General features: G+C 34.1%; 1 non-coding gene and 2 pseudogenes across 1 annotated transcript; all 3 read left to right on the forward strand.

The window, feature by feature from the left end:
* Positions 1 to 5,580: 5,580 nt before the first annotated feature.
* Positions 5,581 to 60,465, forward strand: LOC143388422 (zinc finger protein 280D-like; annotated as a pseudogene).
* Positions 60,466 to 60,853: 388 nt separating this feature from the next.
* LOC143388427 (axin interactor, dorsalization-associated protein-like) lies at positions 60,854 to 97,599 on the forward strand (annotated as a pseudogene).
* An 18,847-nt stretch (positions 97,600 to 116,446) lies between these two features.
* On the forward strand, positions 116,447 to 116,553 carry LOC143388439 (U6 spliceosomal RNA). Its single transcript, XR_013090004.1, has one exon. It is a non-coding gene; the product is annotated as a U6 spliceosomal RNA (small nuclear RNA).
* The last annotated feature ends 27,626 nt before the right edge of the window (positions 116,554 to 144,179 follow it).

The following is a 144,179-nucleotide window of genomic DNA, read 5'->3' on the forward strand; positions in this document are numbered from 1 at the left end:
TGATTGTGTCCATCTTCCCTGTATTGAGAAGAAAGAGGCTGATTCAGCCTCATCCCTTCATCCTGACTGGGTTGTTGACCATGGAAGATGACTTTAGACCTCACAGGTTCTACCTAGCTGCCTACATTTGCTCCAGGGATCATTTCTGCATCTACCTTTGAGCTTCTCAGCAGCTGGAGGATTCCCTACATACCTGCATGCCAAGATCAACTCAGGACCTGCTGTTATGTGAAAATAGATTGAGGGAACAGAGTATGGTTAAGGGTCATATCATGTTCAATTTGGGTTAAAAGTCATCCTGCTGGATGAATACGGGTATTGGGCAACTGGGATATTTATAGGAATGTAAGGGGAAATGAATTTCTATAAAATTTATGTTGTTCTGTATACATAACAATACAGATAACAAATTCTTTTTTGTGTGTGTTAGGATATTTAACCCAGAACATTGTACTTGTTTGGCAAACACTGCCACTGAACTCTATCTTCAGCCCCCCACAGATAATAAATTCTTGGTTCAAATAAAGCAGTTTAATTGTGATTTTTATGATAATGATTTTTTTTTGTAACAGAATTTTTTAAGTCCAATGAATGACAGACATTCAGTCATAAATTTCTGAAGACTGTGGCTGAGACTTATTCATGTATTTCCCTTTAGAATTTAGCATAACACCTTGTTTACAGAAGACCATGAGTGTGTGTGTGTGTGTGTGTGTGTGTGCATGCGTGTGTGTGTGTGTGTTTAATTTATATATGACAGCAGAATGCATTACAATTCTTATTACATATATAGAACACAATTTTTCCTATCTCTGGTTGTATATATAGTAATTCACACCAATTCGTGTCTTTATACCTGTACTTTGGATAATAATGTTCATCACATTCAACCATAGTTAATTGCCCCATGCCCCCTCCCTTCCCCTCCAACCCTTCTGCCCTATCTAGAGTTCATCTATTCCTCCCATACTCCCTCTCCCTATCCCACTATGAATCAGCCTCCTTATATCAAAGAAAATATTAGGCATTTGGCTTTTTGGGATTGGCTAACTTCACTTATCATTGTCTTCTCTAACTTCATGCATTTACCTACAAATGCTATGATTTTATTCTCTTTTATTGCTGAGTAATATTCCTTTGTGTATATGTGCCACATTTTTTTAATTCATTCATCTATTGAAGGGCATCTAGGTTGGTTCCACAGTTCAGCTATTGTGAATAAACATTGATGTGGCTGTGTCCCTGTAGTATGCTATTTTTAAGTTGTTTGGATATAGACCAAGGAGAGGGATAGCTGGGTCAAATTGTGGTTCCATTCCCAATTTTCCAAGAAATCTCCATACTGCTTTCCATATTGGCTACACCAATTTGCAGTCCCACCAGCAATGTATGAGTGTACCTTTTCCCCCTGCATCCTTGCCAACACTTATTGTTGTTTTTATGCGTAATAAGTGCCATTCTGACTGGAGTGAGATGAAATCTTAGAGTGGTTTTGATTTGCATTTCTCTAATTGCTAGTGATGATGAACATTTTTTCATGTATTTGTTGATTGATCGTACATCATCTTCTGAGAAGTGTCCCTTCAGGACCTTGGCCCATTTATAGATTGGTTTATTTGTATTTTTGGTGTTTAGTTTTTTGAGTTCTTTATATAACAGAGATTAGTGCTCTATCTTATGTGTAAAGGTTAAAGATTTGCTTCTAAGATGTAGGCTCTCCATTCACCTCACAGATTGTTTCTTTTGCTGAGAAGAAACTTTTTAGTTTGATTCCATCCCATTTATTGATTCTTGATTTTAATTCTTATGTCATAGGAGACTTATTAAGGAAGTTGAGGCCTAATCCCACATGATGGAGATTAGAGTCTACTTTTTCTTCTGTTAGATATAGGGTCTCTGGTTGTATTCCTAAATCCTTGATCGATTTTGAGTTGAGTTTTGTGCATGGTGAGAGATAGGGGTTTAATTTCATTTTGTTGCATATGGATTTCCAGTTTTCCCAGCACCATTTGTTGAAAAGACTATCTTTTCTCCAATGATGTTCTTGGCACCTTTGTCTAATATAAGGTAATTGTAGTTTTGGAGGTTAGTCTTTGTGTCTTCTATTCTGTACCATTGTAATACCAGTCTGTTTTGTTGGCAATACTATGCTGTTTTTGTTACTATTACTCTGTAGTATAATTTAAGGTCTGGTACAGTGGTGCCACCTGCTTCTCTCTTCCTGCTAAGGATTGCTTTAGCTATTCTGGGTCTCTTATTTTTCCAGATGAATTTCATGATTGCTTTTTCTATTTCTATGAGGAATGCCATTGAGATTTTGATCAGAATCGCATTAAATCTGTTTAGTGCTTTTGGAAGTATGGTCATTTTGATAATATTAATTCTGCCTATCCAAGAGCAAGGTAGATCTTTCCATCTTCTAAGATCTTCTTTGAATTCTTTCTTTAGAGTTCTGTAATTTTCATTATATAGTTCTTTCATCATTTTCATTAAGTTGATTCCCAAGTATTTTATTTATGTATTTATTCATTTAGTTTTGAGGCTATCGAGAAGGGGGTAGTTGTCCTCATTTCCCTTTCTGAGGATTTCTCACTGATATACAGAAATGCCTTTGATTTATGGGTGTTGATTTTATACCTTTCTATTTTGCTGAATTCATTTACTAGTTCTAGGAGTTTTCTGGTGGAAAACTAGAAAACTAGTTAGAGTGTTCCAGGTATAGAATCATATCATCAGCAATTTCTATTTCCTGAAATAAATTGGAGACTATTGGTATTAGTTCTTCTTTAAAGGTCTTGTAGAACTCGGCTGTGAATCCATCCAGTCCTGGGCTTTTCTTGGTTGGTAGATTTTGATGGTGTCTGCTATTTTGTCACTTGAAATTGATCTGTTTAAATTGTGTATATCATCCTACTTAAATTTGGGCAAATTATATGACTCTAGAAATTTGTCGATGCCTTCAATATTTTCTATTTTATTGGAGTATACGTTTTCAAAATAATTTCTAATTATCTTCTGTATTTCCGTAGTGTCTATTGTGATATTTCCTTTTTCATCATGTATGTTAGTGATTTGAGTTTTCTCTCTCCTTCTCTTTATTAGCATGGCTAAGGGTCTGTCAATTTTATTTATTTTTTCAAAGAACAACCTTTTTGTTCTGTCAGTTTTTTCAATTGTTTCTTTTGTTTCAATGTCATTGATTTCAGCTCTGATTCTAATTATTTCCTGTTGTCTGCTGCTTTTGGTGTTGATTTTTTGTTCTTTTTCTAGGGTTTTGATATGTAGTGGTAAGTAATTTATCTGTTGACTTTTTCTTCTTTTAAGGAATGAACTCCATGAAGTGAACTTTCCTCTTAGAACTGCTTTCATAGTGTCCCAGAAATTTTGATATATTCTATCTGGGTACCACTAAAAACTTTTTAACCTCTTCCTTGATGTTCTGTAACCCATTGATCATTCAGTAGCATATTATTCAGTCTCCAGGTGTTAGAGTGTATTTTATTTCTTATTTTATCATTGATTTCTAATTTTATTCCATTATGATCTGATAGAATGCAGGGTAGTATCTCTACTTTTTTATATTTGATAAGAGTTGCTTTGTGGCATAGTGTATGATCTATTTTAGAGAAGAATCCATGTGCTGCTGAGAAGGAATTATATTCTCTCATTGAAGGTTGGAATATTCTTAACTCAGTTAAGTCTAAGTTTTTGATTATATTATTGAGTTCTATAGTTTCTTTGTTCGGCTTTTGTTTGAAGATCTATCTAGTGATTAAAGAGGTGTGTTAAGGTCACCCAAAATTATTGTGTTGTGGTCTATTTGACTCTTGAACTTGAGAAAAGTTTGTTTGATGAACATAGCCGCTCCATTGTTCGGGGCATATATATTTATAATTGTTAAGTCTTGTTGGTGTATGGTTCCCTTGAGCAGAATGTAGTGTCCTTCTTTATCCTTTTTGATTGACTTTAGTTTGAAGTCTACTTTATTTGAAATGATGATAGAAACCCCTGCTTGCTCCTGCAGTCCATGTGAGTGGTATGCTTTTTCCTAACCCATAACCTCAGTCTGTGAATGTCTTTTTCTATGAGTCTCTTGGAGGCAGCATATTGTTGGGTCTTTTTTTTTTTTTTTTTTTTGGTCCAATCTGCTAGTCTATTTCTTTTGATTGGTGAGTTTAGGCCATTAACATTGTTATTGAGACCTGATTTGTATTCCCAGCCATTTTTGTTTATTTCTGATATTTAACATGACTTGGTTTCTCTTTGATGAGATTTTCCAATAGTGTAATCCCTCCCTCTGCTGATTTTCATCATTATTTTTCATTTCCCCTTCTTTGACTATTTTGCTGAAGATGCTCTGTAGTGTAGGCTTTCTAGTTGTAAATTCTTTTAACGTTTTTTTTTTATCATGGAAGGTTTTTATTTCATCATTAAATCTAAAGCTTAGTTTTGCTGATATAAGATTCTTGGTTGGCATCCATTTTCTTTCAGAGCTTGGTATTTGTTGTTCCACAATCTCCTGGCTTGGAAGGTCTGGGTTGAAAAATCTGCTGAGATAATGAATTGGTATCTCCCTATATGTGATCTGATTCCTCTCTCTTGTGGCTTTTAAGATTCTATCCTTATTCTTTTTGTATGTTAGGCATTTTCACTATAATGTGCCTTGGTGTACATCTGTTGTAATTTTGTACATTTGGTGTCCTGTAAGCCTCTTGTATTTGGTTTTCCAATTTGTTCTTTATGCTTGGGAAATTTTCTCATATTATCTCATTCAAGAGATTGTGCATTCCTTTCACTTGAAACTCTATGCCTTTCTCTATCTCAATAACTCTTAGATTTGTTCTTTTGATGCTGTCCCATAATTCTTGGATGTTCTGTTCATGGTTTCTAACTTTCTTCACTGTGTGGTCAACTTTATTTTCCAGATTGTATACTTTGTCTTCATTATCTGACATTCTTTCTTCCAAGTGATCTAGTCTGTTGGTTTTGCTTTCTATTGAGTTTTTTATTTGATTTAAGCTATCCTTCATTTAAAGGATTTCTGACTGTTTTTTTTTCAGAGTCTCTATCTCTATTTTGAAGTAATCTTTTGCTACCTGTATTTGCTCTCCTATTTCTTTGTTGGAGTGATCAATTTGTGCTTGTATTTGCTCATTTAGGTCATTCTTTAATTCACAAATCATTTTGATTATGAACCTTCTGAACTCCTTCTCTGACATTTCATCAACTTCGGTGTTCATACGTTCTGTTATTATAGTGTCCTGTCTTGTTTGGGGCACTTTCCTCTCTTGTTTTTTCATGTTGTCTATGTGTCTTCCTTTCTTGCAGTGTGGATCTGAGACATTACAGTTTCTTCCCTATATTCTTGTGGTATCTGTGCAGATTGTCTATACCTCACCTTGATGTTGGGCTTTCAGACCCTCAATGGATGCTACTGCATTCTGGATCTGGGCCCTGCAGAAGCTGGTGTGGGTGGATCTGGGCCACTGGGCTTGACCTCCTGTGGTAGTCTGCTGGTAGGAAGAGGTGGTCTTGTGCCAAAGGCTAGGCTCTGGAGGTGTCTGCCCCACTGGGGGAGGGATGAACCCGACCTACTCAGAGCATAAACCCAGGGTGCTGGAGTGGCAGTCTGGGCTGGATCTGGGCTCCTCAGTAGTCGAATGGTCAGACGGGGTGGTCCTGCACCAGAGGCTAGGCTATGGCGAGTGTCTGCCCCGCTGGGAAAGGGCTGTGCACCTGGGCCCTGCGCGCCTGGGCCCTGTGCGGCAGAGGCCAGTCTGGGTGGATCTCAGTAGTTATATTTTGAATGTATCAGTCTATGATGAAATGTATCCAACCAAGTTTTTGTTCCTTTTCAGTTGCTAAAAAAATAGAATAATAAACTAGAATTTATTTTAACTTTTGTTTTCTTACAGAAATTATTACATTTCTGAAACGTGAAAAGTAGGTAATAAAGATGAATGCCAATTGGCATTTGAAAAGTCAGATTTACTAAAACAGTACATCATGAGGTGATTGATTACTAGTTTTTATGAAAGAATATTGTTTAAAAATTGTTTTTATTTAGTAATTCATTGTATTTATTCAATTATTAAGTGCTTACTTCAACCACCATTTTATTTATTTAATTGGGTTTATTTAGGGATGAATCAGTTATATGAGTTATGTATATATCAAACATATCCAACTTAAAAATTGAGCTTTTTATAGGAAAAAAGAGTTTATTGCAGTTTAATTACCCCATCCTAATGATAATATATCTTTATTTTACAGGAGGGAAAACAGATATAATTTGCTGTCTTGTTTGGAGGCACATGGTGAGTTTTAAGATCAAAATTCTCCCCAATAATTTCTTAATTCCAAGTCCCATGTTTTAATATTTAGTCTTCCTTAAAGTGATTCATAAAATTGACTGATCTCATGTATCAGTACTTAGGTGACAATTTACAGAAAATTAGCTCTGCAACTTGATGGGCGAAAAACCTTTTCAACCAAAAGGTAAGTGTTGTGGCCACAACAGATGACAGTGTGTATGGTTTTTGTTTAACTGCTTCAAGAGAAGGTGGAGGACTTTTTCTTAAAAACTTAAAATTGTTGGAGTAGCAAATGTTCATATAAAAAAGTAAAGTAGAAGTGAACTTTATTCTTTTTGTTAAAAGAGATAAATATCAATTTAGTATATTCATGTGTTTCTTCTATGCATAGACAAAAAATATTTCTAGAAAACATTTAAAAAGTGCTATGTGACCTTAACGTTTCTCTCTGCAGTGTATTCTGGATATTTTAACAATGGCAGAGTCCTGTGAGAAAGAACAAGAAAGATCTTTGCATACTCTTATCAGTTCTCTAGGGCTGCCACAACAAAGTACCACAGACTAGGTGGTTTATAGGATGAAAGTTTGTTTTCTCATAATTTTTGAGGCTAAAAAGCCAAGATTAACTTGTTGGTAGGGTTGGTTTCTTCAGAGGGCCACAAGGGGAGAGCCTGGCTTCTCTCTTGGGCTTGTAGATAGCCATGTTCTCTTTAGGTTTTCACATGGTCCTCTCTGTGTGCATATGCCTGCATCCCAATTTTCACTTCTGTTAAAAGACAACAGTTATATGGATTTTATTGCCACCCATGTGACCTTTTTAAAAAATATTATTTATTCATTTATTTATTTACTTATTTATATGTGGTGCTCAGGCTCAAACCTAGTGCCTCATGCATGCAAGGCATGTGCTCTACCACTGAGCTATCACCCAGCCCCTAGTGACCTTATTTCTAAAGGTCTATCTATAAATATAGCCAAAGTCTGAGGTAGTGAGGGTTAGGAATTTAGCATATGGCTTTTGAGATAACACAATTTAACTCATTACATATATCAGCTGGAAATAAATAGTACTTTTATTATCAGTTCACAGTGGATCTTTCCTAATTTTTCAAAATTAGGTACTATCTTACTTCACTTTATCTATATGTTACCTCATGCTGTGGGTATGTTGATTATCTAATGTTCTGGGGGAAATGTATTCTCAGTGAATTAAATTTGACTGTGGCTATGTAAAATTAAGACATGAAGAAAGAGAGTAGTTTGAGATCATGTGTTTTAACATTTGAATTGAATGATATTGACTGTCAATGTAGTTCAAAATTCAAAGGAAAATAAAAATGTAATGGTTTATTGAGGAATTTATAATTGAACCAAGGATTAGTGCAAGCAGGCAATTAATTGTTTGAGTTTCTAGTTGAAAATGGATGTTTTACATGGTGTTTTCCATTTTCTTGAATGTATATAAAACTTAGGTAGATATCATAAATAGCTTCAAGTAATTTCTTCAGTCATACAATTACAAGGCAGTGAAGATTTAAACCATTCAATTTGATTTCAAGTCCATGTCCTTTTTATGTTGTAGACTGGAATGATATAGACTATTAAGGTAAGGTACTCTGTGCAGAAGTGATATAGATTTTAGTATTTTTAATGATCTGAGTTGAAAAACTTAAAGAACTCTTATCTAACTATTAAAATAGTACAATTATAAAAGAAAGGGGTCAGTTTGTGATGTCGATGACATTTGAAAAAATAGGAAGGCCTTTGATAGGTAGATTACTAAACATTTAAATATTAGACTAGGGAATGGTTTGTGACATACTTTTCTATATATTTATAAAAAAATGGCATCTAATTTTTTAAAATATTTGCTTTGCATGCCGTCTCCAGAGCATAATTTCAGTTGGTATCTTTCAGTTTTATGGTAGAATATTGCTTGAATTTTGAGTTAAAAGTAGAAATGATATTATTTTAGTATAATAAAAAATTACCTTTTAAAAATGATGTATGAAAGATAATGCCAGAACCCTGGAAATTTTTATTTCTTTTGTGGATAGGAGGTTTTCCTAAAATCCTGATGCTACTGGTGTTCTACCTATATCTATGTGCTTCTTAGGAGCTCAGTATACTTGGTCATAATTTCTGAGAAGTAGTATTTACTGTATGTATTGTTTTGATCGGTTTCTTCAGGTGAGAAAATGTAATATAACCTGGCTGGTATAAGCCTCCCTCATTTCCTGTATTTTAATTTAGCACCTATCTCTTCTTTGCTCTGTGCCTAATGTTCCTGAATTTGGTAGTAATTCTAGTTTGTTTCCTACCTGTTATTTCTTAGTCTTAGTCTACCTGTGGTTAATATCTCTTTAGAAAGATAATGATTAGATAGAATATGTTTATCTAGGTGTACTACTGCAGCTCACTTTGGATTTTATTATCTCTAAGTTTTCTATCTATGGTAAATAACTAATATCTTTCATTTTCTGTCTTCCTATCTACCTTTTAATCTATCTTAATTATACTAGTTTTTATCCTAGTGAGATCTGAATTTCTTACTGTTATTACAGGGTACTGACTACGAATATCAATTCAGAAATTGCTATTAGAATTTTTAAAGTAGATCTTCAATATCAGGTATTACAAAAATGTTTTTACTGCCAGGCATGGTGGTGCAAGCCTGTAATCCCAGCAATCTCAGCAGCTTGGGAGGCCGAGACAGGAGGATCACAAGTTTAAAGCCAATCTCAGCAAAATCGAGGTGTTAAGCAACTCAGTGAGACCCTGTCTCTAAATAAAATATAAAATAGGGTTGGGATATGGCTCAGTGGTCTAGTGTCCACTAGTTCAATCCCTGGTACTCACCCTGCAAAATGTTTTTACTTTTCTTTTTGAAAATAAGGTTACTTCTCTCCTTTTGAAAATTAGATAATTTAAAAATGGCAGAACTCTTTATGGAATGTGAAGAAGAACTGGAACCATGGCAGAAGAAAGTAAAAGAAGTTGAGGATGATGATGATGATGAGCCCATCTTTGTTGGAGAGATATCGAGTTCAAAACCAGCAATTTCCAGTAAGCATTTACTTTTACTAAAGCCAAATTTTATAAGATATTATTTTTAAAGAAAAACTTGTGAATGTCTTATGGGACTCAGTTTAATTATTCTACTGTAAGGAGTTAGGGATGAGAGATGAGGGGGAGGCCAGTAAGAACTTGAGAATCAAAATGGGGATGTGATTGGAGACTAGAAGGAAGCCAAAGGTTAAATATCAGATGTGTGAGAAAGAAGTAGGCTTAGATTGGCTTGTTGCATTGGAGGTCTTCTGAGATTGGAAAAATTTTCTAGTGAAACTGTTTATCCGAGTGAACTGTTTATCTGTTTATTTCTGTCTTTTCTCATTTAGCAGTTACATAAGGAAAGATTTGGAATGCTTAGATTAAAATTTTGGAATATACTAAGTGTATATTAGTATCAGATGGAAGTTCTCACATCTAGGCCTCATTGCATTGTCATTCATACATGGCTAAAACTGTATGTAGGCAGTGAATGATTCAGAGTCTCTGGCTTAAGTCCTAGATGGGTTGTAGATTCTAGTTATATTCATTTCCTTGATGAAACTACTAAGATCTATTAACACCAGTTTAAGTATAAAACATTAATGTCATTAATTTTTAAACTCTACCCATTAATATTTGTCTTTTAAAATATTTTGCATGATGAAATAGTATACATAAAGTACTTCTGTGTCTGAAGTTTGGTGCTTGTGTGATTGAATTATGAGCTACACTGTTTTTTAAAAATAGAACATTTTATCTAAATAGACATTTCCCAAATTTATTCTTGAACTAAATATTTAATTATAGCTTTATAATGTAAGTGATCCCTATGTAGGGCATATAGGTTTTTTTTCTCGTCTCATTAAACCTGAAAAAGGTGACCATTATGAGCCTCCCCTGTTTTCTCCCATAAGGCGGAGACTATGTGTAAGACATCTGTTTAATCCATCATACTGGAATGTTTTTTCCCTAGATATTACTAATCCCAAATTATATATAATCGTTTTGTTAAAAGACTGTAGATTCTTACAGAAGAATTAGCTCTTTTCTAAGCCTAAAAGTTCAAGCAGTGTGCCAAGTCCTTTTCAGAGCCCTTCATTGAAAGTTTCATGAAATCGGTAGATGGCACCAGATGGTCTAAGGGGTAGGGATCCAGGTGAGTTTCCAGGTCATGACCTTTTGGATTTTGAAACCAACAGTTATTTTTCTGCTTCATTTTAATTACCTTGCAATATTGGTCATGCCTTACCTAAACTATAAATGGAATTGGAGTATGGAAATTTGAAAGTTTGAGTTTGTTTTACTTATATCTTAGGAAATTCTCATTCCTTAAGCCCAGAATCAAAAGAGTTATCTTTTTCTTATTGTCTTATATTCTTTTTAGTCTAAATTTTCTTTCCTTATTTATGGAATGGTATATGAAACCCTTACCTGGTAATTTAATGGCTACAGGCATAGAGTTTTACTGGATAACACATGGATAGAAGAAGGCTGTTTTTTTGGTTTTTGGTTGTCTTCCCTGTGTACCAGGAAATTTTTTTGACATTTCACTCTATTCCCTGGGTATCCAGTTTTACACATAATAGATGGTATTGTGCTCCTACGTTTCTGTTGTTCTTGCTGGTCCCTTACAATATCTTTACACAAGTTCTCCATTTCAAGTGATTTGGAGATAGACCATCCTATACTTAGGAATAGTATTCCAAAAATGCAGAAAGGGAATCATTACACCAAACATAGATAATCAGACCCATTCTGTGTATAGATATACAAACCTGGGCTCAAATTTTTCCTACAATGTGCCTAATCAAGTTTGAGTGGATTCTACCCTATCCTCAAGCAGCTGTTGATGGTTTTACTGGTAAAGAATAACTTTTGGTAGAGGAAACTATAGGTCCTTTGCACGAGATTGCAGTCCTTTGTTCAGGGACTGTAATCTTGTACTTATACAACTAAGTATATTGTATCTTTCACACTTCAGAAATTCTCCGCATCTGATCTTTTCTTTCCTTTTGACCAGGACTACATTTTTCAGGTAATCCCTAAGAACTAATAAATAATTCTTTATAAGAAATATAGTAATGGATTTAATTTGAAAAATATATGCCCATTTGTGTACATTGGATGACTCGAGACTTCCTCATTGTGCTGTTTTTATTGTTTATCTTTATTTTTTTGGCAATTGTAAAGGAATAAAATTCCAAGATTAATTACAACAAAAATTAGAACACCATTTTTACTTGAAACAATGACTGACAAACCATGGTGTATTATTTATTTGTTTTTTTGTATCAACATTATCACACATGTATGTATTTAAAACAACACATGCATTATCTCACAGTCTTATGTAATATTACTGTGGGTCGGATGATGGTTTAGCTGGCTCCTCTGCTTTAGGGTCTCACAAGGCCACTTTCAGTATGTGGTTCCTGAAGTTGCAGTCTTATCTGAAGCTTTGTGGGGGAAGTATCTGCTTCCAGTTCACATGGTTGTTTGTAGCATTCATTTCCTTACAGGTTGTCAAACTGAGTCTCAGTATCTGACTGTTTTTTGGTTCATTCTTTGTCAGATGGGTCTTCCCAGGTTGGCTACTTGCTTTCTCAAAGGTATTAAGGGAGAATCCTTAGCAAAATGTCATTAGAGTCTGAATTAATGTAATTACTAAAAGAAAATCATGTTTATCCTATTACTTTTGCTGTATTCTACTGGTTCGAATCAAGTCAGAGGTCCAATGCAAAGGGAGGGAATCACACAGGATATGATTAACAGGAGGTGGGATGTGGTGGCCACTTTAGTATATATCTGCCAGGCATGGTTCTTTTATTTTGGGTAGTTGGCAATCACTTCCTCAAAATTGAACACAGTGTACCTGCCATCTCAAGGAAAATGACTCAATTGGAGATAAAATAATTCTCAATTGGAGAATTATTTTAATTAGTTATTGTTGATTAGTGGATTGCCTGCTCTCTGAAATTGTGATAATTAACCAGAGTTTTCTTCTAGAAAAGTGTTTAACAGCATTAACTTTATTATACTTATGTTAAAAGAACTATTTTAGAAAATGAAATTTTCAATTCTTAAAGTGCATATATTTAGAAAAAATATTTAAATTGAAGTAAAATTTTGCTTAGTTATAGTTCAGTATGGCATTATTGATTTTTTTAAACTACATTTTAAGGCTCAAATATCCATATCTCTCTTTTTGGTACTAAATTCTAGATGTTATTTGTGTTACAGTAATAACTTATTTCAATAACTTCTTAACAGTCCTGTGTCAATTGGAAAGTTAGTAACAAAGCAAAATTCTTAAACTTGATCAGTCCTCAATTTATAAACAAAATACTTCAAATTTTGTTATAAAATAATATGTATTTTGTGAGGAAAGTTTAGAAAAGAGAGAAGAATATATCCGGATCATGTTGTATATGTCAATATGTATTTCACTTCTTACTAAACATTCTACTTGGATCATATCATTGATTATTTCTCAAAATCTTGATGTTAATGACTGCATGATTATCCATCAATTTATTTTACCACTCCTCTATTATTAGATATATAGGTTTTAATGTTTCTGCTATTATAAATAATTTTCCATTACACTTTCATTTCCTTATCATGATGAATCCTTGAATGTAGAATAATTTAATCATGTGAACCTTATTTTAAAGGCTTTGGTAACTACTGCTAACATTTTTATGCAGATAATACCAAAATATAATCTCTACTTTGCCAGTAGTGAATGTTTCATCATTTTTTTAAAAATTTATTTATTTTTTTAGTTTTTAGGTGGATATAATATTTTTATTTTTTATTTTTATGTGGTGTTGGGGATGGAACCTAGCGCCCCATGCATGCCAGGCGAGCACGCTACTGCTTGAGCCACATCCCCAGTCATCATTTTCAAACTTTAACTTAATTCAAACTATCATTAGTCTTTTTAATTAAATTATTTATTTATTCTAATTAGTTATACACAATGGCAGAATGCAGTTGATTTCATATTACACATATAGAGCACAATTTTTCAAGTCACTGATTGTGCACAAAGTATTTTCACACCATTCATGTCTTCATACATATACTTAGGGTAATGATGTCTAACTCATTCCACATCATTCCTACGCCCTTGCTCCCTTTCTTCCCCTCCCTCCCACTGCTTAAGAAAACCATATATCAATAAGACATAACAGTTCTATCATTAGTCTTACAAGAAAAAAATAATTCAAACAGTTCCTATATTTCTCTTACCCATTTTCCCCCAATGTTAACTTTTTATCACAGGCAATTAATATGAACTAAACCTCAGAACTTATTAGAATTTCACCAGTTTTTTCATTAATGTTTCTTTTCTTTCCAGGATCCTATTCATGATCTCACCTTGTAGTTTATTCTTAGTCTTATGTTTTCTGCAGTTATTAATTCTTTTTTTGATCTTGATACTCTTAAGCGTAGCTGCTAATTATATATTTTGCAGTGTTGAAGAATGCCAATACAGTAAACACTATTATTTGCATTTCTTTGACTAGTATGTTGGAAAAAAAAGGTATTTTGAATATATTGGCCATTGCATTTTAGTTTGAATTATCTCAGTTTATGTCCTTTGCCCATTTTTTTTCCTAAAAGTAGCTGTCTTTTTTTCCAGTTTGATTTTTAAGCATTGTTAATCTTAAAACTTGCTTGCTATATATTACAACATGTAGAGTGGTCTGGCTTACTCTCAACAATGATTGTCTTTTATGAAAATGGCATTGGAGCATAATATTGTGGTGTGTGTTTTGTGTATGTGTCAGTATTTTTAATATACAATGCTATTTGAATATTCCTAAATTTATTGACCACAATTCTCATAATTATTTATAATAAATATATGTGTATATTTTCACATAAATGTATTTATTACTGTATATTTGACCACAGCATAGTTCATCTCATACTTTTTACTTCTCTTTTCTTGAGATCTTCCTGCTAGTTTGAACCACCCTTTCTCCTCATGGAAGGGCTGAAATTTCCTTTGAGGCTCTGGTCTCTAGGAGCAGGGCTGCTGACCCAGATCACTTCTGTAAATAACTTCTATTCTGTTCCCTGTCTGCTTGGCATTCTTACTTATTCAGCCTACTGGCCAGGTTGCTTTTATATTTGCCTTATTAAAGGAGAGGTTGGCCTACCACAGCTTTCTGTGGGATGATAGGAAGAGTGAGGGGACCAGTCTTTTCTGATTTATAACATTCTCCAAGAAACATGGTTCCAAAATTCATATTGTCTGATATATTCATCCTTAATGTTTCTGTTTGTTTGTATTGATATTTTGAAAGCAGGATTTAAAAAATATATATTTTTTAGTTGTACATGGATGCAGTATCTTTATTTTGTTTATTTACTTTTATGTGGTGCTGAGGCTCAAACCCAGTGCCTCACATGTGGGAGGCAAGTGCTTTACCACTGAGCCACACCCCAGACACCAGGATGCAGAATTTTTTAGAGGCACAAGAACTTTTAACTTTTATAACCATGTTAATATTTTTTATACTTGTCTCCTTGTTTAGCCCAAGATTTTGCCCAGTTCTATTATTTGCTTTTTGATGGTGATACAGCATTTTTAGAATCCCTCTCAGAGTGTATCACTGTTATTAATGTAAAATGGATTTACTTTTCTTTTATCTTGAAAATGTTGGACTATAATTTTTCCTTCAAATTAATTGGCTAGTCAGGAATAAACCAGCTCTCTTAGCTTGCTTTCAAAGTTTTAGTAAATTATAATTTTGGCAAATTAGAAATCATCTTTGTGTTTTTAAGCTTATTAATAATTGAGGCATCAAAGGTTATTCTTATAATATTGGCATATAATTAATTTGCATTTATAAATTTTATGAAAAATAATTATAACTATAATAAATAAATGTAATATTCTTTCTCTGAAATATTTTAACAGGATTACATAATGAGCTCATCACAAGTTGTATCTAATAATTCTTCAGAATTACTATTTGACTTGACCCAGGAGACAGGATTATCACATTACCAAGGGGGACCAACACTTTCTATAGCAGGTTGGTATTAGTACTTTTTCCAAAAAGTTATAAAAGAAAAACTTGATGAATTTGCTTATGGAATTAACTTTCTATTTTGAAGCTCAAATCCTCTTGTGAAGTCTTTCATATATTGTAACATGGAGTTGTGCTAATAGTTTTTGAATGCCTTTTTGGGTAACTTTATATAAAATCTTGGCTAAACTTCTTTGAACTCATTCTCACTTGGAGCCAAACTTAACACCTTAAAGTAATTTATATGAATTATAGAGGTCCTCATATGCCCTAAATATTCTATTTTAAAAATTAGTTTCTATGACCAGTTAGGGGAAAAAGTGTTTGTTATTATTGATTTCTTCATTAGGTTAGTGTCACTCTAGTCCAATAAATGGTCTCAATATGATAGTAAAACATGATTTTAAAGTGTTAGTGTGAAGTAACCACATTAAAGAAATGATTTGTACATAGTAAGTACTCAATAAATGCTATTTGAAAAAGTAATGAAATTTACCTATTGAAGAAGATTTTAAGTTCATTGAGGGTATAACAAAATTCTTCATTAATCAAAATACATTTGTATAGTATAAATTTTGTCTTATTGAAAATTTTCTGTAATCAAAGTACTTAATCTTTATGTACTGGCAATTTATATGTGTTTCAAATATTTGATGAAGTAGAGATGTATATGATTTTTTTTGGAGTTTTTAGGTTGTTTACTAAACAGATCAGTGTGAAGAATCTACCAAACTCAACTTCTGTCCATTCTTTTTCCATAGTAATAATGCTTAATGTTTTTTTCTTTTTTGTGTGTGTGGTATAGAGGATTTGAATCTAGGGCATTACATGTGCTAAGCAAGCATTCTACCACTGATCTAGAACTTTATTAAAAATATTTTTACTTGAGACTAGCTGTTGTTGAGTTGCCCTCAAACTTTCAATCTTCTTACCTCAGCCTCATGAGTCATTGTGATTTTAGATGTACACCACTGTTTTTCTTTTCCACAATATTTGATACTCACTTCTCTTGGTGTCACTACATACCTAGTAAACTTCTAGTTAATAAAGTAGGTAAGACCCAAAGAGAAATGGGGATGTATTTGTGCTAAATCTGGTTTTACAAATGCATGGACTTTTATTCATAGAAGATATGAATTCTTGAAACTTCTTAAAAGTAAGGATTATGACACCTATTCTCTAGTCAGGTTTTCTGATATAAAGAATGAAACTTTAGTCTGAGCAGTAAATAAGGTAATTTGAAAGAAGTAAGTTTGAACCTCTAATCTGGAGAATGTTTAGTCAGTTTACCTCTTTCCACTTTTGTTTTCTGATATTATTCAAAGTAGAGGTACTTATTTTTCTTATATTATGCATTCATTCACCATACCTGAATCAGCCATTTGGAGATTTACTTAAATTCTTTTTTAAAAAATATTTTTTTAGTTGTAGGTGGACACACAGTATCTATTTCATTTTTATGTAGTGCTGAGGATTGAACCCAATGCCTCACGCATGCTAGGTGAGCAGTCTACCACTGAGCCACAACCTCAGCCCTTTATTTTAATTTTTAATATAGTTTATTCCAGGCTTTTTTTAATTTTAAAATTTGTTTTAATTAGCTATACATGACAGAAGAATGCATTTATGCACTTTGATATACATAGTGGGATATAATTTCTCATTTTTCTTAGTGTACATATTGTAGAAACATATATCTCATGCAATCACATATACATAAAGTAATAATGTCTGTTTCATTCTATGATTCTTCCTATCCCCACATCACCTTCCCTCCTCTCCCCTCCCTTCACTTCCCTCTACCTAATTTAAGGTAATGCTATTCTTCTCTAGTGCCTCCCATCTTATTGTGAATTAGCATCCAGGTATTGGAGAAAGCATTTGGCCTTTGATTTTTCGGGGTTGGCTTATTTCTCTTAGCATGATATTCTCCAACTCCATCCATTTACTGGCAAATGCCATAATTTCATTCTTCTTTAAAGCTGAGTAATAATCCATTATATATATATATATATATATATATATATATATATATATATATATATATATATATATCACATTTTCTTTACCCATTCATCTATTGAAGAACACCTAGATTAGTTACATACTTTAGCTATTGTGAATTGAGCTTCTATAAACATTGAATGGCTGCATTACTCCAATATGCAGATTTTAAGTCCTTTGGGTATAAACTGAGGAGTGGGATAACTGGGTCAAATGGTGGTTCCCTTCCAAGTTTTCTGAAGAATCTCCATACTGCTTTCCATCGTGGTTGTACCAATTTTCAGTCCCACCAACAATATTTGTGTATACCTTTTTCCCCACATCCTCGTCAACATTTATTGTTGCCATATTCTTGATGATTGCCATTCTATTCAGGGCTTTTCTGATGGCCAAATAAGATAAGTAAATTTAAAAATGCATTTATAACGTTTAAATGACATGACAGCAGTTATGTATGATAAATATTAATAATTATATGTACTATGATGTTCAGTAACACACGGTAGAAATTATGAGGGTTCAGAGAAGACTGAATTTGAGTTTGATCTTGAGTGAGTATAGGATTTATACTGGCAGAGATAGAATTTCTTAAAAGTAGGGAATAGCACAGTCTAATAGAACGGAGATAAGTTAAAGAATCAGAAGTTCAATCAAATGCAAGTGACTTTTTTTAACATTGAGATTTCTTCTGTTAAATTCCTCCATTAAAGCAATCTATTTCTACTATTTAACCTGTTGTAAAATCAACTGATTCATTTGAAATGCTAGCACTTAGTGGTTTTTCAGGTAACCTAAACCTCTCACAAGAATGCTAAAGGGATCTCATGGAATCTGTCTTATGGACCTGCAGTTTGTAATAGAGTGCTTCATTAGTGGGAGATCATTTTTATGTTATCTCAAAGGATGTAAGAAAGAAGCTAACTACTATAATACTTTTTTTATGGCATATTTGCTCTTACTATTATATCTGTTGGAATAATTTTTCCCCCTAAAATAAAGATGGGAAATATTTAGTTAGTAATGATAGTAGCTTTCACTTTCTACTGAGTGTTTTTATGTACCAAATATTTTCTTGGGATATTTTAAGTATATTATCTTTTTCTTAAATAGCTCTATAAAATAAGGCATTATAACTTATTTTACAAAAAAGGAAGCTTAAACTCAGAAAAATTAATTAAATAAGCTTAAGAGTGCATAACTAGAGACTGACGTCATAGTCTGGATTTGAACTTATCTTGTCTGACTTAAAAGCCAAGAATATTTGTAGTTTATTCACTGCTTCTACTTTTAGTGTATAGTTGGCATTATTAAAATATGATGTACAGTTTTAGAATTCATTTTTACAAAGCCCATTGTGTATTATTTTCTAAAAGGACTTTGCTTGGCTTGGTTATAGTCTAAATATCCCCATTTTTCTTAGTAATGCTCTAAATAGGTCTAAATTCTTTATCCTTAAGGCAATGGTTTCTAAATGGAAGAGGTTTTTTTTAATGAAATCCCTGTACAAACAAAATTTTATGTGAATATCAAATAAATAAAATGGAAAAGTGTTTTTTTTGTCAGACATGCCCAATATATTCCCTAAAATGACCCCATTAAATTCTGGGGAACATAGTATGAAAATCCTTATACTAACTGCCTGCATTATGTGCCCTTTCATATGAATGAGTAAAATATTATTCAAACTTAGTTGTTTCCACTTTGTACATGGCAATAAGTGGTTAAAATCACCTAAAGCTGTCAGTAGACCTCTCTTCAGTTTGTTAGGTGAGAAAAGAGCTAACATTGCAGTAGACATTTTAAGTTGCAAAATAAAAAGGCATATGAGGGTATCAATTTTTGGAACAAAAAAAAGTTATTGTCAGATTTTCTTTCTTTTTTTTTAACAAATTCTAACACATTTAAGTATCCAAAAGTAATTTACTTCTGGGAACTTGGTTCAGTGTTTTCTGCTTTAAAATTTTTGGTCTGGCTTCTTTTATAATAGCAGTTTATGTATTTCTGTTTGAAGCCACATTTAGAATTTCTTGCATAGAAAGGTTATTTTACAAATTATCTTAATTCTTGGAGTTTATAATAAATGTTTATACTATTTCTGTATATGCCCTGAGTTTGGATCACTTAATTTTTGTTGTTATTTGTGTGATATGGTAATTAATTATATTATCTGTAAATTAACTCCAAAGTATTTGTACTTAGTTATGAGTAGTATTCTAGGTGTTCTAAAATATTTTTTCCACTGTTTAAATCATTATAGGTGTGAATGAAAGTTCATTTTTATCAAAACATCCTTCTGCTTCTGAAGTAAACAGTGCTAATCCAAAAAAGCCTAAGCCCTGTGAGGTTGTTTCTGGAACAAATTCTCCAGCTGAATTCCCTTCAGTTAAACCTCCTTCACTGACATCTTCCCAGGCTATGCCATCAAAAGGTAAATATGAAATCTGACATTCTATACTATAAAAATTACTATAGTATTTATACATAAATTTTAGAAATAATTATAAATTTTGAAACTATTAGTGATTATTTAATGTTCAAAAGTGATGAGTTTTGAATCATAAATGTTCTGAATTTATTTTAGGTGCAAACACCTCATCAAATCAATCTAAAAATGGAACACCTTTTCCAAGAGCTTGTCCAAAGTGCAATATTCATTTCAATCTTTTGGATCCTTTGAAAAATCACATGAAGGTAAAACTTTCAGAATTTAATTTTTATAAAGGTTGAAGCCAGGCATGGTGGCACATGATTATATTTGCAACTACTTGGGAAGATGAGGATAGAGGATTACAAGTTCAAGGCCAGTCGGGCAACATAGTGAGACTCCCCCTCTCAAAAAGGAATTTTTTGAGATTTACAGTCACTATGGTCTATCTCAATATTTAGATAAGAAATCTTCTCATAATGGAATTTCTATTTAGCTTAGATAAAAATCTGCTTTCATAGTAATTATGTAAGACTGGCATTCCTTAATCATCAGATTTAAGAAATTAAGTTCATATATTTATAATGGATGCTTATTCTTATTTTATTTTAAAAAATCAATATTTTATTGGTCACATTGTTTTTCAAATTTAGAAAACATTTGTTTAATTTTTTAATAACTTATAAATTTTGTTACCTTATTTTCATAATCGCCAACATGTACATGTCACATTACATATGAAAATCTGAGTTTTTACATTTTAATTTTTAAATGTCAGACATAAACTTCAAATGGTGAAGTGTTTCATATGAAATAATTGTTTTAACACACAGTTCAGAGCATAGTTTATATAATTCTCTTAAACTAGTTTGAGCATTTTATTATTTTAGGAGGCTCTGAAATTCAGATTTTAAGGAATTTTTTAGATTATATAAGAAAAAGAAGGGTTCTGTGGCAAAGAAGTAAGGAAAAGTTCTTGCTCACTATTTCAACGGTACAGATTTGTGGCTTTATTCTTGTTTTTCTATTCTATTCATAGCCTTCATGTCTGTTTTTACGTCAGTACATATCTTTGTTACTATAGCTGTGTAGTGTATTTTTAAGTCAGGTATTGTGATGGCTCCTACATTGTGCATTCTGCTGAGGATTGCTTTGACTATTCTAGGTCTTTTATGATTCCATACAAATTTTAGAATTTTTTTCAAGTTCTATGAATAATGTCATTGATATTTTCATAAGGATTGCATGGTACATGTAGATCACTTTTGGTGTTATAGCCATTTAAATTATATTCTCCTAATATGAACATGAGAAGCCTTCCCATGTTCCATTAGTTTTTTCTTTTTTTCCTCAAGTTCTTTATGTTTATACCTCTTTGGGGTCATTTTTATTATAGAAGTCTTTCACAGTTCTGGTTTTATTTATTCCTAGGTATTTTAGTTTTTGTTTTCTGAGACTACTGTGAATAGGATTGCTTTTTGATTTCTTTCTCAGTGAGTTTGATATTGGTGTCTAGAAAAGCTACTGATTTTTGTGTGTGCATTTTGTAAAATCTTACAAATCTGCTGAATTTGTCAGTTCTAAGAGTATTTTGGTGGAGTCTAGGATTTTCTGAATATAGAATTGTGTCTGTAATCAAGGGATACATTAACTTCCTCCTATCCTATCTTTATCCCTTTTATTTCTTTCTGTTGCCTGATTGGCCTGGCTAAGGTTTTAAGTACTACTATATTGAATAAGAGTGGTGGAACATGTATGAAGGCACGAATTGGTGTCAATACACTTTATATATAACCAGAGGTATGAAAAAGTGTACTCTATATGTGTAATATGAATTGTAAGGCATTCCACTGTCATTTATAAAAAAAAATTGTAATGCATTTCACTGTTGTATTTATAAAAAATTATAATTGTATTGCATTCCACTGTCATATTCAATTAAAAAAAAAGATTGGTGAGAATAGGTATGCTTGTCTTATTGCTGAGTTTATTTATTTATTTATTTTACTGTTTATTTTTTAGTTGTAGCTGAACACAATACCTCTATTTTATTTATTCATTTTTACGTGGTGCTGAGGATCAAACCCAGTGCCCCGCATGCACTACGCGAGCGTTCTACTGCTGAGCCACAACTCCAGGTCCTTGTTGCTGAGTTTAGAAGGGACACTTTCAATTTTTCTGTATTCAGTATGATGTTGGCTATGATATATATCCTTTATTATGTTAAAGTATGATTGTGTTATATATAGTTTATTCAGAGCATTTTATCATGAAGCTTTACTGAATTTTATCAAAGGTTTTTTTCTCTTATCAATGAGATCAAGTTTTTTTATCCTCTATTAATTTTTGTATTAATGTGCTATATTACATTTATTGAATTGTGTGTGTTAAACCATCCTTGCATCCCTTTCATGAAGCCAACTTGTGGACAAGCTTTTTAATGTGCCATTGAATTTGATTTGTATTTTATTGAGGATTTTGCATTTATTTGCATTTATGTTTATCAAGGATATTAGTATATAGTTTTCTCCTTTTTGTTGTGTCATTATCAGGTCTTGGTTGCAGGGTAATTCTAGCTTGGTAAGCTGAGTTTGGAAACATTTTCTTCCTTTTTTTTCTAAATAGCTTAAGAAGCATTGCTGTTCTTTAAAAGTCTGCTAAATTTCAGCATTGAATCTGTCTAGGCGTGGGCTTTTCCTTGTTTGGAGACTTTTCTCCTGCTTCAGTCACATTGCTCATTACTGATCTAATTGGATTTTTAAAATATGTGTTCAGAATCTCCTCCATTTCTTCTAGATATTCCATTTTTTTGGGGGTATGTAGTTTTCCCAGATTTTCCCGAAGGATCTTATGATTGTTGTCTTTTGTAGTATACCTTTTTCATCTCTATTTTTGTTAATTTGGGTCTTCTCTTTCTTTTGGTTAAATTTGGTAAAAGTTTTTCAATTTTATTTTTCTTTTCAAAGAAACAGCTCTTTGTTTCATTTATTTTTTCTTTTCTTTTTTTGGTACCAGGGATTGAACTCATGGGCACTCAATCACTGAGCCGCATCCCTAGCCCTGTTTTGTATTTTCTTTAGAGACAGGGTCTCACTGTTGCTGAGGCTGGCTTTGAACTTGTGATGCTCCTGCCTCAGCCTCCCACGCCACTGGGGTTATAGGTGTGAGCCACTGCACCTGGCCCCTTAGATTATTCTTGTTTTTCAAAGACCTTGAGATTTATCTTAGGTTATTATTTGGGATCTCCTCCCCCTACCTCCCTCAATATAGCCATTCATATCTATAAACTTCCCCCAAAGTACTGTTTTCACTGTATCCCACAGGTTCTACTATATTATGTTTTCATTTTTATTTGATTCTTGGAATTTTTAAATTTCCTTCCTGATTTTTTCCATAACCTACTGTTTGTTCACCAGTGTATTTTTAGTCTCAATGTTTTGATATAATTACTGCAGTTTTTCTTGTTACAAATTTCTGGTTTCATTCCATCATGATACAATATGATACAAGTAATCATTTCAGTTTTTCTGAATTAGTTAACTCTTGCTTTATGGTCAGAAATATGATCTATTGTGTAAAAAGTTTCATGCACTGATGAAAAGAATACACGTTTTGCAGCCCTTAGATGTATATGTCTGTTAAGTTATTTGAACTATGGTATAATTCACCCCTGATGATTTTTTGGTTGATTTTATTTGGTCTGTAGGGTGAAAGTGGGAACTGCGGTTACTCATTATTAGGGCCATCTCTCCCTTTGTGTCCTGTGGTGTTTTATAAAATTGGTGCTCTTATGTTTGGTGCATATGTTTGTAATTGTTAATGTGTCTTGATGAATAATTTCCTTTATCAATATGTAATAACCTCCTTTGTTTTTTTTCTGTTTTGTCATCTATGAGTATAGCTATTGCTGCTTGCTTTTGGATTTGGTTTGCTTACAGTATCATTTTCCATCCTTTCACTTTCAGTTTGTGTATGTTGTTGCCAGTGAGTTTTTTAGAATGTATATTATTTGGTCTTCTTTTTTAATCTAATGAGCTAATCTGCACCTTTTAATTGAAGAATTAAGACCATTTATGTTGAGAATTCTTATTAAAAGGTGCGTGTGCACTTTTTTCTTGTTATTCTGTAATTTTTAAAATTATTTTATTTGTGCCAAAGATTGAACTCAAAGGCATTCAACCACTGAGTCATATCCCAAGCCCTGTTTGTATTTTATTAGAGACAGAGTCTCACTGATTTGCTTAGGGTCTTGGTAAGTTGCTAAACCTGACTTTGAACACACAACCCTCCTGCCTCAGGCTGCCCAGGTGCTGGGATTACAGGCATGTGCCACCATACATGGCTAAAGTTTTTTTTTTTCTTTTTTTTTAGAGAGAGATAGAGAGAGAGAGAGAGAGAGAGAGAGAGAGAGAGAGAGAGAATTTTTTTATATTTATTTTTTAGTTTTTGGAGGACACACCATCTTTGTATGTGGTGCTTTGGATGGAACCCGGGGCGAACGCATTCTAGGCGAGCGTGCTACTGCTTGAGCCACATCCCCAGCCGAGGCTGAAGTTTTTTCCTAGTTGTTTTGAATGTTCTATGTTGTGTCTTGCTCTTTTATTGATCTTAGAAATTTGATGATTTTATTAATACTGTTTGGTTCTCTCCTTTTTTTTTCTTATTAGCTGTTCTAATCTCGTCTACTGAAATTTATTTTTTCCTGTGTCATTATTTTTGTGTTAGTCTTTCTTCCTCACTTCTGTGTAGAATTCCCTTATGTATATTCTATAATGCTGATTTAGTGGTCAGGAATTCCTTTAATGTATGCTTATCATGAAAGTTCTTTATTTTTCCTTTGATTTGGGAAACTTTGCTGGGTATGGTAATTGAGTTTGACATTTATTTTTTTTTAGGCCTTGAAATACATCATTCCTTGCCCTTCTGGCCTTTTTGAGTTTCTTCTGAGAAATCCACTGTTACTCTAATGTCTTTGTCTTAAAATATGACTTGACCCTTCTATTTTGCAGCTTTATAAATATTTTTTGTTAGGTACTTTTGGGAGTTTAAATATAATATGTTGTGGGTAAGCTTTTTTTTCTTTTCTTTTTTCTTTTTGTTATGTCTACTTGGGTTTTTTTTGTTTTATTTTGTTTTGTTTTGATACGGGGGATTGAACTCAGAGTCACTCAACCACTGAGCCACACCCCCAGCCCAATTTTGTATTTTATTAGAGATAGGGTCTCACTGAGTTGCTTAGTGCCTTGGCAGTTGCTGATTCTGGCTTTGAACTCATGATCCTCCTATCTCAGCCTCCCAAGTTGCTGGGATTACAGGCAAGCACCATGGCGCTTGGCTAGTTGGGACTCTTTATGTCTCTTTGACCTGGATATCCATGTCTTTTCCAGGATTTGGGAAGCTATCTTCTGACATTTCGCTGAATAGACTTTCTATGCCTTCAATCTGTAGCTCTTCTCCCTCATCCTTTCTGATCATACCTGTGTTTGGTTCTTTAATGGTATCCTAGAGATCTTGTATATTATGTTCATTTTTACTGATTTTTTAAAATTAGTTTCTGAATCTGATAACTCCTCAACTTTTTCTTTAAGTCTTGTTATTCTTTCTTTTGGTCTATCTAATGTTTTGGTGGGGCTTTCAAGTGAGTTTTTAAAAATCTGACTTATTGAGCTTTTCATTTCCAAGAATTCTGGTTGGTTCTGTTTCAAAATCCCTGTCTATCAAATTTCTCATTCATATCCTGCATTGGTTTCCTTAATTCATTCAGCTCTTATATCCTCTTGGAATTCATTGAACTGTTTTTAAAAAAATTATTCTTTTAATTTCTCTGTCAAGTAGTTCATCTACTTTTATATCTTTGGATTACAGATTTATTAGAGATTTATAAACCTCAGGAGCTATTCTACTGCCTTGTGCTTTCATATTTCTTGTGTTTGTATGTTGAGATTTGCTCATCCACTGGGATGAATATCTTTCACTCTTTTCCACTATTTCTTGGTGAGCCCTGGGTTACTGGGTTTCTATTTAGTATTGAATTTAATTCAATTTGTACTTTCTTGTGTACTTTCCTGTGGATTCTTTGGCTGTGGTTAGATTTTTACACAATATATAATATGTCAGAGCCTAAGTGATTTATTTTCTTTATAGGACTTGCAAGAGGGTAGTCTGTCTGGTATTTCAGGCAATTTTGCTATAGACAGCAATAGATATAGAGTGTACCCTCTGTGATTACTCCTATAGTGGGAATCGAAGCCCCTATCAGGTATGTGTTGGGGGTTTCCCCTGGGCTTTGTTGATCTTGGTTGTTAACTTGGAAGCAGTTCTGCTACTGGCTGTTCCAATTGTGGTGATGTCCTGGAGCCTTTATCTTTTGTTTAGACATTCAGGGCATCTCTAGTTGTTTCATGGGGAGAAACAATGGCCAGTTACAGCTCCCTCCACTGTCACACTCACCTCCAACCCTATCAGCAATATGCTGTCTGATAGGGTATGGGAATGACAGATATTGATGCACCATATACCATACTTATGGTGCCTATAACAGTTATGTTATTTCTTCTGTTCTTGTTATAATAGTGAGGGTTCCCAAGAGGGACTTCAGATTCACCCACCTTGCCATGCTTGCTTGGGGACAGGTTATAGTCTGTGGGCTTTTATTCCTCCTATTCCCTAAGTTGAAGTATCTGCCAAGGTTTAAGTGTGGCCCAAGCAAGGCATAATTCCCCTCAGCTGGGTTGGGAGTGTAGCTCAGTGGCAGAGCACCCAGCTGATGTGTTCAACACAATCAGACTCAATCTCAATCACTGAAAAAAAAGAAGAGGAACAAAGAAGAAATAAAAAATGAGATAGATAAATAAAGTAAAATCCAAAAACTAAAAACAGTAATACCACAACAAATGAAAAGAAAGAAGAAAAATAATATTAAAAAGCAAACAGTTAAATAATAAAAATAGAATTAATCAAAGGGATAAAATATAGTTGGAGAAAAGTAAAATAGAAAAGGGAGAAAGGAAGAGAAGAAAAATATTTCATATTAAAAAGAGGAGAAAAATACAGGCATGGTGGCACATGCCTGTAATACCAGTGACTTGGGAGGCAGAGGTAGGAGGACCAAGAGTTCAAAGCCAGCTTCAGCAATTTAGCAAGGCGCTAAGTAACTCAGTAAGACCTTGTCTCTAAATAAAACACAAACAAGGGCTGGGAATGTGGCCAAGGGGTCGAGTGTCCCCGAGTTCAGTCCCCAATATCAAAAAATAAGAGGAAAAAAGGGAAATAAGCACAAAACAGCACATAAAAATAAGAACAACAACAAAAACTTAAGCCAGGTGTGGTGGTATATGCCTGTAATCCCAGTTATTCAGGAAGTTGAGGCAGGAGGATCACAGGTTCAAAGCCAGTATTGAAGAGAACCTGTCTGAAAAAATGAAAAGGGCTGGGGATGTAGTGCAGTTTTGAAAGTACCCCTGAGTTAAAAAAAAAAAAAGTAAAACTATGAATAAAAAAAATGAAAATTTTCTTTTCCCTCGAGTGCCCAAGTGAGCAGGAAGGATAGAAACTCTTTGACTGTGCTGATCAGAGAATTTCTTTGTCTTTAGTCTGTGTGCTGCTTGGACAGAGAGAAGACTGGGGCTTACTCCTTTCTTTTGTGGTAGTAGTCAGTTGACTGATGGTAGCAATTTGTGGCTTGATTCAGTTGGAATACCTCTCAGCTGCTTTGTACACCAGAATGAGCTAGTGTGGAATGCAGAGTTTCCTAGAAACAAATTCTCTCTGGAGCTATTTGTGTTATGCACTTCTAGAGCAGAGCTGATGCTGACATCATGACATGTCAGAATGTGGAACTCCCCAAATCTTCTCTTCAGAGCTTAGTACTTGGAGGGTAGAGCTAATACTAGCTCTGTGGAGTGTCTCTGTATGCCTCCCCCAAGGATGGAGAGAGGATATAGAGTCTCAAAGATCTGTGGTGGAAGGGATGGTGGTGAGTTCTGCATAATCCACAGTCCATTTTTCTGGTGTTTCCAGTCCTGGCTACATGTGACTGCTCATTCCCCAGACTCTGAGAGCTGCGTCTGGCAAACTGCCAGGTTTAATGAGAAGCACCATCTGTTACTACATATGCTGATTGCTGAAGCAGTAAGTAACCTCAGACAATAGGACCTTTTCTAAGATGGCTCCAAATTATAAAACTGAGAATATGCAAAGAAGTACAGGTGTCTTCTACAGAGCCAATTTAACATGCAAACTGTACTGTTGTTTGCTTAGCCTATATTTCTGCAGGAGTCTGGATCCTGTGCCAGTCATGTTTGTTGGGACTCTGTTTCTTCTCTACCTCTGGGGCATACTTCCCTGGGATTGGCACTGGTGCATTTTGTTTCATTCTGTCTTCCACAGTCGATTTTATTTGGGCTTCTCCAAGTCTCTATCCACAGTTGAAACCTGGTATTTTCTCATAGTCATTCATCTCAGTGAGCAACTATGTTACAGTTATTTTAATTTGGTTTCAAGGAGATGCAGGCAAGTGTATAATGCCTCTAATCTACCAATTTTGGAAGATCTCTTGCTACTATGTTCTCTTAGTCATATTTATTTATTTATTTATTCATTCATTCATTCATTTATTTATTAATTTATTTATTTATTTTTACTAGGTAGCAAAGTCACATTATTAAAAATTAAAAATAGGAAGGTGTGTATGGGAAGAATCTTTACCTCAGACTCTTATGACCTGGTTGCCAGTTTTATATCCTTCCTGATTTTCTTTCCACATATAGAAGTAGGCATGAATGTTCTTATTTCCCCTCTATTTTGCATACAGTCTGTATACAAAATAGAATCAGTTAAACATGCAAAACGTACACATTTCTGAGCCTGGAGAGAATGGCAACCTTATTCCATGTGTGACTTTTACATGTTATAGCATTATTTGTGATTACTTGTACTGGAAATAACCAAAATATTAAAAGATTTATGTAATGGAACACTGTAACATTTTATGAAAGGAGGGTATCTCTATGATAGATAAAATGGGACAATGTGTAAGAAATACTATTTAACTAAATTGAATGCAATTGAATAATGTATGTGTTTATAATAATGAAGTCTCAAAGCATAGTCACAAATCTAGGAAGGAAATGTTTAAAACTGGAGAGTTTCAGGCACAGAAAGACAAATACTACATGATCTCAGGCAGTGGGCAGTTTTAAAAAGTTGATCTCATAGAAATCAAATAGACTAGAGGTCATCAGAGATGGGGACAAGTAGAGGGGGAATGGAATAGAAATTGGTTGGTCACCAGGTACAGTGTTATAGTTTGATAGGCACAGCAAATTCTTGTGTTCTATGCCATAATAGGGTGAGTATAATTAACAGTAATGCATTCTATATCTCATATTAGAAGAGGATTTTGATTGTGTTCACACAATTGCATCATAAAAATGTAAAAATCACATTGTTTCAAAAATGTATAAATATAATGTGTTGATCATAAAAATTAAAAAATAGTAAACTGGGGACTTTTTTTTACTTTTTAGCTTTTATATTTTTATATTTTAGTTAAAATTTAATATAATTTCCATAAAATAATGTAATTTTTAGATCAATAATTTAAAAAAAACTTAAATAGAAGTTTTTAATAAATCAAAGTTCATTATATCACAGTTAATGATTTTTTCCAATGGAAAAATATTAAAATATCCTATAATAATTTATTTGATTCCATGTGTCAAACATAAAACTAAGCTTTGAATAAATACATTATTTCATTTATTCTTTAGGAATTTCTTAAAGTTAGACATTTTTCTCATTGTATTATTAGTTAATTGGTATTCTAACCATACCTCTTATAGTAAAGCCCAAGTGCTGATGAATACTTTTTTTTCTTTAGCAAAAATGTCTGTAGGTTGTTTTCTTTACTATTAGGTAGAAATTTGAAAATATGTGTATGATATAGTAAGATATACTATAGATAGTGAGGTACACTAAAAATAATAAGTAAATTATTTGCTTGTCATATAAACTTTTCCAGAGTATTCATTATAATTTTAGTCTTTATTTACATTAATTTTGACTGGTACATAAAGCATAAAATTTTTCGTATTAATGGGGTACGATGCTTTGATATGTGTCCATTGTTTAATGTTTTACTTTGCAAACACTTATCAATTCTTTATGGTGAAAACTTTAAATTTTCTGGCTTTTTTTTTAAATTTTAGCTGTAGGTGGACACAATGTCTTTATTTTTATTTATTTATTTTTATGTGGTGCTGAGGATTGAACCCAGTGCCTCACCCGCACCAGGTGAGCAGTCTACCACTGATCCATAATCCCCACTCCCTTTTTCTGGCTTTTTAAAGTGTACAGTGCATTATTGTTATCTATAGACACCCTACTATGTAATAATAGCATACCAGAACATGTATTCCTATCTAACTGTAGTTTAGTATCCACTGATAAAACTTTTTACATATCCTTATCTTCACTTATTCTGTCCTAGATATATAATCACATCTCAATCCATATCTTTCATTACTTAGCTGATATTTGTGATACAGAAGAATCTAGCTTTCATAACTGTATCATGAATGTATCCTTAACATTTTAAAATGTTCAAAAGGTGTTTTGTTTTTGATTCTAGTGTTCAGTGTTTGTTGTTGTTTGTTTTTTGTTACTTTGTGTTTTGGTACTGGGAATTGATCTCAGGGGCTCTTTACCACTGAACTACATTCCAGTTCTTTTTTTTTTTTTTTTTTTTTTTTTTTTGCAACAAGGTCTCACTAAATTGCAGAGGGTCTCATCTAGAAAGTAATAAGTTTCTTTTTCTTTTTCTTTTTTTTTTTGATACTGGGGATTTAGGGGCACTTTACCTCTGAGCTACATCCCAGTCTATCTATCTATCTATCTATCTATCTATCTATCTATCTATCTATATTAGACTAATATTTTTAACATTAATAATTTTATAGTGACATAACTTACTATAGAAAGTTTGAGTCAGTCTTCTCTAGTGTACAGTGTATTCTTTTGCCTTTATATTTGTGTCTTCCTTTGTTTTAGCACAGTTTGCCTGAATTATATTTTAAAATATTTATTCCATACAGTTGTATGTCCAAAATGAATTTTCCTTTGCATGCTATATCTGTCATTTTCTCTCTAATCCTAATCTCTCTTTTTTTAAACCTTGCTATTCTCATTACTGGCCTCTCTTTCCCTTCTTTTATTTTGCAGTATCTGTTTACTACTATCCTTGTCTCTAATTTATCTTACCTCTCTGTTATTCATTTTTCCCTCTCCTTTTCCCTTCTCCTTTTCCCTTGATGTCCTACTTCTTAATCTCTCTCTGGGATAAGGTGGGATTCTAAAGCAATTTTATTTCTGTAGAAAGGGCATGTTTTGTGTTTGTGCACAGGGAAGAGGAAGAGGAAAACTAGGTATTCAGCCTCTTTTTTTCCCCTTCTCAGAACCCAGTCTCTAAGTTTTCAGCAACATCATGCAGTGCTTTAGCATTCTTACTGGGACCAGAGATGTTAGGATCATGAAGTGTCAGACTGGTCAACAATTGTTTAAAGTCATCCAGGCTTCATGGTAGAGATGACAGATTTCCAGGTCTAAGAGATGACCTGTTGTTGGTGAGGGGTTACTGTGAGGGCTGGGGTTGTGGCTCACTGTAGAGCACTCATATATCACGTATGAAGCACTGGGTTCGATCCTCACTGGGTTCGATTCACATAAAAATAAATTTTAAAAAAGGTATAGTTTCCAACTACAATTTAAAAACAAATTTTTAAAGTTGCTGTGAACAAGATTTGTATGTTAATTTTTAAAAATCTGATCCTGTCTTTTGTGTAAAAGAAAAAAAAAGAACAGCAAGTAATTGATTATATGAGATATATATATATATAGTAATTTATTACTCTAGGTCAACTTTAATTTCAAATTAGACATTTCTGGAGAATATAAACCTTGCAACATACTCTCTCATAAACTATTTTGTAGATTTCAGAAAATAATCAGGTGCTAAATATGACTCAGAATAACATCTACTAAATGCCAGATTTTGTGTTTGGGACACAAAATAATCTGCATTTCTTATTAGGAAGACTTTTCTCTTTTATTTATTTTTGTGCATTATAACTTCTCATTGTTTGAGATCTTTCTCCAAGGAATCCTTCAAATAAGTGAAGAGTTTTGTTTGTCAAAATGGTGCCAGTGATACATATTAGTAGTAGTAAGAAGATACACATTTTGAGTAATTTTTCTAATAATGCTAGTTGTTTTATTCCCTACCATGTTTTTCTTCATTTATCCTTAAAGTAGAAAGTAGCATTTTTTTAAAAGAAGGAACTTAGTCTTGTAAAACTCCTTAGAAATAGTCTGAATTTCCTAAGTTTGAGCTCTGAGATATTATGTAATATTGCAAGAAGAATATAGGAACATAAATAGCAAAACCTTTCTTACCTCCCTTTTTATGTTGTATTTCTATTTCAATTATAATTTATTCTGAATGGAAGACTACAGAGATTCATGTTGTATTAGAGAACTAATCTATTTGTCCTAATTTTGCATGTGGGTGAAACCTCAACTCCTTAACATAGGTTAGTTATACCACTTATTTGTGGCCCATTTTACTTAGTATTTTTTTTCTTTGTATCTATTTTAGATTGTGTGTGTGTGTGTGTGTGTGTGTGTTTTCTTTTCAGATTTATAAATTGATAAGTAAAACAAAATAAGTAAAATGCAACCTTGAAAGAAATGTTATAAGTCTGTCTTGGACCAGAAAGGCCCACTGTCCCTTGTAATACAGAGTGTTCCACCAGTTGTCTAACATTTCACATGCGGTAGAAGTGGATGTTGTTATCTTAGAAATGAAATAGGTGTATTAAGAGTTTAAAATTTTCTTATGTTGATGCCAGTTTAACACATAACACATATAGAAAACACTTAAGTTGTAAAAGAATTACCGCTTGTTAAAAAATATAACTTCTAGGTCTGGGGCTCTAACTCAGTGGCAGATCTCTTGCGTAGCATGTATGAGGCACTTGGTTCGATCCTTAGCACCACGTAAAAATAAACATAAAATAAAGGCATGCTGTCCATCTACAACTATCAAAAAAATAGATAATATATTAACTTCTAGGCCCTATCTCTGGACATTGTAGCTTAGTTGTTCTGAAGTGAGGCCCAGGAATTAGCATTTTAACAAATATTATAATGCACATCTTCCTGAGCTTGCCCTTTAAGTAAAAACTATACAACTGAATGTTATGTGCAATAAATAAATAAAAGATAGAATTAGTTCTATCTTGTTGAAAAAGAAAAGGAAAAGCTCACATATGAACAGATTCCATATTAAAATCATTTTATGTGACATTGTGATTTTACTCCCGAAGAGGTAAGTTTCCTCTTCAGATATTTAGCATTCTAGGTTTTAAGATGTAAAAACACTTTTCTTTTATACCTAATGTAAAAAAGTGGATTTTTTTCTTTTCTTTCTTTCTTTCTTTTTTTTTTTTAAGAAGGAAGATTAGTCTTATATATCTTTGTGTTCAATACCTTTTCTAGTACCTTGAGTCTAAGAAATAGCAGGTTAGTAGGGTCAAAGTCTAGTTCCATTAAGGTCTTACAAAATTTTTTTGTGTTACTTGATAATTAAAAATATACATCAAGCAAATGAAATATTTCTTTATGTACTCTCGAAATAGGTGTGAAATGAATAATTTTGGACCAAGCAACAAATTATTATTAAATAGTTACACCTGAATAGATAAATTGCAAAGGAATGGTTATCACATCTATAGCCGAGTCCTGTTTAAGGGTTTTCATTTCTTTTTGAAAAAAATTTTTTTTGTTTATTAAGACAATAAGTGTTTGTCATTTGAGATTTTTAGAATATGTATATGCACCACAAATTTTTGGTGACTATTTTTCCAGATGTATTACCAAGCAGAGTTTTACATAGCCTGACCTTACTTGTAACCACAGAATAATTTTTGCTTTTTTTTTTTAAACAAGGCTTCTAATTTTTTTCTTTCTCAGTATTGTTGTCCAGAAATGATAAATAACTTTTTGGGACTGGCTAAAACAGAATTTTCAAATACAGCAAATACAACTAAGACTATTGATTCAGAGAAAGGAAAATTGATCATGTTAGTTAATGACTTTTATTATGGAAAACATGAAGAAGATGCCCAGGAAGAACAGAAGACTCACACAACCTTTAAACGCTTCAGTTGCTTGAAAATTCTAAAAAATAATATTAGGTATGTAAATATTTATTTTTATTTCTATTTGAAAATTGAAATGCTACAAATATAAATGTTTTATCTTTAGGTTACATTTTCCTATGCTATTCTAGATAAACAATTCTAATACTTTCTACTATAGACAAAGGCAGACTTTTTGTTTGTTGGTTCGTTGTTGAAAAGCTTTTGTCATTTCTTGTATTTTAGAATTTGACACCAGGATCTACTTATTTGTATTTCTTTCACATTTCTTAAGATGTACAAAGTTTATTTTAACTTAAAAGAAAAAAATAAGTTCATTTTGTTTTAGCAGTGAATCTTTTAGGTAGTTTACATTTTATTTTTCTTCAGTTATAGGAGAAAGCACTTCAAAAGTGTCCAGTTTTGAACTTCTTTATGCTAATCTTAATGCTCAAAGCTTTCAATTCATATTAAGAACATTTACCTAGTGGGAAAAGTGATCTATTTTGGGGGATGGGGTTACTAGGGATTCAATTCAGGGACACTCAACCACTGAGCCACATCCCCAGCCCTATTTTGTATTTTATTTAGAGATAGTGTCTCACTGAGTTGCTTAACACCTCGCTTTTGCTGAGCCTGGCTCTGAACTCGAGATCCTCCTGCTTCAGCCTCCCAAGCCTCTGGGATGATAGGCATGTGCCACCAAGCCCAGCCAAAAGCAATGTGTTTTAAAGATATACCATTTCTAGGAGATGTGTCTGCTTTGATTTTATAATTTGACACCTTTAACAATTAGAGATTTCATTCACAATGAAATTTTGAAGAGGTGTACACAAATGTTTTAAATTTTAGAAACTTACTTTGGAATTTTTGCATTACATGATATACTATAAAGATATCTTATGTAAGTGAGTAACAAGAATAAAATAACAAGATATATTGAATGGTATTTTTCATTGATTATATGGCATGACATTTATAGTATATAAGGTTACTTTCTACAATTTCATTATAAAAATTTTCAAATACTTATCAAAAATTTAAGTCTTATTGGACACTTCTACACTTACAACTTTTATTTTATTCTTAATATTTTACTGTACTTGCTTTATCATATTTTTCTTCCTTTGGACTCTCTGACTTTTAAATTAATTTCAAAGTAAGTTGCAGATATCAGTGTACTTAGACAAGATATGTGTGTGTTTGTGTATACAAACATACATATATATGTGTATATTCCATTTACTCTTTATAACTATCACCTGTAGCATTTTTAAACATGTACTTACACGTCTGGGCCCAGCATTTATTTGTTTTCTTGTCTTCTATGATATGCTCCTATAATAATCATTAATGGTTGCTTTATGGTAGAACTTTTTCCAAGTTCTTTCCCATATCTTATATCATATGAATTTTCTCATTGTTTTACCTCCTTTGTGACACTGTTAACTGCCATCAAGAACTAGTGGTCCCCATTCTTTAACAAAGGGAAGTTGTGCTTTGACATATAACACTGAAACAGTACTATAATAGAACTCTACCACCTATTTACATATTTTTACCATTTTAATAGTAAAATATGTCAGAAATCATGTTAATAGATGCAATGAGGGCTGGGGTTGTGGCTCAGTGGTAGAGCGCTTGCCTAGCACCTGTGAGGCCCTGGGTTCTGTCCTCAGCACCACATAAAAATAAATAAATAAATAAAAAGTATTGTGTCCAACTACAACTAAAAATATATATATTTAAAAAATAGATGCAATGATAAGCATGGAAGTGTGATTAACTGATTTAAGCTCCTTGTTCAAATTAAATATGACACATATCATATTACAAATTATGTGAGCAACAAGTTTTTTTTTTTGCTTTTAAGATTAGCCATTTCCATTTCATATCAAACATGAAAATGGGAAATTCCTTTTTTCAGGAATTATTTCAGGAGACATAGGTCTATGTTATCAGAATATTTAGAAATTTTCAGCATGCTCCATTTGATAACATCCAGTGATTAAGCATTTAAAATATATTGGTTATCTGATAAATGTAACCTTAAAGTAAAGTACCTCATAACCAAAATTATGTGTATTATATAACATTGCTTTTAATTTTTCCAGTAAAGCTGGGAAGGCAAATTATTTCTCAAGGATGGTAAGAAACAAACAGCTCAAGATTTCTACTCTGTTCTGTTATTATCATACTGTGATATTAGTATTTTACGCCTTACTTATCAATGAAAATAGGTATATTTCATTCTGTGAACATGATTCCAAAAAATTTGCCCTTTTAGTTTCTCCCATTTCCATCTGTTCATTTGAAAAATATGAACTCCAGATTGGGCTTATTTAATAATTGAGAAAAATAACTAGCTGATTAAAGGATCCTTTATATAAATATACTTAAGTGCTTATGATTTTGAGCTAAAAGATATTGGCTTTGCATATGTAAATACTTAACCAAGACTAGGATTTTTCTGGTAGGTGTTGTAGAGCTTGTGTTAAAGCCAAAGAAGAAAGATATTTTAAGGTGTATCATAACTTGCTGTAAAGAGTAGTGTGGTAGAGGTGTAAAAAAAGAGATATATGTTATTAACCTTCTTGATGATAGTTATCCAGATTGATGACATTATCATCAATGTTAATAGTTGCAAGATTATTTCTTATAGGGCTTCAAAATGAGTAATTGTAAATAGCTGACCAGTCCAAAAATTGTTGTTTTGATTGAATAACTTTTATTTTCAAATTCAGCAAAAAGCTTCAGTAAGCTCTTCTAAATAAGTATTCTCATTTATACTACACTCTGTGCTGTTGAAGGTCATAGTTTCTTTTCATAAGGAGCCTTTTAGGGAAGCTGAAATAGCAGAATGTAAAACTGAAAAATGGACCTTTTTTATAAAGGGCACAGTCTGCAAGTTAAAATAAACAGTATGTGCTAACAGTAAGCCAGTATCATTAAAAAAAAAGTTCTTGTAATTTTAAGCATTAAAATTGCTATTACATGCATTTAGAAACCAAGACACAAGTAAAAATACCAGTAATTTGTCTTTTAAGCAGCTGGAATCTATTATATGTCTTCACAGTCTTAAAAGATTTCTCTCATGACTCTAGCTGCTTTTGGTGCTAGGGTTTCCTTTCTTTCAGTGTTTTATTTTAAACTAAAAATAGTATTTAAGGTATAAAAAACAAGCCTGCTCTTTTACCTTAAATTTTTAAAAATAATCTGAAGTAATGATTGAGTTAGAAAATGAGTGATATTTTGATTATTTTGAAATAAATTCGAAAAAATTCACTGAAAAGGCAATATTTAAAATATACTCTTTTCTAGAGGACTTTTAAGACATTTTGGATTTTGAGTAATACTTGGTATTTTTGAGATTAAGAGTCAGAGATTGGTGAGATTTTGTTTTTAAATCTGAATTTTTGCACCTGTTGACAATCATTTATAGGTTTATGAACCACATGAAACATCATTTGGAACTTGAGAAGCAGAGCAGTGAAAGCTGGGAAAACCACACCACCTGCCAGCACTGCTACCGTCAGTTTCCCACACCATTTCAGCTGCAGTGTCACATTGAAAGTACACATACGCCCCATGAATTTTCTAGTAAGTTGCAGTTTCATTTAAATGTTGAATATTATTGAATTTGAAGATAGAAACTCTGAGAAAACCTGAGTAACTCTGTAAGAAAAATAAGAAATAGACTCTGGAATTTGGGGGCAAAATGGAAAAATTAAGTTTTAACTTTTAGAAATTTTGAAATAAAATTCGTTACTAAAATTAAAGTCCCTCTGGCAAGTAATTCATTATAGTAATTGCCTTGGCATAATCTGGGCATTACATATTGGGGATTCAGAAGCCTCAAATCATATATATCAAATGCAAAATCAGTGTTCTTCATTTAAACTTTAAGTAACTACGGTTGTAGTTAAAATCAGATTTTGAAGCTAAGTAGCTTGAGTTTAAATACCAAATTCTCCTTTTGTTATAGCTATAAGAATTGAGACATGAACTCTTGAAAAATGAGGATAATAGAAATGCCTTCCTCATATGCTGTTATAGGAATCAAGTGAGTTAATTTAGGTGAAGTGTTTAGGAATGTGCTTGGCAACCAGTTAACAAACTATATGATTGATCACTTCTGCTGCTGCTGCTGTTACTACCACTATTTATATAAATTTGTAAAATAATTTTTTATATCTTAAAATGTAATACCGTTTCCCCCCTCTCACTTTTAGCCATTTGTAAAATCTGTGAATTATCATTTGAAACAGAACATCTTCTTTTACAACATATGAAGGATAATCATAAACCCGGTGAAATGCCATATATCTGCCAGGTACATACACATTTTTATTGTGTTCTTTTAAGTGGTGTGTTTGTGTTTTAACTACAAGATTTAAGCCCATTAACCCAGAGGTCAATACATTTTTTTCAGGAAATATTTCAGGTTTTGATGGTTTACTGTCATTGTTGGAAATAAGCAACTCTGCCATAGTAGTACAAGGACATGTTCCAGTAAAATTTTATATATAGACATTGAAATTTGATTCCATAGAACTTTCATGTGTCATAAAATATATCAGTGTTTTATTCTTTAATCATTTAGGTAAATTGGTTACCAAAATTAAAGTCCCTCTTATAAATAATTTATTAGTGGAAGCCATAACTCATTCATTATATGAGGGGTAGGCAGTGAGCTGCATTTGGCCCACAGACTGTTGCTTGCTTACATCTGTGGTAGTCAAAGAAGAGCCCAGCTAGACATACAGATGGACATGTCTTACCATATAGGGAAGAATGTAGGTGTATACAAGGAGAATTTGAAATGCTGTTAGTTATAAAGAAGCCTAGCTAATGTTTTGTGACCAGTATTTTTCCAGAATTTGAAGGAATAGGAAGACAAAAAAATAAAAGATTCATTGCCACCACCATAGTGTGGGGTCCATTTACAATCTAAAGAAGAGTGCTGTTTTTGTAGCAGAAAAAGCACTTTATAGGACAGGAGGTGCCAAAATTTGAAAATTTCAGTCAAGGCAGTGATAGATGAACGATCTGCTAAAAAGCACACAACCTAGTTATGTTTTGAGAAGAATTCTTTAATTTTGAAAGATAATTTCTGGGTTGTTTTTTTTTTTTTGGTGCTTCTGTTAGTGGAATTTTTGGGTGTATAGGCATCAGCAAGAGTAGTAGTACACAGTGTTCTTCTAAACAAATGATCCATAATTTGCTTTGTAATTGCACATCAGTTATAAATTTTTGAATCAAACAAAACCTTCTTTCTATTTCTAGGTTTGCAATTATAGATCATCATCATTTTCTGATGTGGAAACTCACTTTAGAACATCCCATGAAAACACTAAGAACTTGCTGTGTCCTTTCTGCCTCAAAATTATTAAAATCGCAACACCCTATATGCATCATTATATGAAACATCAGGTGAGATTTTCTAATTCCTGTTTGTTCATATTATCTTAGTGAAAAAACAGGTTAAGTCTTGAAACACTGATTAGTTTTATTCTGCAAATGAAGCAGAGTTGTTCCAAATAACCCAATTAAATTTATAATTTATGTTGAATTATTTGTGAAACTTCCAGTTCTTTCCTTACCTCCTTTCCAGTGATGGTGTAGACCATAAATAAAGACCATAAATAAAATTGTGAAAAATGATTAGAAATAGGCAACCAAGGATTGAGGGGGAAAAAAAAAAACAAGAGAGAAGGTGAGTGAAATAAGCAAGTGGCAGATAGTAAGGTCCTAAGAGTAGATCTGGGAATGATTTTGAAGGAGTTTTCAAGAAGCAGGATGGGGGGAATATTACTTTGAACTGAGGAAAAAAAAGATTGTGGATACATACCTTGTTTTCCTATTCCTTTTCAAACTTTATTTCCACTTTCTAAAGCTCTGTTATTATGAGAAAATGTGTTTTCATTGACCTAGATTCATCCTTCACAGCTACAAGGCAAAGGAAGCTGTTGATGGATTGATGTATGAATTCTGCCAGAGAACTGTGTTTAGATCCTAGCTTCTTTCCTGGATTACTTCTGCCAGTTCTGCTGTGTAATTTTTGGAACTCAGCATTAGTGCTTGGAATTCTGATGTTATGCTTATTGTGTTTTTTTTTTCCTGAAGCACTTAAATTATCCCTGTTTATGCTAAAAATGTTGATACACCAGTGTTTTTGTCAAAATCAGAACCTAATGGATTTATTGCACCTGATCATATAATCAGGTTTTTCCAACTCATTAAGCATTTCCGTATTATGAATTAAACTGGCAAACCAATTTATTCACCATTGGTACTCACCTTGCTATGAGATGCAGTTGTTAGATAATCATGAAATCAGGTAGTAATTTTTAATTGGGAAAGATGATAAAAGTAGCATTTCCAAATGAATTTGGGATAGCTGGTGTTGTGACTGGGATACCACTCATCCTTGAGACGTTCTGGAAAGATCTTTTATTTGATGGTCCCCCAACAGTATTCCAACAGGTGTTAATAGGGGTTCTCCCAGTATTGTCACTGGTAAATCAATTTGGTAAATGCCTGGATTTAAAAAATTAAACAGTTTTGTTTGTCTGTTTATTAAAACAGGACTTCTCAGAGCTTTTAATATGCTAATGGACATTGTAAATCTCCAAGCAAAAGATATAGTATGTATCATTTCCCAAACTTATTTGACCACTGAACACTTTATTTGAACATACCTATTAACATTTCTTGATAAAGAGTTTGGGAAACATTGTCCTTCGTATTCTGTATTTCATCTTTAGCCTTTAATTTTAAAAGGGAGAGTAAGGTATAAACTATTTTATTTTGAGGCTTTTTAATGTAACTTTCCCCAGATGCTTTACTAAGCTCTACATTGAGTTATAGACATGAAAATAATGATAAGATGTGTGGATCCAGTGTGTGGGGTGTACAATGTATTCTATTTATTTTTTGTGGTGTAGGGCATTGAATGCAGGACTTTGCACATGCTGAGCATGTGCTACTAAGTTGTGTCACCAGCCTAGGCTATGTTATTTAAAATCAAACCTTCATGCCTGGAGCCATCTTGACTTGCCATGGGTTCCTAACTTTTAAATTTTTTTTGTTTGGGTGTACCTGGGAAGTAGATAGCCAGCAGTAAAGATAGGGCAATCTATTAGTAAGAAAGAAGGATCATCAGGCATCCTCCAATGTATTTATAATATGTATACTTATTTATGAAAGACTGGGAAACCTTCACTGAGTAGAATTATAAACTTTTAACAGATGACAGTACAATATCAGGTAATAAAAATTGTTGATTCTGTGTCTCATTTTATTATGTTGAAGACCTCACTTGTAATTGTTTCTTTAAAAGATTATATTGTTATGTCTTGAGTAATTTTAGAGCAAACAACCGAGTTTATATGACTTTTATAAAATAATTTAAGAATTTCTGATATATTAAAAAAGCTTATTAGATAAAACAATAAGCAGTTAACATATAGTAATCACCATATGGTATCAGGGTACTTAATCCTCACAACCTATATATGTTTTATAAATGAGGAAACAGGGTTTTAGTGAAAGTAACTTGCCTAATGTTGCATTGTCTCATAAAAGGCAAAGACAGAACATGACTTTAGAGCATTAGTTTTTACTGCTGTCACAGAGTTGATTTTACATTGGCATTAGATCTAAAGGTAGAAATTACATATAGTAAGAATTACCCTTAAATCCCTCAAGACTATCAAAAAATTCAGTACAGTTATTTTTCTATACTCTGAATAGATCATTATATCTTTGATTGAACATTGTTGTTATTAAAAACTGTGATACCGTATCTTCATCACCCTTAGCACATTAAAATGCATATGTACATAACATCAGAGATGTATAAGACTTGAGTCCACCTCAGGGAATTATAGATTGATGTTTCCTGTCTCAGGATTTTGGATAAATATGCATTTAATGAAGTAGCAGTCATTTGAACTAGTTAAATTGTACCTGCCGCTCATGTATTTTTCTGCATTAGTCTCTTGCTTTCTGGTTCACTATTTAGTCATCCAACATATATTTATTTAGGATGCCTTACTGTATGTCAGGAACTGTTTTAGGTATTATATAGCAGTGTGATTTAGGAATTGGTACTGTAATGGAGAAAGACAATAAATTTGTGTGAATGTGTGTTTGTATATGCTGGTGATAAGTATTGTGGGTAGGAAATAAATGTGGAAAATAAGGAGTGCCAAGCACTGGGGAGGAGGGTTTGCTCTTTTATATACAGCATGGGCATTAAAGGGCCTCTTCAAAGGAAATTAAGAAGTAAGCCATGTGGGAGAGGTAACATTATGTAGGCAATGAAGTGATTATAAACCAGAGTTACTAATAAGATTGGCAAGGAGGCCATTGAAGCTGGAGCAGAGTTAACTAATAGAAGGATGAATTGTAGGAGATAAGGTTGTAGCAATAGGCCAATTTGTGTGGACCCAGAGTCAGGACTTTGGAAAGCTCCTGGAAGGTTTTAAGTGAGAGACCTAGCATATTTCAAGAATTACCGACAACCATGGAGAGAATAGATCACAGGGCAGAAAAAGACATGAAAGAAAGATAGAAGTTTTTTTTTTTTTTAAACCATAGTCTGGGTAACTTGCCCCAGTATGGTAGCAGTGGTTGGAGGTAATGACAAATAGGAATGTTATCAGTAGTCTTGAAAGTTAAGTTGGCAGTTTTATTAATGTGTTAAAGAGAGGGGGGGCAGGAGGGGACACTGAGTTTTTTGTCTTAAGCATTTATAAGAATGGAGTTTTAATATTCTAATCTATGGAGAAAACTGAGCAAGGAACAGATTTAGGATGGTAGGAGAAAGATATAGGAAACCTAGAGTTTAGTTTGTCCATAGAGAAGCATATAAGATGTCAAGTAATATTGCCACATAAGCATTTGGGTAGGTGGTATTTCAAATCATGAAGCTGGATGAGGTAACCTAGTAAGTGATTCTAGTAAAGAGTTCTGGGAAATGAATTCTAGTGAACTTTTGTTCTGTCCTGTTGTCTGGTATCTGTTTCTTAGCCAAGTTTTTCTCTCTTTTTTCCTCCTCTCTTTGAATACTTTATAAGTGAATTTGTGTTAAGTTGCTTATATCTATGATATAAGATAGTGCACTACACTGCTAGTCTTAAGATACAGCTAAAATTATTCAAACATGTTGTTCTTACATATTGCTTTGGACATTGTGAAGAACTATTTTCTATTTTTTTAAATTTTAATTGACATATAACAATTATACATATTTATTGGAAATAGAGTTATAATTCAATACATGTTTACAATGTATAAGTTCAAATTAAGGTAATTAGCATTTCCCTCAAACAGTTTTATCATTTGTGTTGGGAACATTCACATAACTCTCTTCTAGCTCTTTATAATAATATATAAATTATTATAAACATAGTCACCCTGCCGTGCTGTTGGACACTAGAACTTATTCTTCCTATCAAAGTGTTTTGTTTTCCAGTGTCTGATCTCCCTCATCCCTATCCCTGCACCCTTCCTAGCCTCTAGTGACCACTTTATATACTTCCCATGAGATCAACTTTTTTATCTTGAATGTATGAGTGAGAACATATGATTTTTGCGGGGGGAGGGTACTGGGAATTGAACCCAAGTAAACTTCACCACTGAGCTATATCCCCAGCCCTTTTCATTTTTTGAGACAGGGTCTTACTAAGTAGCTGAGGCTGGTCTCAAACTTGAAATCCTCTTGCCTTAGCCTTCCAAATTCTGGGAATACAGGAATGAGCATTACACCCAGCTGAATATGTGATATTGTATTTCTATGTCTGGCTTTTTTTTTAATGAAATGTTTGCTGTGTGCTAGTAACTTTGCTAGATACTTCTCTGTATATTACCTCAGAGAAGTATTACCTTAAATTTTATGAAGAGTTGGTTGTATTTAAAGGAAAATAGTGATGTATCTGGCAGAGACACAGCTTTGAAGAAGATATTTTGCATGTGCTATTCTAAATTTCTATATACTATAAGCATATGTATATGAAATATATTTTTATATTATTGAGAATAAATGTGTAAAGGTTTCAGTTGATATTATACAGTAGGAAGAACACTGGATCAGGGAGTCTAGCATTGTTATTATCTAGCTATGGGAGAGGGACTTAGATTTCTCTTGGGTTCTATTTCCCATCTGTAGAATGTGATAGGACCAGGATATTAGGAGGAACTCAGGGAGTTTTCAACTGAAACATAGGTTATGATCAGTTATATTTTATGCCTCCATATCTATGTTGTCCAGTGTAGTAGCCACTGGCCACAATTACCTGTGTAAATTGATTAAATAAAATTTAAAATATTTAGCTCCTCACTTTCATTTGACATGTTTCAAGTGCTCAGTAACCATTATATGGCTAGTAATTACCATGTTGAACAGGAAAGCTCTAGAGGATTTTGTTATTGCAGGAAGTTTTATTGGACAACATTGCTTTATATAACCATTTTTGTAACTTAACCTTTGAAATATCTAGTTAGATTTACTTGAGTTTAGAGGGTGTAATTTACTTTACCAACTTGTCAAATGATTGAAAATAGCAAAATTTTAAAATGATTTTGATATTTTCTAAAATTAAAACATGTTTAGCTCATTTTCATAGTATCATGTTTTTAAATAATTTAAGTTTATAATTAAAAGCTTTCATACATTTGGTATAACTTCTACTTGAACCTGTTAATAGAACTTTTATGTTTGACTCTATATAGTAACAAATACATTTGATAGTAATATAAGTTTTAAAAAATACTATCTATGATAAGAAATTATAAACTTTAATTAAAATTAAGTTAGAGTAGTTCCAGGACACAGAATTTTGCGGTTAAAAAAGTTATTTTTCCTTTTTTCTGTTTCTCAATAGAAAAAAGGAATACATCGTTGTACAAAATGTAGACTGCAATTTTTGACATGCAAGGAGAAAATGGATCATAAGACACAGCATCATCGAACATTTATAAAACCTAAACAACTAAAAGGATTGCCTCCTGGAACAAAAGTGAGTTCAAATATGTTATATTTTAACATTTTGTATAATAAAAATTAGCTCTAACCTGGTTTTATCTATTAAATATGACTTTTTAAAAATGACTTCATATTTTTATTGATTAATTTTAGATTTCATTGTTTTTATGCTTAGAAAGGAAAGCTTTAACCATTGAGTTCAGTGGTGGGTACTATGTTGAAATGGCATTCCTTCATTAAAAGTGTACCTAGTTTAACTGTTCCTTGGATCAGGGGGTTGTTTCAATATTATATAGGCTATTTTTGAACTATGTCAGTTTTAGAAGCTAAACTCTAAGAGACTTGATATCAGGAATCTTATTTTATTTATCTTTGTATTCCCAGTGTGTGGCATAGTGCCTTGAATGCCAAAGGTTCTCAGATGTTTGTTGAAATTGTTATCATTTAGTCTACTCTCAGAGAAGCAAGTACTGCTGCTGGACAGCATTGTATTTTAAGTGAGCAAACACATGTCTGACTGCATACTGATGATTGTAATTTGCTTTTCCCTTTTTGCCTTATATACATCTGTTTTCTCTAACTTCTTTATGTACAGTCAGCTCTTAAATATTTGCTCCAGTGGAGGGAAACAGAGGCATGGATAATCCAAAGTGAAATAACCCCCAAAACATTTATATTTGGCTTTGGGTACTTACCTTTGAATGTGGGTATGTCTGGTACTTGAATTAAATAAAATAATATAAAGCCATGCTCTGAAGACTTAGAGCAAGAGAAGCTATCCAGCATTCTTCCCTGCAAACCATTCATTTCATGCTGGAACTAGACATGCAGAACACTAATGTAAGCAGTGCAGTCCTCTCTCATTTTTCCCCTTAATAATAATAATAATATTAATGATAATGATACTAAATGTTGTTACGACATCTTAGAATGAGGCTTTCAGTGTACTTTTCATACATTGTATTATTTAATCCATATAATCATTCAGTGAGTAGAAAAGGCAAATAGTGCCCTGTATTTTAGATATGAAGAAGTTTAAAGAGGATATCTTATTTACTCAAGATTACATGGCTTGGAAGGCATAATGTGAGATTCAACCTCAGTTCTTTTGATTCCTGACCTAGTGCTTTTGTATAATACCTAAGCACATGTTTCATAGGATTTCATCATAGTCTGTTCCTCACATGCATGAGGAGAGTATAGTCAAGTGATCAATGAGAATGTTGGTAGGCAATTGACCTTTCTATTGTCAACTAAGAGATATAATTGAATATTTTCTATTTTGAACACTAAATGATAAATTTTGTGTTAGTTCCCTTTAAGAGAAGTCTCAATATTAAATTCTTCACACAGTGGAAAAAGTTGATTTAACTCTTTCTTATAACATTTTATAAGTATAAATCCAGGATAATGAGCCCATAAAGGAGAGGTCACATTTACTATAGATCTATTTGTTTTGTAGTTATGAAAGGGTGAGATCAGTCGGCCTTTCTAGAGTTATTTTTCAAGCTTTGTGAAACTTAGACATATATATGAATTTTTTAAAAATTATGTCACAGCATAAAAATAGCTATGGAATGTGCTCTTTTGATAGTCATACAATTTTTATTAACTCCTAATTACTCATTAATAACTGTGTTTAGACATAACTGATTTTACATTAAGTGAATAAATATCAAATTTAACTTTATTTATTTGTTTTGAACATTTGGAGTAAATAAGACTAAATACAATTGCAGTTTATGTGTACTCTTTCAAAATACTTGATGTTTAAATGGTTTTTGTACAGTGATATTTTAATAGTAATATAGTGATTTTTTTGAAGTAAATATATTCTGCATTCTTGTAGGTTACTATTCGAGCTTCAGTTGAACCTCTTCAGTCAGGATCTTCACCTACACCTTCCATTAATGCAAGCACTTCTACCCTTCAGCTCTCACCTCCAAGGACTAAAAATATAACTGCTAAAAATCCCACAAAATCGAATACAAGTAAACCTAATACAACCAAATACAATGCAAATAAACCTAATGGAAATAAGCCTAATGGAAGTAAATCTAAATACAAATAAAAAATCTCTAATATGCAAAAGAAACAAAGTACATTGGCTAATAGCAATAAAAAAATCAAAGTTAATACTGCATTGAGGAACTTAAGGTGATGTTTTATTCCTAATATACAATACCAATTTAAATTTAAGTATAAAAACATTATACTTTAGTTAATTAGAATAGTAATATGGCTCTTACTGATTACTTTTGTTTTAAAATATATTTATACCATTTTCTTTGTGTCTCCACAAGGTGTTGTCGAGGCATTCACAAGTGCATTGAGTGCTGTTCTGAAATAAAAGATTTTGCAAACCATTTTCCTACATATGTCCACTGTAGCTTTTGCAGATACAATACTAGCTGTAGTAAAGTCTATGTAAATCATATGATGAGGTAAGAAGAGTTAAACCTGTAAATTGACAACTAAAATTATAGTACAGGAAGTTTTTGTTTTGAAGCAAAGTTATCCCTATTAGAAACTAGTTTTTCTCCTCAAAGAGCCTAAAGGACCTAGCAGTAAGGAACTTCTAAGATACTATCTGATGTTATTTTCCAACATAGTAACTCAAGTAATTACTGGTCTTAAATTGTAAGAACGGTTAATTAAACTAATAAAATTAGTTTAATTGGAAAAATAATTATTCTGTTTTTTACTTTTCCCTATAGGTATTTAAAAATGGTGATTTTCAAATAAAACTTTAAGTGTTTTAAGCTTATTTAGCATACAAATAAATGTCCTCATTAGGAATATCCTCTTCAAATTAGTCACTTTGAGAGAAGCTGTTGTTTTGTGATGAAATCCAGTGATTACTGATTCTGCTCATAGAGGAATAGCTGTACCTAAATTTATTGATAGTTGAAACTATTAACCTTTTATTCAACTAGTAGCTGTAGCTTTTTAATTAATAGCTAACATTATTGGAGGATTTTCAGTGATGTTAGGAACTTCATTGAATCTGGTTTTCTTTCTATGGTCCTTCATCTGTCAGGCCATCTATACATACATTTGTTCAGTGAAAAGGAGAGACTATTCTGGTTATGATGCCACCGTTGGAATTCTTTTTCATTAATTCATTTAATTTATGTTGTTTAAGTACCTATCATTATACTATGCTAAGAAACCCCTTCAGAACCCACATTATTTTCATTTGTATTTCTTTAATAGGAGAATATTTTATTCTATCAGGGTGGATTTTTATCTTTAAAAATAGTTATTCCATTATAAATGTGATATACTGCTTATTCATAGTGAGTTTGTTCCATTTAAATAAACATTAGAATTAATGTATAACTGAGTTTCTTGGAGATCATGACATAACCTCTGTTTTACTTTCTTATCATTATGAGATACTGCTTTTCCAGAATTCTCCTACCTTTCATGGCAACTTTAGCCCTTCTCTCTCAGTTTTTCTGCCTTGATGATTGGCCTACCTCCTGGTGTTTTGGCTTCTTTAGTGCCAGCACTTCACATCAGCTTTTAAGTTTTGGGTCCTCTTCATTTCTAGTCTCATCCTATATACTCTTCATTCCTTCTGAATTCTTATTACTCGATGATGTTCAGAGTTTTGACTCTTTTTGCCAGTCTAGAAGCATTCATCTAACTTTATAGTCATCGTGGTCCTCTGTTTCGAATCCTGTTCTTTTCTTTGTCTTCTACATTTTTATTCATGCTCACCTAGCATAAAAGCCAGTTTAAGATTTCAGCCTCTTCCCCTTTCTATCTTTATGTATGCTCAATTCTAGAATACAAGAGTTTATTTATTCATTCTGACTTTATAATCTTTAACTTTGATTAAGACCTATCTCTTTATTTTTCTTTTTAAAGACCTCCTTATTTTTACCTACAGTGTTTGTTTAATCCTTTTTCAGTACCCTAAAGATTTTATTTTCATCTTTCAGTTGTTAACCCAACTTATTAATTGCTCAATTGAAGGTCATCTTTTTCATTTTTCCTAAAAGCTAGCTCTTTTCAACTCCAAATATTTTTCTTCATCCAGATATTAATCTCAGAAATTAAGCTTGTCCCATTTCTCCATAGCCAGTTCTATCTTTTATCTCCTTCAATTCATCATAAACTAATTCACTTAAATTGTATCTTCATCCCTATCTCACTATTGGTCTTCTGCTTATAAAAACTTTCAAGGTTTTGTTTCTTTAATTTTAGGATGAGGGAGCTGTGTCCTTCCTGCATATTTTCTTTATTTCTTGTCTGCCTTTTTCCATCAACATTTTTCAAAATGTTTGTTACCAGCTTAATTGTGACTCATTTCTTTACCATTTTGAGTATCATCCCTACCTATCAACTAACACTGACCCTTTAAAGATTATTGTATCATGTACTTATCACCACACTTTTCCTCTTTTTTCATTCTTTACTCCTTAACTTTATTTTTAACGTTGTTGCCACTCACTTTTGAAACGTTTCTCTTTAGTCTCTATTAAGAGGTTAATACAATTTTTCTTCATTTTAGGTAACACCTCTCTTTCATTGCCTGTCTCCAACTGTTTATAGTCCCTTTCTTAGTAATTTTAGCACTTGCACTTTCAGCTTTCAACTTGAAATCTTAGAATTTCAATCTTTTGTTTTTCTAAGATCCAAATCTGTGTTTCTAATTATTTTGTAGATGCTTTTACCCTAGACCGACTGGCACCTCAATAGAACAACAACAACAACAACAAAAGCCAAATATTATTATCTGTCTCAGATTCACATTACTACCATCCCAACTTTTTAAGTTCCATCTCTTTCAGGGCACCATTTTGTGTGAATGTTTAGATCCAGCTAGAAATAATTTACTGCTCCAAGTTTCTGAAACTCAAGAAGTTCTTTGGATTCACTGTGCATCATGGCTTCCTGAGATTGCCTCCCAACCACTGCAATATCTGATACTCCTATTGCTCTAAACCAGGCCCCATTATATTTTCCCCTAGTATACTTCTGGGTAGAATGCTAATCTCTTATTCTGTTCAAAACACAAAGCTACCTAAGGATGTCTTTTATTTTGCCCTTAATTTCTAAAGGATCAAATTGGAAAGTATTTTGTGTTTCTTAAACTAAGGTTCATCTGGCCTTCCTTATCCCATTTATCATACGTTTCCTTCCTGTCCTGAAGAACTTCCAAATCCATTATATCTCCAACCATTTGCAGTTGGCTCAAGACATTCTTCTTACCCTTTTGCAAACCACCCAAACCTGCATTTTATTGTCATCACATATACTCCTTATTCATTGTTAGCTTCTTTCTCCTTTTTTTGGTTTTGTTTTTCCTTTATTGATACTGTCGTTTCCTTTGCCTTCTCACTGAGTAGCACACCCTTATTTCTACTTATTGCAGATACTTGATCTAGGTTTGAAGTTTTTATGAAGGGAAGCTTCATTTCTCCAAAAGATGTGTACATTCAGTTCTTACCCTATACCATACCAACTCTGTAGCCTTTCAAGTAGTCTTTTTCTTTCTGGTCTCATACCTGCCCAGTCTTCTATAAAGAGACACTGATCCTCATAAGTTGGCTAATCTTTTCTAAAGTATTTTTCTTCCCATACTTATTTTATATAGTAGTTTTTTCTTATTCTTTATTAGTCCCCATGACACCCTGTCCTTCCCTCTCAGTTCATCTTTCAAACGTCTGGTCAATTCTTTTGAATTGTGTACCATTCATCTGATCTGCCTTTCATTTTGTTTGTGTATGTAGAATCTCCTTGAGAAGTGGTCTTTGTATTTATCATATCACTTACTACTTTATAAACTATAAATGATAATCATTATTTATAATTAGAAGAGGCCCCAAACATAATCTCAAAGAAGAAATTAAAAAATCTTGAAGCTGTTGAAACATCTTTAAAGTCAGACTCTTTGAAGGAAAAAGATCATTAACTTCATAATTATAAATTATTTTTTTAAAATAGTATTACTGGGGTCAGTTTTTTGAATTATTGTACTTTGCTAATAGCTTGTAAGTAGTAATCGAAATCACCTGAGAAAGTAAAAATTAACTACTATATAATCTTACTGTTATTCCTCAAAAAAGATATATGAGACAACTTTTTCTTCTACATGTAAGAGAATTAAGTTAATGGACATTACTAATATCTCTTTTTAATAGTATTTATATCACCCAGATTCATTTTCACAAATACTGATTATTACATACTAGGAAGGTACAGTTTGTGTTTTAGTCAAAAGACCTGACAAGAACAATTAGAGAAGGAAAAGATTATTTTGGAGCTCATAGTTTTAGAGGTCTCCGTCTGTAGATGGTTGACTCCATGGGCCTGGGCCTGAGATGAGGCAGAATATCATGGTGGAAGCAAATGGTGGAGGAAAGCAACTGGGAACATGGCATCAGGAAGGAGAGGCAGAGCACTCTCATGATCACAAAATATATATCCAAAGACGAGCCTCCAGTCACACCCTACCTGCCTACAGTTACCACCCAGTTAATCCCTATCTGGGATCAATGCACTGATTATGTTAAGGCTCTCATAAACTAGTTGAGTCATCTCTAAACTTTCTTGCATTGCTCACACATGAGCTTTGGGAGGCATATGAAACCATACAGTTTTCTAGAAAGTGTGATAGGCAGGTAGTATTGGGGGTCAAGTCCTTGCTGTTAATTTTTGCTAATTAGTAGGAGAAATATGTTTACCTAGGTTAATGTGATAAGCAGATGACTATGAGAGCACAGAGAAGGTAAGAATAAATTCTTTAAATAAGAAGTAGAGAAGACTTTCTATAAATGACATTTCTCTTAGGCTTTGAAGAAAGATGTTAAACATTTCCAAGTAAAACAAAAGCTGTTGTAATGATTTGTTCCTGTACACAGAGTTCTGTGTCACTGTTGATTTTTTTTCTTGCATTAATTTATGAATATATATTCATTCCACATTTATTTAATAGCATTTATTCTGTGTCAAACCATCTTCTTCTCTTTCACTCAACCATGAATTCTAGGGCAGGCGACTTACCACTCTAGTTATTATATCATCATTCTACAGTTTACTGTCTTAAATAGTAGGTATACCATCAATATTGTTGGATGTTAAGGAAGTCATTCCTTTTGTGTTTCTCAGAAAGTTAAGTTGTTTCTTGCATGGAATCAAGATTATTAAGGAAAATATGGTCAAAGAGGGATTTTGTCCTCAATTTCCTTGAGGTATAATTTATACCTAATAAAATTTACCTATTTGTGAAGAACAATTCAATGAGCTTTTGGTAATTATAGTCATGCAGTTGGGTAGCAGGTTTTTTAGACCTACGTCTTAACACTGTATTTTTACTGTATTGAATAAAAGTCTTAGCCTTTTCTGTTTTCTTAGGTGTGTTTCTGTATTTCTATCAACTTTGTGGAAATAGGGAAGAAAGGTAGCTTTTTCCTCCTTTTTATTTGTGAGTTGTGATTCATTTTTCCATTCTTACATTACAAAAAATTGCAGTTGTAGAAGTTATGTAGTAAATACAGATGAGTCAAAGAGGCAGTATAAATGCTTTTTTTTCCCCAAAGATAGGGAACTCTAAATCATAACTGGATTCAGACAACTAAAAATTTAATTAGGAACATTTGTAGATATTTGGTTCAAGTTATAGATAGATGTGGAAGCCATCAAAAAGACCCTAAAATATAATTTTTCTCTCTCCTTATCAAAGAATAAATAAAAACAGTATACTTATTTGAAGAGAAAAGACTTTAAAATGTCATTAAAAAAATAACTTATTTTGAACTGAACCTGGTGGTACATACTTGTAATCCCAGTGACTTAGAAGGTTGAGGCTAGAGGATTCCAAGTTGGAGGCCAGCTCATCAATTTATGAGAGACCTAGTCTAAAAATAAAAAGGGCTGGAGGTATATTTCACTGGTAGAGCACGCTGGGGTTCAATCCCCAGTAAACCTGCCTCCCAGTCTTGGACTCATTCCTCTAAGGAAACAATGATTTATATAATTTTTTGCACTCAATTTCAGGGCTTCCCAACCCCCTGATCTCTCTAAAAACTGTGTTTTTGTGATAATATCTTAAATTCATAAATCTCCAAATAATAGTTACCCTAGCTTGAAGAAATGATATTTGAACTCTTCTGAGGCTGTTTTCTAGGGATTATATTTAGCCAGAACATTTCTGTTCCTTTACATACAGGCATCACTGATGTGAGTAGCCATTTATCTAGTTTGTTGGCTACTGCTTTTCAAACTTTAATTTATGTAAGAACCACTGAAAAACTTGTTAAGGCAGTTTCCTGGATCCCACTGCCAGAGATTAATTCAGTAAGTTTGTGAAGAGCCTAAGATTTTGCATTTCTAAATAAACTCTCAGGTGATGGTGATACGGTTTTCTGTGACTTTCAGATATAGTGTGCTGAACTACTTCTGGTTTTCTAGTACAGAAAGCTTTCCTTATTGGCTACAATGTTTGGTTAATGGTTTTTTGTTCTGTGATTAGAGGAAGCATTAAGTTATGAGTTCTGCTTTTTTTCTTAAACCTCTAGTAACAATTACAAAGAACTGTCTAGATGTTTGAATTTACAGATGGTAAACAGTAATATTTAGCTGAAATAGTGTGTACTTTCTAGATCAATTGAATTCTGTTCCCCTGTCTCTATACCAGCATGCTAAGATTATTAAAAAGTTATTTTCAAAAAGTTGATTTCTAATAATAATTCAGATTGTAGCAAAATTAATTTGTTAATAAAAATTTAGAATTGTTTTAAATGTATAATAAATAAAAAATTTAGTTTGTTTTTTAACTCTTTGAGCATTTCCTTTTTACATAATGGTGAGGTATTGATCATCTAAGTATATGCTTAGGGGAAAAAGTATGTGTCATTAGGAATTAAAAGCAAAATGGAATATCAGATCAAATGTTAAATTAAACAGAGTTAATGGTACAGTATTTATTCTGTAGTCTTTTAAAAACTAGAAACTTAAGTACAGACTTGAAATATGTTTATAAATTAATATAATTATTATTATGAAATAATATAATTCTATACTAAAATTATTAAAATGTCTTCTGTCTCTCCAGCTTTCACAGTAGTCGTCCAAGTAAAAGGTTTTGTATATTTAAGGAGCATTCTGAAGATCTCAGGTAACTAGTTGATATTTTTTAATTCTTTCTACTAAACAATGGTTATAATTTACATTCTTTCTTGCATAACAAATTTATTGAAATATAATTCACATGCTGTACAATATGCATTTAACAATAAAATTAATAGGTTATGGTATTGTGCTATATTATACTATACAGTATAGTATAGCATCCAAACCTATAATAGGTTATAATATTATACTGTACTGCTGCTGTACAGCAATGACCACAGTTAATTTTAGTACATATTGGTCATTCCAAACAGAAACCCTTTCCCCATTCATTAGTGGTTATCCCCATTTCTTTTCAACTCTCCCCATTACTAAGCAATAATGAATCTACTTTGTGCCTATGTAGATTAGTTCATTCTAAATATTTTCTACAAATGGAATGATAGACTGTGTATGTAGTCTTTTCCAAATGCCTATAAAGGTTTATGTATATTGTAGCATGCATGTATGAATGCTTCATTTTTCAAAGTGCTGAATGATATTCCATATTATGAATATGTCATAGTTTAGCCATTCATTCAGTTCATTTTCACTTTAGGTTGTTATAATGCTACATTGTGAACATTTACATATTAATTTTTTAAGGACATGTCTTTTTATTTTTCTTTAGTATATACTTAACATTAAATTTGCTGGATTTTATAGTACATTGATCCTTTTGAGGAACTGCTAAATTGCTTTTCAAAGTAGCCTCATTATTTACATTCCCACCAGCAGTGTATGAGGGTTCTAGATTCTTCACAATCTTTTGTAACATTCAGTATTATATCTTTTTTGTTATAGTCATCCTAGTTGCTAGGAAGTGCTGTATCATTGTGGTTTGCACTTTTAAATTAAACTGTCTGGGAGTGCCAGTTTGGAAATCTGAGTGATTCCTAATGGATATTATATTGTTCCTTATAATACCTGAGATATGCCATTAATCTCTTGGTAAATTTATTTCATTGGTGACAAATGGTGTCAAGATGAAATTCTCATGCATTTGCATTGTAAAATGAAAGGAAAAATCAGGCCCCACCAACAATATTTGAATATCAAAAAGTTACTTAAGATACCTATTAAAGTGACACTGTTAATTTTTGAAGCACATATATGAAACCACTGAAATTCTTGAAATCAGTAGTCTTCATAATTCTTTTTTGTTTGTTTCTTTTTCAAATAGAAGCATACATCTTAGCTTCTGTAAAGAAACTATGGATGAATGTTGATAATTAGCATTGGTTATACCACACACTGAATTCAAAATCCATTGAGCACCATTTTTTAAAATTCTGATTTCCTTTGTTTCTTTTTCTTTGTTTATTTTCTGCTTATGTTGCTATTCTCCTTGAAATAACAATATCTTTGTTCCACCAAACTAATTTATTGATAAGAATAGCCAAAGACTTGTTTGATGCTTTGGGTTCATGGAAAAGGAGGAAGAGGGAATGGCATTATGTCTTAGGATCTTTGTGTTTATTATCTCCTATGCTTAGTTTACTCTTTCCCAGATATTATATGGTTACTCCTTTATCTCCACTCTGACAGTGATCCTTTCCTTAATTACTGCATTTGAAATTGTATCCACTCCCCCCATGCTTCACTCTAGCACTTTTACCTCCTTTTAATATTTTTTTTTCATAGTGCATTTGCAATACTGTATATTTTACTTTTTGTTTGTCTGTGGTCTGTGTTCTCTTACTACATTCTATGTGGCTTGTGGTTTTTTTTTTTTTTTGTTGTTGTTCATTTGTTTTTGTTTTTTTAAGCCTAGCATATAGTAGGCATTCAGTAAATATTTGTTGAATAAATTAATGTATATGGAAAAAATATGTATTTGGACAAAAGGTCCCATTTATGATGCTGAGCCAGTAGCTCACAGGAAGATAAAAAATAATGGTTCAATATTAAAACTTTTAGTCTCATTAGAGTGTTTATTGTATTCAGAGAATTTGATTGTTACTTGAGGTACTGCCTTAATAAAGACTTTTATAAGAATGAATAGGATTTATTGCATTTTAAAAATCAGATTTTAATTTGATTTTTACCTCATTGTTGTCTAGCTCAGTTGTGTGTTAGTTTTTTAAACAAATTATCTGATTTTTTAAAGGTCTGGAGTGTTTTTCTCTCAACTACCATTATGTCTCACATTGGAATTGGTCAATTTCTGTGAGTGGAACTTAGCATATTTATAAAATTCCATATCCCCCAATCTTTGTAATTACTTATTGAAATGGAATACTTTTTATTGTGTATATTATGTGTATTATGCATTTATCATGTATGTATTGTAGCAGGTTCTGTGTAGATGATAGGGATAAAGCAATCTTGGAACTAGCCTTCAGGAAATGTTGTTCATTAGGTGGGAAATAAAGTATGAACAGAAGTAACTATGGATTTTAATAAGTGCAATAAGTTATTTCAGAGAAGTGAGAGATTACTTGGAATGATCTGGATAGGAATTAGGTTTACTTTGTTTTTAAGGATGAGTGTTTTTTTTTTAAACTGGCAGAAGAAGCAGAGGGATCTTCTAGTTGGAGAAAATAGCACAAAAGTGCAGAAATGAAAAAGAGAAGACATACAGAAAGTATGGCTAGTAGTAAATGGATGGAACATGATGTTTGTGTGATAGTAATGGATTAAAGTCTGTAGCAACAATTTTGAGCTTACAATCATATTGGAATGCATTGAAAATTAAACTTAGGAAATTTGGACTTAATTCAGAGGGCACTGGAGAACCATTAGTGTTTTGTGTAGATTCAAGTGATACTGAAGGAAAGTTGAATTCAGGGACATACAAGGTGAGTTGTAGGTGCATAAATCATTTAGATTAGGGATCTGAATTAAGGTGGTGAGGTGGTATTACATTGTGTTTATGATGTAATATGGGCTCTGGAATCAAAGTGCATAATTTTACACCTGATTTTGACCTTTACCAGCTCTATGTCCTTGGTAGGCTACTAAGCTAACTCTGTACTGTATAAAAGGGTAATAATTATAACACTTAACTCTTCAGGTTGTTGTAAGATTTAGATGAGATGATATGTTTAAAAGCAGCCTGGCACAGATAAGTACTCAATAAGTTGTTAATATTATAAAATGCTTGACATATTAAATGTTTTAAGAAAGGAGAAAGTCATAGGTGACTATGGTTTGAGCTTTAGTGTCAAGTGAAATGGGACCATAAGAAAGTCAGGAGGAGATGATTTGGGGAGAAAGCAGATGATTTTAGATTTGATGTGCCAGTGAATTCTCTCAGTGCACACATATATCATGCTATTAGAATAGAACTTAAGGAGGAGAAATCAGTCTGAAGTATCCTGTTTGTTTGTATTCATATACTGGTGTAACATATATATTATGTAATGAACATCAAATATATGAACGTTGAATGTATATACTTTGTATTAAACTGATAATAACAGTGATCAGTTAAATGATCAATTTTTTCACCTAAACAAAATTTAGGTGAAACTTTGATTTATTAGAGAGATTCCAAAGACTCTTATAGACCCTTAAGTAGAGGAGCAACAGGCAGAGCAAATAAGGAAAACAAAAATTCATCAAGAACTTACTTTAGTTCTCTCTGCTTTGATCTGCTAAGGCAGCACAATGCTGTCTTATTTTCTCTGGACTTGGGTTTCTTTCTGCTTTCTCTGTACAGACCATCTTTTCTCTACTAATGACCCAACTATAATATTCCCAGACTCACATATTTTCCCAAATCAAGAAATTTGATTAAAAATTCCAATTACAAATCCCTGTTTAAAAACAGATTGAGTTAGTCATGCCATCCCTTTTAAAATTATCTATATCCAGTGGAATAGGCAGTAGCCTGTTCTTTACCAGTGAAACTCTTTTTAGTATCTATGAGGGCAGTTTGTTCATAGAAAAAATTGTAGTTAGTTATTTAAGTTAAGTATTTTACATTTTAACTTTCTTTAAGCTTTTAAGTCTCCATACTCCATTTAGAATTTTAGAAATACTCCATTTAGAATTTGAGTACTTTTTAGTAATCACTTTCTAGAGGAACTTTAATTTAATGTAAGATAAAGTTCATTTAAATTGAACAGACTGAATTTTTTTCAACAGTGACATTTAAGTTCAAATTACTTTAAACAATTTAGTGTCATTTATCCATTAAATATACTTGATTTTCTTTTAAACGGCACTTCAAATGCTTGACCCAACTAGCTCCCAATTGCTTAACATTTTAATAAATCTAATAAGTTCAATTATATAGTGGCTTTCTAAGTTCTCTGAACCATCTCAATATTTTTACAGTCTTAATAATATTTAAGATACTTTTCAACTAAAAGTCACGAGATCAAACACATTTTAAATATGAATCTTAAGGCCATTGACACATAACTTTAACATGCCAATTATGTTTAAATACTTCAGATAGCAAATGTTATTCAGTTTAATTCAGTGAGTGTAAGAACTATTCTAGACTCAGAAAAAGTTTTTCATGATTTTGGGACTTGTTTCCTAACTTCCTTTGAAATTCCTTAATAATTTCATGTGTTATTTAAGAATCAAGAACATATTGGAGTTCTCCCTGCTTTGACCTGCTAAGGCAGCATGATGCTGTCTTTATTTTCTCTGGACTTGAGTTTCTTTCTCCTTTCTCTGTACAGCACTCACAAGTTTTGTTAAAGAGAATGAGTAGTATAGGCCCCATCAGGTAGGCAATAGCATTCACAGTGCTGGGATGATGAGGATTCAAAATTTGTGGACTCCAACATATTTATTAACTACGTCAGTTAATTCCATGTTAAATAATAACCACCCTTGGAAGATCATGCTAAAACCTTGGCATGTAGTGGCAGGTATCATACTATACTTCTAAATACTTTATAATTTTCTTCTAATTTTGTCCTCAACTAAATAAAACACTAGATTATAAATTTTATTCAAGTACTGAGTGGCTTTTTTTGTTGTTGTTGTTCATAATAACAGTGATACAGTTGTATAGACAACCTCAGTAAATATATATTGAGTGAATGAATGCTATTCTCACTTTGCAGATGGGCAGAGGAACAAATAGAATGTGACTTGCCTATATTATTGCAAATTGTTAATGGAACCTAGACTGGTTGTAGGTCTTTTGACTGGTACAAAAGATAAATATTTATAAAACATAAATACTCTATGTAAATAAGTAGTAGCAAAATTTGGACATAGCTGTACCATTTTATAGAGAATCATTTCAGTTACATCAAATTTATATAACAAATAACAAGTTACATTTATTACACAAAAAGATAATTTGTGGAAAAATAATCATTGAACTTGTATATAGATTTAACAACAGATAAAAACTTTTCTTTTATGCTATTTTTTAATAGGGGCATTACTCTAGTGTGCCTTAATTGTGATTTCCTAACTGATGTTTCTGGCTTAGATAATATGGCTGCACACTTAAGTCAACATGAAACTCATACTTGCCAAGTTGTAGTAGAGAAAGGTACGTATATATAACTGTGCACTTGTGGATTTTGTTATTTATTCCATTATTTTTGGTCAACCACAATATGAACTCTTTACTAAATTGTTACTCTCATCATAGTTCATATGCTGTTGTAAATATAAAACTTTTCTTCTAATTTCAGTTTCTGTCTGTATCCCAAATTCTGAACATCTTTCTGAGTAAGTTTAATTTTTTTCAGTGCATTTTACTTTGATGGATTTTAGCACTTACTACATTTTTAAGTGTATCATTAATAGCAATGAAAATATTTTTTAAATGTTTTTTAAACCTGCTTGTTGAAATAGGTTCCTGCTCTGTGGAGCTCGTGACCTGGTGCAAGACAAGTTGGAATTTCCTAAGTTCAAAGTTCTGAGATATTTTCTTACACAAAGCCAGTCAAGCAGCCAAGTTTATGACACTAGCTTTCATTATTCAGCTCTGTTCAGCTTGTAAATGGGTTCAGATTCCTGTTCTACTTTATCTTTGTGTCAAGTTGACATATCTTAACATACATATTTTTTCTCCAGTTGGTTTTCTCTAAAAATAACTTATTGCTATGGTCTTTTCTTACTTTGCTTATAATAATTTGTGTTTCTCTCTACTGCACTTGCCTTCAGAGTAATACATTCCAAGTGATATGGTTGTTTGTCTTCTGTTTTGTCTGCTTCTTAATTTCATGTCTTAAGTTTTTGGACCAGATGATTGTCCTTTTTCTCATTTGTTGTCTATCATTGCGCTATCTTTTTTATCAGGTGCAGAATCAGCCCAGAGATTTCAAAAAATATCCAGGGTACACCTGGACAGTGTCCCCCTTCGATGGACACAACTGATGACTGTGTATAAACTATATTATCACCTGTAACTTCATTTTTTAAAAATTGGTTTGACTAAAGCAGGACAAAGCTTGCTAATTATTGTAGGTAATTAGTTGAATTTGTGTGACACTAATAGGTTTTAGCTTAAGCCTGATCTTTCTTTACCATCAAGTTATTCTAAATAGTTGATTTGCCTCATCAGCTATTGCCATGTCACATGTTTATGCTTTTTGGTTACTGTTGAATAGGTCTAATTTTTAGATTGAGTCTATTGTCATTCTTAGAAAATGACTCTTAAGCTATAGAAACTTGGATTCTTGCCTTATTGTCACATTTTGGCAAAACATCTTGCCTATATTTTAGATGATGGTCAATACTTTGAAGAAGAATGAAGTAGGGAAGAGAAATACAGGAATATGGGGTAGAAATTAGGAGACCACCATTTTAAATCTGGTATCAGGGAAAACCTTGCGGGCACATGACATTTTGAGTAGAGGCTTTTAACTATTTTTAAATTGAATTATCTCTTACCTATTGAGTTGTAGGTGTTTTTTATGTACTACAGATAAAAGTTCTTTATTTTTACAATATTTTCTCCCAATCTGTTGCCTAATTTTTGAAAACAGGATTATTTTAATTTAGTCTCCTTTATTCTGATTATTAGTATTTATTTAGTTTAAAATATTTATTCTTAAGTTTTAGATGAACACAATATCTTTATTTTACATTTATGTGGTGCTGAGGATCGAACCCAGTGCCTTGTGCATGCTAGGCGAGCACTCTACCACTGAGCCACAACCCCAGCCCTGATTATTAGTATTTAACCAGGAGTTGAAAGCTATACTTTTTTTCCTGACAAGAATCCTGCTTAGGGGCTGGGGCTGGAGCTTGGGCTTATTGGTAGAGTGCTTGCCTAGCACGTGCAAGGCACTGGGTTCCATCCTCAGTACCACATAAAATAAATACATAAAATAAAAGGTATTGGTTCCAACTAAAACAAAAAAAATAACAAAACAAAAACTATTTAAAGAAAAAAAAAGAATCCTGCTTAGGTTGATATCCACTCCTAGCAAATTATATGTAGAAATATTCAAATAAAGAAACTATTACACTATAACTTCCCTGAACTCAGGGATGTATAGTTGACATTGCTAAGGGTGTATAGACCGTGAATTCCTGTAAGAGTCCACATAGGTCAGCAAGAGTTAAAAAAAAGAAAGCAAATACAGAAAAAGGACAATGGGCCATATTTATTTGTACCTTCTCCTGCATAAGAATTCATAAAAATGTGAGACTATGAGTCAGTGAATGACATTTTAGGAAAATATATTGTGTGGTTTCCAGCTTTGGAAGCAAGTAAGTAAATGGATGAAAATTTGACTGAGTAACATGGTGGAGCTATCTTAGCAAATGTTAAGATTTTTTTGTAAGAATTTCTTGCTTAATGATAAAGGATGCAGACTTTTCATAAAGAGGATAGAGGCCATTGAGAATACTACTTGATCTTTAAGGGTATGATTGCATAGAATAGAACTCCTATCTAGTTCTTGTTTTTTGCAACTGTGATGAACTTCTTCTTTAATTGCCTTTTCTACCTAGCACTTGCTGTCATTCCTACTCCCAGACCTCAACCAGAATAGCAATCTTATTTTCAAAATATTTTGCTAGCTTTTTTTTTTTTACATATACCATAAAACTCACTATTTTAACGTGTACAGTGAAGTGGTCTTTAATGTATTCACAATGTGTTATAACCATCACTATTGTAATTCCTAAAAATTTCTCCCACTCCAAGAAGAAACTTCATACCTGGTATCAGTCATTCTAAATTTTTCCATATCCTGGAAACCACTCATCTGCTTTCTTTCTCTATGAATTTACCTTTCCTGGACACTTCATGTAAATGGAATCATATAACATGACCATTTACATATGACTTCTTTTTATATAGCATAATCTTTTTGAAGTTCATTCATAACTGTAGCTAGCATATTATGTGAGTTTCATTCCTCTTTATGACTGAATAATAGTCTACTGAATATATGTACCACGTTTTGTTGATGGAAATTTTGGTTTTATGACTTTTTGATTATTACAAATAATGCTGCTATAAACATTTGTGTACATGTGCTTTGTGTGAACATTTATTTTTAGTTCTTTTGGATATATCCATTCAGGAGTTTGATGGAGCATACAGTTCCTCTGTATTTAACTATATTAAACTTTTCCACAATGGCTGGCACCAATTTACATTCCCATCAGCAATGTATGGGGGTTCCAGTTTTTTCCGTACTCTCCCTACGCCTATTATTTTCTTCATCTCTTTAAATTATATCCATCTGCATGGGTGCTAAGTAATTATTTTATGATTCTGATATGCATTTCCCTGATGTCTAATGATACATAATATCTTTTCATGTGTTTATTGGCCATTTTTATAACTTGTTTAGAAATATGTCTAATCATATACTGTGTCTAAAATTGGTCTCTTTTTTTTCCTCTCTTTCTTCATAAGAGTAAGTCTTTGCCTTTTGCTGTCTCAGAAATAGCTTTGGATCTTCACCATTGAGCTTGGACTAGCATCATAAATTCATCCTGGAAAACTCACTCAAGGCCTACCTGCCATTTTTAGATATGATGATAACTGGGCAAGCAGTATTTTCTGTTTTTGATTGGTGGACGGCTTTTCTTTATTTTCCATTTAAAAATGTTTCAAAAGCATATTTTGATGGAGTTATTGTCATGGCTGTAATTTGGATTTGGGCAAATCTCATTGGGAAATGAATTATGATAGAATGATAACATATCTATGGTTGATATATTATTGGTGCTCACTGGAAGTGTTAAAGTAGAATCTGGACAACTATTTATTGGTTGTTTATAGAAGAAATTAGTGCATAGTAAAGAAAGTTGAATTATGTGCTTTTTGAGATTCTTTGCAGCTCTAAGATTCTGAAATTTGTCCCAGTGAAATGGTATAAAAAGTATCTTATTTCATCATTATTTTGTACAAACTTTTTTTTTGTAAAAAGTTTGATTCTCAGGGTAATGTAGATTTGCCTTGAAAATGTGGAATTACTTCAATAACATAACAAAGTATTATGCACTTTATTGTTTTTAAGAGATTTAATTTGTTTTACTTTGTTGCAGTTGAGATAGTTTGCTTTCAGTTCTAAAAAATGTTTTCTTCTTACAGATTAGCAAGACATCTACAAAAAGAGGCCCAAGCTCAACACAACAATTCTGAATTCACAGAAGAGCAAAAGGTACCATCAAATAATATCTAGATATATTCAATTCCAAATGAAATTGCTCTTGAGTCCATTAAGCAGAAAAATAAACAAAAAACTGTTATATTTAAGTAAAAAAAAATCAGATTGATTATGCTTTGCCTAACATTAAGTGAACATTTATACAGATATATAACTTATCACTTAATGAATTACTTTAGTTAACTATTTAGGCCTTATTTAACTCTAATGGAAGTCATCCACACTTTTAGTTGAAAAGCGTGGGTAACCCAAAGACTGGAGTTTGTTCCGAGTCACTTGGAAAAACAGAAGGATTGGGAATAAGTGCATTCCACCTCAATGCTTAACTATGAATTTTCATAACTCTTTATGTATCACCTCTCAAAGCAAAACAGAAAACACCCACAAAACCCCCCAAACCAAAAAACAAATGGAAAAAAATTAGCTCAAGTCAAGAAGTTGGCGTACAGATCTGTCAGCTAAATAAATATATAAGATTGCAAAATGTTTCAGTACTGTTCTTTCTTCCTTGAATTAAAATTTTTGTATATCAAGTTGATTCCCTGATAGAGATTATGTAAAAGGGGATACTTTAAAGTAACTTCATTCTAAAAGAAGAGAAGAAATGGGAGGAAACAACTCCCATTTTCTCCTGGCTCAGAGTAACTAGTTTTAAGTCAATTTTTAATCCTGTAGATAGTGAAAAATATGTGTTAGTCTTTTCCTCATCTCTTAAGAAAAGGCAATGTGAAAATCCTGGTGACCTAATTCACTCTTATTAATACTTTTCTTTTTTTGCACAAGGGGAAATGGGATTAATTTTTGCATAACTTTTTAATTAAACCTAAGCAAGTTTTTAGTCCATAGGCCTGTGTTTATTAATTCTTAGTTACAGGAGTTTGGGGAGAAAAAGCCCCCAGAGTGTTAGCTGTATTTCTTGCCCAAATATATTTGTATTTTTAAAATATTTAAAATCTACTTCAAAAAAATTATGTTACTGCAATTTAAAAGGGTGTTTTTCTTTTTTCCTTAATAAGTGCTAATATCCACAATAGATTTAAGAGACTTAGGATCTTAGTCCTGGAAAATAATTATCACAAAGGAAATAGCTGATATGCTTAAGGAAAGGAACAAAGACTGTACACTATACCACTTCTATAAAATTTGCGAAGTCTGTCTAGGAGTTGTTTATGAAATGATCAGCAGGCATCATTGAATTAAGACTTAAAATATCTAAATCTTGATGAATAGAATCTTAGATATCCAGGTACATAAATTAATAGTTAATGAAGTATGTTATAAATATGAAGACAAAATAAAAAAATGTAAAAAAGTTTTAATGATCCCATATTTTAGTCACCTGTTTGCCTTCAGTTAGTTAGATTTCTCCAGCATTTGTTGCTCAGGAGTAGAACCTGTGAGCCACATGGCCTGAGATTAAAGTCTTTTGACCTCCTAAAACATTCTAAAATTACAAAACAAACAGGTTAATATCAAAAAATGAACCTTGTTAAGTGATGAGAAAAAAATTAACTTTTTCTTGATTTTTTTTAGTATTCTGAGACTAGAGTTGGTGTTGATAATGCTATTGATTCTTTAATTTATAGCTGTTTAGCTTGTCTTTGGTTATAAAGACCCCCAGATCTTGTACTTCAAAAGATCCAGGAGGCTGCAGGTCCTAGAGGAGAGAGCTGAGACCTAGAGTCAGAAGACTGAAGTCTTGCATCCTGGCTTTGGCTCTGGGCCTGATTTTCCTTATATAAGACATGAGAGATTAGAGAACTCTTAAGTGACTTTAAAAGGTCTTTCCTTCCTAAAACTCCAGTGACCTCTACATGTAAAGTGGTCTGTACCTCCTCCTCTCCTGGAAGCCTGATTTCTGAGGAACATATTATTTATAATACCTGCCCAGGAGGCATTTCTGGCTGCCAGGTGTAACTGCAGACAGAGCTTCTGTCTGCCTGTCTATTCCTTGGTCTTGAAGAAGGACCCCAAGTCATTCTGTTCTACTATATAAGGCAAGTTATATTCATTTAAAGGTTTAAATTTCTGTGAAAATGCAAGTGAAATATTCACAACAGACAGAAACACTCATATTGATGTATAGGCCTTATATGATTGTTCCATAAGAAAAAATTATCAAAGTCTTCAGTTAATAATGATTAGAAAAGAGAGGTCTTCAAGACATGTTCTGGGAAACACTGGCTCTTAAAAATTAATAGATTGTGTCTGTGTGTATGTGTGTGTGTCTGTGTGTTGTGCTAAGAATAGAACCCAGGTCCTCATGCTAGGCAAGCAAGCACTCTGTATATTAGTAAGCTACATCCCCAGCCCAATAGGCATTACTTGCACACAGTTTGTAACTTCTCTGGACTTTTAATATTCTAATGTGTATGTTGGATATTTTAAAGAGTTTGGTTGTGCAGTATTTTAAAAATTATTTGCTTTTGAAAAGCTCCCCTCCTTTCTTTACAGAATATTTCATTGGATATAGTGTTCTAAAGAACATAATACAGGAAATTTTGACACATACTGTTAGATCTGCATTAAATACTATGCCTGTACATAAGCTGGAGAGAAAACTGAATTTATTTTTCTCCAAAAAGGAAAATAGAAAATGCTTTTAACCTTATTCTTTGCAAAAATGTTGTTTTATTTTGAGTTATATTTCTTATGCTTATACTATTTCATGTATTGATAGCAGTGACGAGTTATATAATTATGCCAACCATTCAGTAGTTAGTGGAACTTTGAAAAATGTTTTTGGTTTTTAAAAACCAATCTTATTACTAAAGTGCTTTCTTTATGAAACTTTTTGCTGTCTAGTTCACAGTGAGCTCTCAAATATATTTGATGAATAAATGTTTTATTAAAATAAATCCTAATTTTTAAGAGAATAACATATTTTTCCAATGTTTATTTTATATCTAAAGAATTCTAAAGCAGAACTACTAATCTGTCTAAACCAAATTAATTGGTGATAGAATAAAAACTTCACATTTATTTCCTATTTTTAATATTCTCAAAGATTTCTAGTTAAAACAAGAGTTTATGATTCTTATTTGATCCTCCCTCACGATTAGTTCCCTTAGCTTTCATTTCAGTTTTCAATAGTTTTGTCATTATAACAACTGGGTTTAGTGGCCAACAAAAAGCTGCCAAAAGCTTTCATTCTGTGAAATTCCCTACTTTGGTGTAGTAGATTTTCTCATGTAAGATTCTGGACAAAATAGAACATCCTGTCTCATGACACTTAGAAAGTTTTTCCCTGTTTTGAGTCAAACTTGGTGGTAATGAGAATCACAGCACTATATACTTGTTTTATGTTTTATCGATTCCACCTTTCTACTTCCACTTTCTCTCTACCCTAGTGTTATCTCTCCTCCAACAGCTAGATGGAAGATGAGTGGCTGCTTAAATATTTAAAAGTTAAGTCTGGATTAAGAAAGACTGTACTGAATTATGTTTATTTTCAAACTGATTTTATTCATTATATAAATTGAATACATTTTAGCAAAATTAATTTAGCTCATTAATTGTCCATTTTTATTCCATGTTTTCCTTTAACTGATCTTTAGGGCTCTCAATTTTCTTAGCAATGACAAACTAAAGTAGATAATACTCTAAAAATGATACTGTTTTCTGTTTCTTATCATATTAGGTATGAGCAATTAATTTGAATAAAATGCTAGTGATTTAAGTCTTTCTAAAAATCAAACATCACTTCAGTGCTTGGTTTAATGTACATTAATTAAAGTAGTCAATACTTATACTCTGGAATATGTGAACTTGTGCTTCTTTATCATTTTTCTGAACTGTTCATTTTAAGGAAGGTGACACTGTTTCAGTAGCAAGCACTTGATTTTGACATCAATAAAATCTACATGTTTTAAAAGTTATTGCCACAGCTGAAATAATAGTGTTTCACTTCTTTTTTAATACTGAAGCTGGGTGTGGTCCCTTAGAATAGTTATGAATAAGGCCTGTTGGTATTTTACCATAGTTCAGTACATTTCTGTATAAAAAGCTATTGCCTTTGCTTAACTTGAAGAAATGTTTAAGTGAGAATAGTTTGTTAGTGGTTTCTTATTGTTCAGGTACAACATTTTTATCTTAAATGTTTGAAGTGTGAAATAAAATGGATTTTAAAGTCAAGAAGGAAAAAAAGCTAACCACTATTTTGAAGATTATCTCATTGATACATCTCAATACAAGCAAAATTCTTTTATAAAATCAGTTTTGAAAGAATATAGTAAAGAATATAGCTAAATGGAATTGATTGAAGTGTGTGGTTTTATTGAATATCTTGTGTGTTATATAGAAGGCATTGATGACTGGGACAAATTACTTAACCTGTTCATACTTCAGTTTTCACACCTGTAAAATGATCATAGCTAACTCTGAGTTGTGGGGAGGGTTAATTAAATTAATGTTTATAAATCACTTAGGAGAGCCTGTCGGAAAGTGTTCATTAGTTATTAATAAGTGGTTAATAATTAACAGTATTTGTTATTAATAAATTATTTGATTATTATATTTATACTTAATTATTTACTAGTTTTGCTGGAGTTGAGTGGTATATTTGAACAACAATGATTGGGGATATTAGACTTTATGTAGAAAAGATTGCTTACTGCTGGTTTCTATACATAGCTATTTAAGAGGATGAATAAACCTGAGTATTTTGCAAACTATGTATAAATATAATTTTCAAATGTAATCTCTTTTCAGATTAAAATTGCATATTTTCTAAGCTTTTATATTGAAATTTTTAAAAGATTATGGAGATAATTAAATATTATTACTTGTGTGTCTGAGAGGCATATCTTGCTCAATAATAGTTTTTTTTTTTGTGAGTTGCTATCCTAGCTGTTTGTTGATACAGTAATTGAAGAGTGTCCACTAGCCTAAGCACCAGGGGCCAGGGCAATACTGTTACTTCCCTTTACTCCTCTTTTACCTTTCAAAGAACATTAACCAAACACAAAATCACCAAATCCCCAATTTACTAAACATTTTGTAAGTCATACATAAAATGCGTTCAGAAAAATGTGTCAGTTTTTTTCCAAAATATGTCATTTTGTAAGCATTGTAAATGATGTACACAGTTTTTTGCTTTTATGATCTAAACTTATTCCTAAAGACATTTCAGAAATATCTTTTTTGGAAGGACCTAGAAGTCTCAGTGTCATTGTTCAGCTGCCTGCCCTGATAATTTCTTTTATGAATCTCATGAATCTCCCCTTTTCATTTCCACCTTAGCTATTCATATTCTTATTCTGAATATTGTTTAGACAGTTTGAAATAACTTAAATGATTTTTCCTTCAGTTTTTCCCCTTTCCTTTAAATTATGTATACATTGCATACCTGTATCACAATAGCTAAGGGGTTTTTTTGTTTGTTTTTTTAGAAAGAATCTCACCGTGTTGCCCACACAGGCCTTAAACTTTTAGGCTCCTGCCTTAGCCTTCCCAGTAGATGGTACACATAACTATGCCCAGCTCACAACAGTGTTCTTAAGGGCATGTCTGTTTAAAAAAAAAGAACAATAAAAACACACTTCTGTGTAACTTATTGTTAAAGAAATCCTAGATTCCTCAGCAAGGAGTTTGTGGAAGGTCCATTTTCAGAATGACTATGCCCTACTTCACTTTACTTTTCAAACCTATCCCTCTGCTTTCAGTTGGGGATTTTAAGTAATTGAACCATGACAATTTTCCAAACTCTTTGATTTGGAAATCCTCCCTAGTCTTTGGGACTGGATTCCTAATATAGATCTTGTTCTTTTCCTTTAGGACATAAAAGGAACTTATTTTGCTGAAGCTTATAGATTGAGTGTCTCTCTTTTTAATATAGTGATTTTGTATATGTTTTATCACACATAATAGAACATGAGCATATTAAAAGCAAGGACTGTGCCCTATCACATCTGTTTTATAGCTTATTTTATAAAACAGGTAGACTGTAAAATCTGCACCATTCATCACAAATACTGATTTTGTTAATATTGCCTATGTTTTTAAACAAGTCAGAATTGAGCTTTAATCAGAATTAAATTAGACCATTGTGCTATCTTTCAGATATCTTTTAGTAAATTTCAGGCTTTATGAGAAGATGATTGGAAGGGAAGATGTAAAAAATCCCTTTTCATTGCCCTCCCCCTTTTTAATTTTCTGTTTTCTTTTTTAAAGTTAGTATTTGGGGGCTAGAGTTGTAGCTCAATGGTAGAGTGCTTGCTTGCCCAGCATGTGTGAGGCACTGGGTTCAATCCTCAGCACCACATAAAAACAAATTAATAAAATAAAGGTATTATGTCCATCTACAACTAAAAAAGAGCTATTTTTAAAACAAATAAAGTCAATATTTTAACTTACAGATAACAAAGATAGTACATATAAATGGGGTAACATGTTTTGATACATGTATATATTGTGTGATATTTAAATCCAGTTAACATTTTCTACTCACTTATCATTTCTTATGTTTAAAAACTTTCAAATTTTTCTTTTTTCTTTTGAAATGTAGGATGCATTTATTTATCCCTCCACCCACCCCTACTGGCTCCAACCCCTGGTAACTACTATTCTACTTTCAACTTCTATGAAATCAACTTTTTTGTATTCCACATGAATAAGATTTTTTGGGTCTTGTCTCTGTGCCTGGCTTACTTCATTAATATAATGATCTTGTTCCATCATGTTGTTGCAAAGGATAGGATTTCTTTATTTTTATGACTGAATAGTATTCCATTGTGTATATATAACATTTTTTTTTATCCACTTATCAGTTGATGGACTCTTAGGTTTCCATTTCTTGGCTAATAGGAATAGTGCTGCTATGAGTATGGGAGTGCAGGTGTCTCTGCAGCTTACTGATTTCCTTTCCTTTGGCCACATATCCTGGAGTGGAATTGTTGGATCATATCGTAGTTCAATTTTTAATCTTTTGAGGAACCTCCACACTGCTTTCCATAATGGCTATCTTTGTTGCCCTTTAAATCATATCTAGACCTATCACCAAACCAAACTTGATTTAGAATTGGTTATGGCATATTAGTTTAGAGAAGAATATATACTCATCTCTCTCCCACTTCTCAGCCCTTTGTCTTCAGATTCTCTTCTCTAAAATCTGCAAGGTGCTAGAAAAGGAATAATAATTTATTTAAAGAAGTATAGATCTCTTTTGTAAATTTTTTAAATTGTAGATGGACACTATATCTTTGTTTTATTTTTTTTAATGTAGTACTGAGGATCGAGCCCAGTGCCTCACACATGTGAGGCAAGTTTTCAACCACTGAGCTAAAATCCAAGTCCCTATAGATCTCTTATAAATAAAAATTCTTGATTTTAGTAACTGACAGTTAAAATTATCTTGGGATGTATAGCATTTTTTTCCCTACAGAAAACCATTGGCAAAATTGCAACATGCTTGGAATTGCGAAGCGCAGCTTTACAGGTAAATGGATTTTTTTAATGAATTATTCTAAATTGCTCTAATAAGATATTAGACATTCATGCCCAAAGCAATATTATCTCAGAAGGGTTTTATAACAATTGGAATTGATCAGTTGAACTCACACTTAAATGATTTAGTTCATACTTTGTACACTGTAGAAATAAAAGATATGATTTTAATTTTTTCTGTTTCTATTAGCTTGAATATTCCAAAAATCAGTTTGGAACTTTTCATTTTCTACCTTTAAAGCAAGAAATATATTTATTTTAATATTTGATTCTTGCCACTTAAAAGACATAGGGTGTAGTGAAATCTTTGTAATGAAAAGATATAATATGCATATTTTAAATTTAGTCCACACAGTCCCAGGAAGAATTTAAACTGGAGGACCTGAAGAAGCTAGGACGAAGTAAGTTTTGTTTTATATTTTTTAGTGATATTCCTTTAGAAAGAGTTTTATCTGTTGTGAATATTAAGATTGTTTAGCACAGAAAGTGATTGGATTTATTTCTCTTATTTTTTGGTGCTTTTAAACTCCTACAATATTTGCATTTTTAATTACCATTTGGATTTCATCTTGCAGTATGGGCAAAGGCACAGTGTGAATAACTGAATGAATGTAAGTTAATGTAGCCTTTTTAAAAATTTTTTTTTAGTTGTAGACAGATACAATACCTTTGTTTTATTTATTTGTTTTTATGTGGTGTTGAGGATCAAATCCAGTGCCTCACACATGCAAGGCAAATGCTCTACAAACAGAACTATAACCCAGCTCCTGTACTCTTTTTTTTATTGAGATAAGATTGCACATCTCAGTGCATTTATGTGACTAGGGAATAGTAGATTTTATTTATCCAACTAAGTAAGATTTTTAAGTAGGGAATCATAAAATCAAAGCATTTTCAAACAGAAAGGAGTCTCAGACTTGTGGTCACATTCTCTATTGAGGAAAGAAATGAAATGATTTGTTTGCCCTGTTTCATTTAAATCCCCAGTAACTGAGCAGGGTCTAGATCTCAGAACATTTGTCAGTCTATCTCAGTTCACACTAGTGCAATCCTTTTAATGTAAACATGCTTTGAGTAAGAGGTAAAAAATTAATTTAAGAACTAAAGAGGGCCTTGCACAGTGGCGCATGCCTGTAATCCTAGCCGCTCGGGAGGCTGAGGCAGAAGGATATCAAATTCAAAGCCAGCCCTAGCAAAGCAAGGCACTAAGCAACTTAGTGAGACCCTGTCTCTAAATAAAATATGAAATAGGGCTGGGGATGTGGCTCAGTGGTCAAGTGCCCCTGAGTTCAGTCCCAGTATCCCCTGCCAAAAAAGAACTAAATAGAATGTTCCTATAAATTCCACAAACTGCCAATATCTAATTCATTCATAGCAATTCTAACAAAGACATATATTATTGAGATAGCTGAAATGTGATTGTATTGCAAATCCAGGGTAGAAAAAGGATTCTCAGAGTATACTGAAGGGGATCTGATTTTCTGTTGTTTGGGTTGGAAAAGAGAAGTTAACAACAACAGACAACAACAAAGGAATGCGTAACAGATTTGTTGTGATTCTGGTGGCTTTTCCACAGTTTTAGATGATCATATTTCATTTCTTCAGAACACCATCCTTCTGAATATGGCAAGAATTCTGATGAACTCTGTCATTTTAATAGTTTTGGTTACTTTATGTAATCCAGATCATAAAGTTTTTTTTTTTCTTTGTGGTTCTGGGGATCAAACCCATGACCTCACACATGCTAGGCAAGCATTTTACCACTGAGCTACATCTCCAGCCATAGATCATAAGAGTTGGAGATGTTATAAGAGACACACTTATATTCAGAAATAGTTCTTATGCCTATATCCAATGTATATAAGGATACTAATCAATGTAATATTTCTCACAATTTTTTGGGTTTTTTTGTACCTAAAACTTTATTTTTCAAAAGCATTAATAAATACTTTGTATATGATTGAGATATAATTTATATAAAGCACAGTTCACCAATTTAACATATCATATTCAATTTTTTAGTAAATTGGAAGAGTTATGCAGACATCACCACAATCAATTTTAGGACATTTTCATCACCACAAGAAGAAACCCTATTCCCATGAGCAGTCATTCACTTCTTGCCATCCCCCTAAAATCCCTTCCAATTCCCAGCTCTAGGAAACCATTAGTTTGATTTCTGTCTATAAATTGTCCTATTGAAGACATTTTATTTAAATGGACTCATATGATATATAATCTTTTATGACTGGCTACATATAAGATTATTTTGAGAAAAACACATTGATGGCTTTAAATAAAATGTTGCAACAGTTGTTTATACAGTGGTTCTACTGAAAATTATGTTTGTGTGTGAGTGTGTGCATATGTGTGTGTGTGTGTGTGTGTGTGTGTGTGTGTGTGTGAGAGAGAGAGAGAGAGAGAGAGAGAGAGAGAGAGAGAGGGAGAGATGATGCTGGGGATTGAACCAAGGGCTTTGAGCATGTTAGACAAGTGCTTTACCAGTAAACTATGTCACCAGCCCTCAGTTTTTTATGATAAAAATAATTAGGATTTTGGCTTCTTATTCAGTCATTATTTCCTATTAGTTTGTTTCCAAACAAAATTTAAGAATCTTATAGATACACAGAGTGGCTGTAAAGACTGTGGATGTTTATTTCATATATTTATTATCTCTTCCTCTGAGCATGCTCAAGTACTTCTATTGCCTCACAAGATCTTTCATTAATTGCCTTTTTTTTAAGAATAGCATCTATATGCTAAGCACTCGAATCCTCTCAGTTTCATTTTTCTAAGGACAACACCGACATTAGCTTGTAAATCCCAGGAATGAGTTTTAGGGTCACCTGGACCGGTTCTTTCACTATGCTGTTATTAATACCTGTAGTGGTGCTGTACTACATCATTCCTAAGTACAGCTCTCCAGTTCAAATTACTAAGAAATTATTGATCCATGTATTAGTCGAAGATCAGGTTAAAATCTATTACTTTTTCGGCTTTTTAAAAAAGATTTGGAGTAGAAATGGAAAGAGAATTTTGGAGATTCACTTTATTATATTTTTTATAATGTTTTTCATTTGTACTTTTCCCTTCTTGATAGTTATCCTTTTAGATGATTTTAATTTGCTATTGCTTCTGAAAGAAACATAAACGAGTATTTCAGTAGGGTAGACTCTGTAATTTGGAATTTATCCAAGCAGGGCACTTGTTGTGAGTTAATTATTGAGTTGGAATTAAATATTTTCTACAAATTGGTATTTAGTAATATTTCAGATTAAGTATACTTATTCAAGCTTGCTTTTTAAAAAATTAAGCCTCTTCTAAGGAAAAATAGTGAATTCTAACTTTTAATATGTTGAACTTAGCTGGTTTCCTTTCTTTTAAAAATGTTTTTTTAAAATTTAATTTTGTGCATGTGTGTGGTGCTGGGGATCAAACCCAGGGCATTGCCCATATAAGGCAAATGCTCTGCCACTGAGCTACATCCCTAGCTCTTGGCTGGTTTATTAGGCTGATGTATTCTTTACTTCAACATTTTGAAATCTTTTAAATTCTGTCTGAAAATACTAAAACTATGATTGTGAAAGTCTGAGCCATTTTTTCTTATGTAATTGCAGTAATGTACTGCTGCTTACTCAAGCATATCTCCCCACCACCACCCTGCAAAATTCCCTTCTATTAAGCCACCCTTCAAGGCTTCACAGAATCCCACCTCTCCCTGAAAGCTTTCTCTGCTGTCTCTATAGAGGCATAATTAAACTCTGCCTCCTCTCCTGTATAGGATCATTTTAACTATCCATTGTCAGACTCTCACATGTGTTATTTTTCACTTGTATTTGTTTCAGTCCTCAAAGAGATTATGAATGGACTCTTCCCCCACCCCAGCGCCTATTGAATGCTTTAAGTGTAGTATGAACTTGGCAAGATTGTGTTGAGTTAAATAGATTTGAATGTTTTGAAGGAATCTTTTCCTATAATTTAAAAAATACCCTTTCAAAATTGAGGCAGCTGCCCATTTTTCCTACCACAAAAATGAAACACGTCAGTCACAAAAGCAGAATGCATTTTGATATTTGCCTGTGTGTCATCTTTTGAGGGTTAGCTTCAGGAGGTTGGTAGGTCCATCCTCCAAGAGAAAGGCTGGGAGTGCTGAATTTTCCATGGTGGAGTAGCATCAGATGTCTGCCATGTAGTGATCCAAAGTGTGTAAGTCCTACCAAATCAGCCCATGAATCTCCAACCCATGACATGCTTCATACTTATGATAATATCTTTTGTAAAATTCAAGCTCCTCTTCAGATCCTCCTAAGACATCATTGCTAGTATTGGTAGAAAGAAAACTCTATGTAAAGTTTAAGCTATTTTAAAAGAACAATAGAAGCTGTTATTCCATAGTTGTTGAAAATGTAAACCTATACTACAGTTATAGAAAGTAAAACATAATTTGTTTTTTTAGTTCTAAAGCTGTTCACATAAATTAAATGTTTGATAATACTTTAACTTGTAAAAATAATATAACAAAGCTATTATTCTAAAGCAAATACTTCCTCTTCAGAGCTTTGATACTAAAGAAAAGAAAATACTATTTAATTATTCTGTTACAATACAAATGCAAGATAACCACTGAGCCACATCCCCAGCCCTATTTTGTATTTTATTTAGAGACAGGGTCTCACTGAGTTGCTAATGCCTCACTTTTGCTGAGGCTGGCTTTGAATTCTTAATCCTCCTAAGCCTCTGGGATTACAGGTGTGCACTACCACACTCAGCCAAGATATTCTTAATAACCAAGATATTTTTCAACTTTTTTGTTTGTTTTTGATGTACTGGGGATTGAACCCAGGGGTGCTCTACCACTGAGCTGTATTTCCAGTTCTTTTTATTTTTTAAAACTTTTTTAGTTGTAGATGGACACAATACCTTTATTTTATTTATTTATTTCATGTAGTGCTAAGGATCGAACCCAGTGCCACATGTGCAAGGCAAGCACTCTACCACTGAACTACAACCCCAGCTCTTTTATTGTTTTATTTTTATTTTGAGACAGGGTCTCCCTACGTTGCTTAGGCAGATGAACTTCTAGTCCTCCTGACTCAGGCTTTTGGTACCTAGGATTACAGACACAAGCCACCATCACAGGATCAACTTTTAAAAATTATTGTTATATACATTTTTAATGGTTGATTTTTTTGCCCATTTTATTAAACTCTTATTACAATATGATCTTTTCTGTGTTTTTGTTTCTGATATAAGTGAGACATGATCTTTTTGTTACCTGCTCCCCATTCTTGGGTATCTATTCCATTGTTGTGTAAGTGATCAATATTTATTAATATTACTTATTAATATTGAGTTGATTTGATAGTTTAGTAACAATGATCATGCAGAAGTATAGAAAAGATGTTCTTGTATTAAAAAATAAACAGTACTTCTTAGTAAGATAAGAAATATTAGGATTCTAGTCAACTAGATCAAAAAGGTCATGGAGAGAGTGAATGTCCATTTTAGATTTTCCCTCGCCATTTTGTATACATTTATTTAGGCTGTAATTCTCTCAATAGCCTGTAAAGGAAGTAGCATTCTCATTTTAGAACTGGGGAGATTAGAGTATTTATGTAAATGTTCAAGTTATTGTTGTAATTGTAGGGCTAGGTTTTGATTTAAACCTTCTACTTTGATCTCCTGCTGCTTCCCCTTTGCTTGTCAGACTTAAGTTCTCACAGTCCTTTCTATGCCTTGAATAAGGCAAACTCTTTCCTACTTGGAACCTTTGTTGTTGCTCCAGCCTGTTCTCTAATACCTGGGAAGCCCTTATGCTAGAGCCACTTGTGGATGATTCCTCTCATCTCAGGTCTTGGCTCAAATGTCTTCTTACAGTTTAGTTTCGAAAGGCACCCTGTCTACCTTAGCTACTCTACCAAGTTCTCTCTGCTTTTACACAGCATCCTGTTTGTATCCTTCATACCACTAATCACATCTTACATTATCTAGTTTATTTATTGGCATATTTATTGTCTACTTTTCCTTAGTAAAGTCTAAGATCCAAATATGAGTTCTTGATTACTGTGTATCTTTAACACCTAAAGCAGTGATTGGAACATTGTGAGTACTCGGTATGCATTTGTTGAGAAGAAGAAAGAGATAAAGGATGAGGAAGAGCTAAAGGAAGAGAGAATTAAGAGTGAGTAATGAGAATCTAGATACAAGTTTCCAACTTCTTTCTCACTGGATGATTGACTCCTATTGGAATAAGTTATGTAATTACAACCTGTTCTTTTTGAATTTTCTTATTTAGGAATCCAATATGCCATACTCCTTTTAACTCAAATCTGCAAGACTCCAAAATTAAAGTCTGAGTAATTAGAGTAAAAATCATGGGTTGCCCAATTAATAATGCTAAATATTCACCTTGAAATAATTGCAGGTAGTCACTAGGAACCCATAAATTGGGAAATGAAACAATAAATTTCATAAAATACTTTTCCAGATACAGATAGAATTGTATAACATCTGTCTGTAGGCTTACATTCCAGAAAGTAATCAACCAGGACACAAGAGGTGATAGCATTATGTTGTTTGATGACTTCCCTGAGGAGAGAGTCTGCTGTGTGTGTGTGTGTGTGTGTGTATGTGTGTGTACACATGTGTAAATACACACACACACACACACACACATATATGCATGTATATATGTGTGTACACATATATAATAAATTTCATCATAAAAGGAATATTAGAATTATAACCTTGTTGCTACAAACCTTACCAGTGTGATAAGTATTGAGGGAAATCTACTTAGGATAAAGAATAAGATGTGATTATCTATTTCTCTTTAATTAGTCATCTTCAGTATCAATCTTTTAGTTAAAATACTTCAGGAGAAGAGGTATTCTCTTTCACCCTATATCACCTAGGACCTTGTACATTGGAGAACTATTTTATGGTTCATTTTCTATCAGGGCTCTGAGACTTTCCTTGGAGATCTTACAGTACTCTGAAAATACTGGTACCTGCAGTCCACTATGGACATTTTTATTTTGCTAAGACACTCAGTAGTCAATTGCATAGTCTTGAAATGATAGTGAAGCTCGGAATTTAAAATACATATATTAATGTGTGGTTAATACATTATAAAATACGATTAAAAGTATCAATTTAAGATATAACATATAAGACTAACTAATATATAAGACTTAATAACATGTAGGACTAAGATATAAGATATAAGACTAATGTTTGTCTATGTCTTTATTCTAGTCCTAAAGAATATTCTCACATATAATAAAGAATTTCCATTTGATGTTCAGCCTGTCCCATTAAGGTAAATAAATAAGCATCCATATTTTGTCTTCTGATTTTATTATCTATTTTATGCCTGTTTTTTAAATATTTCTGGATTTTTTTCCCTATCAAATTTGGTATTGGTGATATGACTGATACCATTGGTAGCAATGAAATGATTGACATTGACATTTATATCAACATTAACCTAATAATCAGCATCTTATCTGGGAAGTTAGTGGCTTTGAGGGTTAGCTGGTGTATTAAGTGGAGTAGCTCACTAATTTTTCTGTCCTTTTTTATATAGGAGAATTTTAGCCCCTGGTGAGGAAGAGAATTTAGAATTTGAAGAAGATGAAGAATAAGGTGGTGCTGGAGCAGGGTCTCCTGATTCTTTTCCTGCTAGAGTGCCTGGTGGGTTCAAAAAATGTACATTATATAATTCAAGGTCAGGTGTTTGGAACTTACTTTTGTACTTGTTAGTGGCAGGTAAAACATCTCCAAGTTTGCCAATCTTAAGCAAATTATCACGGCCATTCTGTTAGTGGTAGCTATCGGTTTATTGTGAAAGTATCTTACTATTTGTGTCAGGGATCCTCAAAACATCCCATGTTTAGTGATTGGCTAGGAAGACCCACAGGACTCAGCATATAGCTGTACTCACAGTTGTATTCTGAGTCATTACAACAAGAAAACACAAGAACAAAATCAGCAAAGGGTAAAGGCACACAGACAAATTCCAAAGGAAACCAAACTTCTAAGAGTCCTCTTCCAGCAGAGTCAAATATGTACTCGATTCTCTCAACATTCTTTCACACCTGTGAAATGAAAAATATTGTCTATTGGGGAAGCACTGTAGAGATTCAGTGCACAAGACACTTATTGGGGTTAGCATGAACCAAAACTACAGACTACAGGAAGAAAGCAAGTGTTCAGCACAAACCATATTGTTTGCATGGGCCGTTTAGGCACAGTGATCTTCTTAACAGGGCACGATGGGAATCCTGCTGAAATCCAGGTTTCCAGATGCTAGCCATGGACCAACATTGTAAGTAGGCTTTCTAGAGTAACTGTTTGCTATGTTAATTATTTTCTTTATATATCTAGCTGTTCTTTAAATAATCATATATGATTGTGAAACCTGGACCTGGAGGAACAGATACTAAACAGTTTCCCTTAACAGGGAAATAAAGAATACATAGCAAGTCCTTTTTATTTGTGGAAGATCTTAACAAGGTTGTAAAATACCCTAGTCAAGCACCCTGAGTAAATTTTTTGACTCTTCCACTTCTATACTTTCTTCTGTTCTTATACAATGCACAGTTTTTACTTCTGATGAACTAGTTCATTTTTGGAAGTGTAGAAATAACATTGTACTATTGTGATGCATTTTTTAAAAGACTCTATGCTTTATGGTATAATTAAATATAATATACTTATCATCCAGAAAACTTCATAATTAAAGTCAGATTCCAGTAATTTAAATACTCTTTGGTAGAAGACGTTTGAAATATAAACAGTATAGGCTTAGACAAACAAGATACCTGCGCTTTTGAGTCTAACATCTGCCAATCAGTAGTTAAGTGACTGTACTTAATTCTTTATAAAAGGAGATGTTGACAATGCCTAATTTGTAGGGTTACAGTAAAAATTAAGGCACCACATACAAAGCATTTGGCATGATACTTTTCATTTGCTGGTGTAGTGGTGGCTACTGTATTTTCATTATCACCTCTAAATGGTGCTAATGTCCTACACCATAGGATTATTGGAAAAATTACAGTCACTATAAAATGTTATTGTTAGTGTTTCTTTGGTACAAGGTAAGTATTTCCAATCTGCTTATCCTTATGAAGAAAGAGCTATATTTTACTTGTCATATTTGTAGGAAATTTCAAGATTGCTGAGATGATGAGGTAAATAAATTTGCTAAAATTTTTCTGTATTTTTTATTTCCTTTTCAAACCACATGCTATAATTGAAATAGATTCCAGTTCTATAAATTTCTGGTTTGGTTATTTGTTCACTAGCTATACTTCTGTAGCAAACAATATCCTTGAAACAGATGATATAAGTCATGAAATGGACAGATTTAGGTCTTTATGGGGTTCAAGTTGCTGAGTTGAAAAGAAACTCTGTAAATTAAGTCTATTTGCTATGAAAGATTAAGCCCAAAGTAATCAGATTTTTGTATTCTGATATAGCATTTTGGTATTTTATTTCAGAGATACAGAAAGCTCACTAAACCCTTCTATTCCCTGAATTATTTTCCTCAAAGTAAGAAAGAGTACATATAGTTCAATTGGCTATATTTGATTTTCGATGATATTTTCAAGGGCCTGTGTCATTATAAAATTGAAAATGTCATTGAAGGACAATTTAACCTTTAACTTAATTGTAGAATGGGAAAAAATTGTTATACTGTGGACATCCAAGATTTCAGTCGTGATAAGGCTGTTGTGTCTACATTATCATGGCAGGGTGCTTCTAAGAATTATAACATTTTTATTACGTTTATTTTATGTAATTTATATAATTGTAAGTTTGTTGTACTTTTTTTTTGGTACTGAGGATTTAACACAGGTTTACTTTACCAGTGAACCACATCCTCAGCCCTTTTTATTTTTTATTTTGAGATAGGATTTCACTTAGTTGCTGAGGGCCTCACTGAGTTGATGAGATTAGTCTTAAACTTGGGATCCTCCTGCCTCAGCCTCCCAAGTCACCTGGATTCCAGGCTTGTGCCATAGCATCTAGCTTATTGTGCTCTTTTTAAAAAAAGATTTATTAAGGTGTCCCTTACATATATAAAAGGCATCTTTTTTAGTGTGCAGCTTTATGAGTTTTGACAAACACACATGCTAAACACTACTTCTGTTAAGCTAATGAGATGAAGTATAATATATAAATATGGTATGACCAAAAGTTGTTTATTCCCTTTTAAAATTAAAAATGGATTTTTATCCAACGTTTCTTGAAAAGAATAAAAATTGTTAAACCTTTCTTTGACATTAATATCATTTTCAAAGCCTTCAATTCTCATAAGACAAACAGTAACTTTTGTGTACTGCTTTAAACACTAACTGGCTTAAGTCCAAATAGTAGTTTAATTTTCTTAAGGTAATCTCAGTAGATTTTATTTAAATAGAGGATATAAATTTATAACTTATCATTTATTACCTGAAAATTTATTTATCATGTTGAATATTAAAGCTTCTAAATGATAAACCAAAGTAATAGAAATTAAAAAAAAAATAGCTGGCCAGGATTACATGCTTATAATCCTAGCTACTTGAGAAATTGAGGCAGGAGGATTGCAAGTTTGAGACCAGTGGGGACAACTTAGAGAAAATTTGTCTCAAAATAGAAAGAACTATGGATGTAGCTCAGTGGTAGGGTGCTTGCCTCACTTGTGTGAAGCCCTACATTCGTTTCCTAGTACCACATGCACAAGTAGCCATGATACAATTTTAGACAAAATTTTAAAAAACATTTCTGAGTCACCTAAACATAAGCCTAGCAATTTCAACATTATTCTAGATTTGTATTTGTTATTCATCTTTTATATAGTCTTAGATATCTACAAAAAATGTTTTTTTGAAACTCAAAATGAAGAGTGAATCTTACTTCTTTAATATCAAACCTGTACTTGTTTCTTTCCTGCATAAATATTCAATTCTGAGTTGAACTTGAGAGTTAAGCAAATATGGATTTCATTTTCAGCTAAAGTGCAGTTTTTTTCTTACCCATGCATATAGGAAGTTGAACACTGCAACAAAATATACATTGCTGTTCCATGAATATTAAGGCATCCTTATTTCACAGAATTTCAGAATATATCTAGGGTTAATCAGTAAATACCACCAAAGTGTGCAGTTAGACTCTGGCTCTCTGAGGACTTCCTTCCTCTCAAAGTCTCAAATTCTCAGACTGAGCCAAACAGTCAGAGCCAGAGTCCCTCATCCAGTCATGTACTTATGTTGAAAGGAAAGGAAAATACCATTCAATGTTATCTGGTAGTTCTCCTAGCTGTTTTTCAATAGTTTTAAGGCTTGTTAATATTCTATCACTCTCAAGCAGTTTTGGAAACATTTTAAGATTTCTTTTTTTATAATTTGTTTCTTGTTTGTTTGTAGTACTGGGGATTGAAGTTGGGGGTACTCTACCACCTAGCTACATCCCCAGCTCTTTGATTTATTTTTTTAGTTTGAAACCAGGATTTTGCTAAGTTGCCCAGCTGGCCTCTCCTGCTTTAACTTGCCAAGTTGCTGGGATTACAGGCATGCACCACTATGTCTGGCTCATTTTTTTTTTAATCCATGAATCTTGTCACTTGAATTCAAAAAAGGTTTTCTCCAGAGATTTGCAGAAATTGGTTCATAGGAAATGTCTATTGAGTAGGCTCTTCATCAAGGCTCTAAGCAACATCTGGCCTGCTTTTTCTTGAAAGTGCTCTGGCCACTCAAATTTTTAACCCAGCACCTGTAGTAACTCTTCCTTGCATGCTAAATAGCATCTGTGTATGAAACATATACCCACTGATTAATCGTAGGTTTTGTGAGAGTATTTATTATTTTTTTCCAGATATGATGGTGACACTTAAGAATTCAGCCATTATCCAAATCACATATTTCTGAACACAGAAAAATACATATTTCTAGTACCAGTCAATAAAGAAAATAAAAACAAGAACATACTCATATAACCTATATACAAACAACTTTAATCAGGTATAATTTTTGACAGACTTAGAAATATTATTATTTGAAGCTAATGACCCCTAAGATTTTTATCAAACTTTTAATGTAATTTCAAAGTGAACAAACTTCTTATGATTTTACTCTTTATTTTGAAAGGTTGGAGCAGTTCCTCAACTACTAATTAGTTACCACCCAAAAGAAATTGTGCATGTGTTTTTATATTTATATTTTCACACAATTTTTATGTGTGTACAAATTGCAGATGTGCAGTACAAATTGCAAAATTTTTCTCTTGCTAGATTTTTAAGACCCATTTCATGTTTTGTGCCATCTACAAAATGTTATGACCAAATAATGATTTGACAATACCATTATTTTAAATTATGTTAAAATTATCCCAAAATATTAGAAAATATTATTTTATATATATCCTTTTTATTGCATTTTAAAATTACAAAGAAATGTGCACTTAAAAAAAGTGTGTGACAGACTTTGAATTGGTTGTATCAGACATCTGAATTTAATTACAAGTATGATAAATCTAAAACAAAGAAGACATATATAATCATATACATATGATAATGCTTAGTTTACATTTTATATATCAGGTACATCTCTGTCCTAAAAGTATGGATAAAAATTTTGTACTTCTTATTCATGACATTTAATTCACCAAGCACCAAGGCAAAATGAACACTGACTCACCTCTTATTGAAGTAAATGCCTGTGACAAACATTTGTACAATATTATGTAAAAAGCCAAGCAAATGAAATTACTCAATAAGCAAACTCAAATCAGTGTTTTAAAAAAATATAATCTTTGGTAATTTTCCTCTTTTAATGTTCTGACCTAGACAATAATGTACTATTTTGGACAAAGACTGTCATGCCATTTTCAATTTTGGACTAGAAATTGTCCTTATGGTATGATATGAGATATAAACAATAGCAATTTTTAAAAAGCAAAAATAAAAAGTTGAAAGAAAAAAATGACTTCCCCTTCTGCATGTGAGGACAGGGTCTTAAGAATCCCACTGACCTTCATATCCATGTCACTCCAGATTCATCTTCAGGCTGGTGGTCCTTTCATTGTCTGATTCTCCATGATCTCTATGGCTACAGAGAGACTATTGAATGTGAGGCCATCCTACTTGATACTCAGACCTTCATTTTTCTCAGCATTCTCTTGGAACAAAGAAGTTGCGGTCGGGGGGTGAGGGGCTTCAGATGCTCTCCCATTGTTTTTCTGTACCTGTTGCAGGTAGAGTGGTGCTTCATTGCTTGGTCTGTGTCAGTGCTGTGGGGTGCCCAGCAGAGGCAGAGGCCTTACTTGCACAATTCCCTTTCCTCTCCACAGTGGAAGTGGCTGTAACATTCTTGGCAAGGTCAGACGCTTTTACACAGTTTTTAAAACATTCTTGAGTGAACTCGTCTGTGTTTAACAAACAGCCATTTGGGGAATCCATAGCTACCTTCATAAATTGTTTTCCACAGATGAAGCACAATGAAATAGAGCAACTTGAGTTTTTACCCAAGTACTACCTGTTAATAAATAGTTTCCATCAACAAAATGAACTTTTTGGTGTCCCCTATTACAGTAATGTGGTGAAATGTTTCCAAACCTTCTAATTCATTGTCATTACTTTATCAGAGTTGTCTTTAGGTTTAGGCTTAGAATCTTCCTCTCACAGAAACTCACACTGAATTGAGTAATTCCTTACAACTCTTTTTGACACCAGTGAGAGCATGCTTGCTCTGGTTGGTGCATAAGAGGTGGTTGGGGCAGATAAGTCAGAAAAAGACGTGCTTTCTGTGTTCAGTACAACTTGGGGCTCACCAGCTACCAATGGCTTTCTTTGTCTTGCAGTAAAAACTGAAAGTGGAATTAACCAAATGAACACAGTCCTGCTGCTCACTGCTATTTGAGTGTTAAAGACCTATCATATTGCTATCTGGGCTACTCAGTCTCTGTCCATTCCTGTGAATGTGCATTGCCCAGTGTACAAAGTTCAAATGTTACTCTTTTTTAATCACTCCCTTACTTGGAGTTCTTAGTGACAGCTCAATAACATTCCTGGGATGTTATTGAAAACTTGGTTTGGACAGCTGTAGCCATTTAGAGTTTTCCATATTTAAAAGTATAAGGCATAAATAGTGGCCTCACAAAAATGTCTATATTCTAATCCTGGGAACCTGTGACTGTTATGTTACATGGCAAAAGGAACTTTGCAGAAGCTTGAGATGGGGAGGTTCTCCTGCAGTTCCTTTTAAGGCTTTAGGGACAATTAAAATAAAGATGTTAAAATGGGACATGATGGTTAAAAGCATGGACTCTGTAGCCAAACTACTGTGTGATTATGGATAATTTGTTTTTCTATGCCTCACTTTTCACCTCTGAAAAATAGAACTAAACTATTCTTGTGAGGATTAGATGAGAGGATTAGGACAGTACGTGGCACATCACAAATACTCACAAGTGTTAGCTATTTCTTATTTACAAAGCAATTCCATGTGGAAGAACATTTCTTCTGATCTCTGTTCTAGATCTGAGAGCAGATGATTTAGCTGGAATAGCACAGTTTACACTGGATTGTGTGTAGTGATTTCTTTCTTATCCTTGTTAGTCTTCAGATTTTATGAATGTACTTGACTTGTTCTCATATTACACTATGAAATTGGATATGTTAATTCTTCACTTATAAATCTTCCTTTTAATGCATTGGCTCAATTTACAACTATCATGGTTTTATCTTTGATGCAAAAACATGCACCCTTTTTCATCTAACCTGGGAGCTATAGATGGTATGGTATTATTTTAGTATTTGATCTTCTTTTATGTTTATTATTTCTTCACTCATTGATATAGATTCTCTAGCCATTTGTTTACTAAAGCATGATAACCTCTAGAACTGGAAATTCAGTCATTCATTCAATAAAATATTTCTTCAATAAAGATCTGTTTATTCCTTGTGCATACTATAAAAGGAACAGTTCCCACACCTTTCAGGATGCTTATTGTGTAGTCAGCAAGACAGAGCCAAAAGCACATGATTATAATTAGAGATGTGCACCAATGTCATAGGTTGGCAAAAAGAAGGGCTGAGGGAGTTCAATAAATCTAGCCAGATTTAGGACTCACTGAGTATGTAGGAGTTGACCATGCAGAGAGAGAGCACATCATAGACCATTCTGAAACACCTTAAATAGGCACCTTTCTATGTAATCTATGATCTTAATTACAGTCAGCTTCCTTCATCATGGAGCACAATGTTTGACATTCTACCTTGAATTAAACAAGAAATTCAGACTTGCAATCACTGCCTCCATATTAAATTATTTGAAGCATAATGATTACATTAAACTTACTGTGTAATCTCAGGCAAAAAGATTGTTGGTAAGGAATGTAGCATCAGCCCTACCATTTCAACTGAAAGATCTAGATGATGACAGGTTATAAAATTGACTCACCCCAAAGTAACAACAAGTTTAATATCAACTTGGAAAAAAAACAAACTTAACATCAAAAAGACTTTGAAAGTTGTAAAGCAATCGTCTTTTGACTGTCAAAAAAAGGGTAGTAAAGAGGTAAGACATAAAAGAGGTAACATTCTTGGGGGTTTTGGGGGGTGGGGTAGGGTGGGTTCTTTTTTTTGTCTTTTTTGGAACTAGGCATCGAATCCAGGATTTTGCAAATGCAAGGCAGACACTTTGCCACTGAGCTACATCCCAACCCAACATTCATAATATATAAAGAAAAATTTTAATGGTAATAACCAAAGCAGAATACATGAGAGGAACAGACAACATGAGCGAGTGTGCGCACGTGCGAACACACACACACACACACACACACACACATGCACACCACACACATACATTTAAAAATACCCGTTAAACATATAAAAAGATACTCAACTTTATTTTTAATAAAAAACCTAAATTAAAGCTACTGTTGGTGAGTCTTAGGGGAAATAGATACTTATTAATCACTGGTGGGAATAGAAAAATGGTAGAGTTCCTTTGGAGGGAAATTGAGCATTCTCTAACAACATATAAGTACATATTTTTGCCTTAGCAATCCCATTCCTGAGAATTTACTCTGAAGGTGCACCCGCAAAATGCAGGAAAAAGAGGGGGAAACACTTGCATATATACCAGATTCTCTGTTGAGGTGTTTTTTATAATGATAAAAAGTTAGAAATAATGTAACTGCCATATGAAGATTGACTGAATAAACTATGATACATAGGATGGTGTAGAAAATAATTCAGAAAATCTCCATGAACTAATGAGTGATTTTTTAAAATATATTATTAGCAGAATTTATCAAGGTAGTTCACATTAGCAGATTAAGGGGAAAGATTTCATAATGTTGTCAACAATGCAGAAAAAGTTCTCAGTTAAGTTTGAAATACAGCCTTGATTTTAAACAATTCTTGGCAAAGAACAGAAAAACATCCTTAACTTGATAAAACATGGCTACATGACATTTACAACCCCAAATCATTTAATGATGAATTTGAACAAAACAAGAGTGTCTATTACTTCTTTTCATCAGAATTGTTTTGGAAGCCCTAGCTACTGCACTAGGATAAGAAAAATGAAATATAAAAGGGGGGATGTTCTTTATTTGCATATTTATGAATATATAGAGAATATGCAAAAAAACCTATTCATAACTCATTAATAAGATAATGCGGTTTCTGGATATAAAATCTGTACAGACAAATCAATTCTATCTCAAACAAGTAATAGTTGTTAGAAAATGAACTATTATAATATATATAGTAGTATTAAATAATATCAAGGACCTTATTATAAATTCAACAAAAGAAATATAAGAATTTTATGTAGAAAATAAACCTTTGTTGAAAGAAAGAAAAGAATATCAAAAGGAAAAGAAACTGGAGTAATCTTGAAATTAGGGAAAAAGATGGAAGAGTGACTTAATAATTGTTATGGTTGGTGAGATGTTGAATTGTACGTTCTCTTTTACTTTTTTCATTTCTCTTGATTGAATTGTTTATGAGAATGCATTTTATAAAAACAGTGAAGTCATTATTCTTTTTTTCATTTGTTCATAATAGTTATTCTTGACATTAGATTCATTTGGACTAATTATAAATGCATGGAATATAATTTGCTCCAATTCAATCCCTTCACCCTCCCCATCCTCCCTCCCACTGTTCCCTTTGATCCACTTTACTGATCTATTTATTTACATTTTTTAAAATTAGTATCTTATAGATATTCAAAGTGATGAGTTTCATTATAGTATATTCACATATGTGCATTGGAAAGTTAGTTTGGGTTCATTCCACAGTTTTTCCCTACCCACTCCCCATTCCCTTCTTTTTCTTTTATTGATTTTATTTTTTTTTAAATACAGGACAATGGAGTGTATTACAATTCTTATTACACATATAGAGCACAATTTTTTATATCTTTGTATAAAGCATATTCACGCCAATTCACGTTATACATGTACTTGGTTTTTTTTTTTGCATTACAATTTTTATTACACATATATACCACAATTTTTCATATCTCTGTTTGTATATAAAGTAGGTTGACAGCCAATTTGTGTCTTCAGACATGTACTTTGGATAATGATGTCCATCACATTCATTCCACATTCATTAGGAGGCTAATCCCCTGCCTCCTCCCTTTCCCTCACTCCCCTCTTCCCTATCTAGAATCCATCTATTCATCCCATGTTCCTCCTCCCTACCCTATTATGAGTCAGCCTCCTTATATCAGAGAAAACATTTGGCATTTGTTTTTTGGGGATTGGCTAACTTCACTTAGCATTATCTTCTCCAATGCCATCCATTTACCTGCAAATGCCATGATTTTATTCTCTTTTTAAAAAGTTCATTGTGTATATATGCCACATTTTTAAAAATCCATTCATCCACTGAAGGGTATGTAGGTTGGCTCCACAGTTTAGCTATTGTGAATAGTGCTGCTATAAACATTGATGTGGCTGTGTCCCTGTTGTATGTTGTTTTTAAGTCCTTTGAGTATAGTCCAAGGAGAGCAATAGCTCGGTCAAATGGTGGTTCCATTCCCAGATTTCCAAAGAATCTCCATACTGCTTTCCAGATTGGCTACACCAATTTGCAGTCCCACCAGCAATGTATGAGTGTACCTTTTTTCCCACATTCTTGCCAACACTTATTGTTGTTTGTCTTCATAATATCTGCCATTCCGATTAGAGTTGTATCTTAGTTTTGATTTGCATTTCTCTGATTGCTAGAGATGTTGAAAATTTTTTCATATATTTGTTGATTGATTGTATATCCTCTTCTGAGAAGTGTTTGTTCAAGTCCTTGGCCCATTTTTTGATTGGGTTACTTGTTTTTTCAGTGCTTAGCTTTTTGAGTTCTTTATATACCCTAGAGATTAGTGCTCTATCTGATGTGTGAGGGGTAAAGATTTTGTCCCAGGATGTAGGCTCTCTGTTCACCTCACGGATTGTTTCTTTTGCTGAGAAAAATCTTTTTAGTTTGAATCCATCCCATTTATTGATTCCTGGTTTTAATTCTTGTGCCATAGGAGTCTTATTAAGGAAGTTGGGGCCTAACCCATATGATGAAGATTAGGGCCTACCTTTTTCTTCTGTTAGACACAGAGTCTCTGGCTTAATTCCTAGGTCCTTGATCCATTTTAAGTTAAGTTTTGTGCATGGTGAGAGTTATGAGTTTAATTTCATTTTGTTGCATATGGATTTCCAGTTTTCCCAGCACCATTTGTTGAAAATGCTACCTTTTCTCCAGTGCATGTTTTTGGCACCTTTTTCTAAAATAAGCTGATTGTAATTTTGTGGGTTAGTCTCTGTGTCCTCTATTCTGTACCATTGGTCTACCAGTCTGTTTTAGTGCCAATACCATGCTGTTTTTGTTACTATTGCTCTGTAGTATAGTTTAAGGTCTCATATAGCGATACTCCCTGCTTCACTCTTCTTGCTAAGGATTTCTTTAGCTATTCTTGATCTCTTATTTTTCCAGATGAATTTCATGATTGCTTTTTCTATTTTTATGAGGAATGCCATTGAGATTTTGTTTGGAATTGCATTAAATCTATATAGTGCTTTTGGTAGTATGGTCATTTTGATAATATTAATTCTGCCTATCCCAAGAGCGAGGTAGATCTTTCCAGAAATAGTAAATGAATTCAGCAAAGGAGCAGGATATAAATCAACACCCATAAATCAAAGGCATTTCTGTATATCAGTGACAAAGCCTCTGAGAAGGAAATGAGGAAAACTGCCCCATTTACAGTAACCTCAAAAAAAAATAAGATACTTGAGAATCAATGAAAGAAGTCAAAGATCTATACAATGAAAACTACAGAACCCTAAACAGAGAAATCAAAGAAGATCTTAGAATATGGAAAGATCTACACATTCCTTTCTTAAAAGGAGAAAGGGAGGAAGAGGGAGGGAGAGGGGAAAGGTGGGCAGGGTCAGATCAGAATATGATAGCCCAAAGGGTGGGGTTTTGGCCTGCTGAGAACTTCTAACTGAAGGAGATTGGAATCCCGAAAGCAACCTAGGCAGCAAAGCCTCTGCCCTCCTCCTGCCCTCCTGTCCTTCACCCTTCTCTCCCAAAGCCTTCTCTCATAAAACCTAGAAAGCGCTATCTCTCTCTCTCTCTCTCTCTCTCTCTCTCTCTCTCTCTCTCTCTCTCTCTCCCTCTCTCTCTCTCTCTCTCTCCTCTACCCTCCCTGCTATTCCCTTCCTGTCCCCTTACCCTCCCTTACCCCCTCCCTTAAAAACCCTCATTTCAGACAGGACCTGCCTTAGGTCCAGAAGGAAAGAAGGCTATACAGAGATGCCAAGAAGAATCTGACCAGACAGGGCTTGCTAGGATCCTGGCAGCCTTTTACCATTAGCTCACACCCCCTTTCCAGTCATTTCTACATGGCCATCCATTCTTCATGGAACATAAACATAAAAACAGGAGTTTTCCCTGGATCTGTAGGTCTTTATTTCTGAAGGCTTTTAGGTCAAATAAAGTTCTATTAAATAAATGTTATGATTTTTAAAATGTAAAGATATATACTAGTTCATAAATTAGAAGAAGCAATTTATATAGATAGACTCTTTCTGAAACTCATCTGAATTTTTATTGCAGTTCCTGGACCTTTTATACAGCTATAGAATTAAGATACTGTATTAGTGATAAGAGGATAAACAGTTCGGTAAGACAGAAAACTCAGAAAGTGATTGCCACATGATTTATGATTGAGGTGGGACCGCAGATCAGTGGTGGAAAATGTCAGTCTTTTTAATAAGTAGTGCTGAGACAATTGAGTATTTATGTGAAATTGAATGAAATTAAAGCTCCTACTATACACCATAGACAATAATTCTGTGTGACATATAGAATTAAGTGTGTGGGGCTGGGAATGTGGCTCAAGCATTAGCATGCTCGCCTGGCATGCGTGTGGCCCGGGTTCGATCCTCAGCGCCACATACAGACAAAGATGTTGTGTCCGCCAAATACTAAAAAATAAATATTAAAACTCTCTCTCTCTCTCCCAATCTCTCACTCTCTCTCACTCTTTCTTAAAAAAAAAAAGAATTAAGTGTGAATGGCAAAACAATAAAATGCTTTCAAGATAATACCTTTATGATTTTGGAGTGGGGTAAGTTTTCTTAAATATAACATAAAAAGCACTGATTGTAAAGGAAGATATTAAGAAATTTGATATTACTAGCAGTAAGTATTTATCATAATCAGAAGACACCATGGCAGACAAAAGTCATTCTTAATATTCAAAACTAATACTTGGTGTTAGAAGTTAGCAACGGTTGCTATCTTTTGGAAGAGTGCATTGGATAGGGTGTGGGGAAGGACACTCCCAGGAGGCTGATCATATCTTTCCTAGATCTGATGCTAGTTATACAGGTGTATTCACTTTGTGAAAGTTCAGCAAACTGTGCTAACAATTTGTACATTTTAAAATGTATATGCTCTACTTCAACAAAAAGTCTTTATAAAAGAAAACTAAGAAGCTATTTGTAAAACATTTGTCCAGCAAAATAATAGAGACCTCCTACAGCTCAATAAGATAGACATCTCAATAAAAAATCGAGCAAAATATTTGAACACACTTCAGAAAGAGGAAATCATTTATTTGATTTATTTGAAAAGGTGCTCAACCTTATTAATCTTCAGAGGAATGCAAATTAAAATGATTGATCTCTTTATACCAAAATTGGCTAACATGAAGAATCTGAGAAAACAGTACCTAATGAGGAAGTGGAGCAATGAGAACACTACTGCACTTGGGCTAGGAATAAAAATTGGCACAACCACCTTGGGAAATGGATTGTCATTACATAGTAGGTATGGAGGTTGCTGCAGTCTCTGGCTGGGCACAAAATCACGAGCCACCACACAGCTTGTAGATTCAAACAGCAATTCTTTATTCCCGAACTCACACCGGCCGTCTGCAAACACGTTCTGGGGGAATCCAGGTTCTCTGCCCAAATCCACCACTCCACTGGGCTTCTGTCTCCCAAATATACTGTCTGACCCTAAGAACTCAAGAGGAACTCAGGCAGCAGGATATGCCCTATTCTAAAGGGGGAACACTCTAATCTCCTATTATGCTAAACCGGGGACACCCTAAACACGAATCCACCCTGGTCCTTGAGCAAGGTCACCTTTCAGGAGTCCTTCCACTAGACAGCATGGGAGTAGCTGGCAAGGAAATTGTCATACCTACTTGGCTGATGGCTCCCAGCAGAGGTAACATGCCAGGTGACTTAGTGATTCCTCTGTTTCAGAAATGGGTGCTTATGGGCACCAGAAGATGTTCAGAAGAGTATTTATAATAGCCTTGTTAACTATATCCAAACACTTGGAGTAATTCAAATATCTATCAACACAAGAATTTGTACATAAACTGTAGCATATTTATACAGCCATGTACTACATAATAGAATGAACTTTTCTGCAGAAAAAATCATATATGATATACATACATGTGAATATGTATGTATATAAATATCAATGTATACATATTCACATTTTTCATAAAATTTCAGAGGTGTTTCTTAGCTCTCTGAAGTTCATCCCAGATGTCCAGGTACAAGCCCCTCTTCTAAAAGTACCCTCATTTGTCAATCAAAGAAGATGCATAAAAAAGGTATTATGTATATATTTAATGATATCAGCCTGAGCCCATTTAGGTTTGTTAATGCAACAGTGGAATGCAGCCTCCAGGCCTTCCCATTCTTGCATTTGTCTGTATTGTCTTCATATTTGTTTAAATTAGAAAGTAATACATTTTTAACAGCATTGTTGAGGTATAATTTGTATATCATAACATTTCCCTTCTGTAAGAATAAAATTCATTGATTTTTGACACCTCTATAGAGTTTTGCATCTGTCACCACTATACAAGTTCAGAACATTCCCATCACCTCCCAAAATTTCCTCAAGCCACATTTGCCATCAATCAAATGTGTATTTTCAAATATAGTGTGTTGATTGCTTCATGTATTTCAAATAACTCATCATTAAAAATAGCATAACACATTGATGAATAGAAACTTGAAAAACATCAACCAAAATCTTTTGTTAAATGTATTTTGAGGTTCTGTATACATACTTGATTAAAATCAGCTTATTTGCATCTGTTCTCTACTGGTAGTTTCAAAAAAGGGAACATACTGAACAGTTGATTTCTTCCTTCATATGTTCTTGGTGGGTGAATGTTGTCATGTTGTTCTGGGTGGGTTTTAGTTTTAAAAATTTTACTTGGTTTTGGGGAAAATGTTCAGTTATACAAATGGCCCTTTTATATGGCAGTCTGTATATTACTACTTTCTTAGAATAAATCATACAAAATAGAATGAAGAATAGAAGTTAGACTATATAGTTAAATTAAAACATAAATATCAAATTGTAAATTATTCTTTATTAGGAGTAACTAAAGGAAAGAATGTATTGATCAACTCTGATATTAAATGTCTCAGACTTTAGAACAGAATAACAAGTAATTTAAAAGCTTTTCTTGTCTTTGTTCTACCACTTCATATTAAGATGCTGAGTATAATATAGAAGTACATATGGAATATAAATATTATGTGAGCATATTATACTATTATGTATAATTGGGCTTCCTCAAGTGATGTTTTTAACAAACTTTTATTATACATACTATACACTATTATTATAGAAATTATTATTTCTGCTTAAAGGTGATTGTATGGTTGGGAAATGCAGATATATTATGTGTAAAATTAAATATTTTTCTAAAAAAGTATAAATCAGATGTTCATGAATTTTGGACATAAAAATACATAATGCCTAGCTAGTTCTTAAGAGGTAGGCTATATCTTCTGTTTGTCAAAGTATTTACTCTGAAATATTGGTGGAGCTATCTTTTATTGAGGTTTCTCTGTTGCCAGGTACTTTATTACCAAGGTTGCCATCAGAACCAGGAATGACATTACTCACTATCAGGATTGAGAAAATTGGTCTGAAAGACCCTGGACAGTGCATTGATCCCTATATTACAGTTAGTGTAAAGGGTAAATAACTGGCAAATTGCATTATGTTTTTTCTCATATGGGACAAAGTTTTTGACAGGGGATGGTCTTGTATATGTGACAACTTACTTTAATGCATTCTATAATGAGGCAAAATCCTAGAAGAGATCATAACAGAACATAGTTCTGAAAGACTTACAAAATATATTTCCTACTTGCTTTTGAGTTTGTATAGATTTTTGCTCTTCAGATTCCAGCTAATGTGCGGACTAAACATACACATTGTCCTTAACAGCAGCTACAGCCTTCAGGATGTAGATTAACAATAGCACTCCTCACCTTCCATGGGTGTGTAGTTTTCTACACAAAGCCCCATGTCCTGTTTTCCCATCTCTCCTGCTTCAGCCCCTCTTCTTCCTGTGCTACTGAGGTATCTACATAGGTGAGTCCTACAGAGGCAGATGAAAATCAGGGGACAGGAAAGTAGGGTGCGTCCATAACATCCATGCCCTGAGAGCAATCCCGTGGGATGAAGATGTGATTAAGGAATAAATGATACCATTTTACAGAAATAACTATAGTTAGTACAAATGGCTTATTTTAATCTGTAGTTTTGCACCAAAGGAACAGATCGGTGCTGAAATTAAATGGAGGAACTTTTATCAATTGCAGAAATAAAGTCAGATCCATGGGTTCATTAGTGCTAATTAAAAGAAAAATATGACCACAAAGAAAAAGATTTATTTAAAGAACCTAATCCACAGCACTAATACTGGTACACTTTTAAATTCCGATGTTACTAGTTATCAAATATATAGTATACTGGAAAATATTTACATTGTTTGATAGACCATTTGTAAAACTGCATACTCATTCAGAAAGTATACTTAAAACACAAAAATATTTAATGATGTTGTAAATGTTAAGTTACCTTTGTATATGTTAAACTGAAATATTTTTATGTAAATATTTTTTAATTATTAAATGTACTAAATTGTTTTTGAGCTTTTTGAGACACATAAATGAATAACACATAAACACTGAGGAGTTATTAAATGAGTCCATGTTGAATTTGATTAAACTGAGATTTTAAAACCCAGAAAATTAAAACTATATATAATGTACCATCTGGTTGTTGTAAATTCAGGGTATGTTGTAAACAGTATAACCAGAATTTAGATAATATATATGAAAAATTATTCATTAACCAAAGGGTTTTTGTTGGCTGTTCTCATCCATTTTTGGTTCTTAACAGGGAAATTATGATAAGGTTAGGTTTAAAGGCTTTTCTAAATAAGCCATATACTTGCTCAAAGTTAGAAATTGGTGGCAGAGCTCCATTGTGGCAAATTATATACTCCAGATTTTTTTTTTTTGCATAGAAAAATATAGTGGACTATTCCCTAAGGAAAACATGTTTGTTCTTTTTACCACTTCACTATGAAGATCAAGTTTTGTCCACTTGGCCATGTAAAGGCTTCCTTGTCCCCTTCATGAGGTCTCCTATCCAGTCTATATTCATTTCTCTCCACATACCCCATGAACTTCAACAACTCTCACATACTTGCTCACACCAAATAGGAATCTCTTAGCCTGAGAATCTCCTCTCAGCTCTTTTCATGCCTCTTTAGGAACTGTAACCTTTGCAGTTTCTAGATTTTCTGTCTGTATATGTGAATGCTCATAAGCAGAAACTTATTTGTTTCTCCAGATCTGAATGGCATAGATTTAACTCCTGTGCAAGATACTCCTGTGGCTTCAAGAAAAGAAGATACATATGTTCATTTTAATGTGGACATTGAGCTCCAGAAGCATATTGAAAAATTAACCAAAGGTTTGTAATTATCAGTTACTGACTTCTTAAGGACTTCTTAAGGACAGTACTTATCTGGGTTTGTGTTGATAGTGTACTTAAAACAAGATCTTATGTCACATAGTTATGAATATTGACTTAAAGAAAGTCAAATCAACATTTTTTTTAATTATGAGAATTAGCAGTTGCATTATCTAGTTGTGTAATAATGTGGTTAAATATTATTTGACAGGGAAGTATTTCTCATAATACAGAGTTAAGGAAGCAGGTTCTCTAATAATTACCTTAAGTCCTTTTAGGAACCTAATGATTACTTTCTAACAGTTAATGAATTATTTTTTTTCTTTCAATAAGATGCTTTGGGTAAAAAGATACTATAACTGGCAGTTAGTTTGTAAGAATATGGAAAGGACAATCTGGGCATGGTGGTTTCAGGAGGGAGAGAAATAAAATATCAAAGGAACTCTTTTAAATTTCTATTCTAATATAGGTGCTTATTGAAACCATTTTTATAGGTACTGCTGATACTTAAGTAACTTCCGTTTTTCTTGTGGTATTTAATATTTTATATTCTTTGGTAGTTTATGATTCTACCTGTGTACATAACTTACATTCTTGCTATACAATTTTGTTGTACTTTGTAGAATTAAATGATATGGAGAAATGTCACTCAGACATGGTAGATGAGCTTGGAGTGACAGCCACAGTGAGTTATCAACAGTTGTGTCATCAGACTGTTTGAAATGTGTGGTCTCTGGCTTATGTGGTTTGTTTTAATTCCTTAGGTGCAGCTATCTTCTTTGAATTCAAACACTACAAGCCTAAAAAAAGGTTTACCAGCACCAAGTGTTTTGCTTTCATGGAGATGGATGAGATTAAACCTGGGCCAATTGTAATAGAACTGTAAGTGATATACATATAGGATTCATACTGTACTAATGGTTACTAGTTCATGTTTCTTCTTAGTCCCTCTTATCTAGAATGTAACATTGGAGTAAATCAATCATCAAAGTATTTTAAACAATCATCTTTCTATTGTGGTTACAGATACAAGAAACCCACTGACTTTAAAAGAAAGAAATTGCAGTTATTGACCAAGAAACCACTTTATCTTCATCTACATCAAACTTTGTACAAGGAATGATTCTGACATGAGTAATGTGGAATTTCTGTGAATTTTACCACTCAGTACAAACCATCATAGTTCTGGGTAGCATATTCATCCTTCAGGAGGCCAGCGAGTCCATTGCAAAGCTGTACCACAGAACTAAAGTCCAGCACCTCATTGTTATGACTCCTTTGGATACAAGGTTTATTGTAGATTTTGAAACATGTTTTTACTTTTCTATTAATTGTGCAATTAATAGTCTTTTTCCTAATTTACCACTGTTCCTACCCTGCTTCCTGGAACAATACTGCTGTGGTACGTATGCTCATCTTCAAACTTTAAAATACAGCAATAAGAATGTGCTAGAGTTTACACATTTGCTCACTTTTGCTCCAATATGGTCTTTTGATTTGAATTAACTTCAAACTTTTGAATTGAAGTGGGTAGGATAGTACCAGATTGCTTTGAAAGGAAATTGGATCAGTTATGATCTGTCTTATAGGCTGTTCCTTAGAGCTGGCCTAAATTCACCCTCATCTGATAGTTCTACTTAGAAATAGTGTGCCTTGACCAGATCAATATCTTATATGGGAGTGCCCCCCAGATTGTAGCTGTGATTTTTTTCCAGATGACCAGATTGTTTTTCTGAAAGTGAGCATATTTTTAGTCATGTTGATTAGTTGTTCTACATCACATTGCTATTGTTTCTAGGGTTAACATTAATGATTCTAGGGTTAACATTAAAACCATCTCTCTCAGAATAATTACAAATTTTTGGGTGGGTTTAAATCATGTCATCTAAAAATAATTGAGTCAGATGCTAATGAGATACTGCAGGAACAACTGCTGTTTTTCTGACAACTGACTGTGAAACCTTAAAACCTGCATACCTTGTCTTTATAAAGTGATGAGTATGCAAAATCTGGAAAGATATTCTATTTTTTAATATAGGTAGATACAACTGCCATTTATTTCCTATTTAGATATATTGACATTCATATGAAAATATGCAGGTCATTAGCCTATTATAATTTCACCATTTACATTACTTTTAACTTAATGATGAGACATAAATAAAACTTTCATAGTACACAAGGTGGATATTTGATACACAGAACATAAAGATTTGTGAGGAGCTTTTTTGTGGGTTACATGTAGAACCCATGTATTTTAATATTCACTATTTTAAATTAACAATGCATGAAGGGAATGCAATACTTGGCCTATTTTTAAACTAGTGTAAACCCTAATCATACCATCTGTTTGCTTTTTAAAATGAATAACAGTAATTTTAGCCCTTGCACTTCAAGAGATCTAGTCTTTAATTTTTCAGTTGTCTGTTAGGTCAATTTTGTTTACTAGATGAATGTTAATAAAACGATATGAGCCTGAAAGAATTCTCAACCAAATTTAGTCTTTTCTTTCATCTGGATTGGGTTAATTTCACAAGTGCAAAAATAGTTCAGTCTACAGTAGTTCTAGGAAATGAAGAATTTGCCTTAATAAAATGTTCACTCAACTGAAACTCTGAGTAGTCAAAATTTCCAGACTGTAAACTTCTCAAGAGAAGGGCCTCATCTTTTCCATGTCATGTAAACTTTCCAAGGTGCTTGGCAGCACTCTGTACCCTGTGGAGTACTCAGTACCTTTTTGTTTGATGTTACTGATGTTGAAGTTGCTCCCTTAAAATCTACTATTAAAATGTAGCAAAACTGATACATTGTTCTTTCTGTTTTTTCATAGACTATAAAACATGTATATCAAAGTGATAATTTAAAAAAAAACAAACCTTTTTTTTGGGGTTGTAGATGAACACAGTACCTTTATATTTATATGTGGTGCTGAGGATCAAACCCAGTGCCTCACACGCAACCCCAGCCCCTCAAAGTGATAATTTATATAAAGAAACATTTAGCATCCTTCACATAAGAATGCTTTTTTTTTAACCTCTATTTATTTATGTGATGCTGAGGATTAAACCCAGGGCCTTGCCTGTGCTAGGCAAGTACTCTACCACTGAGCCACAACCCCAGCTGCCACCAAAGAATGGGGTTATATGAAAAAAAAGAGGATGCTTTGTATGAATGTCTTTCATCAGCATTAAACAAACTTAAATTGAACATTGTCATTAGCTTAGCTTTAATTCAGACCTGAATGACCAAACCTCCCCTGCCAAAAAAGGTGGTTTTATCTTGAAGCAATTAACACAAAACAATCTGTATCTCACAAATTAGTTGTTTAAATTTACTTTCTAGTGTGGGAGTGGATGAGTCACTGGACAATAATTACAACTATAGCAGTAATACTTTCAGGTTGAAACACTACTGCTTCACAAATGAAATGATTTTAGTAACTAAACTCAAACACAATTTGCTGGAGAGGACTTCTAAAACTTTTGAGATACAAAAGTATAATTGAATCAAGGGACAGTATTCTCTCACAACCGGTATATGGGCAGCTACCTTAGGCTTTGCTACAGAAGTGGTACAATCAGATGGATGTAAGGAGAGGAAATTATGGGTGGGCTCAGAACTGCTCAGATAAACTACGTAGAACGCATTATAGCTTACTAATAGAATAAATACAAAAAAGGCTTTAGAGGGAAAACTACTGTTGCTTTGAATAAAAAAATAAATCTGCCTTTCCTTGAAAATCTATCTTCCTAGCTGACATCACCTTTATTTAAATGCTATTTTAAAATTAGAAGTTATAGTAACTTCAGCATTGCCATGTGTCCTGTAGAGGTTGAAAGATACATTCAAAATTGGTGTTTGTGACTTAAATTTTATTTTACATGGCTAAAAATGGCATAAGGTATTATATGGTTTTTCTCTTACACACAGCTGCTGCTTCTGATATTAAATGGAAGCTATGTAGATTGAATTCTTCCTAACGGACTCAAATTCTTTTTGATTCTGAGTCATCTTCAGTAGTTTAGAGATTTTGTTTCACAGAGATTTTGTTTCACACTGAAGCTTTTGCCCCTATTTTGAGAATACTTAGGGGACATAAAAAGAACAATGATATGTTCTAGGTTCCAACAATCCTATTACTTTCTAGAACTTTAAATAATGGAAGAATATGGTCTAGCAGTAAACAAAAGTACCAGGCTTTTATAATTTTATTTAAATCTTAAACCTCTTAAAATGTACTGTTAAAATTGCTGTAATTAAAATTACAGCTCTGGAGAGCTAGTTCTTAGGAACATTGTTTTAAAGACAGTAGTTACAGATTCAGGACTTGCTTTAATTGATTTTTAAATAAAATATATTTGAGTATCTGTAAAAAAAAAAGAATTTAATTCAGCCCATAGTTGCTGATTAAGGACATTATAAGCCTTAGGGTTTCATTCATTCTTAGAGGATTATACTTTTCTAATTTTTTTATCATATTCCTTGAAAATCAGTGGCAAGGTATGGGAAAGAGAAGAGTGTGTGTGCACATTTTTTTTAAAAGAAATTTCCTTATTTTTTATAGACACAACATACCACCCTATATTTTACTGTTTTAATGCAATAATGGCAAAAGCAGTAGAACTTCAGGTCAAACAACTCTTGCTACTAATGTAAACTCATTCTCAGAAAACCATTCTCACATGGACAGTGGTTAGAAAAAAGTACATGAATGTGCTACAAAAATAGAGCCACAAGACTTCTCACAAGTAAAAGAAATTCCTCTGTATAAGTCCACAGTTGACCAAGGTCCAGCCTCCTTAACAGTGAGCAACAGGAAATATGCTGCCAAGTCACCATCTTCAGTTCTGAGAGTGAGTTTACATGCTTCCCCAATGGCACAAAGTCTCATGACGATCCAATGAATCAACAGACACTTGGGAAATATTAATAAACAATTTTTTTATGAACTATTACAACAAAGAACTTCAGCAAGAAGGAAAATGAAGTTTATGATCTTTGAGTAAACATTTTTAGCGTAACAGTCTCTGCGACCAGATATTTAAAGAGAAAAATCAAGCTTATAAAACACCATTTCTCTGTTATCAACTGGAATACACTAAAAATAGGATACTGGAAATACATGTTCTTAAAGCATTTCCACAGGAAATGTCCATAATTATGACATTCTAAACCATTTAGCAATTGTATATGCTACATTAACTAAAACAAAGGTATTCCTTATTGCACATTTTAAAGTTGGAAGGATACTCTAGTTTAAGTGGGGGATATTTAGGGGGAAAATATTTTGGCTCCAAATGTATACTGCACCAAGGCAGCTTCATTCTAAAAACATAAACCATTTAAAATAAACTTTTATATTTTGAAGCCAATAATCCTTCAACACAATGAATAGTTCATAGTCCACTTTCTGACTAAGTGTCAGAGGTTAATTTTATGGGCCCTGTTTTAAGGCCTGTGAACAGCCCTCACTACTCTGAGAATCGGGTGTAGGTGGAGGTTCATCTTTAAAGCCTGAAGACATTAAGTCTTTTGCAGCAGGTGGTGGCCCATAGTCTTGGGGACCATGAGTTGGAGGTGGTAATGGGGCACCAGGAATGAAGTACTCTCTTGGGCCAAATGAGCCTAAAGGTCTAAATGGTGCAGGTCCTGGAAAAAAATCACGAGGGTCAAAAGGCAAATCCCATTGTCCAGGTGGAACACCTGGTGCATATTCTCTGAAGCCTATTGGTGGACGGATACTAGGACCTGGAAAATAAAAAGGAAGTTATGTAAATACCCAGAAATTTCTGAACTTGGGTGATTTCAAGTATGTTAATATAGTGTTTAATTTCTCCCAAGCCTAGAACATCAACTGGTGAACATCCTGACTTGCCAGATGAGGCAAACTGAAATGGAACAAGTTTAGGTTATAGCCTGGCCAACCAGCCATGAAGCAACATATTAAGGATTTAAACATGGCTCTACCTAGCTCCAGGCTTATCTTTTTTCTTTCCCTACTATATAATTGCAGAATTATTTCTATCTCTATATCTATCTCACAAGGTACTATATTACCATGACAAGATGATAGATTATGAAATAAGAACTTTACTACATCAAAGAAATTTTGATAAAAGGAAATCCCACTATTTATTACTGTATCCATTAAAAATTCATGAAGTATTTCAGCATGGACTTTACACATGCCATCAGAATCAAGGTGCATGCCCTCCTGGAAAAGGCCTTCCACAGCCACCTAATTAAATCAGCAACATTTATTAGGTCACTGTTAAATCCTCCTCTTTAACACTTCCCTCTGACTTTTCTCAAGGTAAGGAGGGTTTGACTTTTCCTTTTCTATATTCTATAACATACTGCTTATGCTTCCATTATGGGTGATTACAAACTTTATGTTATAGGATTTTCATATCTGTGACAAAATTTTAAGTTATGGCATGTGTCTCATCCACCTTTTCATCTATTGCAGTGCATATCAACATATTTTCAACAAACATCTGCAGAAGTAATATTTCTGGCTTTTCTCTATACAGCCCCTTATCCTTGTCTATGAGATAGCTATTGCCTATCTCAGTATAAGATTATGTAGTGTCCCATATGTCCCAAAAAACTGGAGGAAAAGTTAAAATGTACTCAGCTGTATCCTTTCATTGTTAAGACCTGAGATAGCAACCAACTGTTTTAGCAAGCAATAGAAATGAAAGATGAATGTGATTTATAAGTCAATCACTACTGTTCAGATCATCATACCAAATGGTGGAGGAATTGGCCGAGGCCCAAAAGGCCCACCGAGCTGAAATGGCGGTCCATACCAAAGGGAGGTGGTGGAGGCCGTCGCATCGGGGGTTCCATAGGGGGGCCCATGAAGGGTACCCCTGAGAAAGGAGGGGGCCCTTTCATAGCCATATTAACCTGCAATTTAAGATTTTAAAGAAGTTAAAAGTTTTAAAATTCCTATGTATTAGGTTGACATGAACTTCATGATTAGAGTTAAAACCAGTTTCCATTTGGCTACTGAATTTTGACTGTTACTTAGTTTTAGCAATTTAAAATGAGGTAAAATCAACATTTAGAAAAAGACTCGAAAATTCAAGAAGTGTTTAATGGTCCCAAGCAACATAACTGCAAGAGGAAAAGTGGGTGAGGTGGGGAAAACTACACCTAGGCACTTCCCAATACAACTGTTAAAAAAAGAGAAAGGACTACAGAAACTAGAAGAGGGATAAGACCAAACAACAATGATAATGGACTCCTTAAAGAAAAAATTTAAAACAGATGGTAATTAATTGGATATTTTTAAATTTTAAATTGCTAAAACTAAGTAACAGTCAAAATTCAGTAGCCAAAAGAAAGATCCTTTAAAAATGGAAACTGGTTTTAACTCTAATCATGAAGTTCATGTCAACCTAATACAGATTATAAAGGTAGCAATATTTAGTGAATAAAATACTATTCTCTGTTTATCCTTGTATTACCTTTGATACACTAATCAAATCTATCATTAAAGGACAATGTTCAAATAGAATGAAAATAATTTCAAATAAGAAACCAACAGTGTAGAATGCAGAACTACAGAAACTTTAAATATGTGTATAAATTGAATGAATGTCTTGTGGAGTTCACAGTATATGAAGTACTAACATACAATGCCACAACAGTTATCTGATTCAGGAGCTACTTAAAGCCCATAAAAAAAAATAATAAACCTATTAATCTATGTCAGGTTTTTATTAAATCCAGAATATATACCATGGCCTTTAAATTATGAGAAGATGAATAAAATTATAATTATATAATTATAATTCCATTATAATTTATGATTACATCAAGCTTATACAGGGGATGAGGAAAATAATTAAAAATATTTAAACTATTAAAAAGATACAAGGAAGAAAAAAAGAACAGGTCATCAAATAGAAAGCAAATTCTTCATAAACCACACGCACATATTGACATGGACAGACTTATATTTTAGAAAGTCCACTCAAGCGGCTATAGAGAAAACTACTAAGAATTTGAAATAAGTTATATACAAATATAAAAAATGGAGAATGAAGACAGATGATCTAGGTTAGAAACAGAAAAGATGACACAGGCATGAACTAACATAGTACCTGGGGATGAGTAAAAAGAGTAAAAACCACAGATGATGACTGAATGAATTTTGGAGGAGTTGAGAAAAATAGTGCTACAATTTAACTGCATTACAAAAAAATTAATTGCCATTTAGGTCATTCAGATTACTAGTAGGGACAGAGAAAACAAGTGTTCTTTTTAAAAAAAAAGTGATAAAATGAGAAATGTTTCTTTGAAACAGGCCAGGAATTTAGAACTGGCCTGAACAAAAATTTGAGATTCTAAAAAGGTCGATTGAAGATCACAGAATTTTAGAAAAGTTAATGGAAAGGTTTCAATATTTAATGCATTAATTAGGCAACAGAAGTCAAAATACCTAAAAATAGTTAGGTCTGTAAGAAGGTCTGTCTTTGCTTTACAAGATATATATATACACATATACCGAAGAGTAAAATCAGGTGCAAACAAATAAAATCTGACACAACCTATTTTTAGAGAATCCAAGTATTTTTGTGGATTAAAAACTTCAAATGAACTTTCAAAAAATAACTAGCTCCACACTAAGAAGATTAATATATAAATATATTCTACAAACAAGTACTTCTGTAATCATAACTCCTAAGGTCCTTGCCACAGTTCAATTTTGTGTGAACATCTGAGATATTCAAGTCCAAAACTTGTACCATCAATAAGTAAATATTATCCCTTTTTGAAGTTTTTATTCTACTAAAACATGTCATTCCAAATCACTCAGTATTTTTAAAGGTCCAGAGTTAGAGATACAAGTTCAAAACATTAGAATTACATAACTGATCACAATGAAAGGTAATTAAAATAAATAGGGAGATCATAGAAAGGGTCTAGAACTTTGAGAGGTATTTCCACATCAGTGACTGTTAATACCATTTTACCACTTCCTGCCTTCATATGAATTTGACAATTGATTACGATGTCCTCACAGCCTTAGTTTATGGTTCCAACTACCTCAGGACTCTTAAGACTGACAATGGAAAGAAAAATGCAACTTATAGGAAACAAAACACAAAGGAAAAAAGACAAATCTCTACTTATTACAACTAGAAGAAATTGTAAATAATCTTAAGAAAACATAAAATTATCTATTAGTTCACACAGTGATAACAATAACAAACAATGAAAATCTTACTTTTGTAGTGCCATCTCATTTTTCTGGTAGAGTTCATTTAAAATCTCCACTTTCTGCCTTAGACTTTTGCATTCCTCTTCCAGTCCAACTTTAGAAGACTGTAGTGAATTGCAGTCACCTTCTAATTTCTTTATTTGGTCTGTAAAAAATAAAACAGCTTATCTCTATATGTGTACAAGGACTTAAGAACTTGTTTGAGGGAGTAGTGCCAAGAAAAGTAAGAAGCATGAAAGCAAGAAGCCATTCTTTATCTTTCCAATAAAATTTTAAGTCTTTCCAACATGGCAATTTCTTCTCAAAAAGAACCCACCTTTTAGATTACATTTTGTGGGCATCGAGGCTCTTAGCATAAGTTGTAAAAGTTTTAGATCCTCTTCAACTACTGATATTGTAGTTTGTGTCTAAAAATTGCAGAAAAGAGAGGTATTCTTAAAAGTGAGGCACAGGAAGAATTCACAGGCACTATGGGACTCTTACAAAGAACTATACCCGAGAGACATCCATCATCTGCTTAATTTGATCTTTGATCTTCTGGTTCCGATCACCTAAAAAACAAAAAGACTTTTGCTTTTTCTTTCCTTACTTTTAACTCTATATTCTCCTAACTTCCCCAAACTAAATAATGATTGTGTTCAAACACCAGAAGAAAAAAAAATCAATTAAATAACTAAACTGATTAGACTAATGACTTTTAAGAGAATTGCAAGCTTAGATTTAAAAAAAAGAGAGAGAGAGGTGAATTTCAGGCTGGGGTTGTGGCTCAGTGGTAGAGTGCTCACCTAGCATATGTGAGGCACTGAGTTTGATCCTCAGCATAAAAATAAATAAAAGTACTGTCTGTCTTAAAAACAAAACAAAAAAAGGTGAATTTCTAGTTTGCACAACTAAAATGTTATCTATGCTATTCTTGTAAGATAAAAGCTTTTCTTCTCTCTCAGATCTATCTTCACCTGGGCAAGTAAGTGTCTTATTTAGAAAGATTCAATCCTCTATTTTCTCCCTGAATCTACTACCAGGTGTGGTTTGAAATACTTGCTATGTAAGCAATATCCAACTTGGGAGAAAACATCTGGAAATATTTTCCTCATCAGTAAACACTGTTACACTCCCTCTCTCTAGCTTTCTGATAGTCTCTAGACTCTGTTCTCACAGCCTTAGTTTATGGTTCCAACTACCTCTGGACTCTTAAGACTGACTGTGGACCTTAAAACCACAGAGCCATAGAGATGATGAGTATCAAAATCAACTATCATTTGCATAAGAAATAAATTTCTCTTACTGTACAATGTTCAATACTCTAAGTATTGTACAGGATGTGACTATTGTAGCTGCAGTGTACTTACTAGTTTTCAATGGGATAGAAAAGGTCAGTGTTCTTCACATGCCTATTGCTACATTATACCCCAGCAACCCACCTCTGCCAATGCAACAGACATATCTATAGATCCAGTGATATGTGTCTACAACCCTGAAGCTTAATAAGAAAATCAGCTAGCTGAAAAGTGGCATCTGTATAAATACTTAATTAAAGACAGGAAAGCAAAAAAAGGATTCAACCTCCCTGAGACTGATCTTACCTGCTACCTCTCCGTTGGTTAATTCATCTGACTCATCTTCTCTATTTTGATCCTCAGATTCAGATTCACATTGTAACTGATTCAACTGTGTGATATAATTAGTCAAAGCCTAGAAAAGAAGCAAAAGGTTGGAAGACTCTCGATTTTAATTCAGAAGATTTCAGGAGAAATCATGAGATGAAACATGTATTTGGAGTATAAACTTACATTAATAGTATCATCTTTGTGATTAAGAAATACAAGTAAATCTTTCTGGGACTTCTCAAATGATTTGATGTGTTCACTGAGCTCAGCGTGTGATGTACACCAGTCTTTGACTTCCTGCTGCAACTGAAAAGTCAAAACACATGAATTCCTGTGGGTTAGGGAGGGGTTTCTGCACTGGATACATCAGGACTACAAGACTTAGACAAAGAAATAGAGAACCATACTCCTCGGTGGCCTGCCTCAATGGAGGGGGTTGAGACCTTGGTTAAGGAAGAGGGCAGAGTGGCCCCAACTCTCACAGCTGCAGTAAGAACATCAGAGTTCTCAGGAAGTTGACCCTGTTTATTGCATTCCCCAGAAAATTGCTGCCAATTCAAATAATTTACCTCCAGCAGGAATGGCTGGGCACATATGACTGTCTCCTAAATTTAGACTCCTTATCATGTAATCTTCCCTTGGCCAGTGAATCAGTAACTACTCAAAAGAGGATCATAAAATACTTAATTTTCTGGTTTAAAAAGTTTCTTTGAGGCTATGCAAGTTAATAACTGATTGACATTTGATAAGAAAAGCAATAATCCAAAAATCCAAAACAGATGGAGAACATATACATGCACTCAATTTAGGGAGCATGTTTAAACTTTTCATATCTAGAAAAGGTCCTACATGAATATTCCTTACCTCAGAAACAGATCCAAGAAAGATACAAGATAATGATATTCACTTCTCTAGTTTACATTATGTATGACATCAAATTTTCTTTACCTGCTCTTTCGTCGTCTTAAGTATGGTATTTTCTTTCTGAAGCTGACAGCATTCCAACTTCACCTTCTCTTCACGAAGCTTAGCTTCATTAAAGACAATTTGAAGCTAATGCAAAACACTAGAGTTAGTGAATTAATTCCAAAGAAAAAACAAAGTTATACTTTCCCAAACCAGACATCATATAGTTCTCATTTTTTGCACATTTTAGCACACTTCAAATTTTTGGTCCGCAACAAAACTAAGATATAGTATTAATATCCCATTATGCCAACTATCCCATTAGCAAGAGTTGGCAGCTTTACCTCTGAAAATTCAGAAGTATTCACTGAAATGACATCTTCAAGCTTCTCTATAGATTTCTTATTTTCAATTATCTGCCAGGTGAAAACAGAACACAAAATATGCATTAGGATTTCAGTAGAAATAGTGATATGTGTGTGTGTGTGTGTGTGTGCATGTGTGCGTGTGTGTACACACATATATATACTAAAAAAGATAAACACAACAAAATATTTGTCAAGCCATCCCATTACATTTCAGTAATGCAGGGGATCCAGCTTTGGACTAAGCAAAAAATCAAGAACTGAAAGAGATGAGGGAAAACGAAGTCATAAATATTTCATGGCATCCACAACCTTACTGTTTATGAGATAACCAGAAAAAAAGGTCAAAGTATAGAAAATCATAATGCAATAATAAAATGTTTTAAAGCATAGAAAATTAATTAATTACTGTTTTAAATAAATCAGTTCAAATTAGTAATTTTTTTTCTAGTGATAGAGAAAAAAATTTCCCAAGATCATTTTTAAAATTTTCTTATCTGAAGTAAAAAATGATAAAATTTAAGGAAGAATAGACTAATCTCACATACAGAAGAATTCTCAAAAATTTATAAAGATATTCGCTCCTTAAGGAAGTGGACATAACTCCCCAATCTTTGTTTGCAATGCCTGGGATTGAATCCTGGGCCTCATGCATTCTAGGCAAGTGCTCTACCATGAGCTGCATCCTGAGCTCGTAACTCTTCATACTTTAACTGTGGGCTGTGCATGGTAACTTCCAAAGAATATAATATGAAAAGGATTGGAAAGAATTTTTACAGTGACGAAATCTGATAAATACTACCTCAGCTAGGTGATCAAGCTTACTTGGGGGTAGGATATTTCAGAACACACTCTCTACTATCTTTTGCAACTTTTATGTAATTATAGAAACTTATAGAAATTGAAAATGAAATATGTAAGTAAAATTTTTTTAAGTACAGAAAATTGATTAATTCATTACTCTTTCAAGTAAAAAGTAAACAAATACTGTTCAATTGGACAATAGTTTTTTAGTTGATCTGCATGTTTCCAAGGGCAGAACAAAGCAATATGAAAATTATCCAAGGTTGAGAATAAAAATATTTCCTAGGCCCATAAAAATAATTTGTTGTATCAGTACTTAAAAGTTCCACAAAATGGGCACAGATGTGGGTTCAACTTCCTTGACTCCTAATCTTACTTTAGTCAACAGCTGGACTAAGTTCAACTTAACCAATTTTACAAAATATTTCAAAAGCCAAATTAAAGCAACACTTAGCAGCAAAACTCTTACCAAGTCGTGATTCTTAGCATTCTGTTCTCTTTCAGATTCTAACATAACATGAAGACTTTTAGCTCTCTCATCCAGAAATTCTTTAGCTTTTTCAAGAAGCTTTATTTCATCCTGGGAAAAAAGGTGTCAAGATTACTCACTCATTACATTTACTTTTGAGTTTAGAATGTAATTCCCCCCAAAGAAGGGATTTTTACCTTATATTTAGTTGCTTCATCAGAAAGAATCATATTTTGTTTCATGGTTTCTTGGATCTGTTTCTCTGATTCCTTTATCTATGTAAATAAAGCATTCAGAATTAAGATACACAAATTATAGTGCTACTATACAAGTTACTTCCAGACAAGTGACCCTTTCCAGAAGAAAGCAGTACTTAATACATATGACTGCTTAGAATTTGGATGATTTGTAGGAAATAATGAAATAAAAACTTTAAAATATGATTTTTAAATTAAAACAGGTAGAAATGATTCAAGCTAGAACCAAGGGAGAAAGAAACAAAAAAATAATTATACCTTCTGTTCATACTTTGAAAATTTCTGTATGAGTTCTTCATCTTCTTTCATGAAATTGATTATCTTTTGGGCAATTTGCTGTTCAGTGACTAAAAGGGGGAAATACACAAGATTATTACAATCACTAAATGAAATCCAATTACTCAATCTACTAAAAGTAAAGACATGTTATATGGTACTATGAGGAAATACTTCTTAGCATAACTAGTATGCTTTTAAAAAGCAATCTATGCTTATTAGCAATAAGAGTATAAAATTATTAAAATTTAAGAAAAATATAAGAACAATGATATTTTGCTGGGTGTGGTGGTGCACACCTGTAATCCCAGTGGCTCAGGAGGCTGAGCTAGAAGGATCCCAAGTTCAAAGCCAGCCTCAGCAAGAGCGAGACACTAAGCAACTAAGTGAGACTTGGTCTCTAAATATAGGGGGTTTGGGATGTGGCTCAGTAGAGTGCCCCAGAATTCAATTCCAGGTACCCTTCCCATCCAAAATGATATTTCAATTTAAGCTTATTTCACAGATGGGAAATACAGTAAAGTGTTGTAGCCTGATATTCCTCCCTTCTCAAAACACTTTCTTTTCAGAAAATGGAATCATTTAATTCTTTGCAAAGAAAAACAGAAATGAAAGCATACTGATTCACATTACCATTCTTTAAATTATCTACTCAATTACTTAATGCATGATTAAATCATTAGCATAGAAATACTCTTCAAATGTAATACATCTGCATTACATCAATATTCAAAGTTAATCTGCCCCAAATTAAAACTTATCATCTCCCTATCCACAATTTGTTCCTCCTCTTTATCTCCTATCTCAGAGTTGGAACCAGCATCATCTACTCAGTTATCCATGCTAGCAACCTAGGAATAGTAAAATTTTCAGGAGGTAAAAAAAAAGTAATAGACATTAAAAGTCACTGTATCTACTTCTAACATACATAAAACACACATCAAACACCAATACAATACAAGTTTAAGAAACCTAAAAATTTACCTTGATATACTCTATCTTTTACCTAGAAGAGAGAAAAAAAGATTAAATTTGATGTCAAACATCTGCTCAATAGAAACAGCATTCCTAAAACAACAGTCAGAATCATAACCAAGTGAGAATTTAATAACATTCTGGTTCAGAATAATAAATTTATAGGATTAAAAATAAGTAAAGGTTAACAAGCATTTTAAATTTAATTGGTAGTTATATTTCATAAATAGGCTCTGACATAAACACACTAAGATATGTACCTTATTTCACAGTAAAGATGTGTGTGTGTATGTGTGTGTGTGTGTGTGTACTCAAAATCATTTACTTGAGAATTCTAAATTACCAGGATAAAGTCTAGAAACAATCAAAAGGAATCTGAGGAAATGATATTAAGGCATAATCTTTGTACTAAGATATGCCTCTTTCACTCACCAGAAAACATCTTAGAACTCCAATTTAAATTTGCCTATTGGCTGAATTTAGAAACTAATAGGCTACATCATCTTATTTCTACAAACCACTAAATATATAGCAAGAAATCTGAAAGGGAAGACTGCTAGAAGAAAATGCACAAGCAACAAGAGAAATGACAATTAACATATTCTGGAAAGGACAAAAACAATCATTTCCTAAAGACAGCAATAAACTGCCTCATAATAAAACCTAAGCAGAATTTTTTAAAAAAACATCACTAAATTTCTTTGTAACTTAGCATATACTTGTCCTTTCAAATGTTATAAATGGTGATGGAATACTCAGATGTGTCCATGGATCATCCATGGGATCTTCGTAATAGGAAATTGCATTCAGAAAACTCCAACACAGAAAGAAATGGCATTTCTTTAATGTCATAGCCTTGCTAACCTTTTACTCAAAATGACAACAGAAGAAAATGGGAAGTAGCATAAAAGCAGTCATCTAAGGAAGAGACTAAAGCTCCAAAGTCAAATGCTGAAACTGAGGAGCAACAGCTAGGAACCAGATCCCACATAACCTAGTGAAAAGAGAAACAGGTATTGTTTCTTTCTTGAAATGAAAGAAACAAGAGAGAAATATAAAGTGTTTTCATGTTTTTCCCTTCTCTTTATCCTTCTATTTCCTTTTTCCTTTTAGCTGAGAAAAAGTTCAATGAGACTGAACTGTGAAAATTCCTCACAGGAATTCAGGCAAATGATTCTTCTATTTAAGAAGGGAATGCTTTTTAAGAGATTTTACACTCAATTGTACAAGGAGAGGAAACTTTTAAGAAATCAGAAAAAAACACTCAGATTTGAAAAGATTTGTATCCAATGCTTTTGGCCTCTTTAACTGTTAGGCTTTTCATATGCAAAGTCCATTTACCTAAAATAATTTTCTTCCAATTATGTTAAATAACTATGAAACAGAATGACCTACAGTACAAACATATGTATGTATAAGCTTATATATATACGCTTATACATATATGTACACACATACACAGAGATAGACTAATTCTGCTCAGAAAAAAAAGACTTAATGAACAAAACATTTAATGGATTTTTGGACAACACATAATCTATACTTCCAAATAAAAAGGTATTTTCTGAACATATGATCAAATCATAAAATCTGGGAAAAATATATATAAAAGACTGGAAAAATTATCTTATCTCCTTTTTCTCATATTACTGTATTTCTTTGTAGCATTTCCCCCTGTTTATATGTGTTTATATTAACATACAGTTCATCAACATTTAAATCTTAGTTTCTTCTTTTTTTTCCACTTCACATTTAATTGTGAGCATTTTCTGTACCTCAAAGCTTTGAAATAGATAAATCTGCCTACTATTCCATTAAGCGAACATACAATATCCCCTAAATGAATTATGTTGTGCTAAGTCTTCAATCTAATACACTGTTCCACTGAAAAACATTACCAAAATCTTCAAAGCATAGTTATTTCTTTAATATAGATTACTAGACATATATGCTACATAAAAGGATATTTATCTAACCTATCCCATCTTTTATCCCACTTTTAAGACTTCTGATACGTATGAAACTACTGGTCAGGATGGCTGTAAGAATTACCAGTTCTACCAACTGCACCCACACTAAATTATTTTATAAGGTTAGTTTGACTTAAACCACTAATTTGTGTTTTAGCAACTGAAAAGGAAAAAAAGTGGGGGGGCAGTGACTATATAAAATAATCCTTGTGCTTATGTGCTAAGGTATAAGTAAGTTAATTTACTCACAACAAGAACAGTTCTCCAAAAGAAAATGACAAAGGATACCAATCCAAAGAAAACAGTGAAAACTACAGGCTCCCATGGTAGTCCATAAAAATCAGGCCCAGGTTGATACTCATCAGGCAATGTAGTAAACAGCTGAAACAGACAAATTAGAAGAAATGGGAAACCTTAAATTTATAACAAAACAGTAACAAAGAATCATGGCAATTCTAAACTAACCTCCTCATCAGAAATCCACCTCCTCAATATTTTCCAATAGTTTCTTCAAGAGAAAGGATACTGACAGTCTCATATTTTTTGTTCACTTGCAGTGTTTTCAAGTATAATGAATCTAAATACTTTTTTAAAAAATTTATTTATGTATCTTTAGTTTCAGGTGGACACATTATTTTGTTTTTATATGGTGCTAAGGATCGAACCCCTAACCATCTAACCATCTAACCCTAACCATCTAACCCTAACCCTAACCCTGTGCCTCATGCATGCTAGGCAAGCGCTCTACCACTGAACCACAACTCCAGCCTGAATCTAAATACTTTAAATTGAGCATACTTTAAATTTTCCAGTTTGTAACAGGCCCTATATCATCACATTGTCTAACACCTGGCTAGAATCCCTCTGGATCATTCTTTTCTCTTAGATAACCTGGTTTTTATAATTTAAAAAATTCATTTAAGACAAAAACTTAAATATATGAAAGAACTAATTAATTTTATGGCAACAAATAAAAACAATGAAACAATAAAAAGATTTCAAGCCCCTTTGGGTATCATTTGATAAGCTAGAAGAATACCTTACTATTCTGAAAAGTGTTTAAATAAAGAAAAGGAATCAAATATTTATCTCCTGCCTTAACTATACAAACCAAATATCTGTGTAAAGAATAATCAATCATAGCCAGGTGCCGTGGCACACACTTGTAATCCCAGTAGCTAGGGAGGCTGAGGAGGGAGGATAGCAAGTTCAAAGTCAGCCTCAGCAAAAGGGAATTGCTAAGCAACTCAGTGAAACACTGTATATAAATAAAATACAAAATAGGGCTGGGGATATGGCTCACTAGCCAAATGCCCCTGAGTTTAATTCCCAATACCCCCCCCCAGAAAAAAAAGAATAATCAAATTTTTATTTGTGTAGGCATCCCATCCTTTAAATGAAGAAAGAAAAATCCAGCAACTCAGACCATTGCTATTTTGCAACCTATAATATATTAGCAAATCTCACCAACATCACTGTTGACTAGTAGTCAACATCAAAGGAGAGGATATGCATATGTCAATGCAATATTTCCTATTAAGTTTTCATAAGAAAAAGAATTGAACCTAAACCTGACTATGAATTTCCAAGAAATATAAAGCAACAGAGAGAAGCTGAGGTTGTTAGCTCAGCACTTGCCTAGAATGCATGGAGCCCGAGGTTCAATCCCAGCACCACCAAAAAAAAAAAAAAAAAAAGGAATAGAGAAAACAGGTTAAATTGTTGTACCAGGGGGATGTCATTTATTCACCAAAACTACAATATATCCTAGAAGTCCCACAAACATATTTTTTTTCAATTATTGCAAAAAGTTACAACAAAAGGAGAAATCAATTAACTTATATGAGACTTGTTCTCCCACTGAAAGCAACCAGAAAGTTGGAATATATATATTTTTGGTACCAGGGATTGAACTCAGGAGCACTTGATCACTGAGCCACATCCCCAGTCTCAGCCCCATTTTGTATTTTATTTAGAGACAGGGTCTCACTGAGTTACTTAGAACCTCACTTTTGCTAAGGCTGGCTTTGAACTCATGATTCTCTCTCAGCTTCCCGAGCCACTAGGATATTAAGGCATGTGCCACCATGCACAGTCAAAATATATTTTTAAAGAGCTATTTTTCAGATAGAAAGCCACAAGGGACATGCAACTGTCACCCCTAAGAGAAGGAGAACAAATAGGTGAGCATTCTACCTTGAGGCACCCTCTAGACCTCAGTTTGGGAAGGGGAACCCAAATGGGGCCTAACAGTCTCACTGAGGAGAAAGAGACCAGAGTTCCAGGAGATTAAGCAGCCAAAAACATGTAGAGAAAACTACCAGAAAGATGGGAGCCACAAAGAAAAAGAGTTCCAGAAATCTGCATGGAGGTGGTCTTCAGTTTGGGGCTACATTCTAAGCAGTACCTGCGAGGGCCAAGAACAACTATAAGCTAACCAATCCCACAGTTGGCACTGAGCTGGGAGAAGTCTGGATTCCAGCTAACCAGAGAGAGTTGACATACAAAAACAGTATGGTCAACAAGCTCATGAAGAAGTATTTGATCCAGGCATGATAGCACATGTCTGTAATCCCAGCAGCTCAGAAGGTTGAGGTAGGAGGATCCCAAGTTTGAGGCTGGCAAGTTAGTTTGAGCCTAAGCAAGTTAGTAAGACCCTATCTCAAAAAAAAAAAGTTCACTCAATATCATTAGTTATCAGGAAATAAACTCACAAAGACATACCCACTAGAATGGCCCAAGTGATAGTGAAGATGAAGTCAAGTGGAAGTCTCCTAAATTGCTGGTGGAAGTATAAAATGATTGTGGTCATTTATTAGCATGGCTTGACAGTATTACATAAGATAAAAACATACATTAAACATAGGAGGCAATTGCACTCCTAGATATGAGTCAACTTATAGGGGCATATATATGAAATAGTACTGTAGGAAAAATGAATCTATAGTTTAAAAAAAAAAAAGTTATCAGTGGTTGCCTGGAACAGGTGGTGAAGGAACTCACTGGGAAGGATCCCAAGGAAACCCCTTTTCTAGTGAAAAAACTGTTCTATATCTTGATTATGGTAGTTTTTACATGGGTATCTACATTTGTTAAAACTCAGAGTGTGATTGCTTTGGCAGCACATATACTAAAATTGGGACAATACAGAAAAAATTAGCATGGTCCCTGAGCAAGGATGACACCCACATTTGTGAAGCATTCCTTAGTTTTGTGGAAACAACCCTTCAACAGATGAATGGATAAAGAAACTGTGGTACATATACAAAATGAAATGTTACTTATAGCATTAAAAGAGAAAAAAATTATGGCATCTGCGGGTGAATGGGAATATCAGGCTAAGGGAAGTAAGCCAATCCCAAAAACCAAAAGCTGTATGTTCTCTCTGAAAGTGGATGCTGACCCATAATGTGGGTGAGGTGGGTGGCAAGGGGCATGGAAAGAATGGAGGAGCTGTGATTGGGCAAAGGGGAGGTAGGACAGGCGAGAGGGCATAGGGATAGGAAAGATGGTGGAATGAGATGAACCTCATTACCCGAGGTACATGTAAGACTACTACACGTGTTGTGTACAACTAGGAAAAGTTTTGTTCCATTAATGTAAAATGAATCAAAATGCATTCTGCTATCATGTATAACCAATTAGAACAAATTAAAAAAAAACTCACTGATATTGGCTATCAAGGAATTACTGTTAAGTTGGGTGATGGCCCATGGGTTCATTATACTATTCTCTATGCTTTTCTTTAAAGCTTTTCTAATTAAATTTATTTTTTAATTAGTACATAGAAATAAACATAATTATTGAAATAGGTAACATGACATTTTGATGCATGTATACACTATGTAACGTTTAAATCAGGTTAAATATATCTACCTCCTCAAACATCATTTATGGTAAAACTTTCACAATCTTTTCTTCTAGTATTCTGAAATGTATAGTATGTTATGATTACCTATAGTCCCCTACTATTCTCTCTGCTCTTATTTGAAAGTTTCCATGATAAAAATACTAAAAATAATTTTTAAATTAAGATATAATTTCAAATATTTAAAGGATTTCTATGTAGAAAAGAATTCAATTTTATAGAGGAAATCATGTGGAGGAAAATTTGGAGTCAATACAAGGATGAACTAGACAACAGAAGAACATATAGCCTTGTAAGAGAGTGACTCCTGCTAGGAAATACTGGTGTACAGGCCTCATAACTACTCGTCAGGGCCACAGTAAAGAAAATTACAGCAATGAGTGAGAAACTAGACTAACAGCCTTCCAAGGTTTCTTCTAACACTAAGATTCTACTAAGATTCCATTGATCAATGAATCTGATTGGTGCACATCTCCCAAACACATCAGAGCCTATTACTCTCCAGTCCTATCAGATATCATACTACTTGTTTAAGATTTTACATTCACTTGTTCATAATTTTTGCATATATTTGTTAAGTCCTTTTCTTAAGGCTTTCAAAAATCACAATCATGCCTTATACCTGTTAGACTCTTTTAGTCCTCGCACAATGTCCTGTACATACTGGGCCATCAAAATGCCTTTTTGAAGGCTCCTTTCAAATCAGTCTCATAACATTGTGCCTCTTCTTTGCCACTCACGTCAATGTCTTACCTATCACCGCAAAGTCACTGACCATACCTGCACCACATTCATGTACCCCGACCTAGACCTAGAGAAGGGCTCTGTGCATACCTAAAAATATGAATAAAGAAATCCTTCCCATATCATGAGGCTGTAAACTTTCCAAGTGATGTTGATTCATTCTGATAATCAAATTATGACTGTGGAAGACTGGGCTTTAATCACTGGAAATATCATTATTCTAACTGCCTGGCTTGTACATACTCCTTACCCAGGTGGCTGCCACCACCATGAACAAACATGGAGCCAACTGAAAACTGATTCATTTCTCCCCATCACATCTTTTCCACCCTGGTGGTCTCTCCTCCCCAGGTATTCATTGTCTTTATACCACCTCTGACTGCCTACATGAGAATTAGGGGGTGCGTGGGGGTAAAACCCTACAAAATGCCAGACATCTCACCAGACACTTTACCTTGTCAAATCATTTAATTCTTATGATTGGAGTAAGCATTATCTACATTTTTCAGATGGGGAATCTGATATTCAAAAGTTTAGTTATTTGCCCAAACTTCTAAATGATAACCTTGGGATTTGAAACCAGATCTACCTGGCTTCAAAATCTATACATTTTACAAGGAAAACAACAACATCACTTTTCTTAAACAAGTCTTGAAATAATACAACTTACAGGAAACAACTTCAGTTGAGAAGGATTACTGTCACAAAGGCCCTAGGACCATCTTATCCTCCAAGCTCTAAAAGCTTTCTCATTCCTATAATTAAACTCTAAAAGTTCAACATCAACAAATACTATGACGGGGAGGTAAGTCCTAAAATGCTTAGATAAGCTTCTAGACAGATTAAATGTCTTGTTTGGATCATGATTTTCTTTAGAAAGGTCAGCCTTAAGTGACTCTTTCTAAGAAACAGATCTAACCTAATTCCTTTCATTCTTAAAACTTTCTAAGGATCCCCACTATTAATGGTCTAATGCTACTTTGGCCCATGACTTCCTTTAAGATTTGCTGGCCTCTCCAACAGACCATCCCCCTCCAACTTCACACGTTATACAACACCAACTATTTACATTCTCCTGGCCTCCCCAAATATCCTTTTCTTCATGTTTCCATTTCTCTGAACACATTTCTTCTGACTGCCAGCTTCCCCCACCATCCTCCACCCCAGCCTGTCTAATCAACAACAAACCACATGTCACACTCCTGTTTGACCTTTGCCTGTGCTTCAAACACATCTCAACTACTTTCTGACCTTATTGATCACCCTTCCAACCATAATAAATGCATTTATGGACAATAATGTTCTACCATCAAATAAATACCTCTCTTTCTGCCATTATCTTACTGTGTTTCAAGTGAATGCTATTATCTCCCTGCCAGAATGAAAGGTTCTGAGGGGAAGAACCAAGTTTTTACAGGTGTACAAATGTCCAGCCTTGGTAGACAGCAAATCTTCCTCATATGCTAAACTAAGTAGCCATTAAGCCACACCCCTATGGCTTTTGTTTTAGGAGCTATCTACTCAAAGGGTCAGGAGTCATTTTCATAAAGACATTTTAAGTTCTTCACTTCATGACCAGAAGCCACTTAAAAACTAATAAATAATCAACATTCTAGTTGAAGAAACTATGTCAAACTTACCATCTTAGTGAAATAAAGCAAGTATGAATATAACAAGGAAAGCACGTTGTCCAAAAGGGTGGCATCTGCTGGCTCTTCCAACTTTATGTCCTTTAGTTGTTTTTCTGTATCAGCATCATCAACAGGAGTACCTTCTGTTATAAGTAGCTCTAAAATTGAAAGGGGAAATGGCTATTTTATTTTATGCTATAGAATAAGAATTGTCTCTCTTCAGTTTCAATATTCATCAGTGTTTCACTAAATATATGAATCACAGTGCCTGGAATATGTGGCTCTCCTAAAGACAATTAACACAGAGAAGAAAACTTCAAAATCCTAATTAGAGCTGTCAGACCCTTCAATTATAAAATGAACAATCTCCAGTCTACTCTCCACTACTTCCATGGCCATACAACTGCTATCAGAACAATATTTACTAAAGGAAAATTTTTAAAACCAGAGATATATAGACAGGGTGACATTCAACAAACATGGATTTAGTGCTGGTGAAACTTTGTGTTAAAAATTTTAGGAAAGCTGAAAGAGAGGGAGTCTTGGTTTGCAGATTTACAGGTGGAATGAGCCAAGGCTTAACACAGCATCTGGCACCTGGCAGAGATACTCAACAACTATTTATTGAGTGGACAGATGACAGCTATTTAAAAAGAAAACAGTAATATCAAGAGAGACTAAAGGATATTGGGTACAGACCTGCATTGAGGCTCTGTGAATGAGGTAGAATTCCAATTAGACCTGAGAGCTTGTAGGGGTGGAATTTCAGTATGAGTTACATGAGCCTGGGGTACGTTTGATTAAACAGCTAGGAGTCCAACGTGCAGTTATTAAGAAGTTGGACCAGTTGGGCTGGGGAAGTGGCTCAAGCGGTAGTGCGCTCGTCTGGCTGTGCGGCCAGGGTTCGATCTTCAGCACCACATAAAAAAAAAAAAAGATGTTGTGTCCGCAGATAACTAAAAAATAAATATTAAAACACTCACTCTCTCTCTCTCTCTCTCTCTCTCTCTCTCTCTCTCTCTCTCTCTCTCTCTCTCCCTCCCTCTCTCTAAAAAAAGGAAGTTGGACCAGTTGCCTCTAAGGTCTTTCTCAACCCTGAGATTCCATTCACTACTATTTTTTTAAGCTTTTGCCTAATTTTTAAATTTTTTTTTTTTTAGTTTTTGATGGACCTTTATTTTATTTATTTGTATGCAGTGCTGAGAATCAAACCCAGTGCCTCACATGTTAGACAAGCACTCTACCACTGAGCTACAACCCCAGGCCCTCCAATCACTATTGGTCTATGAATTTGACTGCTGGTGAAGTCTGCCCATTGGCTCAGCATCTCAGCACTTGAGACACATTAAATGACATTTGGGAAGATTTTACATATAAAGGTGATTGACATCATTTTGTGGTGGAACCTAAAAGGCCAGGGAAATAATTCATGCTTAATTTTGTAAGCCAAGTTTTCCCTAATCTTGAAAGTTTTGGAGCATGAAAATAACAAATCTTAATGGTGCGTGATTCATTTTCAGAACCTTATGGAGTTAAAAACAGTTCAGAAGTCAGTAGTGTTCATATATGAATGAAATGTCTTCTGGAAAATGGAAGAACTGATATGTTATTCCTTCTCAAATTAACTGAATCCCCCCTGCCATGAGTTCTCCTACACTCTGTGTGTGCAGATGGGGGCGGGGTCAGGATCAGTGCTGCTAAGTCCTGCACTGGTGCAGGATAATGCTATAGCTATGCTTACAGACCAGAACCTTTAAAAACACAAAATACAGTAATTATGGCTTCATAGCACCATACTGGATGGATAAAATAAAACAATTAGTCATAATGTAATTTACTGATAAAATGAGAGTGAGCAACACAAAAGTAGAATGCTATTGATGCCATTATTGGGGATTTTTTTGAAAAATTGTTTCTCATCTCCCACTGGATACTGTGCACTATGATGAAGTATTCATAAGTGTCAGTCTAAAATGGATTGCAGTTCTGTACTGCTTCCTGTAAGTATATAGTATAAAGATCTGGACGATTGACTGCATTTGAAAAAGTTTAATTACCATGTCCAGGAAGCAAGTCAAAACAGGACTTGAGGTATAGTACATTCCATTTAGAAGAAAAGGGAAAAAACACAGAATTTAAGAGACTATGAACAGTGATTCTCAAGCTAACTTGTACCAGGCCAGACTTTCCTGGAAGGCCTGCTAAACACAGATTGTGGGTCCCACCCCCAGAGTTTCTGGTGCTGTTGGTCTGGTTGAAAAATACAGTTTTAGAGCATAAGGCCTTTGAAGAATAATATTTTAGTTGTAAATGGTTTACACAAGCTAGTCATAGCTAAACATTTGCTTTTAGGTGAGTTACAGTCTCTGGCCTATTTTTGATTTCTAGTCATCTTTATTCTTGATTTTCTCTCACTTAAGAGATTTTGTTTTTTGAACTCACATGTACCTATATTACTCTCTGCTCTATTTTGTACCTTTGGCAACAAATATCCTTGAAAGCCTTCATTATGATAATGCCTCTACTTTGTAGAGAAAAATTGGCAAGCTTTACCTGGGTCTACTTTCTCAGTATTTGGGATCTGAGACACTTCTAAGACACCCATGTCCTCAGTCACAGGTTGACTCAAGAGGCTGGGCTCTTCAGGATGGTTCATATTTAAATGATGACTCAGGAGGCGAGGCTCTTCATGAAGATTTCTATTAAGATGATTTGTGTTCTCTTTAGGAAAATCATCTTCATGGGGTGGCTGCATCTCTACAGGGGAGAAGAATGCATTGAGCCAGCTGGATGACACTATCTACCCCCACTTAAGCCCAATGATCAGCACTCCCCCTCAGCACACAGCTCCAGATACCTCAACACTGCCCTCCTTGTCCTGGCATGCGCCCATGAGAACAACTGGGCAAGGATACGGGAGGGTTCATTGTTTTCATCCCATTTAAAGGATGACTGAACTATACAGTCAAAATTATAAAGAAGCCTTTAATCCAAAGTATTTCATAAACAAATACATTTATGATAGAGGCTTCAATAACTTTACTTCCCTTGGCAAACCAACATACACCCACATGAATAAATGTGCAGAAGAGAATTCTGGTCCAGAACAAAAATGTGAAATGTCTATTCTGCTCAGAAATAACAGGAACTCTTTCATCTACAAGTGTGATGGTCTCACCGAGCCAGTATAGAGAAGGGAATTCCGTAAGTCTAGCTTGCTAATGTGACTTTCAAATATGTTCCAAGTAACCTAGGAGCCAAATGGTGAACCTATCTCCTTCCTGAGCTCAGGACATAGACCAATAGGATACAGAGCAAAGATTATCTCTTCACAGCTTCATATTCTACCCTGAACATTCACTTGTACTTTGCATTCTTATCCAAAATATATCTGCTTTGATTAAATGTACAACTGTTTTCTTCCCCAAATTATCAGGTAAAATTAGCATTCTTGGGATGTAAATTTTCCAATGGCTTTATGTCCTTCTGGAATTCTTATCATATACTCTCAGTTGAAATATTTCATTTTGAAAAACAATGGATAGAGATGATCAAATATGAAACCAGGAAACAGAAAGCTTTTATCAGGATACTGGCTCATTGTCAGTTTGACGAATATTTAATTGAAAGGCTTCTATGTGTCAAGCACTACATTATAAGGCTTGTCATCCTGGTTCCATCCTTGATTAATATGAATGCAAGGACCTTAGAACCCAGAGGAGTAAAACCAGAATAAGTGACCTCTCCCCCAAGAGACTGGAAATAGCATGGTATCCACAAAAGATAAATGCTGGGGAGGGGAATTCAGGCAAGCTATCCATTAAAAGTTATTCTAGGGCTAGGGTTGAGTGACAGAGCACTTGCCTAGTGCAGGTGAGGCACTGGGTTCGATCCTCAGCACCACATAAAAAGAGATTAAATTATATAAAAAAAAAAAGTTATGCTAGTCACTCCACACCCACATGATCTAGTACAGATATTTTATGATTAAGAAATTATGTTTAATAAAGCCCTTTTATAATTTTAACATAAAATCTGTACTGTTAACAGGTCTACTTTTGTGCATTAGTTTCTCATTTATATCTTTCTCTTTAACTTTTTATAAAATTTCTCTTTGAACATGCTAACCAATCCCAACTGTCCTAAAGGAGAAAAGAATAAGCAATGTCCTTTCATGCTCTAGCCCAAAAGAATAAATAAAGGAATATATGGGACTCCTGAGTCAGCCTTCTTTCTCCTTTAGGCACATGGAAACTGAACAGAACTTTACAATAATACACAAAAACACCTGGATGGAACAACTCCTTTTCTCCAGCTCAAGCCGCAAGCAGGTATTTACCTTCAGCTTTAGTCCAGATTTCCTGTAGAGGAGGCACTGTTATCAATGGAGCAGTCTCCTCCACTGTGGAGTGCTTGTACCTCACAAAATAGATCAAGTATTGGATATCATCAAGCACTGCAGCCTCTTCAAATATGTTACTTTCCTTTATTCCTATGTCTCTAATATCATTCACACGATTATCAAGCATTTGCTCTGCTACGCTCAAAATGTGTGACTCAGAGGCACGGAAGACCTTATCTAGAACTTTTTCCACGTTATAGGGCAGGCTCTCCTGCTGTGCCGACTTCAGCTTTAATGACATTTCCTGCAACATTTCTTCCAGTTCTTGGACATCAAAGTACTTCAGGAAGCGTTGCAAGGACTTTTGTTCTGTAAAGAAGCTGCGGATTATGGGCAAGTCTTCCTCCTGATCGCTAAGCTCTGGCTTTAGGGCTATATGTGGACTCTGTGGGAGTATATCATCTTCAAGATCTGCATAAGCAGGACCCTGGCTTTCTGCATCCGTGATATGCCCTATGTCCTCAAGGTCCTCTTTTGAGATTTCTTTTCCAGTAGCCTTTTCTGTAGACCCTGAAGTGTTCAGATGTTCCTTAGGGTTGTCTTTTTCAAGATCATCAGAATTTTTATCCTGAAATACTTCACTTATCCCTGAAGTCTGAGTGTTTTCCTCATCACTTCCGTCAAAGAGTCCCTGGGCTTCCTCATCTGCCAGAGGACTTTCCTCCTTTCCCATTTCCATATCACCTCGTTCCTTGTCCATCATGTCTACCCTTTTGGCTGTGGTTTCACTTTTCTTAAAAATCTCCCAAATTATACTCATTTCTTGTTTGTTTTCTTTGGTTTCTAGATCAGGATTGATAGTCTCTAAAACTGCTTTCTCAAGAACGTGCTGGTTAACATTCTGAATCCCAGAATGTTTTTCTTTTGACTGTTTTGCACTTACAGCATTTTCATCCTCCAGTAGCTCTTCAGGGGGATAATAATCCTCCTCTACTGATGCTGGCCTTTCGGTATGGAGACCTGGTACTTCTACCTCGTCAGTTTGCTCTGTTTTTTTAATTTCCTGTGTCCCCTGTGTTGCCTTATGCTGAATCAATTCTTCAGCCAAGGACTGCTCTTTACCCTTGTCCTTGGAAAGCCCTATCTTCTCATTTACATGACTAACTGTAACAATCACATCTCTTTCTTGTTGCCAAGAAAAATTTTTTCTGGGACTGTGGACCTCTTCTTCCGGTTCTCTTAACAAACCAATTCCATCTGGAGAGGAGAATCCAGATTGATTTTCAGTTTTCAGAACTAGTCCCTCTTTAATTTCCTGAGGTTGATGCTCCACTGAGTCTATGTGCAGGGTTGGTGTATTTACTGAACCTGGCTCCTCCATTCCATCTTTGGATGTATCATTTTGATTATCTCCCAGGAATGTTGCAATGCCCAAGGATTCTGGTGGTTTACTCTGTTCTTGGGTCATCAGACTCCCTACAGCTTTATGTAGAGATTTATTCTCTAAGCTATCTTCCAAAATCTTCTCTCCAGGTGAAGAGAGTTCTTCATTCACTTCTTTTGAGTCTTTTGAGATATGGATAACTGCTTCTTTTAGGTCATTCTCTTTGTTTTCAAAGGCTGATTTTAATGTATCCTTGCCCTTTTCAACAGCTGGCAATGAGCTGAGCTTATTGCTTTGGGGAGAAGTATATGCAATTATCCCTTCTATCTTCTCATCCTCTGATTCTGAAACATCTTGCATCAGGTGCTTCTTAGGCTCCTGAACATCTGTCTCTTTTCCTTTAATATGAAGTTCGATGTCCACTTTTGGCTCTTCATCATTATCTGTCTTAGAGGTTTCCACAAAAAGACCATATTCTGCACTTTCAGGATAAATATAATCTGTTGCTGCTTGTGGTTTCTTCTGTTTTCTAGCTTCCTCATCTTCTTTTTCTTCTTCTGAATAAGAATTCCCCAAATCCATCATATCTGTTTTCTCGTCACCACCTGTGCCAATAAATAAAGTATCCTCCAAGGTTGTCAGTATATTTTTGTCATCATCCTTGATGCCTGGGGGCAGAGTTACCTCAACCTTATCTTCTTCATTTGAATTCTGCTCTTCATCTATTGAATATTTCTCCACTCCAAACTCTACTGGGAATTTCATGCCTTCTTCACTTATAAAGGTTAGTAATGGGAGCTCCCCAAAGCTTTCCTCATTCTCCTCTTCTTCCTTATCAAATGCATAATAATCAGCATCCAATTCCTCATCATCAAAGTCTTCGTCTAATGAAGTCACCAGTCTGGTCGTCTCATAATCAGACACAAGTGCATCAGCAGTATAACCAAATTTGGTTTTCAAGTCTAATGTCATTTCTTTTTTCAAAAGTGTATAAGCATTAGTCTTCTGTTCATTTGAGACCTGAGAACTGTTGCTGGTTTTGTTGTTTTCACTTTCTGGCACTTTCAATTCATCTTGTAGTATTTCTTCAAAGGGTTCAAATGAAGTTTGTTCACCTTGAGCATTATCTGTTTGACTATCTGCATGAGGATGGTTCTTCTGAGCCAGAAATTGTTCCTCAAGATCCATAGTGTTTTCTGAGAATGCACTTTCAATTTGCTCTGAGTTTGCTACTACTGGTTTAGGTTCAGGTTCAACATCCTGGGAGACTTCAGGAAATTGTTCCACTTTTTCTATAGCTTTCTCAGAATCTTCATTTGCAGAATCATACAATTCCAAAAATCCTAGAAGTTCTTCTATACTATAATTATCAAAATCATCTCTTCCACCATCAAAACAGACAAAATCTGTCTCCTGTAAGGAAAAGGAAAACATTAGTGTGTCAATAACAAAGTGTCACAAAAGCAAACTCATCCATGCTCCCAAATTCAGGATTGGTTCTAAAGAATCTTTGGGGTCAACCAGATTACCCTCCTCCAACCCCCATTGGCTAACTCCTTCTATGGCTGAGTAAATCTGTCTTTTTCTAGACTACAGTGTTAGAAAGTCTATTCTTTCTTTTTTTTTTTAACATGGGTCATATTCTTTAAAAAGCATAATGAGTAAAAATGGTGACAATTTGGTCTCCAACAGCCTGACTCTTGGGTCTCTCTCAATTTGCTCTGAGCATAAGTAGGGAAAGGCAAGGTATCACTTGTAGGATCCTCAAGCTCTAAAATCTACACCTATGTTTCAGGAATTTAATTCTTAATCATTTGCTCAGGAGAAGCTGGAAGATCCTGCAGCATTGAGAAAGATGAATCAGTTTTAAAGTATCTTACTGAGATACAAGTACATTTGATGGAATAAAGAATGATATTAAGGAGGCTCCTCACATTATTATTACCACAAGAACAAACTGAAAACAAGATTCAACAAGTTATACACCTTCCTCTTCATCAGGGTTTCACAGTCACTAAGACCTCTCTCAGGACTATCTATATATTTATTTAGTCTTCCTTCTTGCCACTAGTAAGCAAATTGACATATAAAAGGAGCCATAGTATGAATGGAAATTTTTTTAAAAATTTCCATCTCCTAATTAAATCTTCATAATATTCTGTGGGGGTTCTGGGGGTGGGGGAGGCAGTTCAATGTAGTAGGGATGAGTGATTTCCTCTCCCCATCACATGCATTTCTAAGCCATGAGGGATGCATGTAATGGGAAACATAATGAAAAGGCAGAGTTCAAAACAAATGAGTTCTCTGTAATCAGTGAACTGCTGTCACAGCTTAAATCCCAAGAACTAACTCTCTTTACCAACAATGAAGTCCAACAAGCAACAGAAGTGATTTTATGGCCCCTGAGATTATGAAGAAATTTTAGGAACAGCAACAACAAACAGGATGACTTTATCCATTCACCCCATCTAATCTAAGAACTATCCTAGCCTAGCAGCTTGCATATTCTACAGCCACTACAAAGAGCTGCCCAAAGATGTTTCAATGTTGGTGGGCATCAATTACTACACAATTTAAAACTCTAGAAAATAATCAGCTGAAGTGAGAATTCTAGAACACGAAATCCTTTCAGTCACAAAATCAATTTAAGTCAGAGCACAATACAGGAATGCTGTATAAAGGAAGCAGTTGGGGCCTTAAAAGATCTGAGACTGAACATCACCTGAAACACTCAGGTCCCCTTTTCCAAATCTATAACATGACTACGATCCCATATATGACTAAGAATAAGAAAACCTTTGTAAGTACGTATTTCTAGCCTAGTATAAAAGTTAGAGTTAATTAATTTAACCTAAATATACTTAAAATGTCTAATAACTATCCAATGAGTAGTTTTCAATTTGGAATACCTCCTTTTGCCTGTAAAATGAAATTATTTACCTCTTAAATTTAATAGCCAAGTACAAATATATTACATTATTTATTTTTCACATATAAAACAGAAGAGAAAAGCCCTATAGTTGAGTAAACAGCCTTCTATAAGAATATCTGTTTCAATATATTAGAAAACTCTCAGATTATAATATAATCACCCTTGAATGCCTTTCAAACTTTTTTTTATAGGTAGTCTGATTTCAAATGAAAATCTGATACACAAATGTTATAAACACATTATAAAACTTTCAGAAGCAGTTAACTGAATATAATGGGTGGATTTATAAGCCAGTTTACAATTGAGAACAAAAAAGAAATCCATAACTTACATCTGTTGAAATTTGTAGCTCTTCTTTAGTATATTCACGAACTACTTTGATGAAATCTTTCGGAAAATAACCAAAAATATGGCCAACCTATAGTGCAAAGGAGACAAATATAAAATAAATTCTGTACAAGGAATATAAATAAGAGATTCTCAGAAGTGGCAGGAAATATACACATAATAGATAGGTATATGGTATAACCAAGAAAGAAAGTTGCTATAACAATTACACTGAGATTATTATTCCAAATACAGAACTGTTAAAACAGCATTTCCAACCACTGAAGTTTTCTTTTTTACATTTAGCTTAATTCTCAACACAGAGCATATAAAGTTAAGACTTCTGAAGTAAATAAAAGATTTGCATAGGAGATTATTGTATATTATATGGTTAAAACTATATAAATCAAAGCTGGTTATAAATGCAATTCCAAATAACCTCTAGCAAGAATTTACCTGTACATTTTGTAGCATTGCTCATAAACCAATATTTATGTCTTTCTTAACCAATACATAACAGTCATGAGAATTAATAAGTAAAAACAATACAAAATCTCTAAAATGTATTACCACTATAGCAAATGTATTGATAGTATATGCTTTCCTAGCTTTTTCCAAATCTACTTTTACAAGTACTTGGGGAGAAAATAAAATTACAATATAATGCATACTAAACCACATATCAAGCTTCAGTTTCACCCAAAATAAATCCTCTGCAGAAAAGAACCCCATTTATTTTCAGCACCAACAGCTAAATTATATGAAGTTACATAAAGTGTACAAAAGGTACATAAAGTTCCCCTTGAGAAAGACACTCTTATTACTAACTACTGACTAAAAAGAACAGAAGATTCTTGCCAATAATTAAAGGAAACTGATAGGCAAATCAAACGCCCAAAAAAGAAAATTAAAAAAAGGCATCTTATCACTAACTCTAAAATATCCCCATTCATGAATGTTCTTGTTATATCTAGAAACCATCTGAGAGCCAGTATTAGTGGTAGAATACTGCCATGAAGATTAGATAAGACGGAGCAATTAAAAGCTTCATCACTGGCAGATAAAGCCTGAGACTCTAGAAAATCAACAACATTGCAGAATGAAAACTAAAAACTCAAAAGGAGAATCATTTTGAAAACTAAAGAGTTTTTAATTTCCTAAGTATAACATTCATGACATGAGAGGCGAGTCTGAGGGGAAATACACTTTTCCCTTCTGATGAAAATTCTATTAAGGTTAAATTTGGAAAAGGAAAAAAAAACAGAGATGTATGGAGAAAGGAAACACATTTATCTCTTCTTAATCTGTGTCAATTGAGACCATAGATTATATAAAGCTCCATAATTACACACTGGGTGGTATCCCATTTCTTGTGATATGAAAAAAAATGATGCAGAATCATGGAGGCTCATGACTGGAAATAATTTTTATACCTAATTTTGCTTCCATACATCATCCCTGCTGAGGTGCTGCTGATTTGATTTGTGGGTGGGGAGCAAAGAACTGCCAGAAGAGAACAAATTCTGCATAAGCTACTATCAGAACAAATGTACTTAAGTGCCACTGCCCTGAAAGGAAATATTCAAAAGGAAGATGGATTAGACAGGGGTCCTTTCCTAACTGAGTTTTTCACTTTATAGGGAGCTAAGATAAAACACAACCTGACTGAAGGCAAAGAAGACAAATGAATGCCACAGGAGCAATGCAAACAAAGTGCCACCCAAACACTCATCAGTCGGCAAAGATCCTTTCTGGTCAGGTGCTGAAAGCAGGGCTCCTCAGGAAGACAGGATGAGTGCTGCCACCCAGAATGGCAAGAGTCCTAGGGATGAACATAGTTAACAGGCTACAATGTGACAGGAGAAAATGTAAATCAAGCCCATTTATCCAAAAGTTCAAAGAAGGGGAGAAAGACGACTACTGTATGAAAAATGCCACTTGGGTACATGGAAAAACAGTTCCAAGTTTAAAGATTACGAATCCTATTTGGTATACTTGAAAGAAACAATAGATGGTTCTTTATATGGAGTACTGCAACTGGGACTCTGTCTAAATATAAAGTTTGTACCTAAAGGAACCAAGTTTCAAGATCATTCCCTAAGAATCAGAAATGGCAACAAAATGAAACTAGTTTTCCCATAGGGATTACTCTTATTTTCTGCTGTGTGGTATTTTATTTAGGGTGAGAACTTTCAGGGATGCAACCCAGAATGTCTCTAAACTGGAACATCCCTACAGTCATCAAAGACCCTTGCTACTATTTTAAGTAAACAATCCACATATCACATTTAAATGAAAAGGACAATACTCATAAGTCTCTCAATGAGGTCACTCCTTGTGAATCTCCCCATTTAAAATATCAAAGCATGATATAAACAATGTCATGTCTTTCATCAGAAGATCCATACAACTGGCTAGAAGTAGAACCCCTGGGGGAACCTTCAGGCATAGATTATAGGAAAAGCAGGAAATGGATGACCCAGAAGTTGCAAAAAAGGAAAAAAAAAAGCACATAATGAACATAATATTCTGCTTTTTTAGAGTAAAAACAGCACAAATGATTAGGTAAAATACACAAAAAATCAACTTTAAGTATGCATGCCTGAGTTACTATCTCAGACTTAATTTACAGGATTCACTCTAATGTCCTTGAATCCTTCCCTTTTGAAGCAGCAAAGCTAAGAATTGTCAGGTTTTCACCATGACAACCTTTATGATGTGTAGAGCCTTCTGGAACTTGATGTGAGGGGTAGCAACCACAACCAGTTCAGTTCTGTTTCAGAAAGTCTACTGACTTTCTATGCTGTGCCAGGCCTAAGGCATGTTAGGAGCACAGGGCCTGGCAGAGAGGTTAGGTTAACTCTACAAAGACCCCAAGAAATCAGTCATTTAAATCTACACTGCTGAAAAACCCATCAAAAGTAAGAATATAACACCTGTCAAACTTTTACTTACACTTCTGGCCCAAAGTTCTGGTGATACCTCTGCCAGTTTATAGTAGACATATACAGGGTCACCTTTTTTAAAATTCACAAAACGACAATCTGGGCCTCTGAAATCTTCAAGAGCTTCACCTCGGTACATTAACACTGTATATGAACATTGAAAAAAGAAAAACAAACATTAGAATTTGATTTTTCACAATCCACATTGACCCATCAGGAAATATGAATCCCACTATGAACAAAAATCAAGTTTTTCCAGTACTCTCTGGAATCACTTTTAATTCACCTGCTCAAAGTATCTAAAATTCTTCGAGATTTTATTGCTATAAAATACAATATTCCCTGCAATTAGACAAGGGAAAAGGAAGCTTCTCTATTTTTCTCTGTGCTGAGAAATAAAAAGCAATGTGGCTACCACCAATCATGGCTGGTTTCAGTGAAACTCTTGGTCCTTGCAGGCCTCAATTTTTTTCTGTTTCATAATCATAAAAAGCTTCATTTTGCAAATATGTAAATCCAAGTGTAGACACGGACAGGCTTAAGTATGGCTTCATGCAGAGGTAATAGGGAGGGAAGAGGGAAGAATATCCAGGAACCTCCAAGGGGTTAATTAACCTGAACTAACTGCTAAAAGACATTACCTTTAAGTGGCTGCAAGTGCTACCATGCAGCCATAAACACTGTCAATTTCATTTGCAGCAGAGTTGCTGTCTCTGTGTTCAGGATCTGGGTAAATTACCAGGAAATGTATTTTCTCTGAGCAAATATTGTTGACTATATCCAACATTAAGATTGTTTCAAAACATCCTCATTCATATCAAAAATCAAAAGTGGGTATCCTATCTGACAAGGAACAAGTTTAACCATGAGAAAAGGTCAGGCAATACCTTCATGCTTAAAATGCAGGACTAGAATCACAATTGATCTAGAAACTGGTAGAAGCAACATTTTTCTTTTGGTTGACCAAATACACAGTCTCTGATTTAAGATGAAATGGACAAGAGATGTATGTAAAAAGCACAAAGAAGAAATGGAAATAACACTTTTTCTAAAGGCCAATCAGCAGTAAAATACACAAGAATGTGTGTTTTATAAAAATATATATCTGAGGAACAAACACAGATTTGGAGAGGGTAACTTGTTATTTTGAAGCTAAAATAGGACTATTTTCAAAACTGTCAGCATCCTAATTCATAGATAATTAAGAGGCCAAGTTGAAGGTGAGAGACACTTTAAGGTGGGGAATTCTCATCACAAGTGGAAATGGCAATGTTTCTCTTGTTCCCCCTTAGGTCATAGAGGATTTACAAATCAGTAATATATTAGGTGACAACATAATGCATACTATGGAGCACCTATTTAGTTATTTTTTTTTGGAGCACTTATTTGGAAGGCACACAAGGACACCTGACATACACACCTCACTACTTCCTACAACACAACACAGACCCACCTGTTGTGTTAGGTCACATCTGTTTGGACACAGGCCATTTCTCAAGTTATGTTACCCCACTGAACCTTACCAACACCATGTCTTAGTACTGAGGAAGCATCAGTGATGAGATTGTCCAGGTAGCCCACATAGGATAGCGCTTGACAGCAAAGAATAGCAAACATTCTACCATGTTGGAAGCCTGATTTTGTTCACCCAAAACTGAAAGGAAATATCATGGCAGCTGCTTTGCTTTTCTGAGTGTTTATTTACTCCAGCCTTAGGGTTACCTCTAGGAACAGCTTAACATATATTGGAAACATCTTTTTTCTTTATGGGAGTGGAACAAACAATTCAAATTATAAAATTTGTTTTTGGTAACACCAATTTAGGCATAAAGAGCTCAATGGTAAACTTCTTGGCCTTTTCAGCATGAATATTTTAAAATATGCACTGCTTACAATTTATGGACAACATGGTCATCAAGTTACAAGGTTACTAGAAACCAAGCAGGAGGCCAAAAGAAGAATTCTGGGCCAGTAAATATATAGAGGAAAGAGGTTCCAACAACACTAGCAACTGAGTCTAAAACTGAATTGGCTTATAAAAATCTTGGAGTATTTATTATTGTTATTGCAACAAACCTCTTCATCTGAATCTGAATGGCTACATCCTCCCCACCGCCCACCTCCAATCCAGGACTGGGAAGCAATTCTGTCCGCTTCTTGCACACAGAAGAGGCTGCAGTTCCCAGGTGGCCAGTGCAGATCCTTGGCCTCTTTCAAAAGCAAAAGATTACTGGCCCACCTGCTACCCTACCTCAAATATGAAGGGAGGCTTCTATGCACAGAAATGACAGGTTGAAGCAGAGTCGGGGCCGAGACCTCGGAACACATTGCGTGCCTGGACTTGGTGCTCTTCCCAAGCCTAAACTCTAGTCCCTGTTAAAAGGCAAAACCAGCCCAATCCCCAGTGCAGCAAAAAAAACGAAGGGGCCAGTGAGCCTTTCCCAAGAAGCCCCACCATCAACCTGCCACTGGGATTAAGGCCACCTAGCCCTGGAGAGCATCTGCCCTGATACCGCACCGGCCCAGGTCCCTGTGGCGGGGGCAGAAAAGCGCTCTGCTACAGTGTGGGGAGCCCCGGGCGCGTGGCGCGCAACCCCATCACCCACTGAGATCCTAGGCAAATCCTGGAAGGGAATAAACTGAGAGCTGTCCCTGGGGAATCGTGTTTCCCAACCCCCGCCTCAGTCAGTAGAGAAAAATAAAACGCTGGCAACAAGTGGGAGTCCAAACCCCCGCAACCCGAGCGGGCTGGCGGGGGCGCAGGCAGAGCCGGAGTGGGCACACGCAGGGTCCCGAGGCTCTTGTCACTCCTGCACCCCACCCGTCGTCCTTCGACCCCCTAGCCCAGCCCGCGGGGCTGGGGACCCGGAGATCAGAGCCCCATGCAGCCCTGAAGAGCCACCGCGGAGACCCCGGGCCGCCCGCCCGCCTGCGCACTCACTGCTGCATTCGTCGTCTGCACAGAGTTTGTGCTTCCAGAAGCGCTGGCCAGTGCTTGGGTCCGGTTGGCCCAGTACTCGCCAGGTCGGACAAAGCACGAACAGCCAGAAGAGCAGCCCCGGCGCCGCAGCCATGTTGTGGTCACCTCGGGGAGCCGGTGACGCGGTGGAGTAGGCTGCGGGCGGGCATCGGGGCTCAGGGGGCAGGGTGGGTAGCAAGGCGCGGAGGGGTGGCACCCGGGAAGGCTTCAGCCTTTCCCGGTTGACACGTCAGCAGGGATATATGGGGGTCGATGCACTGGCTCTACTGGGGAATGCAGGGAGCCGGAGCTCCCCGTCCTTCTCTAGTGGAGACCTTCTCCTCAACTGAAGACCTTCTCCTCTAGTCGCTGCCGTGGCAACTAGGGCTCTCTTTCTCGTCCAATCACCTGCCTTTGCTTCGGTGCCCTCACAAGCGACCCTCCGCATGATTCCATTCGTCACCCACCATCCCCCCCCCCCCCGCCACTCCGCCAACCGGTCTTTTCTGGCTTTCCTCAACTTCTCATTTGTGGTCCATCCTGAACTAGCCTACTCCACTTTACCATCACTCCCATCCCCCATTCCTGGTCTGGTACCACCTTTTCTGAACTACCAAATCCCACCCATGACTTGTCACAGCTAGTCTATGGTTCCAAGCTCCCTCCCCTTCAAACTCCTAGAGGTTCCTTGAAGCCCCACCCCAATCCCTCTGATTAGGAAAGGGGAAAGTGGGAGAGTGAATGGAACTGTGAGTGAGGGTGTAAACTGGAGACTATGGCCTGCTTTTTTTTAAGGTGGGGACAAGTGAGGGCAGAGAGATGGACAGTAGTCTTCGGGCTAAGATCTGGAGATTCTTATCTTTATCCATAAGGGAAGAAATCATTTAATTCAACAGCATATTTTTAACTTTCATTTTGTGCTACCATTCATGCCAGATGCTGGACAAAGCCCTAGCACGGTGTGGGAGTGGATGAAAATCAAAAGACAAGATATCTGGTCCTGGTCTGAAAAAGTCCACAACTTCGTGGGAACCAACTGTCAAAACCGGTTGTCAGAGAAGAAAGCAATTAGCTAACATTTCTTGAACACTTTCTTTATGTCCAGTTGTTATTCTGAAGGTTTTATACATATCAATTCATTTAATCTTCATAACAATAGTACCTTACAGTAGTAGTAGGTCCTATTCCAATCCTTATTTTAGAGTAAATTGAGGCAGTCACACATCCAGTTGAAAGGTTAATAAAACAGGTACTTGTTACTCTGTTTTTCTGTATGCTCAACAAAACACCGTTGAAATCTTAAAAAACTGTCTGCTAATCTTGTTCCCAGAATGTGCTGTCCCCAACTGCCGAACTGTTTGCTAATCTTGTTCCCAGAATGTGCTGTCCCCAACAAACTGCAGAATGTAACTTCCCTCCCTGCCCTCTTCAAGGAAAGTATATAAGCTCTGCTTAAGCTGTTGTCAGGGCTCTTTGCTCTCTCTTTGCTCTGTTCAAGTGAGCTCTGAGCCCCAGCATGCTGGTCAATAAACCCTTTGCCATTGCATGAGATAGTCTCTTGGTGGTCTCTTCCTCCGACACTCGCCTGACCTTTACACAGTGAGTAATGGAGCTAAGTTTCAAACCCAAGGAGTAGACTCCTTTTCATCACAACCCATCAACTAACAAGCAAATGTTGTACTTTCTGACAAGAGGAGCAAAATATGATTTAAATCATAATATAGCTGAATTACTGATATGTACAGTTAAGGGGGGGAAAGGCACAAGCTAGCCAGCCCAAGGAAGAGTGTCTGCAATGCTCTCATCCTTGGTGGAGCCATTCTCATTTGTCTGTGACCAAGGGCTTGTTACTATAGTCTCTGCTAAAGTTATTCATCAACCTCCAACACTGAACCCATCAGTTGTTTCCCCAAATTAACTGAATCTTTTAAACTTTGAGAAAAGAATGTAGTCCACCATGTTCATAATGTTAAATAAAGAAAACAATGGAAAAAAGGTGTGCACAAACATTTGTCTACAGGGGCCATGAGAGGTCCCCGTTGGTCCAGTGTACTTCTGCGCTTTCTGGAGAACCAGTGGATCATAGAGAGAAACTGAGTCATTCTTCATTTCTTTTCTACCATGTATTTACTATGTTATAAAATGTATCTACTAGGCATCTCTAACAACATGTTGAAAACTGAACTCATTTTTCTCTCAAAATCTGCTCCTTTCAGTCTTCCCTATCTCAGAAATAAGAATGACAATTTAATTCCCATTATTCAGGTGCTCAAAGCCCAAAACTTACAAACCATCTTTGATCTTTTTTCTCTCACATTCCAACTCCAGTCCATTAGACAATATTATGACTTTATTTTTATAATTTTATTGAGATATAGTTGACCTACAATAAATTGCAAATGTTTAAGGTGTAAAATTTGATAAGTTTTGACATGAATATACCCATGAGACTATCACCAAAATCAAAAGAGTCTTTCATCCTTCTTTGTAATCCCTCCCCTCTCCTTTTCTGGCTGTCTCCAAACATCTCCTGTCATTATAGATTGTTTTGCATTTTCTAGAATTTGATATAAATTATACAGCATTTTATTTATTTATTTTTCTGACTTCCTTCTTTCCAAGTAAGCATTTGAAACATGCCCAGAATCTGACCACTCCTCTGCATCTGCTAAGCCAATATACAGGCCAAACCCACATCATAAGTCACCTGAATGATTTCCATAGCCTTCTTCTGTCCTTGCTTCTGCCCTCATTTTCCCCAATATCTATTGTCCTGATGGCAACTAGACTGATATTTTTAAATATAAATTTGATTGTGTCTCTCTGTTCAAAATCTTCCTATAGCTTCCCATTTCCAAATAAAAGGCAATGACTTTAGCCAGGCCTGGTCGTACTCATCTGTAATCCCAGAAGCTCAGGAGGCTGCCAGGAGGATCCTGAGTTCAAAGCCAGCCTCAGAAATGTAGTGAGTCCCTAAGCAACTCAGTGAGACCCTACCTCTAAATAAAATATTTTAAAAAGGACTGTGGGTGTTGCTCAGTGTTTAAGTGCCCCTGGAGGTTCAATCTCTGGTATCAGGAAAAAAAAAGGAAAAAAAGCCATGACTTTATTATGGACTGCCCTGCCTTATTATGGACTGCTCTTAATCAATGTGACTCCCCTCATCCTTTTCTCCCCATTTCCTAACATTCTTCTCTTGCTCTGTTAGTTCCATTTAAATACACCAAGCCCACCCCTGCTTCAGAGCATTTACACTTGCAACTTTGCCTCAACCTTAACTCCCCAAATCATCTGACTAGCTAACTACCCCCCTCACTTTATCAAGTCTTTGCAACAGTGGCATTTCATGTGATAAAGGCCTTCCCTGGCCACCCTACACAAAATAGAGCCTCTTGCCATGACTATCAAGCCCATCACCCTGCCTTTCTTTCTCTTCAGACTTGCCTTACCACTTTAGACTTCTCTTACTACTTGCCTTACATTTGTTTATCTATTTGAGTGCTCCAACCCAACCTCAAACACAATTTCCAACACGAGCAGGAAATTAGCTGTTTTGATCACTACTGTTACATCAGTGACTAGGGAAATGCCTAGAATGTATGAGAGAGTTAACAAATGATTTGTTGAATAAACTCATGGTTCCAATGATCTCAACTCCAGGAATGGACCCCTGAATGTTTGTGTTGAATAAAAACATAGTTGTTGTGGAGAGTAGTTGTTCGGTTAAATGATACTGGAATATTTAAGCAGTTCTTTAAAAACTAGTTTTAATTTTTTTCTTATTTTTCTTATTATATAATATGGTATGTTGTAGAATTTTTCTTATTATAGAACAGAGATTAATGATAATTCATTGGTGGAAAAATCAGAATAGCAAAATGATCTAATTGCATATTATCTTCTTGATATTTACTTTGACTCATAATCAGATATAATTTTATATGCATAGTTAGTGCTTTCAGTTACTGAAGAACTAGCTGCTTAGTTTGTAGAGTTTTCAATATTTTGATTTATCAGTATTATTTTTTAAAATTATTGCCTTAAAGACATATTAACTAGTCTGGTGGATAATGAGAAGAAAATTTCTCAACTGGCCACAATAAGGTAGTGGTAGTTCTTTCTACCAGGATACATACAATTAGTGGATGAATCAGCATTCACTTTTACTCATAGCATTTAAATATGTGGCATTGATGTTTAATATAAGGTTATGTTAAAAACCTTCAGAAAAGTAACAGGATAGAATGTGGTGGTGATTGTTGGCATGGAGATAAATAATCTCAAGTGCATTATTCTTTAATACCTCAAAGGGAATTCTTACGGGGTAAGGGTTGAGTAATTGTTAAAGGTAAATGTATCCAGTTTGGGTGGAGGGGACATAAAATTCTAAGTATGAGGGTTCCTAATGTCAGAGTACAATCTAAATGAGACAAGAAAAACATATCTGAAACAAATAATTGGCAGCATAATAACATATACCATTGGAAACTTGTGAAGGCACTTGCCTAGGAGCATTCAGAAGGCCTAACGCTGCCGTTACCAGGAAGAACCTCATCTATTGTAAATGATGTGCCAGAGAATAGTGTTAAACATTATGGAGGACTAAATCTCTCCAAGAGGGGCAACAGATTTACCCTCGCATATGAAACATTGGAAAAAAGTGGACAAAATACAAACAACAACAGTTTTCAGATATTAGATATTAAGCAGCATAAGAGTGACCTCTAAGATAAAGTTAAGCATGAGAGATGAGTGCTAGGATTATCCCAATTTACTCCCTGGAAAGAATTTTTCAGGCCACATTCAGAGAAGGGAAACTCAAATAGAAAATCTCCTGAGTTGAAGAGATGGATTTTAAAGTCTGAAGAGACCGATGCAGCTAGAAGTCACAGATCAGAGTAAAGGAGAGAGTAGAGAACTGCAGAGGGAGAGAGAGTGTGTACATGTACTAGCTCTCTAGACATCTATGGAGGGTTCCCCTGAAGTCTGTGGTTAAGTAACAATGGGCACACATGTAAGGCCAGAGAAAGAATCTTCAGAAAGGAACAGGATGGAAGGTGGTGGTGATTGTTGGCATGGAGATCAATTTTTGTAATCACCAGCTGGAATGGAAAATCTATAATAAAAAGGCATCAAGTAACATAGTCAGTAAAGGGCAAAAATCAGCCCAACATTGAAGGTAACTCCTGTCTAGCAGAATCTTAAAAAGATAAAAATGTTTCCAAGATAGTTCAGAAAAAAGCTGTACACAGCTCAAGAATATTTAAAAGAATACAAAATATCCAATACTCAACAAGGTAAATTCACAATGTTTGGAATCCAATAAAAATGTATGAGGCATGCAAAGAGGTAGCGAAATATAACCCATGTTGAAAAGAAAATTAATAGAAATGATCATTGATTACACTGTGATAGAGTTATTATACAAGGACATTAATACAGTTGTATACCATATGTTCAAGATGCTATGGAAAAGCATAAGCATGTAAAGGAGAAAAAAGAAGATATAAAAATGATCTAATTCAAACTCAGATAAAACAATGGCTAAGGTGAAAATTACACTGAATGAGATTAACAGCAAATTCTACATTGAAGAAGTCAATATCAGCAAACTGAATATGCAGTGATAAAGACTCTCCAAAATGAAACACGGAGAAAGAGACTGAACTGAACAGAGCATCAGTATGCACAGCTTCAACCAGTCCAATATATGTGTTATGGTAGTTCCTTAAAGAGGTGAGAAAAACACATTTGAAGAAATAATAAATAAAAATGTTCCATATCTGATGAACACTCAGATTCAAAAAGCTCAATGAACAAGAAAAATGATAAAGATGACACAAATATACACTAAATGCTTAAAACCAGTGCTAAGAAAAAAATTGAAAAGCATCTACAGAAAACAGATACCATTATGTACAAAGGAGTGAGAGTAAAATGTCAAAATTCATTCAAGAACCATGCAAACCAGAAAACAGTACATCAATATTTTCAAGTTCTGAAAGAAAAAAACACTGACATCCTAGAATTGCATTCCAAATGAAAATATATTTCAAAATGATGTAGTCTTTAATGCAAAAGATTTTTTTTTTGAATTTTTTGAATTTTTATTTTTTAGTTCTCGGCGGACACAACATGTTTGTTTGTATGTGGTACTGAGGATCGAACCCGGGCCGCACGCATGCCAGGCGAGCGCGCTACCGCTTGAGCCACATCCCCAGCCCCAATGCAAAAGAATTAAGTTAAACCCTACCCCACATAAAAATTACCTCAAAATGGACCACAGACATAAATGTAAGAACTCAAAATGGACAACACATATATATGTAAGAACCAAAACCAAATGTAAGAAAACATAAGTAAAACTTGGAGAAGAACTTAACTACGAAGTCATTACTTCGTAGTTAAGACACCAAAGGCCCAAGCACCAAAAGAAAAAATAATAAAGTAATAAACTTCATCAAATTTAAAACTTTTAAAGGCTACCATCGAAGAAAGTGAAAATACAATTATAGAAGAAAATATTTACAATTCATGTAGTTAGAATATAACTACCAAGAATACATAAGCAATTCTTATTGTTCAATATGAAAAGACAAATGGCAAGAAATTAGAATAGACATTTCTCCAAAGAAAATAAGCAAAAGCCAATAAGCAAATGAAAGGATACCCAGCACCATTAGGGAAATGTACAACCTCAGTGAGATACTACTTCACATCTATTAAGATGGTTATAATCAAAAAGATAATAATAAGTTGGAAAGGATGTGGATCAATGGGAACCCTCACACACTACTGGTAGGGATAGACTACAGACCTAAATGTAGCAGCTAAACCTATACAACTTCTGGAAGAAAATATAAAAAGCTGCTTGGCAGAGACTCTCTCTGCCTCATGCTCTCTTTTTTCTCTCTCTCCTCTCAGAAATAGATCAGACTTAAAACCTTTGTCTCATGCTGGGCGTGGTGGTACATACCTGTAATACCAGTGGCTCAAGAGGCTGAGGCAGGGGGATTGCAAATTCAAAGCCAGCCTCAGCAAAAGTGAGGCACTAAGCAACTCAGTGAGACCCTGTCTCTAAATAAAATACAAAATAGGACTGGGGATGTGGCTCAGTTGTGGTATGCCCCTGAGTTCAATCCCCAGTACTAAAAACAACAACAACAACAAACTGTCTATTCTATATTCATTGTTATGGAAATGGAAAGGTAAGCTGACAGACTAGGACAAAGTATTGGCAAAACATATATCTCTCAAGAGAATGATATCTAGGATATGCAAATGATTCTTGCAACTTATTAATAAGAAAAATGAGCCAATTTGAAAGGATGGGCAGAAGATTTTTTTCTTCACCAAAGTAGATACAAATATGGTGAATGTGCACATGAAAGGATATCCAACATAATTTGAAATGTAAATCAAAACTGCAGTGTTATTACACATACAGTAGGATGGACAAAATTTAAGACTGATCATAACAAATGTTGACAAAGATGAAGCCTATGGTATCTCTCTTAGAACTGCAGACTATACCATGTAGTACAAACAATGGCAAACTGTTAGAAAACTGTTTGGCAGTTGCTTTAAAAATTAAATCACATCTGTCGAGATATTTACTCCAGAGAAATAAAAGCATACATCCACACTGAGACTTGTGCACAACTATTCATGGTGGTTTTATTTGTAATAGTCAAAAAATCCCCAATGTTGGACTGTGGGAACATGTCATGCCTCAGAATCCTTATACTCATATTAACCATATAGTAGGCATTTGATTACTAACTATTCCATGAATGTAGAGATTGATTTTTTTACTGTTAATAGAACTTCTCTTTTATTAAATATAACAGCCAAAAGAAAATCACGTATAGCACAATGAATTATCACAAAGTAAACATATCCATTAAACCCTAACCCAGGTCAAGAGATTGGACATCAAATGCACCTTCATGAGCCCTCTCTCATTGCTCCCCTAATTATTCCCTCTGCTCCCCCAGAGTTAGGCACTATTTTAACTTCTAATAACAAGGATTAGTTTTGCCTGTTTTGTTACTTTATTCAGTGTAATCATACACATGTGTTCTTTGGTGTGTGGCTTTTTTAGCTCCATATGTATTTTTATAAGATTTATCCAAGTTGTTGAATATGAATGTACTTCTTATTTTCATTGCTTAATAATTTTCCACTGTATAAATATAACCTGGTTTTCTTAAAAAAAATCCCCAATGTATATCAATAGGAAAATAGATAATAAATTTTGGAAACATACTTAGCAAGAATAAAGAACTATTGATAATAGCAAAAACAGGGAGATTCTGAATGAAATAAACTAGACAAAAAGTAATATGCATTGAAAAATTCTTTTTTTTTGTACTCCCTAGTACAAATATCCAAGGGTGCTCTACTGCTGAGCTACATCCCCAGCCCTTTTTATTTTATTTATTCTTTTATTATTATTATTATTTATTTTTTTATTTTTTTATTTATTTTTTTTTTTGCTATCAGAGATGGAACTCTTGGGAACTCAAGCACTGAGCCACATCCCCAGCCCTCTTTTGTATTTTATTTAGAGATAGGTCCCACTGAGTTACTCAGGGCCTCATTAAGTTGCTAAGGTTGGCTTTGAACTCCCAATTCTCCTGTTTCACAATTCTGAGCCGCTGGGATTACAGGTGTGTGCCACCATGCCCAGTTTAGTTTTTATTTTGAAACAGAGTCTGGCTCAGTTCCCCAAGTTTACCTCAAACTTTCGATCCTCCAGCCTTAGCCTCCTAAATATCTCGGATTACAGACTCTGCCACCACCTCCCAGCAGATTCAGTTATATTTAAAGGTAGAAAGTTATAAACCAGGTGAATCCTAGTAAAGGTCTTAGTAAAAACTTAATAAAAATAAGAGCACGATGCTTGGTCACAATATGGTAAGTCAGAAAATGACAACAAATATCCATTTTCTCTCAGGTTGACCAGAACAATATCATTTCTCAATGGATTTCAAAGGGTCTCCTTCCTTCTTTCCTTGCCCTCCCTCCCTCCCTTCCTTCCTTCCTTCCTGAGTTTTGGCATGTGTGTGTGTGTGTGTGTGTGTGTATGTACTTCATCTTCTGTGCCAGTGTAAGAGGTTTAGGCAATGGATCAACCTTTACACCTGTGCCTAAGGACCCCAATCTTGGATCTATCTCCAAGGGTGGAGGTGACTCTAGATCCTCATTATAATCTCGAAAGTGGGAACTCCTAAAAAATAAACAGGTCTTTATTGGTAACACCAGTTTCCTCTTTGGTAAAAGTTAGTGCAGTGGGAGGGTGGCAAGGGCCCTACCCTGCCACAAAATAAATGCTAAAATGCATTTTGATACAAATCATAAACACTAAAGAGTTAAAAGTAAGAGATGAGTCTTGGGATTTGAGTTAGACCTGGATAAGTACATAAGATTCAGATTCTAAAAAGAGAATAAAAAGCAAGTGAATTAAACAGCATAAGAAAGACTCAGCAGAAAGAAATATGTTTAAAGGACAGTAAAGACAGCTCATTTTGCTAAGAGGAAAGGATTCTATAAAGGATGACATATTTGTGTGCTTAGGTCAGATTATGAAATTCCTTGAAAATCAAGCATAAGGATTTAGACTTAATAGAATAAAAATGCAGAAAATATTAGACTTTAAGTAAAGGGATCATATAACTTCAGTGGAATTTAAACAAGTATCTTGT

Source organism: Callospermophilus lateralis, unplaced genomic scaffold (genome assembly GCF_048772815.1).
Source record: "Callospermophilus lateralis isolate mCalLat2 unplaced genomic scaffold, mCalLat2.hap1 Scaffold_193, whole genome shotgun sequence".
Lineage (NCBI taxonomy): Eukaryota > Metazoa > Chordata > Mammalia > Rodentia > Sciuridae > Callospermophilus > Callospermophilus lateralis.